Below are 105,940 nucleotides of genomic sequence, written 5' to 3'. Positions count from 1 at the left end.
AGACCCAAGAAGAGTCAATGAAAGGATATTTCTATGACCGTCAGTCTCAATAGGTAAGGAGGGACAAATACATAGTATCGGTACCTTATGTGAAGAAATGCATATGAATTACGCCATACAAATTAAGACATTCTCACAGTATTGCTCAAGATGACTGCTTATGGTAACACCCATAAGTATTTTTAAAATTTTCTTAAATTGATTCAATCCCTTTAATTTTAATAACATGCTGACTGTATATATATTGTTTAACACCTAATCCTGAAACCAAGCAAAGGGCTTATGCAGAAAGCCAAACTGCCCATGGAAGTTTGCAGTAAAGTAAGGAATTACTGCAGTTACACGGCATTAGGCAAGGACATGGGAACAGCCTTAGATCCACTCCATCCTGGGGTGTGAGACTAGGGATTTTTTAAAGGGGAAAAACAAAGAGGCTGGAATTAATCATTATCTTGTGATATTTCTGTGACATTTTAAAAACTGATGTATAGTTGATCTACAGTATTGTGTTAGTTTCAGGTATACAGCAAAATGACTCAGTTATCTATATATATCAGGTTATTATATATATATATATATATCAGGTTATTTTCCACTATGGGTTATTATCAGATACTGAATACAGACCCAGTGCTACATGACAAATGCTTGTTACTTATCTATTTCATGTATAGTAGTTTATATCTCTTAATCCCATTCTCCTAATTTATCCCTCTCCCATCTTTCCCCCTTTGGTAACCATATGTTTGTTCCCTATGTCTGAGTGTGCTTCTATTTTGTATTTGTGTTATTTTTTATATTCTACATATAAGTGATATCTTTTAATGTGTATCTCTCTCTGTCTGACTTACTTCATTTAGTATATTCTCTAAATCCATCCACATGCTAAAAATGGCAGTGTTTCATTAATTTTTATGTCTGAGTAATATTCCTGTGTGTGTGTGTGTGTGTGTGAGACGTCTTCTTAAAACAATCATCTGTTTTTTTTTTAATCAATCATCTGTTGATGGGCACTTGGGTTGTTTGTCTTGGCTATTGTAAACAGTGCTGCGATGAACACTGGCGTGTATGTATCTTTTTGAATTAAAGTTTTCATCATTTCTGGAAATATGCCTAGGAGTGGAATTGCTGGATCATATGGTAACTCTATTTTTAGTTTTTAAAGGAACCCTCCATACTGCTTTCCTTAGTGGTTACAGCAATTTTCTGCGAGATTTCTTTCTTTCTGTCTTTCCTTTCTTTTAAGAAAAGTAAGCCTTTATTTCCTTGTTTCACAAACAGAGCTGGCTCAGTTGGTTGCTTTCTGTGACATTTCTTAATAGTATTTTTGGAAGTCAGGATATCTCTGGTTTATGATCCTCTGGCCAAGTGGTCTGTGACTTGGGGGCCCATTAGGTTATCTTGTTCTGGAGAACCAACCTGAGTTTGTACGTTAAGATGATATCTATAAGAGCAGTTTTAGCACATTAACGATGTTATTGACAATTGCCATTCTTGTCATCGGGCTTCCCTGGTGGCTCAAATGGTAAGAAATCTGCCTTCAACATGTGAGACCTGGGTTCGATCCCTGGGTCGGGAAGACCCCCTGAAGAAGAGAATGGCTGCTCACTCCAGTATTCTTGCCTGGAGAATTCCATGGACTGAGAAGCGTGGCAGACTAAAGTCCATGGGTCACCAAGAGTCAGACATGACTGAGCAACTAACACTTTCATTCTTGTCATCTGACTCTGATGAGTGTTCGGTTAGCAGAGGATTGAGGTCAGAGGGGACAAGAAAGGGAATAAAGTTTTGGAGAGAGACTAGTCATAGACTCATTAAGGGAACTCACTTTTAGAGGGGCTGGGTTTCAATCCTACTAGGAATTTGGCAACTTGGTATGGGTTTATTTATTATGTTTTCCTTTAAACCGAAAGCATGCATGTTGATTAGCTCAAATGTGTTCTCATCCTCATATAGAGTAGAAAACAAATGCAAGAAGAGAAGTGTGTGGAAACCTGTTGGTGGTCCAGTGGTTAAGACTCCATGCTTCCACTGCAGGGGGTGAGGGTTCCATCCCTGGTCAAGGAACTAAGATCCCACATGAGGCATGATGCAGCCAAAATAAATAAATAAATAAAAATGAAGAGAAAGTGTGGTGTGATGTGTAAGGAGGTTCAGGTGCAACTTGTATTTGGCTTCACTGCTGACTGGAGTGTAGCTTATGAGAAATTAACTCATCTCTTTATGGGTGGCACATGATCCCCCTTGAAGAATCTCAGAAATTCTTAGAGAAGGACCCTGTAAAGCCAGGGCTTTCTACAGTCACATAGATTCAAGGCGATAGAATGTGGGAGAATACACAGATATACAGGTTAACCCAGCAGGATGAAAAACTGGTCTTGAAATTGGCATGAAGATCGGGGAGATGTCCCAACCTGTCTCCTGCCGGGACTATGGGGAAAACATTGATAAAGACACAGCAGGTCTCTATGGAGAGACTAGGTTTGGTGAGTGAGAGAATCGAAGAGCTAGAAGGAGAGAAGGGTGTTTCAATTATTCTTACTTCATAATATATCAGTTGAAAACTTTAGAGACTTAACACAATAATCTCTCTCTCTCTTTTTTTTTTTTTAACTGGATTCAGTTAGGTGGTTCGTATGTTGGTCTCTGATGCTGTTGCTATGGCTGGGGCTGGAGTTATCATAAAGGCTTCTTCAGTCCCATGTCTGGTGACTGATGTTGGCGGTCAGTTGAGACCTGAGGCTGTGGGCCTCTCTGTGTGGCCTGGGCTTCCTCACAACATGGCGACTGGCTTCAACCAGCAAGCACCTCAAGAAGACCACGGAGAAGTGGTTTATGGTCTGGTCTCAAAAGATACAGAGCATCATTTCTGCCACAGTTGGACTCTCTCCGATTTAAGGGGAAGGAACATCACCCCAAACTCTGGATGGGAACAGGACCAATATCACGTTGCAGAAGAGCATGTCGGGAGATCTGTTTGCCGCCATCTTGGAAAATGCAATCTGACGTAACAGGGAAGAACAAAGGGCAGAATATAGGTGTTTAAGATGTTAGAAACCTGGCCATTCAAAAGGACCACAAGGACCACTCCTGTGGACTGTTGAGGTAGAATGGCAGCAAAGGTCATCACAGTTGAGGAAGATATGGGACAATTAGCCAGGGGAGTTGCATGGCCATCTACAAAGACACTGACATCCTTGGGAAAACAGGGGACTTGAGAGAGGTGTGCCAAAGGCAGAAAGGTCAGATGCTATGGTAAAGGCTTTCTTGATTTTTTGCCTTTTGTTCCCAAGTGGTGAAAAAAAGTAATCTCTGGTGGGGAGAACTTCTCTTTTATTTGGAAAAAGATATTTGCTGTAGGCTGGTAGCTTGTGCAAATATAGCTAACATTTTTTCATGCTCATACATTCATTTGTTCATTCCAAATGTATACTTACTGCATACCTGCTCTGTGGTCAGGTCCTGTTTGAGATTCTGATGCAGTAGTCGACAAAGCAGAAGATGTCTGCCTTTGGGGGCCTTATATTCTAGTGGGAGAGACAGACATAAAAAAAGATTTTTTAAAAATAATACATATTATGTCATGTGTGTGTGCATGTTAAGTCTCTTCAGTCGTGTCCGACTCTGTGCGAACCTATGGGCTATAACCTGCCATGCTTCTCTGTCCATGGGATTCTCCAAGTGAGAATATTGGAGTGAGTTGCCATGCCCTCCTCCGAGGGATCTTCCTGACCCAGGGATCAAACCCAAGTCTCTTAGGTCTCCTGCACAGGCAGGCGGATTCTTTACCACTAGCACCACCTGGGAAGCCCACATATTATGTCATATAGTGGTAAATGCTAAGGAAAAAGAAGTCTCAATTCTATGTATGTGTATTAGCTCATAGCACAGGAGCTAAGAGCATGGATCAGGGAGCTAGCCTGCTGGAGCTTGAATCCTAGTTTGGCAACTTACTATGTGATTTTTAGCAGTTTATTTAGCCTCTCTGAGCCTCAGTTTCCTTATCTGTAAAACATAGATAACAATAGTTCCTACATCAAATGTTGCCGTCAGAATTACATACAGGTTAAGAACTTGAGAAGAAGATGGCAGGGGAGGAGCAAGTCGCCAACATCAGGGTTCCTACTGGAGCTCTGGGGCCATGCTTAGACTGGGTGGTCAGGGTGGCCATGCTGGGTTCATGGATCTTGGAAGCAAGGATCCCATCAGGGGCGCCTCAGGGTGCCCTAGGGTGGTGTCTGGGATGGCAGTGAGCAGATGGAATTTCATCAGAGTTCAGCATTTAATCCTGGGTCCTGCCTACCACGGGGCTTCCCCAGTAGCTCAGCAGTACCCCTGTGGCTCAACAGTAAAGAATTAGCTTGCAGTGCAGGAGACACAGGAGACATGGGTTCAATCCCTGGGTTGGAAGATCCCCTGGAGGAGAACATGGCAACCCATTCCAATATTCTTGCCTGGAGAATCCCATGGACAGAGGAGTCTGGTGGGCTACAGTCCATAGTGTTGCAAAGAGTCGGACATGACTGAGGCAACTTAGCACAGCACTCCAGCCTACCTCATATCACAGGGCTATATTGTTTTTTACAGTGAAGCGGGAGCAGGAAAAGACCCTGAAACTTGGTTACATGCAGAGGGTAGATGGAAGAGGAGGGGTGGTGAATAATCCATCCATTCTGGGGGAAAAAACAGAGCTTCCATGTCAAATTGAGAGATGCTTTCTCAGAAGGAAGCCACATCGCCTGGTGGGAAGGTGGGAATGCGTAAACCAGATGGGCATAGGTGCTAATTGAAGGTTTACCTCTTACAGTAATTGGGCCAGGTACTTAGCCCTCTGAGACTTACTTCTTTCTCATGGAAATTGCAGCCAATGATACCTACCTTGCATCAAGCTTATGAAAATATATAATATAACATATCAAGAATCCAACACAGTGCTGGGCATGTAGATGTGTGCATAGTGGACAACATCTTTGGTGGGTCGGCAGGTCATCTGTGCACATAGCATGATTTCTAGTCCACTCCTCATCCAGTATTTATTTTTTTAAACATATTTTTTGATGTGGATGATTTTTAAAGTCTCTATTGAATTTGTTACAATGTAGTTTCTGTTGTTTGTGTTCTGGTTTTTCGGCCATGAGGCATGCGGTATTTTAGCTCCCAGCCAGGGTTTGAATCCTGCCCCCTACATTGGAAGATGAAGTCTTAACTGGACCACCAGGGAAGTCCTTCATCCAGTGTTTAAGAAAGAGCATTTCCTCTGTACCAGCCATAATGAAATGATATCAGAATTCATTATCCCTTGAAAGAAAAATGGCACATCCATCTGATCTCAGTAGGATATTCACTGTGAGTGGGATTTTCTCAAAGGACACTGGGAGGCCTGGGATTTCACAGACCCTGCTATAAAAAGATTCCTAGGGAATCCCGTGGTGGTCCAGTGGCTAGGACTCTGCGCTTTCACTGATGAAGGCACAGGCTGGATCTTTGGTCGGGGAGCTAAGACCCAAAAGCTGCAGGGCACAACCAAAAATAAGATTTCTAGCCAGCTACTGCTATACCTAAAGGGTCCCTCGGTATCCTTGCTGTGACCTTTCTCAAAACTTGGACAGGCTGCCCTAACAAGGGTCTCAGCGCAGCGCCAGGACCCTGTGAGATGATCCTGCCTCCCAAAAGAGTCTTCAGTTCAAGAACTGTCCCAGGGCCTCCATGGTGGCTCGGTGGTGAAAGACCTACCTGCCAATGCAGGAGACGGGTTTGATCCCTGGTCCAGGATGATCCCACAGGCCCCGGAGCAGCTAAGCCCGTGCACCACAACTGTTGAACCTATTCTCTAGAGCCCAGGAACCACAGCTACTGAGCCCACGTGTCACAGTTGCTGAAGCCTGTGTGTCCTGGAGCCCATACTCTGCGGTGGGAGAGGCCACTGCACTTAGAAGCCCATGCACAGCAACTAGAGAGTGGGCCCCACTTGCTGCAACTAAGAGAAGGCCCATGTGTAGAAATGAAGATCCATTGCAGCCAAAAATAAATAAAATTGTTTTAAAAATAAAAATAATTAAAAAACAAGCAAACAAACAACAACAACTTGGACAGGTATCCTTGCTGTGACCTTTCTCAAAACTTGGACAGAAAATATACAGTGTTGTAACCCAGTGTTGCAACCCAGCAGAGCAAGTTTGGGGTCACGAACAAGCTTGTAGAAATCTTTTGGGATTTCTGGTTCTGGTATGATGGATTGAGCCAACATAGAAAATACAGAAACACGAGATAAAACCTTCTAAGAAAAAAAAGCTGAGGGCATTCCCTGATGGTCCAGTGGTTAGGACTCTGCCCAGGGGCTGGGTTTGATCCCTGGTTGGGGAGCTAAAATCTCATAAGCCAAAAACAAAAAATAAATAAATAGGAGAGCTTAGGAGAAAAAAAAAAGAAAGAAAAAAAGCTTAAATACATAGCCGAGCTCAGTAGGAAGACAGATTTCCAGGTGTGGATGAAAGAGACCTTAAAACCAGCCCTAAGAATGAATTGTTGTAGCTGCAGTGGCCGAAGGGCCTATGGCATGGGATGCTGGCTCCAGAAACTGTGACGATAAACTAGAGACTCTTTCCAACCTGAGTCTGTCCTTTCATGAAAAAGAACTGGAGGTGGCTCTTTGGGAGCACAGACGGGGAGAAGTTTCCAAAATGAGGTGGTATTTAAGCTGGCCCCATTCATTCAGTAACCCATTCATCAAATAACTCTTGAAAGTGAAAGTGAAGTCGCTCAGTCGTGTTCGACTCTTTGCGACCCCCCAAAAAACTGTAGGTCTACCAGGCTTCTCTGTCCATGGGATTTTCCAGACAAGGGTACTGGAGTGGGTTGCTATTTTCTTCTCCAGGGGATCTTCCCAACCCAGGAATCGAACCTGGGTTTCCTGCTTTGCAGGCAGATGCTTTACCCTCTGAGCCAGTTGTGCCAGAACACAACACAACACATGAGTGGTCAGTTGTGTCTGACTCTTTGTGATGCCATGGATTGTAGCCCGCCAGGACCCTCTTGTCCATGGGATTTTTCAGGCAAGAATACTGGAGTGGGTTGCCGTTTCCTTCTCCAGGGGATCTTTCTGACCCCGGGATGGAACTCAAGTCTCCTTCGTCTCCTGCGTTGACATGTGGATTCTTTACCACTGGCGACACCTGGGAAGCCCATTGTTGTTCTAGGTACTACCTCCTACTGCTGGGAATACAGATGATCCAGGCACCCTCGCCACAGAATTTATAGTTGGTAGAGGCAGACATTGGAGAAGGCAGTGGCACCCCACTCCAGTACTGTTGCCTGGAAAATCCCATGGACGGAGGAGCATGGTAGGCTGCAGTCCATGGGGTCGCTAAGAGTCGGACACGACTGAGTGCCTTCACTTTCACTTTTCACTTTCGTGCATTGGAGAAGGAAATGGCAACCCACTCCAGTGTTCTTGCCTGGAGAATCCCAGGGACAGGGAAGCCTGGTGGGCTGCCGTCTATGGGGTTGCACAGAGTTGGACACGACTGAAGTGACTTAGCAGTAGCAGCAGCAGAGGCAGACATTAAGTCAGCAACTATAACACAGAAGCTCTGTGTACACCTTTTAAAAACAAGTTTTACTGAGATATAATTTACATACCATAAAGTTTACCCTTTTAGAGTAGTTTTATTCATAGCGTTGTGCTTCCACCATTCTAGTTCCAGAATGTTACATTACCCCCAAAAGAAACCTGTACCCATTAGCAATCACGTCACATTTTCCATCACCCCAGCTCTTGGCCACAAGTACTCTATTGTCTCTCTCTAGGGATTTGCCTGTTCTAGACATTTCATTTAAAAGGAATGATACAGGGCTTTTCTAGTGGTCCAGTGGTTAAAAATCTGCCTGCCAATGCAAGGGACATAGTTTCAGTCCCTGGCCCAGGAAGGTTCCACGTGCCACAGGGCAACTAAGCGTGTGTGCCACAACGAAGACCCAGTGAAGCCAATGAATAAATGCATAATTAAAATTTTAAAAATACATAAAAGGAATGATACAAAAATAAGCTTCAAGAATATATTGCACAACACAGGGACTATAGCCAATATTTAATAATAATTTTAAGTGGAGTATATCCTTTAAAAATCATCAATCACTATATTGCACACCTGTAACATATAATACTGTATTAGCAACTATGTGTACGTTCATGCTCAGTCGCTAAGTCGTGTCTGACTCTGTGACCCCAGAGACTGTAGCCTGCCAGGCTCCTCTGTCCATGGGATTTTCCAGGCAAGAATCCTGGAGTGGATTGCCATTTCCTCCTCCAGGGGATCTTCCTGATCCAGAGATTGAATCCACATCTCCTGTGTCTCCTGCATTGCAGGCAGATTCTTTACCACTGTGCCATCTGGGAAGCCCATTAGCAACTATAATTTAAAATAAATAAAAGGAGTGATACAATACTAGGCTGTTATGTCTGGATCTTTCACTTTGCATAATGTTTTCAAAGTTCATCCATATTGTAGCATATATCAGTATTTCATTCCTTTTTATGATTGAATACCAATGCACTATTGTATGCATATACTACATTTTGTTTATTCATTTATCAGTTGATGGGCTTTTTTGGCTATTATGAATAATGCTGCTATGAACACTCATGGACAAGCTTTTGTGTGGACTTGTTTTCAGTTCTCTTGGGAATATACCCAGAAATGGAGTTCTGGGGTCATATAGTAACTAGTAACTATGTTTAACATTTTGAGAAATTGCCAAACTGTTTTCTGAGAGGCTACACCCAGCAATGTATTGATGTGGTTTCCATCTGTGTATAGTGTGGTTTGTTTGTTTGTTTGTTTTTTTGGCTGCATTATGTGGCTTGCAGGATCTTAGTTCCTCAACCAAGAATGGAACCTGGGCCCTGACAGTGGAAGCACAGAGTCCTAACCACTGGACTGCCATGGAATTCCCTATATACAAGTTTTAAAGCTTACATGTTTGGATTGGCGCAAAGTGACCTCCCAGAGTTGTGCCCATCAAGCACAGAAGGTCAGTTACCACTCGGCACTATAGAAAGGTTGATGAACCACTTATGAGACAGAGGAGCTTCTTCCATACAGAGACAAAGGCTCTTCCTGGTGAGCCTCCAACAGTGACAGCCTCATCCAACTTCTTGCCACAGTAGCTTCCTGTCTGCCCAGCCACCCCTTCCTGCTTCTGGGAACAGCACTTTCTTGTGTTTTTGGGAGAACTGGTTTTCATAGACTCTCTTGTAGGGCTGCTGGGAGCTAAGGTCTCCAGCACTCTTTCTTTCTAGCTACAGGGCTCGTGAGTGATCTGAGTCTGGTCGATGAATTCTTCATCAGGATTTTATCTTACTTTATGTATTTATTTAGTCTGCACTGAGTCTTCATTGCAGTGTGTGGGCTTCTCCAGTTGCACCAAGGAGGCTTAGTTGCCCTGCCACATGTGGGATATTTTAGTTCCTTAACCAGGGATCGAACCTGTGCCCCCTGCATTGGAAGATTAATTCTTAACCAGAGAAGTCCCTCATCAGAATTTTCAAAGTTGAATTTAAGGGAGGAAAGGCAGTCCTTTCCTGGTAGAGGGGAAAAAAAAAAGGTGCAAATGGAGAAACAATGGGACCATTTTTTCTTCTATAGGCAGAAAACTGGCTTGAGAAAACAAAATTGACACACAGAGATGAACGTGGACAGAGAGAGTCTTGATGGGGTTTGAATCCCCAGCCTGATGAGCTGGATTTGTGTCACCAGAGTCCCAATTAAGACAATAGAAGTGGGAAAGTCTTCCAGGAGAAAAAAAAAAATCTAAGTAGTGCGTCAGTTAAGAGTATGAAAGCTCCAAGGTGAAGGTAGTAGAATGTGTATGAGGAATTCAAAGAAGTCTCTTCAATTGTTTGGCAAAAAAAAAAACAAACACCATTAACAGGGAAAGGGGGCAAGCCAAAGTATTGGAAACAATATCTTCAATACACATATTGACACATATTTGTATCCAAAAAGTATAAAGACCTTCTATAAACCAATAAGAAAAAGACAACTTGTTTTTTAAAGAGTAAACAAGGCTTAAATAAGCGCTTTGAAAAAGAGAAAAATCTAGGTAATCAATAAGCATATGAAAGGTGCTCAGATTCATTGCTCTTCAGGGACAGGCAATTTAAAAACCACCACGATCCCTCTAGAGAACCACATTTTCTAAAACTTAAAGCACGGAACTTGCTGAGGGTTGCTGAGGATGTGGAGTACCCAGAACTCTCATTCTTTGCTAATAGTTTAAATTGGTACAACCACTTTGGAAAACTTCGTAACAGCGTGGTGGCCCTGGTAAAGCTGCTATGAACATTCTGTAAATGTCTTTTGGTGGCTATATGGGCTCATGTCTATGGAGAATATATCCAGGAATGGAATTAGAGTCAAACAGTATTAGTAAATACTGCCTAGGTCAATTCAGCCAGTCTCCCTTCAAGAGAATCTGCTGCAAAGAGGCTAGATGGCCAGTAGCCTCCAGCTGACACCCCTTTGGTTTTTTTTTTTTTTTTAAGTCTTACAAAAATTATTATTATTATTTTGGTTGCGCTGGGTCTTTGTTGCTGCATGTGGGCTTTCTCTAGTTTCGGAGAGTGAGGGCTCTTCTTCGCTTTTGAGCACAGGTTTCTCACTGTGGTGGCTCTTTTGTTGTGGAGCATGGGCTCTAGGTGCATGGGCTTCAGTAGTGTCAGCCCAGGGGCTCAGTAGTGGCGGCTTTCAGTTTCTAGAGCACAGGCTCAGTGGTTGTGGCACATGGGGCTTTGTTGCTCTGTGGCCTGTGGAATCTTCCCCGACTAGGGATTAAACCTGTGTCCCCTGCATTGGCACACAGATTCTTATCCACTGTATCATCAGGGAAGCCCTCAAGCAACGCTTTACTGGGGCACTTGCTACAGCAGTGGGGAGGGAGAACAAGCAACAGGTTCCCTTGCTCCACACCTTTGGATCCATCACAGCATTCATGCTGAGCCCGTGCTCTCCCCAGGCTGCTCCGAGTGCCTGGCAGGACCACTAGAACTGGATCACTCCTGCCTTGGTCCCTGTCAGCCTCGCTAAGACTGCAGAACTTTCACAGTGGTCAGACCTGCCCTGTGATCTGGAGGCTCTCCATACCTGCTCTTCTTCCCTGTCCCTTTTATTCTTCAGAGACATCACCTCCTGTAAATATCTCTTAGACATCTGATTTCACCTTGGTATCACTTCTTTGGAGGACATGAATTAACCTAGGCAATATTTACTAATACTGTCTGACTCTAATTCCACTCATGGATGTATTCTCAATAGACAAGACAGCATACAGCCACCAAAAGACATTTACAAAATGTTTGTAGCAGCTTTACTTATTATAGCTAAAAACTGGCCAAATGTCCACCAACAGTGGACAGACTGGATAAATAAAATTGTGGTTAATCATATAATACACTATTACTCAGCTGTGTACAATAACATGAATAAACCTCTCAGACATAATGATGAGTCAAAGAAGCCAGATAGTCAATAGATCTCATTAAGTGAGTAGAGGAATCCTGAAGGAGGAGGGCTACCAGGAGAATGAGCGCATTCAGTTATATGAAAACCACCAGAGAGTTAGAGCGGTGATCTTTTTGAGGACTGCGGTAGGCTGACTTTAAGATGATCCCAGTGATCTGTCTGCCGGTATTCATGCCTTTGTTTAATGCCCTCCCATTCAGCGCAGACTGGACCTAGGGACTTCTTTTTTCCCCCAGTTTTATTGAGATATAATTGACATGTAACATGGTGCTAAGTTTAAGACATACAACATGATTTGATACATGCTGTGAAAGTGCTGCACTCAATATGCCAGCAAATTTGGAAAACTCAGCAGTGGCCACAGGACTGGAAAAGGTCAGTTTTCATTCCAATCCCAAAGAAAGGCAATGCCAAAGAATGCTCAAACTACCACACAATTGCACTCATCTCACACGCTAGTAATGCTCAAAATTCTCCAAGCCAGGCTTCAGCAATATGTGAACCATGAACTTCCTGATGTTCAAGCTGGTTTTCGAAAAGGCAGAGGAACCAGAGCTCAGATTGCCAACATCTGCTGGATCATCGAAAAAGCAAGAGAGTTCCAGAAAAACATCTATTTCTGCTTTATTGACTATGCCAAAGCCTTTGACTGTGTGGATCACAATAAACTGTGGAAAATTCTGAAAGAGATGGGAATACCAGACCACCTGACCTGCCTCTTGAGAAATCTGTATGCAGGTCAGGAAGCAACAGTTAGAACTGGACATGGAACAACAGACTGGTTCCGAATAGGAAAAGGAGTACGTCATGGCTGTATATTGTCACCCTGCTTATTTAACTTCTATGCAGAGTACATCATGAGAAACGCTGGACTGGAAGAAACACAAGCTGGAATCAAGATTGCTGGGAGAAATATCAATAATCTCAGATATGCAGATGACACCACCCTTATGGCAGAAAGTGAAGAGGAACTCAAAAGCCTCTTGATGAAAGTGAAAGAGGAGAGTGAAAAAGTTGGCTTAAAGCTCAACATTCAGAAAACGAAGATCATGGCATCCGGTCCCATCACTTCATGGGAAATAGATGGGGAAACAGTGGGAACAGTGTCAGACTTTATTTTGGGGGGCTCCAAAATCACTACAGATGGTGACTGCAGCCATGAAATTAAAAGATGCTTCCTCCTTGGAAGGAAAGTTATGACCAACCTAGATAGCATTTTCAAAAGCAGAGACATTACTTTGCCAACAAAGGTTTGTCTAGTCAAGGCTATGGTTTTTCCTGTGGTCATGTATGGATGTGAGAGTTGGACTGTGAAGAAGGCTGAGCACCGAAGAATGGATGCTTTTGAACTGTGGTGTTGGAGAAGACTCTTGAGAGTCCCTTGGACTGCAAGGAGATCCAACCAGTCCATTCTGAAGGAGATCAGCCCTGGGATTTCTTTGGAAGGAATGATGCTAAAGCTGAAACTCCAGTACTTTGGCCACCTCATGTGAAGAGTTGACTCATTGGAAAAGACTCTGATGCTGGGAGGGATTGGGGGCAGGAGGAGAAGGGGATGACAGAGGATGAGATGGCTGGATGGCATCACTGACTCGATGGACGTGAGTTTGAGTAAGCTCCGGGAGTTGGTGAGGGACAGGGAGGCCTGGCGTGCTGCAATTCATGGGGTCACAAAGAATCGGACACGACTGAGCGACTGAACTGAACTGAGCTGATGCATTGTGAAATGATTACCACAATAAAATTAGTTAATGCATCCATCACCATATCTAATTACCTTTGCCTGGAGGGAGGAAATGAGAACATTTAAGATTTAGCCACTCTCTAAGCAACTTTCACATATACAATACATATTATTAACTACAGATTCCATTTGGTACATTACAGCTCCAGAACTAATTCATCTTATAATTGGAAGTTTATGCCCTTTGACTAACATCTCCCCATTTTCTCTACCTGCAAGCCCCTGCCAACCATCAATAAATGTTTCTATGATTTCAGCTTTTTTATTTTCCACGTGTGAGATTATATAGTACAGTTGACCCTTGAACAACACAGGTTTGAACTACACAGGTCCATTTGTACGTGGATTTTTTTCAATACACACATATACAGTACTAAACAATCCTCAGTTGGTTGCATCTGTGGTGGTGAAACCTCAGATATGGAGGGCTAACTGTAAAGCTATGTGGATTTTTGACTTCGCAGTGAGGTCAGTGCCTCTAAACCCTGCCTTGTTCAAGGGTCAACTGTAGTTGACTTTCTCTGATTTATTTCACTTAGCATAATGCCCTCAACGTTTTTCCATGTTGTCTCAAATGGGAGGATTTCTTTCCTTTTTTGTGGCTGAATAATATTCCATTGTGGATACATACATTTCCTTTATCCATTCATTCATCCATGGACACTTAGGTTAAGTAATCAGATCAGATCAGATCAGATCAGTCGCTCAGTCGTGTCTGATTCTTTGTGACCCCATGAATCATAGCACGCCAGGCCTCCCTGTCCATCACCAACTCCCGGAGTTCCCTCAGACTCACGTCCATCGAGTCAGTGATGCCATCCAGCCATCTCATCCTCTGTCGTCCCCTTCTCCTCCTGCCCCCAGTCCCTCCCAGCATGAGTCTTTTCCAATGAGTCAACTCTTCGCATGAGGTGGCCAAAGTACTGGAGTTTCAGCTTTAGCATCATTCCTTCCAAAGAACACTCAGGGCTGATCTCCTTCAGAATGGACTGGTTGGATCTCCTTGCAGTCCAAGGGACTCTCAAGAGTCTTCTCCAACACCACAGTTCAAAAGCATCAATTCTTCTGCGCTCAGCCTTCTTCACAGTCCAACTCTCACATCCATACATGACCACAGGAAAAACCATAGCCTTGACTAGACAAACCTTTGTTGGCAAAGTAATGTCTCTGCTTTTGAAAATGCTATCTAGGTTGGTCATAACTTTCCTTCCAAGGAGGAAGCATCTTTTAATTTCATGGCTGCAGTCACCATCTGTAGTGATTTTGGAGCCCCCCAAAATAAAGTCTGACACTGTTCCCACTGTTTCCCCATCTATTTCCCATGAAGTGATGGGACCGGATGCCATGATCTTCGTTTTCTGAATGTTGAGCTTTAAGCCAACTTTTTCACTCTCCTCTTTCACTTTCATCAAGAGGCTTTTGAGTTCCTCTTCACTTTCTGCCATAAGGGTGGTGTCATCTGCATATCTGAGGTTATTGATATTTCTCCCAGCAATCTTGATTCCAGCTTGTGTTTCTTCCAGTCCAGCGTTTCTCATGATGTACTCTGCATAGAAGTTAAATAAGCAGGGTGACAATATACAGCCATGACGTACTCCTTTTCCTATTCGGAACCAGTCTGTTGTTCCATGTCCAGTTCTAACTGTTGCTTCCTGACCTGCATACAGATTTCTCAAGAGGCAGGTCAGGTGGTCTGGTATTCCCATCTCTTTCAGAATTTTCCACAGTTTATTGTGATCCACACAGTCAAAGGCTTTGGCATAGTCAATAAAGCAGAAATAGATGTTTTTCTGGAACTCTCTTGCTTTTTCGATGATCCAGCAGATGTTGGCAATCTGAGCTCTGGTTCCTCTGCCTTTTCGAAAACCAGCTTGAACATCAGGAAGTTCATGGTTCACATATTGCTGAAGCCTGGCTTGGAGAATTTTGAAGAAAAAAGCAAATGGCTGTCTGGGGAGGCCTTACAAATAGCTGTGAAAAGAAGAGAAGCGAAAAGCAAAGGAGAAAAGGAAAGATATAAACATCTGAATGCAGAGTTCCAAAGAATAGCAAGAAGAGATAAGAAAGCCTTCCTCAGCCATCAATGCAAAGAAATAGAGGAAAACAACAGAATGGGAAAGACTAGAGATCTCTTCAAGAAAATCAGAGATACCAAGGGAACATTTCATGCAAAGATGGGCTCGATAAAGGACAGAAATGGTATGGACCTAACAGAAGCAGAAGATATCAAGAAGAGATGGCAAGAATACACAGAAGAACTGTACAAAAAAGATCTTCACGACCCAGATAATCACGATGGCGTGATCACTGACCTAGAGCCAGACATCCTGGAATGTGAAGTCAAGTGGGCCTTAGAAAGCATCACTAGGAACAAAGCTAGTGGAGGTGATAGAATTCCAGTTGAGCTATTCCAAATCCTGAAAGATGATGCTGTGAAAGTGCTGCACTCAATATGCCAGCAAATTTGGAAAACTCAGCAGTGGCCACAGGACTGGAAAAGGTCAGCTTTCATTCCAATCCCAAAGAAAGGCAATGCCAAAGAATGCTCAAACGACCGCACAGTTGCACTCATCTCACACGCTAGTAAAGTAATGCTCAAAATTCTCCAGGCCAGGCTTCAGCAATATGTGAACCGTGAACTTCCTATATAAGTAATAGAATATGTAAAAGTGGTGGGCTGTCTCTTCTGAGAGTAGGTTACAAAAAAGACTGTGACTTCCATTTCTCTCTCTCTCTTATCCCTTGCTCTCAGGGAAGTTAGCAGCTTCTTATGGAGAAATGCAAGTGGCCAGAAACTCATGAATCCAGTCAACAGCCATGTGAGTGAGCTTGAAAGAGGATTCTCCTGCCTTGAGATGCCTGCAGCCCCAGTAAACATCCTGATGGCATCCTTGTGAGAGACCCTGAGCCAGGGAATCCAGCTAAACAATTCCTGACCCACAGAAACTATGAGGAAATATGTATTTTCCTTTATTTTGGGCTTCCCTGGTAGCTCAGCTGGTAAAGAATCTGCCTGCGATGCAGGAGATCTGAGTTCGATCCCTGGGTCAGGAAAAACCCCTGGAGAAGGGAATGGCTACCCACTCCAGTATTCTTGTCTGGAGAATTTCATGGATAGAGGAGTCTGGCAGGCTACAGTCCATGGGGTTGCAAAGAGTAGGACACGACTAAGTGATTTTCACTTCACTTTCTTTAAGTTACTAAGTTTGGGGAAGTTTGTTACTGATCAATACATAATACAAGGACAACAGTTACTCAAAATCACTATATGAAACAAATCTTGGACAGTTCAGTTCAGTTCAGTCACTCAGTCGTGTCCAACTCTTTGCGACCCCATGGACTGCAGCATGCCAGGCCTCCCAGTCTATCACCAACTCCCAGAGTTCACTCAAACTCATGTCCATTGAGTCGGTGATGCCATCCAACCATCTCATCTTGTCATCCCTTTCTACTCCCACCTTCAATCTCTCCCAGCATCAGGGTCTTTTCAAATGAGTCAGCTCTTTGCATCAGGTGGCCAAAGTATTGAAGCTTCAGCTTCAACATCAGTCCTCCCAATGAATATTCAGGACTGATTTCCTTTAGGATGAACTGGTTGGATCTCCTTGCAGTTACAACCAGGAAAAAGCTAGCAATATCTAAGAACAATATGTTTCTTAGAGACAGTGAGAATAACATACATGTGTTTTTCTTTTAGTTTTGGCCACCAGGAAGCTCAGAGCCAGATTTGTGGCTCAGTTTTAATTATTATATGCTACTCTATGGCCTACTTGTCTATGTTCTTACTCCTGGTCTTTCCTTATATTTTGAATAGGTTTTTTCTTCATCCCAATTTTTTAGTTCATTTTTATATTTTACTGTATTACATGAAGTATGTTGTTGTTGTTCAGTGGCTCATGAATGCTGGCGACTTCCCCCACCCCTGCCATCTTGTTCTCAAGTTCTTAATCTGTATGTAATTCTGACAACAACATTTGATGTAGGAACTATTGTTTCCTATGTTTTCAGTTCAGTTCAGTTGCTCAGTCCTGTCTGACTCTCTGGGACCCCATGGATTGCAGCACGCAGGCTTCCCTTCCTATCAGAAACTCCCAGAGCTTTCTCAAAATTGTGTCCATCGAGTTAGTGACGCAATCCAACCATCTCATCCTCTGTCATCCCCTTCTTCTCCTGCCTTCAATCTTTCCCAGCATCAGGGTCTTTTCCAGTGAGTCAGTTCTTCGAATCAGGAGGCCAAAGTATTAGAGCTTTAGCTTCAGCATCAGTCCTTCCAATGAATATTCAGGGTTGATTTTCTTTAGGATTGACTGGTTTGATATCTTTGCTGTCCTAGGGACCCTCAAAGGTCTTCTCCAACACCACAGTTCAAAAGCATCAATTCCTCGGCTCTCAGACTTTAGTTAAGCCATCTCAAATTCAGCTCACAGGGAAGCAAGGCATTCAGAAATAATTTTTAAAAATAGTTCAGCTTGCACTTGTTGAATATGAAGTGCGTGGAGGTGGTGATGGAGAACATCAGGGAACATAAGCGTGGTTCTAGAGCTTGGCTCTGGAATTCTGGCCAATGGCCAAGGTTAATTTGGATTGGGTGAAAATTTACCAAGTGATGATAAAAAAAAAAAAGCGGAAAGTATGGCCATTGATTAGCCCCCCAGGAGGTGGGGCCAAGGGCTTATCCAGTCACACACGTTGATATCTTTGAAATTTATTCCTCGCACCCAGTCCTATAGGACCCGCCCGCGCCACCCGACCCCTGCTCGCCCCACCCCACCCCTGCTTGCCCCTCCCCTCCCGCCCCAAAGCCCCGCCCTTCACCCCATGGCCCCGCCCATTCTTTGGCCCCGCCCGCTGCGCGCGCCGCGCCGCCTCTGGCTCCGCCCGCCGGCCGGCCTCTCGGGCGGTTGCGCGCTCCGCCCCCTCCCTCCGCGCCCGCGCGCGCCTTCACAGCCCGGCAGGGCTCTCTCCTTTCGGGGCGGTTGGGCCGCGCGCCTGTGGGGGCGGGGCCCGGAGGAGGCGGTCGAGCCAATGGGGCGAGGCGGCGGCGGCGGCGGTGGCGGCGGCGGCGGAGGCGGTGGCGGTAGCGGCAGCGGCTGGGTCGGGCCCCGACGGGCGGCGGCGGCTGAGGTGGAGGCGGAGGGAGGCGGCGGCGGCGGCGGCGGTGAAGGAGGTGGCGGCGGCGGCGGCGGCGGAGGGGGGAAGATGGCGGCGCCCGTCCTGCTGAGAGTGTCGGTGCCGCGTTGGGAGCGGGTGGCCCGGTATGCAGTGTGCGCCGCCGGGATCCTGCTCTCCATCTACGCCTACCACGTGGAGCGGGAGAAGGAGCGGGACCCCGAGCACCGGGCCCTCTGCGACCTGGGGCCCTGGGTGAAGTGCTCCGCCGCCCTTGCCTCCAGGTAGCCCGGCTGGGGGGAGCGGGCCGGGAGCGGCCGAGCGGGGCGAGGGCGGAGGCTGGGGGTGGGGAGCGCGCGGCGGGAGCTCCGGCCTGGGGGGGTGGCGGGGACCGGGCCGCGAAGGGACCGACGGCGCCGCGAGCCGGGCAGGGGGCCGCGGCCGGGGCCGGAGGGGAGCGGCGGCCCGGGGTGGGGGGCGGCCGGAGTGCAGGCCGCCAGGGCTGAGGTGGCGGGGCCGCGAGAGCGACGAGGAGGGAGGGATGAGGTGGCAGAGTGCAGCCGGGGAGGCCGGAGCGGACCGAGAGCAGTTGGGGAGGCTGGGAAGGAGCGAGTGGGGCTCACGGAGGGTGGGTCCCGGCTGGCTTGACAGATTTCCTGGTTCTCGCCCCGGGAGGCGGGTCGGGGGTGCGGGACCCTGCTCGAAGTAGCTGTGAGGTCAGTGTCCACCCCTCGTCCGGGGTCGCCGCTGCTGCCCTAGGCTGTGCGGCCGGCGTGGGCTCGGAGGTTGCATTTCCCAATGTCTTCCCGGTGCTAGGACAGGTGTTTCCGTGGTCAGGCCTCTTTGTACTCTGGAGCGCTGATGGGAATTTTGCAGACTTCTTGAGACAGTGACATTTGCGGGCAAACACGAATTTGACCCTACTCTGGAAGAAGATACCGGCACTCAACATATCTGATTTCTTGGATTCCCCCTCGTATATTTCGGGATACCCGGTGGCCTGAGTTTGGGTCTAGTCTCAGCTTAATTTCAGTAAAATATGTCATGTGTGATGACGATGTTTGGGGAATAAGGGTGACTTTTAAACGTTGTCGGTTATTATAATGAAATACCCACCGAAGATTAAAAATACATAGATTGCTAAACTGAAAGGATTGGTTTGTTTTACTGATAATCTTAGGTTTTTAAGCATGTTGTAGTTGATTTATCTGTTACACTTTATTTTCTGCGTTAGATTTTCCTAGGCAAATTACTTTGAAAAAAAAGAGGAATTTACATCTTTAAAGTGACGGCTCTTTTTTTTTTTTTTTTTTAGGAGGGTTCCTTTTTAAAAAGTAGCAAAAGTAAAAGAAATTATTTTACAATTGCTAGGTTACACAGGTTGCACTGTTAATAGAGACATACTATGCCTAATATTTTGAGTTTGTTAGCGGTAGTCACGTTTGAGCAGTTCTTCTCCTGTTGATCTGTAAATTGCTAGGCAGACAGTCATGTATATAGCTCACTAGTTATTTTGACCTACATATTGGTGATTATATGAACAACCTAGCATTGGAGTTTGTCTTGTTACTATTTACAAGCTCCAGGCTGAGGATCTTTTCCCCTTAATGTTCTTAGTGAGCCAAGTACTCTTTCTCATCTGTAACTTTTTAGTGGGAAAATAGTTATCATCATTGCTACATTAGACACAATGTGTTTAAAACGTAGATACCAGTTAACAGTTAAAATACAACAAAGTAACAAAAAGTTTACATTTGTTGTTGGGTATTTTGAACCAAGTTAATAGACCTAACAGACTCTCAGATACCCTTTTGAGGACTGCTGAGTGTATTTTATGTAAACATTTGTATATTATTTTCACTATCCATTGGGAAGGACTTTTATACTTCGAGTACCTTGCACCCAAAGTTAGCTGAATAAATATATAATGAAAAGACTGTGCAGCAGTATATATCAGGTATTTGAAAAAAGAAGAAATAAAATAAGTTTTGATATTAGACTAATGTGGAATTTAAGCAACATTATTACCAGTTTTAGCTTTTGGATACATTATAGTCTATAATTTTACTAGATCTGTTAAGTTTTGGGCATGGAAAGAGTGATTTATGTTATCCAGACTGTATGTTTAAGTTCTTAAAATTGGCTCTCCTTCAAAAAGAGTGGGTTTGAGTCATGTAGTAAGTACAGATTTTAAATATTTTCCGTTATGTGTCCTGCGAGATACAGGTTTTTGTGCTCTGATTTCATTTTAATAAGGCACCATAAAATAATATAAATAGCATCAAGTGAGATTAAAAGATGTGTAAGACTGAAAAATCTGGATCTCTTTATAATTTTAAATGTGAATTTAATATGTTGTGACTGAAACTAATATTTAATTGTGTAGCTGTGTACATAGACTATTTTAAATTTGCTCACCAAAGGAGGTAAGAAATAAGAGAAGTATGCTAATAAGAAAAGTAAATAGCTATGTATACAGTAAATTTGCCATGTGTACAGTAGAATTCAAGAAATTTATCTAGTTTGACCAACTTGTTTGTAAACTACTTGCAAAGCCATATGTGTGTGTATATATATATACACACTATATTTATCTATCTATATACATTATATATATATATATACACACACACACACACACACATACAGTGGAGATAGAGAAATGTGGAAATTTGCTTGAGTCTGATTTATTGACCAATTTTCTTTTGGAAGTAGTACACTAAACCTAATTAAAAGTTTTTATTTTGTCAAAGTGAAAAAGGCTTTAAATAAAAGCAAATTATTGGAGGCCTCAAGTAGTAGATCTTTTTATTTGACTTAAGTATTGATTGCCACCTAGCAGTAGTAGTAAAGAATGTAGTCACAAACTTTCTGTTCCTATTTTAGGAAGAGAAAGTTTGAGCCCAGGTTTGAGTGAGTAGAATTGAAGATAAAGAATGAGAAAAATCAACCAGTGAAACACATCTTGAGGAAAGTTCTCTGCCCAGCCCAACATTAACTCATGTGATTTTGGATCGCTGAAACTCACTTTATTCCCATTTCTCAATCCTTCAGTGTCCCCATCTAAGTAAAATAGAGATTAATGAGAGAGTCTTGAGGTGTCTGTGTGAAGTCCTCTGTTATTTTGGGAGGCGTCATTGTCTAAGGAAGTAGTTTCCAAATTTTTTTGGATTTCAGAAGTATTCCCCCCCAAATTGGGAGGCTGCAAGAGAGGTGCCGGGCTTCTTCCTAGTGGTAAAGAACCCACCTGCTAATGCAGGAGACAAAAGACTGTCACTGTCATTTTAAGTAAGGATATTTTAACTCAAATAATTAGAACCAAATCTCAGCATGAAAGACCTTTAAATTGAATCAGTTAGCTTTGTTGAAAAGTTTACTCTCTTTTTACTTTTCCTCGTTTACTTTTAAATTACTAAAAAACATCATTGCAAGTCTGCACCAGCCTGGCAGCTAATCCCTGTCTAGTGCACTGAGCTCGGATCCAAAGATTTTTGGTGGACTCCTAGCTCTTCACTTGTTAGACTGTGACATCAAGTTAATTGTCATCTTCATGGAGCCATAGTTGCTTCTCCTGTTAAACGGGGATATTAAAACCTACTTTGCCAGATGAATGGTAGGATTAAAAAGGATACACGGAATGAATAAATGGATGATACTTGGAATAAAGTATGTACTCAATTAGTTACAGCTGTTATTGACTGGAGGTGGAATGATTATTTTTTTGCAGTGTCTCATCATAAATGCCTTTAAATAGTAGAAGTTTCTTGTTTTAGGTGTAGTATTTATGTATTTTAAGTGTAAATTGTTCTAGTGTACTTTATTGCTGGGGCTTCCCAGGTGGCTCAGTGGTAAAGAATCCTGCCAGTGCAGGAGACAGGAGATGCTGGTTCGATCCCTGGGTTGGGAAGATCCCTTGGAGAAGAAAATAGCAACCCAGTATTATTGCCTAGAAAATCTCATGGACAGAGGAGCCTGGTGGGCTGCAGTCCATGAGGTCATGAAGTGTTAGATACAGCTTAGCAACTGAGCATGCACACATGCGCTTTATTGCTCACTCCATGGCATAGTATAAAGACTTTAGTATAAAAACTTAAAGTCCAGAGATTTCCCTGGTAGTCTAGTGGTTAAGACTTCGCCTTCCAGTGCAGGGTCATGGGTTCAATCCCTTGATCAGGGAGCAAAGTCCCACATGCCTAGGGGTCAAAAAACCAAAGCATAAAACAGAAGCAGTATTGTAACAAATTCAGTTAAGATTTTTAAAAATGGTCCATGTTAAAAAAACACACAAAACTTAATAAAATCCATTTAAACAACTCCAAAGGTATGACGAGAGACACAAAATAATGAGCAGAATATTCTTTAAAGGTATTTCCTGTAAGTTGCATTAGACCCCTTCTAAGAAGAGCTTTTATGTAAGACAGAAATAATCTTGAAAGATAGTTCATGTTCTCAAAAAGTTGCCTTACTTTGCAAAATGTTGAACTAGTACCCCCTCATATCTTAAAGATAGTACCATCTATTTACTACCCTCCTCTTTGAGATACATTTTTGGAATTAGATTAGAACCTAGAAATCTTTGCTGTCCCTAGCTTGGTCCAGCTATAGTCACAGGTTAAATGACTTGCCCAGGGTAACAGAGTTAGTGCAGCTTGGGACTAGAAGACTAGCTTCCAGAGTACTTGTTTAGAGGGACCACCACCTACCACCTCCATTTTAAAAAGTAGATTCTTATACAGATAATATGGGCTTCCCTGGTGGCCCAGACGGTAAAGAATCTGCGTGCAGTGCAGGAGACCCAGGTTTGATCTCTGGGTTGGAAAGATCCTGTGGAGAAGGGAATGACAATCCATTCCAGTATTCTTGCCTGAAGAATTCCATGGACAGAGGAGCCTGGTGGGCTACAGTTGGTGGGGTTGCAAAGAGTCAAACATGACAGAGCAGCTAACACACACATAAATAATATATTCACTGCTTCAAATTTGAAAGATACTAAAGTATATACAATGAATCACCCCTTTCATGATCCTTCTCCCAGGCTTGTACTTCTCCCTTTCCTTAATCAGACATGAAACTTTATAGAGCCATCTTATGTGTATACAAGCATAAATATGACATTAGTCTCCCAGTTTTTTAAACATAAAGCTGCCATATTCTGTGTTGTGATCTGTACTTTCCTCTTTGCTAGCATTCTTTCCATCACCACTATACTTTTATAGTGGTGGAATGTTTGGTGGAATGTTAATAGTAACTGCTTCTATGTAAGAGAAAATTTGTTCTGCTAGTTAGTTTTGATCAAGATGAATTTAATAAATAAAACACAGATTCTTATGTGACCATTGTTTCAGGAGCAGTATGAACATCAGAGTGTAAGCGGAATAGATGTCACAAAGAGGTGAAGCTGGATTGCCATGTGTTAGAGATAATTGTTAATACTTGGATAATGTTTACTGTGTGCTAGGCACTGTTTTGAATGCTTTACATATGTTATTTAATTCTTGAAACTGTCCTGTGAGGCATTTTTATCACCATTTTACAGATGAGAAGATTGAAGTACACAGACGGTAAATGAAACTTGATTTAGAAAATACAGTGGCAGAGATCACATTTTTACCCAGGCAATCTGGCTCTTTACCACTACTTTATTTTTAATTTTTTTGCTCTGCAGCTTGTGGGATCTTAGTTTCACACTTTGATTCCAGTTTTCAGAAATCAAACCGATACTCCTGCAGTGGGAGCTCAGTCTTAACTGGACTATCAAGGAAGTCCCTCTTTACCTCTACTTTAAATTTCATTTGATCTGATAGTGATACAGTAATACCAATATGAGCCAAATTTTAAAAAATAGACACACATCTATGCTTTTTTTTTTTTTTTTTTCAATCTGTGCCTAGTTTCATGTTTTAGCTTTCACTTATTGAGAGTGATCTTTTTGGAAAAGCAAGGACATTGCTATGAAGGCATGATGCTCAAGAAGTAACTCCTTGGAGTGTTTGCTTTCTAAGCCTAAACTTGTAAAGATAGGGCTTTTGTCACACCTAGTTAGTGAAGAGATTTCTAGTGGGGTGAAGATCAGGAAGACCTGACAGAATAGCTGAGAGGAGAATCATCAGGTGGATCTAGGTACCTGGAGGTATAGGGGGGAGGGGAAAAGAGTTATTTTGAATTTGTACTAGGGTGGGATAGTCCTTTCTGAGAGAGGTGTTGATTCATAAGGACTTAGAGACTAGAGAGTTGGGCCTGGGGTGTGGTGGAGGTAAATCTCCAGAACCAAGAATTTGAGAGAGATTCATTTCCTGGCTGATTTGAAAGAATTCTAAATATGTGGAAAGGCAAAAATGGTGACCATTCTGTGGAGGGAAGCAAACAGTCATATTCTCACGTAACAGAAACTTACCTGGGTCAGGAAAGGACTGAAATCTAGAGGCTGGCCAGAAAAATGCACAGCCAGGCATTCTTGTAATCCACGTGTTCTTGTAAACATAGATAAGACTTAGAAGCACTGTGCCATGGGCTTCTCTTCTGTAATGTGTTTGTACTAGATTGCACTAGATTTGTACCAGATTATTAATTTAAAGAATTCATTCCCCAGAATCCTAGTTTTATGGTAGTACAACATAGATTTCATAAGCATTTGAGTCACATTTTTACCATTGTAAACTTTAAAACACTGTAAACATTGTTACCCAGGGCTTCCCTGGTAGCTCAGCTGGTAAAGAATCTCCTGCAATGCAGGAGACCCCTGTTTTATGCCTGGGTTGGGGATCTGCTTGAGAAGGGATAGGCTACCCACTCCAGTATTCTTGGACTTCCCTGGTGGCTCAGACAGTAAAGAATCCACCTATTTCCACCTGCAATGCGGGAGACCTGGGTTCGATCCCTGTTTTGGGAAAATCCCCTGGAGAAGGGAACGGTTTCCCACTCCAGTATTCTGGCCTTGAGAATTCCATGGACAGAGTCTGGCAGACTATAGTCCATGGGGTCGCAAAGAGTTGGGCACGACTGAGCGATTTCCATTTCACTTCAAACATTGATACACATTCAAATGTTATATCATGCTAAATTTTAACAAATTAAAGACTGCTGATTTGTACTGCCAGATTATCTAGGTTAAAAAAAAAAGTCAGTCTTTAAAGGTTACATTCTATACAGTTGCATTTATATAACATTATTGAGATAACAAAATTATAGAGATGAAGAATGGATTAGTTGTTGCCAGGAGTTAGGAATAGGGGAAGGTGTGGTTAAGGAGGCAGCATGAGGGAGCTTTGTAGGGAGGGAACAGTTCTGTATCTCAACTGTTGTTACTCAAAGCTACAAGTGTCAAATGTGATGAAATTGCATAGAACACACACATGAATGTGAAAGTGGTGAAAATATTAATTAATAAACTCTGTGGATTGTACCACAGTCAGTTTCCTTGTGATCTTGCACTAGAAGTATGTAAGATACTACCATTGAAGGAAGTTAGGTGAAGGGTCCTTGGGACCTTCCTGTATAGTTTTTTGCAAATTCCTATGATTTATAACTATTTTTAGATGGGACATAAAAAAAAAAAGAAAAGGCAATGTATTTAGGATATTTGAGGGAAAATAAACAAAAAGAAAAAAACTAAAATTATCCATAATGCCAACAGCCAGGTAACGATTCTTATAATGACATTTCTTGCTTTCCTTGTGCATGTACTTGAATTTCTAAAAATTCTGTTGATTGGAAAAATTGTAGCTTTGTTTATATTGTTCTTTTAAAAATTCAGACCAGTGCTTATTTGTTCATGTAAGATTATAGGAGCAAATTTGCTCCTATAGACAGCTCTCATTTCATTGTGCAGTAACATGTGACTGCTTTGTATATATAATGTCTTGATGTCAGATTAGTATATATTTTAAGCTTCATATTTTTCTTTCTACCAAAATATTTGTGGTTACCACATATTCTCATTGATATTATTAGAGATTTAACTTAGAATTTTTCTACTTGGACTTCTGGACAGGTGTAATAAATCCTTAGATAGCAGTAATGTGCTGTTTTTAAAAGAATGACAAAGACTTATTTGTAACTGCTAATCTCTGTGAATCAGGTTTTTTTTTTTTATACTGGGCAATAAACAAAACAGATTTGTCCCGGTTTGAGTTCATCAGAAGAATTTCACTGTAAATATTATAAATTTGAACTTTTCAAATACACTAATAGAATAAAATGCTGCTTTGTTTCTCATATTGTAGGTCCATATAAAATTTCACTTAGAAAAGCATTCCTTTGCTTTAAAAAATTGTTTTAAATCCCCTGGATTATGATCTATAAAGTTTCTTTTGTCATTAGCACCTGAAACTGTCAGCATTTCAAGGATGCTGTTGTCACTGTTGTGTGATTATTGACCTTTTGAAAGCAGCATTATATTTAGAAGTAAAGTAATGGAATATCCATGACAAAATAGGAAGTGAGAGGAGTATATTCAACTCTTAGGAGTTTGATTTATTTCCACCTGTCCATTGTACTAGTAGTTACAATCACAGGCTAGAGCAGATGTATCTGGGTTGAAACCTTGGCTCCATGATTTGATCTCTCTTGTCACAGTCTGTCTATAAAATGAGGATAATAAAGTGTCTAACTCAAGATTATTGTAAATATGAAGTGCACCAGTGCACCAATAACCTGTAGACAGCCTTAGCTCAGTGTCTGGCAGAGAAGTAAGTGTCCATAAAACTTAGCTGTTATTTTAAAATATGGTTGAGATCATACTGTATGTATTTTATATCTTTTTTCCTTATTTAACAAGTCACAACTCTTTTCTCATATCATTAAAAATTCCACCTGTAAGGTAAATAGGAGATCATCAGGTGCCCTGTACCTCTGCCAGTATTGGCCATTCTCATTTTTTTACACCTTTATCAATTTCATGTGTGAAAAATGTCATCTCATTGTTTTGACTTCCTTTCCCCCCACAAGTACAAGCAAGGTTTCATGGTTTTCACATTGTTTTAACTGTTTGCATTTATTCTCTAGTCTTGCTCGTATAGATCTAAGAATTTCTATATTGATTTAGATAATGCTTTCTATATTTAAAGTATATGAACAATTTATTATATTTGTTAATATTTTTGCCATTTTCTATTTCATTAATTTTTGCAGTACTAGGGTTTTTTTAAAGTATATAAAATTTATTTTTCTTTAAGTTTTTGTTAGGTTTTAAGTTTATAAGGGCATTTCTCATTCTGACATCAGATGAATGTATATTTATTAATTTCTTTTAGTATTGAAAAAATTAATTTCTTAATCATCTAAAATGTAGCTTATCAGACTTTAGATGAGTCTGTAACCTAACTTTTGTGCAGACATGTTAATGGGCATTCATATTCCTTCTGGATATTGCCTGTTCATGTCTTTGACCATTTTTTCCCCTTCAGGGTTGTCTTTTTTTTTTTTCTTATTGATTAGCAGGAATTCTTCAGATATGCAGTAGTTAATCCTTTGTTGTATGCATTACACATATTTTTTCAACTAGTTTCTTCTCACTTGTCTTTTAATTTCATTTATGGTGTTTTTATTCATATAGAACTTTAAACTTTTTATGTGGTCCCATCTTTGACTTCTTTGTAGCTTTTGAGGTTTGTTTTTTTTTTTTTTTCCTTTAATCTTGTTTAACAAAATCTCTACCATCCCAAGATTTTTTTTTTTTTAACTCTCATGTGTTTGAAATTTGTTTTTTCATATCATATTTACTCCTTCAGTTTATGTGGAATTTACTTTTTGTCTGATGTGGAGTCGAGATCTTTTTTCTAAATTGACAAGCTTTTCCTAATTTCACTTATTGACTTGTCCATGTTTGAAATGCTGCAAGAATTTCTTTATATACGTAGGGCCTCTGGATTTGCTGTTCAATCCCCGTGGTGTGTTTGTGTATGTTTCTGCAGAATTCTATTACACAGTCCCCCTTCCCCCTGCAGCTTTATATACTACAGTTTGATACTAGATAGAGCGGGGATGCCTGGTGGGCTGCCGTCTATGGGGTCGCACAGAGTCGGACACGACTGAAGTGACTTAGCAGCAGCAGCAGAGCAAATATGCTCATTTTCAGTTTTTTCTTGGCTGTTATCATGCATTTATTGTTTCAGGTGAATTTTAAAATTTATTTTGATAAGGTCTAAAAAAATTCCATTGAAATTTTGATTAGAGTTGTACTGACTTTATAGGTGAATTTGGGAAGGAGACAGCCTTCACTAAAATCTTTTTATTAAGGAACAAACCTGTTTTGGCTTTCTGCTTCTTCTGAAGTTGCTAATCTCATGCACATTTAACCTAGATGCCCATTGTGTTGTGTTTTGTATGTGATTGATCTGGTACTAGAAATTGAGAAATTTTAGGATGGTATTCTGGTGGGATCCAGGAATATTAGAATTCTCTCCAGTCCACAGCCACAGTTTTCAAATTATGGGGCTCCTAAGGCAGAGATTTATATTAAGGATTTGTACTGGCAATAAAAACCACCAAACTTTGCCTCTTATCCTTGACTAGGACTTGAGCACCAAAGCCCAAGACAGAAGACTCCAATGAGCCCCACTGCTTTTATGTGGAGTTGCTGTTTTTCTCAATGTAGTTTAGCTTCATTTGTTTGAAACTGACCCAGGCCATGAGATGGATGCCCTCCATCTCCCCAGTTTTTGAGCACAGCTAGATCTTTCTCCTGTGATGTGGGCGAAGCTGGCCTGACTCATTCCTATCAGTGCTCAGGGCCTTGTAACCAGAGAGAGCCCATTTGCCCCGGCTGACTGCTGATCTGGCCTTGGCCTCCTGCCTCTGGCCTTTTCTGCCCAAGTAGTAGGTTTAGCCCTGGCTCTTCCTTGGAGTAGCAGAAGTCCTCTCTTGAAGGCGTCTCATGCCATTTCAGTCACATGAAGACACGTAAAAGTGAGCTTGCACCTGTGTGCTGACCTTTTCATACCGATTCTGCCCAGTGGTGCAGACCTAACGCTCTCCAGTCTTATCTTCTTCCTTCCTGAGAAGCAGGGAGAAGAGTGAGAGGGGCCTTCGTTTCCCACTTCTAAAGACAACATGAAAACTTAGAACCATTCTCAGAAGCATTGGTTTTCTCTTGGTTGTTCTTTTCCCCAATCAGCCAGAGAGAGGTGGAGTAAAAACTGGCTCTCTGAGTATTGCACATAACCCGTATGCTTTCTTCACTACGCACCAACCTGCAGTGAGTGACTGATTACTCAGGAGGCGTTCTCTTCCTTTGCTTAATGGTTCACCACACACTCTTGATAGTCCTCCCACCACTTGGGTCCTTCTCAGTTTTTTTGTTCTTTTTTACTGGCTTATCCTCCTGGACCTGCCCGTTAAATGTTGGCATGCCCGGGATCAGCCCCATACCTCCTTGTCAATCTTCTTTCCCTAGACAGTCATCTCCCTGTCCATGATTTCCCTGACAGGTGAATCCAAAATTTCTCTCTCACCTGGACCTCTCCTTTGAGCTCGAGATCGGCATATCTAATTGCCCACTGGACATCTCTACCTGGATGTCTCAAAGGTACTATAAATTCACCGTGTCCAAGCTTAAATTCATATCTTTCCCCTGAAAATGCTGTTTCCTTATCTCAGTGAAAGGCATCCCCACCCAAACTGGTGTGCAAGTCAGAAATCTGGCAGTTTCCCTTGGCTGTCTCTTTATTTCTCTCTTCCCCCAGCAAACCCCATCAGTTACCGAGTCCAGCTGACTTTTTAAAATCTTTTTTTTTTTTTTCTGATTTGTAACCTTTTCAGTTTTGTTCTGATACATACAGAAAAGTCATTGGTCTGTGCATCTTTCTTTGACGTAGTGATTAAAAAGCATAAGCCTTGTTAACAAACATTCAGGTCACTAAGTAGACAATTGTCAGCATCGCAGAAAGCCCTCCTTAAAATTCCTGCTTATGAACTATACTTCTGCTCCTTCACTAGAGTGATCTCTGTCCTGACGATATATATATAAAATTTTATTTATTTATTTATTTTTAGCTGTGCTGTCTCTTCATTGCTGTATGGGCTTTTCTCTAGTTGCAGAGAACAGGGTTACTCTTCATTGTGGTACGTGGGCCTCTCATTGTGGTGGCTTTTCTTGTTGCAGAGCACTGGCTCTAGGGTGCGTGGGCTTCAGTGATGCAGCTTGTGGGCTCTAGAGTGCAGGCTCAGTAGTTGTGATGCATGGGCTTAGTTGCTCTAAGGCATGTGGGGTCTTCCTAGACCAGAGATTGAACCTGTGTCTCCTGTGTTGGTAGGCAGGTTCTTTACCACTGAGCCATCAGGGAAGCCCTCTGTCCTGACTCTTATGATATCATATCGTAATCACTTTCTTACTTTTCTACCTAAGGTTGCACCCAAATTTGGTAGTTTAGTTTTGCCTGCTTTTTCAACCTTATATAAATGGAACCATTTATTTTGTATACTTTGCTCTGGCTGTTTTCACTCAACATTATTTTGTGAGATTCATCTGTGTGTGATGGAGCTGTAGTTGGTTCGTTATTATGGAATGTTCTCTTATACAAATATATCACAGTTGATTATTTTGCTTTTTTTTTTTCGATGAGTTGCACCGGTTTTATCAGTTGCTTAGTCCCATTTTTCATTGCTTAGTCTCATTTTCGGAGAAGGCAATGGCAACCCACCCCAGTACTCTTGCCTGGAAAATCCCATGGACAGAGGCGCCTGGTAGGCTGCAGTCCTTGGGGTCGCTAAGAGCCAGACATGACTGAGCGACTTCACTTTCACTTTTCACGTTCATGCATTGGAGAAGGAAATGGCAACCCACTCCAGTGTTCTTGCCTGGAGAACCCAGGAATGGGGGAACCTGGTGGGCTGCTGTCTATGAGGTCGCACAGAGTCAGGCACAACTGAAGTGACTTAGCAGGAGCAGCAGCAGTCCCATTTTATGATTATCATTTTTTTTATTGACTTGTTTCTAAGTTTGGCTATTGTGAATTAAGCTGCTATGAACATTCTCATGCACATCTTTCTATATATACATACTCATTTCTCTTGAGTATATTTGAGGTGTGGATTTTGGGTCATCAGGCAGGCATCTAATTTTATTAGAAACTACAGAATAGTTTCCCAAAGTGGTTGTACTATTTAACAATCCTTGTTGGTTTTAATTTGCATTCCCCTGATTACTACTGTGATTGAGCAGCCTTTCGTTTATTTATTGACCGTCATCTTTTTGAAGGACTCATTAAAATCATTTGCCCATTTTCCTATCTGCTGTTCTGTCTTTTTCTTATTTGTGTGTGTGTGTGTGTGTATTTTCGGATACCTATATTGCAGATATCATCTTCCACTCGTGGCTTGCCTTACCTTTTCGTTTTCTTAAAGGTATTTTTGGATGAACAAATTCTCAATTTTAATATAGTTAAGTACATCAGTCTTTTCCTTTATAATTAGAACTTTTTGTATCCAGGTGATGAAGATATATTTGCTATTGTTTTCTGTTAGGTTTTGCTATCCATAGATCAACAGTCTATGTGGGATTTTTTTAATGGTGTAAGATAGGGATCAATTTAGTTCTTTTCCTATATAAATATCTAATTACTGTTGGGTTGACCAAAGTGTTTGGGCTTTTCCCATTACATTGTACAGAAAAACCCGAACAAGGTTTTTGGCCAACCCAGTATTATTGTGGCACTGCTTTTTAAAATGTCCGCTGTCCCCTGCTCTGTAGAGTCACTTTGGTCATGAGTCAGCTGGGTGTATAGACAAGGATTTGTCTGGGCCCTCCTATTCCATTTCTCTATTTTGTCTGTCCTTATGCCAAAATGCCATTGCATTAAGTAGTCTATTTCAGTAGCTCTCCTGGGACCATGTAGAGTCCCTGAGACCCTTTAAGGGGTCTCTGAGGTCAAAACTGTTTTCATAGTAATAATAAGATGTTATTTGCTTTATTCACTCAACTGTCTCATGAGTGCACAGTAGGTTTTCCAGAGAATGTGTGACGTGTGATATTGAAGTTGAATGAATAAAGGAGCAGATTTGAGAATCCAGCCATCTCCTGTTAAGCTAGATGTTGAAGAGATTTATGAAAATGTAAAACAGTGCCACTCTTCTCACTAAATGTTTTGGAAAACAGTTTTTCATAAATTTATTTCTGTTAGCATGTGATAAGCTTCTTATTATTTTAAAATGAATTTTCTGTTTAGTTTCAAAGGTAAAAGATAAACTCCCATAAACTAAAGCTCTTTAGAGTCTCAATAACTTGTAAGAGTATAAGACTAAAAAAAAAGTTTGAGAATTACTACTCTAGTTTGATAAATCTGGATATGCAATAGATAATTCCTGGTTATTTTGGGCTCCTTGCATTTGCATATACCTTTTCAAATCAGCTTGTAAGATTCCACAATGGTAAGTTTAGGTGCAACTGCAATCTTTATACCAATGAGTCTTCTAGTTTATGAATATTATCTCTCCATGTGTTTTGATCTTCTTTTGTTTTTTTTCTCAATAATGTTTTATAGACTTCTAGAGGTATTGCATATCTTCCTAACAAAATTTTTGAAGAGAAAAAAGTAATTTAACAATAGACATAAAAATCGTCAGTATTATGCCATAGCTGGGCAATGTCTTTCTTTTTTTAGTGGTACATAAAATAATTGTATCTTTTTAGAAAAATATTTATTGGAGTATACTTGATTTATAGTGTTGTGTTAGTTTCATATTGAAGGTATCTTGAAGTTCATAAAATATAATCTGTAAACCCAGTATAATAATAATATCTCAAACAAGATTTTCAAAACTTGATTCTAAAGTTCATATGAAAGGACAAAAGTGAAATTTTTCATAAAAATTATGGAAAAGCCAGTGTTCATGAAGAAGGGATTAATGCTATTAGAGTCTGTGTTAAAGCAGAAGTAATAAAGAGCACCAGAGTAGACAAGTTACACTAGATAGAGTTGAGAGGACTGAAGTAGCCTTATTTGTAGAAATGTCAAATGTGATAAAGATGAAAACAAATTTTCAATAAATAGTATTGGGTGTACTACATCCCGGAAGTTGTTTACACTGGCGTCTACCCGCCTTATGCAGGAGGAGGCAGATTCCTCTACTCCGGCCACCTGGCCCTGAGACTGTACAATATGACTGACCGGGTCCTTCTTTACCCCATCGATGATGTTTATACTGGAATGTGCCTTCAGAAACTCGGCCTCTCTCCAGAGAGACACAAAGGCTTCAGGACATTTGATATAGAAGAGAAAAGCAGGAGTAACATTTGTTCCTATGTAGATTTGATGTTGTTACATAGTAGAAAACCTCAAGAGATAATTGATATTTGGTCTAGGTTGCAGAGTGCTCAGTTAAAATGCTGAATTATGTGCAAACTACATTTACATAGAAATGTATCTCAAATAGTTCCCATTTGTGTTCTCTTCCATTAGAGGTAATTTCTATGTAAAACCATCAAAATTGCCTTTATAGGTCGTGTCCGTTTGACGGCCTCTAAACCCTTCAGTTCAGACGGTAAAGCATCTGCCTGCAATGCGGGAGACCTGGGTTTGATCCCTGGGTTGGGAAGATCCCCTGGAGAAGGAGATGGCAACCCACTCCAGTATTCTTGCCTGGAGAATCCCATGGGCGGAGGAGTCTGGGGGGCTAGTCCACGGGGTTGCAAAGAGTCGGACACGACTGAGTGACTTCACTTCACTCAAACTGAGTAGCCATTTGGGGGGGGAAAAAAGCTAGCTTGTGATCTCACTTTAAAAGAGAAAAACCTTGGAGAAGGAAATGGCAACCCACTCCAGTTTCTTGCCTGGGAAATCCCATGGACAGGGGAGCCTGGCAGGCTACTGTCCATGGGATCGCGAAAGAGTCAGACATGACTTAGCAACTAAACAACAATAACAAAACCACAAACAACTTGGTCTTCCTGCCTCTCAGAAAATAAACATTATTTTTATTTAATGAAAAAGAAACTTTTATCGAAATGCAATTCACAGGAAAGTACACATATTTAAGGGATCAACTCAACAAATTTTTATGTGTGTATACACAAAGTACTCACTGCCTTGATCAAGATGTAGACCATCTCCAACACTTAGAAAATCTCTCTTATGTTCTTCCTAGTCAATATGACCTCCCCTAGTGATAACTACTATTCTGACCTCTGTCCATAGATTAGTTTTGCCTGGTTTTGGTCTTCACATAAATTGAATCATATGGTAAGTCTTTTGGGTCTAGTTTCTTTTGCTTAATATTATGTATGGGATTTATTTATGTTGCACATAGCAACATAATGAAAGCATTTTTAATATGTATGATTGGTGAAGAGAAAAAAGTTTGATTTAGCTAACATGTAGGGGAATAGCTACTTCCATTTTAGTAATAGTTCTTTTTTAGTGTTGTGTTGAATTATATTGTGTTAATATGTCACACTTTATTCTCCTGTTGATAGAAATTTTGGTTGTTTATACTTTTGGGAGTAAAACTGCTGAGAACATTCTTATGCATGTTTGTGGGGAGAGCACAAGTGCTCATTTTCCGTTGGAATTGAGAGGAAATGCTGGGTCACAGGATATGTGTATGTTTAATTTTAGTATATATTGCCAAACAGTTTTCCAGAGTGACTCTACCAGCTTATATCCACCAGCAAAATATGAGAGTTCATTTGCCCTGAGTGTTGTGAAACAGCAGAAACTATAAAGAAGAAAAGTTGATGAGTTTGCATAAAGACAGATAAAACCTGTGCATGGCAATAACTAACATAAACAAAATTAGAACTCCAGAGACATACTGGGAGAAAACTAGCCACGCATCATATTTAAGGAACTTCTTGTCGTTCAGTTGCTTAGTTGTGCCGACTCTTGGTGATCCCATAGACTGCAGCACACCAGGCTTCCCTGTTCTTCACCATCTCCTGGAGTTTGTTCAGACTCATGTCTGTTGAGTCAGTGATGCCATCGAACCGTCTCATCCTCTGCTGTCCCCTTGTTGTCCTGCCTTCCGTCTTTCCCAGTGTCATGGTTTTTACCAATGAGTCGGCTTTTCGCATCAGGTGGCCAAAGTATCAGAGCCTCAGCTTCAGCATCAGTCCTTCCAATGAATATTCAGGATTAATTTCCTTTTTAATTGACTGGTTTGATCTTCTTGCAGTTCAAGGGACTCTCAAGAGTCTCCTCCAGCACCACAGTTTGAAAGGATCATTTCTTTGGTGCTCAGCCTTCTTTATGGTCCAATTCTCACATCTGTTCATGACTACTGGAAAAAAACATAACTTTGACTATGGACCTTTGTTGGCCATGTAATGACTCTGCTTTTTAATACGATGCTAGGTTGGTCATAGCTTTCCTTCCGAGGAGCACGTGTCCTTTAATTTCATGGCTGCAGTCACCATCCACACTGATTTTGGAGCCCAAGAAAATAATGTCTGTCACTGTTTCCCTTGTTACCCCATATATTTGCCATGAAGTAGCAGAACCAGATGCCATAATTTTAGTTTTTTGAATGTTGAGATTTAAGAAGTTAATTTTCTTTCAAAAAAACTGGGAGTCCATTTAAATCAATACAAAAAAGGCCAACAACTCAATAACAAGTAGACATAGGACATTCAGGGGCTTCTCAGGTGGTAAAGTATCTGCCTGCCAATGTAGAAGATGCAGGAGATGCGGGTTCTATTCCTGGATCAGGAGGGTCCCCTGGAGAAGCAAATGGCAACCCACTCCAATATTCTTGCTTGGAAGATCCCATAGACAGAGGAGCCTGGCAGACTATAGTCCACAGAGTCACAGAGTCAGACACGACTTAGCAAATGAGCATGCATGCACAGGACATTCAAAGATGGTTGAAAGTAAAAACAGTTTTTAAACAGGAAATAATTTCCAGGTTCAGTCATAATAAGAGAAAAGCAAATGTAAAGTATATTGAAAGCATTTTTAATAAATATGATTGGCAAAGAGAAAAATGTTTAGCTAACATGTAGGGGAATAGCTACTTCCATATAGTAACAGGATTCTAAACTATGGAGAGAAGATGGTATCCATTATAATTAAGAATGCACATATCTCAAGAGTAGTATGGATAAGTTATGATACATTAAACAATGAAATATTGCAGAGAGCAAGAATGAATGAATTATAGGACTTCCCTGGCAGTTCAGTGGTTAAGATTCCATGCTTCCAATGCAGGTGGCATGGGTTCAATCCCTGATCTGGGAATTAAGATCCCACATGCCATGTGGCCCAGCAAAAAAAAAAAAAAAAAGGAATGAATGAATTACGATTCACACATCATATAAATGATTCTCACAAACGTATTATTGAGTGGAAGCTGCTGCTGCTGCTGCTAAGTTGCTTCAGTCGTGTCTGACTCTGTGTGACCCCATAGATGGCAGCCCAGCAGGTTCCCCAGTCCCTGGGATTTTCGAGGCAAGAACACTGGAGTGGGTTGCCATTTCCTTCTCCAATGCATGAACGTGAAAAGTGAAAGTGAAGTCGCTCAGTCGTGTCCGGCTCTTAGCGACCCCATGGACTGCAGCCCACCAGGCTCCTCCATCCATGGGGTTTTCCAGGCAAGAGTACTGGAGTGGGGTGCTGTTGCCTTCTCCGATTGAGTGACACAAAAGTTCAAAAGCAGACACAATTAATCTATGGTGTTACAAATCAGAGTAGTGTTACCCTTGATGGAGCTTACTGAAAGGAACACAAGAAGGGCTTTGAGGGCTTGTAATGTCCTGTATCTTGATGTGGGTGCTGGTTACACAGTTGTGTTTACATTGGGAAAATTCATCGAGCTATAAATCTAGGATTTGTATATTTTTCTGTGTGTATGCTATACTTTAATAATAATTTTTAAAAAGTGTATATGCATAGTCATTAAGCTCATACCTTTGTTTTAGCAAGTCCTGTCTATGCTTGTAAGTACACACATACATAAACATACACGTTTGTATATATTGGGGATGAAATAGTACGAACATATTCACTGCTGTGTTTATAACAGCAAAATTTTGGACAAAACCTATTTACCCATCAGTGGGGAGCTGGTAGAATAACTAATGGTTATAGTCATACAGTGGATTAGTAGTAGCTCTCAGAAGTTCTATGTGTATTCCTTTAGAAATATCTCTAAGATACATTAAATGAAGAGACCAAGGTGCATGAACACTATATGTAGTTTGCTGTCCTTTCCATGTGTGTATTTTTTAAGGCATGTACATACAGACTTATATAGAATATCTCTAGAAGGATAGAAAATATACATATATATGTATATGGACAGAGAAATGTGTGTGTGTGTGTATACATTTTTTTTTCCCTCTGAGAGTGAGCGAGTGACATAATGGGAAACACTCTCCCATTATTATTTTGTGACTTTTAAATTAAAAAAAATTTAAATTGCCGCAAAATACACAAAGCATAAATTTTGCCATCTTAACCATTTTAAGTATGCAGTTCAGGATTTACTGTTAAGTATATATACATTGTTGTGCACCCAACCTCCAGAGCCTTTCGTACCCATTAAATGACTCTAAAATTTCCTATTTCCTCTTCACCTTGATCCCTAGCTGTTACCATTCTACTTTTGTTTTTTCTATGACTTTGACTACTCTGGATGCCTCATAAAAGTAGAGTCATAAAGTATTTGTCTTTCTGCAGTTGGCTTATTTCACTTAGCATAACATCCTCAAAATTCATTTAAACTATTTTGTGACCTTTGAGTTCTGTACCTTGTTCATTTATTACTTAGTTTTAAGAGATCATTAAAATATAAAGTTAGAACCATATTGTTCAGAATGGCTAGTCAGACGGTAAAAAGTTGATCCTGTGTATTACTCACCTAACCAACATTTAACACCAGTTGTGGCAGCAAAAGCACTTGGTGCCAAAGTGGTATTTGAAGCTTTATCTCACCTCTTGTTTCTCCTGTTTTCGTCTGTAGGTGCCAGTCAAACTCAGGCTCATGAAGTTCTCAGTCTCTTGACCATCAGCCTGCTCAGTAGTTTTTCCCCTGGGCTTACTGTCCAACTTTGGTCTTCTCAAAATCTACCTCTTCACCTCAGGCACAGTCTGGTTCTGTGCCAAGGGAATTGCTTTCTCTTGGCAGCTTTCTCCCCTATTTCTGACTTATCTTAAAGGGGGTTTTCGTTCTGCTAGGTGTTCAGTACTGTTTGAGATCATTAGTCTAGAGCCTTCTGTAGTAATATTGTTTCATTGGAACCTTTGACTGGGGGAATTGATGTGGAGATAGAGGAACAAGTTGAAATGACTTTGAAGTTTATGGGAGGACTTGTCCCATTAAATAGAACAGAGGGAGACAGGCAGGTCCTAGGTGGAAGATATATGATTTGGGGAAATATTGGCTTGAGATGCTGGCCTATAAAACAGCAGGAGCTGTGATGTAGAAATGGGAATTTAGAAAATAAACTTCTCATTGTAAATGTAGTGTTTGTGTATGTATATGTATAATGAAAATACAGAAAATATATAGAATAAAAAGTATTCATAAAACAATTATTCTTAACATTGAATTAACTTTTTGTGTGTGTGTGTGTGGTTACATACATATAAATGTACATATAAAAACTCAAATTTCAAGATGTAGTTGAGCTTTTGCATTTTGTATTCTGCTTTCTGGTGTGTGTGTTCTATTCATGAATGAAGAAGTCCAAGGCCAGTTACATATGGTGCTTCTCTTGTGTTAAGAGTCAGCAGCAAAAGAGGTCACAAATGAAACTGTGGGGCTTGTTGAAATTACACATGGTACTATCCTGCACAGATGGAGAAGGAAATGTGGCAAGCACAGGACTTTGGAAACTTGCCTGTATTTGAGGATTCAAGAATAAATCATAATCAGAGAAGTAAAATTAAAAGAGTGTAGTGTCAAATTGAGAGTGGAGCAAATTCCAACAAAAAATAGATTTTTTTTTTTTTTTTTTTTTTCAAAAAGAGGGCTGGATGAAGACTAAGACAAAGGCTTTAGGAAATAGTAAAATCGATAGTTGATATACCATATTTTTACCATATTTATTCTGCCCAGCATTGTTTGGAATAACAAGGACTGAATTTACCTTGCTGCCTTAAGCAATTAGAAGACTAGACAATATATGAAATAACAGACAAACACAGGAATGTGATCACTGAAAGAAGGGAAGCAAATCTAAGGAGCCTCTATGGTCGCCCCACTTTATTATCTGGAGGTAGTTTTCGGGCTGCATAGCAGGAGTGGGGAACCCAAGTAGAGCCCAGTGATCTCACTGAGTTGAGAAGACAGAGAAGTTTGAAGGGGCCCAGGCAGCTATAATTTGTGGGGCTTACAGGAGGAAGTGGCATAGAAAACACCAGAGATATGCAGAGGTGTCCCCTTGAGTCTGGCTGAGTACTGATCTGCACATGCATGAGAGGAAATCACCTGAGGCCAGAGAAAGAACCGTGCTGGAAAAATGGTGAGCTGGAACTCATCCAGGTTGGGAATGTCTGTGTTCTCACTTGCCAGAGTATGCACAGGGCATTAAAAAGGTACTGCCCTGGTAATAGGTCTCAATTAACCTTAAATTAAAGGCTGTTCTGGACCCACTCCAACAGAGCACAAAAGCAAGCTTTGGAGGATCCAACTGATTTCAAGAAACTTAACTGTACACCAGAACAAAGTCAAGCACTATTTAAAGGAGTATAGCAAAATCCAGCACCCAAAGCATAAAATTCACAATCAAATCAAAAGTTACCAGACATGCAAAGAACCAGAAACTGTGGGCTTCTCTCGTTGCGATGCGTGGGTTTAGTTGTCCCATGACATATGGGGTCTTGGTTCCCCAACCAGGGATCGATTCACGTCCCCTGCATTGGAAGGCAGGTTCTTAACCACTGGACCACCAGGGAAGTCCCTGTGTTTTTGTTTTGTTTTGTTTTGTTTTTTTAAGAACAAAATTGAGACTGTGCTCTTTGTTTTCATTTAATTTTGAATTGTAAGCATTTTGACTTGTAATAAAATATTTGAAAGCAGCTTTTGATGTGTGTGTAGAATTCCACTAAATGGCCAAAATGTAATTTGTTTTGTCCTGGACTGTTTCCCATGTAGGTTTTTTCAATTTGCTGTTTTAAATGCTGTGATGAGCACCCTTGTACACTTTTATGTAAACCTTTACCTCATTGGTTATTTTTCTATAACCAACCATTTTCAGGCTATGTTCCTGGAGGTAGAATTGTGAAATTTATTTCTAGACAATTATAGCAATTTATGTTCCCTCTATAGCATATAGGAATGTTGAATTAATGTCATCCTTGTCCACCTGTAATAGTAGTTAAACATTGCCTAAATGTTTAACATTAAACATTAAAACAGTTTTTTAAATTGTAGGTAACTTGACTTCCACTCTGAAGGCTTATAAGGATACTGTTTCCTTGAAGTTCGAAAATTCTACCAGAATGTCTTTGTATTAAATTTGGCCAGAAGACAAAATTGTACATTTATTTTTCCTTCTCCTTCCTCCTCTTCTTCCTTCTTTTCTTCCTTTCTCCATCCTTCAGCAGTATATTGTTTCCATTTCTTTGGTTATTGCTTCAGCCTCATTTGTTCTAGAAGATGAACTTTTCCATGTCTATCTTGTTCACTGTTGTTTCCTCACTGCCTGAATATATTATACCATATGCTCAATAAATTTGTAGAATAATGAACTCTTTTCCTTTCTACAGCTCTTATTGGTAAAAGTTGATCTGTATAATATTTCTAACTTTTAAATTTCATTGTCCTTTTGATTAGAGTTGTGGGATAATTTGTCCATTTGTGTTATCATGTCACTAATTTTCGTTTGGTAATACTTCATCTGCTGTTCACTGCTTCTATTGCTATTTCGAATTTGGCAAATCATGTTTTTCATCTCAGAAAATCTTTTCATTTCTGTGAAGTTGTTCCTCATCTTAGATTATTCTCACTTCATGATTATTTACATATGTGGAATTCTCTCAAATTCTTTTAAAACATTAAATTTTCACCTCAATTTATACCAGCTTTTTTAGACTCTTAGCTTTTTATATCTTTTTATTACCTCTAGGGAATTTAAACCAGTAGGAAATAAAAGAAAATGGAGTATCCATTTGTTGATTAGTTTTGTCATTTGTTTCTTTACCTCAGCCACTTCAACACACAATTTAAATGTGGTATCACAAGATACTTAGTAGTAGAAATTTAGGCTGAAGGGTTATTAGCAAATAGTGCTATGTGGGACTATTCTAGAACTTCTTGAGCTATTTTTTGAGACTTCCAAAGGTAGAGAGCTGAATCAAAGAAACAGGTAATCAAAGAAAGTTTGAACATAAACTACCTATTTTTAAGAAGACCACAAATTCAGAAAAATCCAGAACTTGAAAGAGTCGGAATTATTCCTTTCCTTAATTACATACACTTTGGAATTTGACCTTGGGAACTCAGAAATGAATAAATAAGAGTTCCTGTCCCCCAGGAGTCCATCGCCTGTGTCTTAAATTAGACAGAATGGTGGTGGTGGTGATGAACCGGATGGTGAAGGAGCTCCATAGTTCCTGGTCTCCGTTTTCTTCTGAGAGAAGCCAGGAGACATGCAGAGTGAAAGAGGTTTCAGATTGCATTTTGGAGTAATAGACTTGAACCTGGGATGAGTGAAAAAATTACAAATTAAAATTAAAAAAATTTTTTTTCTTAGTATGAGTCCTCACATAAGTGTAGAAAATGACAGTAAAATTGACTCAAGGTAATTTGAAGGAGAATTTGAAGCACTTGTCAAGCAACAGGTGCTTGACAAACTCAGATTTGTATATATAACTACTTGAATCCTCGTTACTTTGCATATTTAATGTGAAATTAATTGCTGAAGCCTCAAGTTAGAATGGAAGTTTAAAATGTTTTTCCTCATACCTGAAAACTATTCCTGGTAGCAGTATTTCTAATGATCTCAGGCATCCTCTTTCCCAATCCTGAATAACTGTCTGGAAAGAATGGCTTTGCTTTCACATTACAGAATGACCCACAGTAGACTTCCTGGTGTTTAGTTTTGATTACTGGCAACATACACCACTGTGAACACTACTGGTTTTGTGTTTTGTATTTTAATCGTGGTGGAAAGGTCTAATATTTTCATCAATATTAGCTAGGCTAATGATCTACCAATCTCTGAACCAGGTGTTTAATTAGTTTTCAAGTTCAAATTCACTTAAACTTCAGGGAGTCTGAGATTAAAATCAGAATACTTCAATATTTCCAAAGACAATTTTGTTCAGCTTATTACGCTAAACAGGATAGGTTTTGTTCTTTGGAGAATCTTCCTTGTCCCCCCACCCCACCATCAGAGACATCAGTTTCAATGGATTTTGGATTAAATACGGAAATGTGCTCTAGTCCATGCTTTCATTATTTATTGTGAAAACAAGCAAAATGTCAGGCCTAATAACTCCTGTGCTACCTGGGGTCTATGAGCACTTTTCACATAAATACCCACAGCTGGTTAAAATATTTTCCTCTATCCATCAGATTTCAAGATATTTAAAAATTTATGTTTGTTTTAGGTGTTCGCAAAATCTCAATAAATATATGTTCAGAATTTACATGAATTTACTCTGTTGACACTCAGGACACAAGTATCTATTCAGAGTTAGCCCAGAGAATCCGATAGGAACCTGAAACGTCTTGAAGTTGTCTGAAGATTCTTCAATCACTATGTCAAGCGACACAGATATTTCTCTTTCTTCATATGATGAAGATCAGGGATCTAAACTTATCCGAAAAGCTAGAGAGCCTCCATTTGTCCCCATTGGAATGGCAGGTTTTGCAGCAGTTGTTGCATATGGATTATATAGATTGAAGAGCAGGGGACATACTAAAATGTCTGTTCACCTGATCCACATGCGTGTGGCAGCCCAAGGCTTTGTTGTGGGAGCAATGGCCCTTGGTATGGGCTGTTCCCTGCATCAAGAATTCTGGGGGAACCTAAACCTTAGAAGAGGAGATGCTGTCTTGGTCGTCTTGGTGGTGCTTGCTTTAGTTAGACATCTCATATTGAGGTTATATGTTTATGCTGAAAATAAATTGTTTGGGTCAGACAAGAACATGGCAATTTGAAAATTGGCTTCCTTTCTTGCAGGCTTGATTTGCCTGGTGACCAAGTTACTGGTGACTAGTTCACTAGTTAGGTCATTCAGGGGAGTCAGACCAGCACAAAAGAAACATGTCACTTTTAAATACACTTGATAGTGGTACCTGTCCACCTTCTTAAACTCTTCTGTTGAAATTAGTTCTAAAGAAGACAGCATGCCAATCCTGAAAATGCTCCCAGTTGCTGCAGAATATATGCTTTTGATGTAATGTAGGAATCCTATTTACCCCAGTTAATTTAACTTTCTGACGGCCTTGTGGACTGAGTACTGTTTTAAGGGCTGGTTGGCTCTTGAGGAACCCTTTCAGAACAGTGCATGGAATACAACATTACAAACCTCCCTGGAAGTCTGTGTGTGTTTTTAAACCAAAACTAAAAAGCTGGTAACAGAGCCACTTTGAAGTAGTATTTATTTTAGAATCATAGTTATAAACATGAGAGTAACTTGTGGATCCCTTTTAGCTCTTTTGTAATTGCAGAATTATATTTTGCTGCTGTTATATTAGAATAATTTTAAATTATTTTGAAACATGTATTTTAAGTGCTAATGCAAAGGTAAATGAAAAACACTTTTTAAATGTGTGCAGTATGTTTATTTTCTCCAAAAGTATCATCAACTAAATAAAATCCCTATAATGGACGTCATTGATGAGCAAGCTGGTTTGGTCAGACATTATACAAACTTTGGTATATCACAGAATGCTTTGTTGTACTTGTGAAATTCTCGTCTAACCTGAATTTACATTCCATGGTGATAACATGGTAAATGTAGTGTTATTAAAGTAAATGAACACACACACACACACACAAAACAAAGTTAGCCCAATGTTTCGCGAACTGTGGTGAAGGAAGAGTGAGATTTCCAGTCAATTATGGACCAATATTTGTGCAAAGTGAATTATTAAAAAATAGGTGAAAACAACAAACATGCTAAATACAAGCTCATGTAGTTTAATCATCTTACAAAATTATATTTTAATGATTAGGCAGTAAATAACAGAATACAAAGAGTTACAAAAACTGTAAAAAAAAAAAAAAAAAAGAAAAAACTATACCTGTGTAGTCAATGTGGTGAATTTCTCCGTTATGTTCTTAATGTAATTTTGTAGTTGTAACTTTAAAAAGTTATGCAATAGCAATTAGGTATTCTAAATACCTAACATACATCTTGAACAAACACTGTTTTATCAATATTTAAAGTTTTTTAAAAATTTTTATTTATTGTCTTTGGCTGAGCTGTCTTCATTGCTGCATGTGGGTTTTCTCTAGTTGTGGCCAGCAGGGGCTACTCTCTAGGTGTGGTACGTGGGCTTCTCGTTACAGTGGCTTCTCTTGTTGCAGAGCACAGACTCGAGGGTGAACAGGCTCAGTGGTTGGGGCATGTGGGATCAACCCTTCCCGGGCCAGGGGTTGGATCCATGTTCTTAAATTGGCAGGTGGATTCTTAACCACTGGACCACCAGAGAAGTCCAGTGTTTAAAGTTTTAATGTGATAAGCTCACTTCTTGCTTGTTATCTAGGTTGAAGACAGCACTACTTTCAGGTAGTAACATATAGCTAATCTGTTGTGCTTTGGTTTAACAATACTCAAGTAGAGAAACCATCTTTACTGAGTTATGTTGATGGGACTGGAAGAAGAGATACTGAAGGCAATGTCATCAAGCTCAGGATATTCATTTAGAATTTCATCCAAAAACAAGTGCTGTAATCTCAAATTTGTCCTTTACCATTCAAGAGTAGCCAATTCCAGTAGTTATATGATGAACAGTTAAATTGTATTTAAATGAAAGAAATAGGTTTAGTTCTATTACATTTATTATCTATGGATGCTATTGGGTTGGAAAATTAAATTTCAAAATTTCATTGGAAAGTGTGGATTGAGGCAATATTTCCAAGCAAATATCTTTGATGTAATTGTTCATTTGTCTTTTAACAATTGTATTTAGCGTTTTAGTCTTGGAATCCAAAGTGCAAGAATAGGAAGCCTCTAAAACCAACATTTATCGAGAAAATATTGAATATGTGCTTTTGTTAGCCTAATTCAGTGTTCTTTCTTTCAGAAAATTCTTTTGGCTCTGAGCTTATTTTTGTGTGTTTTTGTAAGTGTTGTTCAGTCACTAAGTCATGACTGACTCTCTGAGAGCAGGCTTCCCTGTTGACATTCCACTATCTCCCAGAGTTTGCTCAAGGTCACGTCCATTGAGTCGGTGATGCTATCTAACCATCTCATCCTCTGCTGCCCTCTTCTTTTGCCTTCAGTCTTTCCCAGCATCAGGGTCTTTTCCAATGAGCTGGCTCTTCGCCGACTTTGTGAGTGCTCCTTAAATTTTGGTATTTTTGTTGCTCCATTAACTAATATATCTCTGCAGTTAACACACATGATGATAACACTTTACCATCAGTTATGGCTACAAATTGATGATATGGGGCTTCCCTGGTGGCTCAGATGGTAAAGAATCCATCTATAATGCAGAAGACCTGGATTCAATCCCTGGGTTGGGAATATCTCCTGGAGAAGGGAATGGCTACCCACTCCAGTATTCTGGCCTGGAGAATTCCATGGACAGAGGAGCCTGGCAGGCTACAGTCCGTGGGGTTGCTAAGAGTTGAACACAACTGAGTGACTTAAAAAAAGGCTACAGAACTGAACTCAGTATATAAGGGATCATACTCCTGAGTGAAAGAAGGCCTCTTTTGATCTACATCTGGAATCACTTCCTTTACCCTCATTTGCTTTGCAGATACAGGCACATTCAGAAAAGATGTGTCTTTTCCACTAAAATGTTGCTGAAAAATCTACTGAAGTTTGTTCATCCACGTGTAAATTCGGTTCAAAAATCATATAAATTTCACTTCTCTCATTTAGCTAATGATATTAAAATTTAAAAAGCATGATTAAGAACAAACTGCTATAAAATTAACTAGTTATAAAAATGAGTAAATTTGTGTATTTTCTCAGGTTTTTATAAATCTTTTAGGTAGTTGACAAAGTAACCTTAAAATGTCACATGAAACTTTGTTATACTGTGCTTCCCTAGTGCAGTCATGCCAGATGCAATTCGTCACGTAAGTCTGGTAACACTTGGATCTGTCTGTATTTTCTTCATCAAGACAAATCCGCTAATCATGTACTTTGATGTCATGGCAATGTCAAATGTCTATAAAAATTTCTAAGTGCTTACTTTCAGTTTCTAAACTGATCTCATCACAGATCCATAGCAGATAGTTCATAGACCATCACTGATGTGTGATCCATGCTTTCAGTAGCAGTGGACCTCTAGTAGAGTTGTAGGCTTTATGTGCACTGATACTTAAATCTGTTGGAAATAACCAGCTTCATTGCATCTTTTTAAAGATTTATTTGACACCCATTACATGGCACAACAGAGCCTATTATGCACTGAATGTGCTTAGTTGCTCGGCTGTGTCTGACTCTTTGTGATTGTATGGACTGTAGCCTGCCAGGCTCCTCTGTCCATGGGATTCTCCAGACAAGAACACTGGAACAGGTAGCCATACCCTTCTTCAGGGGATTTTCCTGACCCAGGGATTAAGCCTGAGTCCCCTGCATTGCATGCAGATTCTTTACCAACTGAGCCACCGGGGAAGCCCTATTACACACAGTTGAGGTATAATTCCATAATAAGGTAATATTAAGGCAAGAAACACTGTACTTTATACTTAGTGATTATTATAATTTTCAAATATTTGCAGTGCTTTCATGAAAAAATGTGCAGGCATCTATTGTTTTAACTGGAATTTCAGAACACTTAAAAGTAGATATGAGCTGTTCTCTTGGCTCTGCTGGGTCTTCTTTGCTGCGCGTGGGCTTTCTGTAACTGCGGTGTGCGGGCCTCTCATTGCAGTGGCTTCTCTTGATGCGGAGCACAGGCTCAGTAGTTGTGGCTCATGGGCTTAGTTGCCCCGTGGCGTGTGGGATCTTCCTGGACCAGGGATCAAACCCAAGTCCCCTTTATTAGCAGACAGATTCTTAACCACTGGACCACCAGGGAAGTCCTGTGAGCTGTTTATAAGGCATGAATGTGCAGATGTAACTTCTTAATGTTGGTGGAGCTGTTGGGTACTGTTTCTTCCCCAAGTAGCCATCAAGAACCACTGTGTGGTGTAACCTGTGGCTCTTCCCAAGATCACAGTGCTTACAGCTGACCCTTTTTAGTGCATACTTAACCCCCATGTTTCTGAACTGGCGCCATCAGATGTGTTCTGATTTATGTGATCGATAAGAATGTGTGATGAAATGGGTGAGAATAACCCACCATTTTATTACAAGAATTTTCAAGCATTCAGAAAATGTTAAAGAATTTGAGTGCCTGTATACCCACCACTTAGATTCTTCCATTAACATTTTACTATACTTGTATTTATTACATGCCTGTACAAATGTCTACACTTCTATCCAGCCATCACTAAAACCTTTCTCCTAAAAACTTCCGCATACACATCATTAACTGGAATTCATTGTTTGTTTACAGTCTGTTTTCTTTGAGCTAAAATACACATACAATGAAACACACAGATTTCAAATGGATATTCTCTGAATTTTGACAAATGTATATGTCTATGTAAGTCAAATCTGTCAAGATGTAGGGCAGTTGTGTTCATTTAGCGGCGGTTTTGCCTCCAAGGGGAGATTTGACAGTTTCTGGAGTTATTTTTGGTTGTCCAAGCTGGGCGGCAGCGTGCTGACATCTAGTGGGTAGAGTCCACTCACAATTCTTTGTCAGGAGTGCCTCGTTTGAGAAATCATGTAGAGCATTACCCCAACCCTGGAAAGTTTCATCATGTCTCTGGCCAGTCAACCCCTACCCTCACCCCCAACATTCTAGAGATAACCATTGGGGTGGGTGTTTTTTTTTTTACTTACTATAGTTTTACTTGTTCTAGAATATCAATATAAATGGGACCAAACATTATATACTTCACAGCAGTCTTGCCTTAATAACACAAAACTGCCTCAAGGGAGGCAGTTTTTCCCCCCATTAACTATAAAAGAAATCTTTTGTAGGATTTCACATAAAGGATGCAGAAATATATAGACAGTATTCGCAGCAACATGCCCGTAAGAAACAAATTACAGGTGTTCCCTCAGTATACGCAAAGGATTGGCTCCAGGACCTACCATAGACTGTAAAACCCGCAGATGCTCAAGTCCCTCTGTCAGCCCTTTGCAGTCATGCTTCCACATACTAAGATTCAACCAATCTCAGATCATGTGGTACTCTATGTATTTATTGAAAAAATGTCTGCATATAAACCTGCATAGTTTAAAACTATGTTGTTCAAGGGTCAGTTGTAAAGGAGTTCACATGACTGTTCCCTTCAGACATAATGCCAACATGAAACTCAGTGCAAGCAGCTTTACATAGAGACAATATTGTCCAAAGACATAGGTTTCTAATAGTCCAGTTTGATTTCAATTAAAACCCTTAGATGAATATTTGGGATGATCTTCAGATACTCCCCATGAAGGGTACTTTGTTCAGCAGGATTTGACAAGACATGTACAGCATCCATTTCAAGGTATATACACAGTGTAGACAACATGATGCCAGTTAAGGGGAAATCTACCAGCTTTGGAGAACAAATAAGAAACTTGCCTCACATTTAATGTTACCTATACATTATTTTCCTTGAAGGTAGTATTTGAGAATATCTGAAGGCAAAGAAAGGTTTAAAAACCCAAATAACACAGTTGTTCCACTCTAACAGAAGCTCAGATCTCCAAGTTAACTACCACTTTCATCCTTGGCGGCTCTGATGACTAATAGTCATGTTTATTAGTCACTGATTGATGAATTGATTCATTTATGTCAGAAGTCACTTGGTGTTGTCATTGTCTCATGAATTTGAATGCCATGTATGTGCTGCTGCTGCTGCTAAGTCACGTCAGTCATGTCCAACTCTGTGCAACCCCATAGACAGCAGCCCACCAGGCTCCCCCATCCCTGGGATTCTCCAGGCAAGAATACTGGACTGGGTTGCCATTTCCTTCTCCAGTGCGTGAAAGTGAAAAGTGAAAGTGAAGTTGCTCAGTGGTAAATAACCCACCTGCCAATGTAGGTGACCAAAGAGACACAGTTTGATCCCTGGGTCAGGAAGATCCTTTGGAGAAGGGCATGGCAACCCACTCCAGTAGTCTTGCCTGAAGAATCCCATGGACAGAGGAGCCTGGTAGGCTACAGTCCATGGGGTCACAAGGAGTCGCAACCCCATGGAAGAGTACTGGTTCCCAAACATTCATCTAAGGGTTTTAATTTGAAATCAAACTGGGCTATTAGAAACCTATGTCTTTTGGACAATATTGTCTCTATGTAAAGCTGCTTGCACTGAGTTTCATGTTGGCATTATGTCTGAAGGGAACAGTCATGTGAACTCCTTTACAACTGACCCTTGAACAACATAGTTTTAAACTATGCAGGTTTATATGCAGACATCTATATATATGTCTGCATATATGCTGACATCTCCCAAATTCCTTAAACTATAAACGCATAAATCCAATTGCCTACCTGACATCTCCACTTGGATATATAAAAGGCAATTCAAACTTGATGTTTCCAGAACTGAAGTCTCTCTCTGATTATTTCCCTAAAGCCTTCTCTTTCACATCTCAGAAAATAGCCTAAGTTATTTTTCCTAATAGCCTTGAGCTTTCTGGCAGCTCAAGTCAAAAGCTTGGTGTCACCTTAGACCATTTTTATCGTACACTGCACATCCAACCAACTCTTTATTTATTCTTTTAGGTCATGCTGCATGGCTTGTGGGATCTTAGTTCCCCAACCAGGGCTGGAACCTGGACCCTCGGCAGGGACAATATGGAGTCTTAACCACTGGACTGCCAGGGAATTCCCTGAAGAACTCATTTTAGTGTGGGTCTTCTAGTGAACATGTTTAGGTTTTATTCACCTCAGAAAGTATTTTCCCTTCATTTTCAAATAATATTTAGACTAGATATAGAATTGTAAGTTGGCAGTTCATTGTCTTTTAGCTTCCCTTTCTGTTGGTGTTAGCGGTCAGTCTTATTGTTGCTGATTTAAGAGTAATGTGTCTGTTTCTCCCTCTTTTGTGGCTGCTTCTTTCATTTTCTGGAGTTTTATTATAATATTCCTGTATGTGGTTTTCTTTAAATGTCCTGCTTGGAATTCAGCACCTCTTGACTCTGGCTTGGTATCCATCTTCAGTTTTGGAAGATTCTTAACAATTATCTATTACTTCAAATATTGCTTCTGTCCCACTTTCTTCTGTCTCTGGTGACAGCAAAGTGGAAGGTTTGGTCAGGGGGACGGACAACTGACTTGGGGTTGCTGAATGGGTAGTTGATGTGGTGGGATGATTCACCTATGTGGTGTCCAAGTCTCTTAAAAAGATGATAGGAGTTGGGGAAGAGAGAAAGACTATGAACCAGGAGCCAAAGCCTCCCTTGATTATAAGGGTGTGAGAGTACAACCATCCGTATGATTATAAGGTTGGTGGGTGGAAATGGCTGGGCTTGTGTATTGAAACACAACTGCAAGGAGCAGGGAGTTTTGGAAGAGGGAAAGAGAAGCAAAGCCCTGAAAGCAAAAATTAGAAGAAAGGAGCATATTTTCCTTCCTGGCTCTAACAAATGAATATGAGACAAAACGAAGTCAGCATTTGAATGGGCTGTAAAGGAATTTGTGTTGTCATAAGAGCTAAAGAAGGCAGAAAAGGCTCTTCTAAAAGTTAATGAACAGAATTTCAGAAGACATAATTTGAGAGGTTTGGGAGGTAGGGGAGAAGAATGAGAAATTAGATTTTAATGGGAAGTAAAAGCAGTGTGAGATTAATGTGATTATTTAGGATGTTTGACCTGGCACTGACAGGTACAAGAGGCATAGTGAGAAGGGTCCTGAGAGTTTCTAAAGATGGGCTATCACATTTTTCCTCCTGATTATGAAGGCTTCCCCTTCAGGTATGGAGAAGTGAGATGGTTCTTAATGTATCACTTCTTCTGAGCTTTTTGGATAGGGTGACTTAGCCAGGGCAGGCTTCCCAGTAGAGACTCAGTGTGCTAATATTTTCATATGTGGCTCACTGAGGCTGGAAATAGTAGCTTCTCAGGGGTTTTCAAGGTTTTGAGATTTTGAAACCCAAAGCCAGGGCCTTGACTATGACCAGTGAAAGCCAGACCCTTGGCTTTGACCAATGCACCAAGCTAAATACTAATTGTGAGATGTCTGGCAGCCTCACGGTTGGTATTTTTCTTTTTTTGGTTAGTCTTTACCCTCTGTTAAGCTGGACAGTTTATCTTTACATTCTATAACTGTATGATCTTTATCAGTAGTGACGTTATTCTAGTTAAATGCAAAGATTGGCTTTTTCTTCTTTTTACAGTAGGTCCTTGTTGGTTATCTGTTTTAAATATAGCAGTGTGAATGCGTCAATCCCAAACAATTTATCCCACAGCCCCCTTCCTCCTGGTAACCATAATTTCATTCTCTAAATCTGTGAGTATGTTCCTATCTTGTAAATAATTTCATTTATATTATATAATAAGTTCATATATATGTATGTATATGTATATTTAGTTTACAGTATTTAGTATGCAGTATATGTATACATATATAGTATATGTATACATATATAGTATATGTATATATACACACACATATATAGTATATGTATATATGTATGTATATATATACATATATTTAGTATACAGTGTATGTATATATATATGTATATTTAGAGTACAGTATTTGCCTTTTCCTGTGGCTGACTTTTTCTTTAAGGGCCAGATAGCAATTATTTTAGATTTTGTGGGCCACGTGATCTCTGTAGCAAGAGATAGTACAGATGAGAGTGGTCATGTTCTAATTAAATTTTATTTACAAAAACAGGCAATGGGACTGAATTTGGCCCTTGAGTTGTAGTCTTCCAGCCTTTGGGCAAATGAAACCCTTAAGGATATTTTTCATTGAAACCACTGTCACTTTGACAGTACACTTTAGTAAATTTTTTGTGCCATGTGGTCTTCAAATTTTGTGAAAATCTATCTAGTAATTTTTGCAAATGTGGTAACAGACAAATGTTCAACTGCTTAGTTTTATTTATATGAATTTGCTGGGTGGTGATTGACAGCTGTACCTACCCGTGATTCTTAAATCATTGTTAATCACTAGCTTAATTGCCAACTCTAGGAAGTATTTTTTACTCTGTATTTTGCTAATCTTTTCCTCACGGTTTGATATTGAATATTGTATTTTCTGTAAATCCTGTCTTCCTGTGACTGCGCTCCCCTGGTTCTCCTACCACTCTTGCCCATTTTCAGTCACCCTCATGGATTTCTTCTCTCTGCTCTTTTTTTTTCTGACTACTCTCCCTGAGCTCTCTTACTTGTGGCTGTGGTTTTTTAGAGCCATATTTCTAAACCCACATTTTAGACCAGTTTATAAACCTTCAGATTTTTACTTTTGGCTGCTTATTAACTGTAATTATCTGTGTAACTCCGAGGTACGTGAAAACTCAGAATGTCAGAACTAAACTCAGTTCTCCGTCGTTCTCACTCCTATGTTTGTCTCATAAAGAGCCTCACTGTCTACCCAGTCATCCTGGCAACTTGGGAGTCAGTCATCCTTTCCCCATAATTCAGTACATTATCAAATCCTCTCCATTGTACTTCCTAACTATCTTTTGGATCCATCTTCAGTGCTCTGAGTCCTAGTTCACACCATATTTCCCCTAAATTATTATAGTGGTTTGCTAATTGGCCTTACTCTTTTCAATTCTGACCCCTTTGATCTTTGATTGGTGCTGTATACCAATGCCATACTCCCTTGTTAACCCTCCCAGACAGAATTAAACCCTCTTCATCTAGGTACATAGTTACTTTACAGTGTTTTATTACTTTGCACTATGTTTCTGGATGTCATTTTTCTCTCTGTTCTTGAGTATTTATTTATTTATTTAGCTGTGCCAGGTCTTAGTTGCGGAATGTGAACTCCCACTTGTGGCACATGGGGTCTAGTTCCCTGACCAAGGATCAAACTCAGGCTTCGTGCATTGGCAACGTGGAGTCTTAGCCACTGGACCACCAGGAAAGTCTCTCTGTTCTTTAAGATGAAGCTTCTTGAGGGTATGGACTGTGCTTCATGCATTTATATGTCTAACTTCACACCCTCTGCTGCTTCAAACACCTGCTGCCTGGCATATATGTATTTGATAAAATTTGAGTAAGTGAATTTTAGATTTCCAGATAAACATAATGGATTTTATGCACGTGTTTATCTCTTACCGTCAGAGAATTCCAAGGAAAGGAGAGTAAAGGAATGAAAGAAATTATATAAAACCACAAGGACAGAAAGAATGGGATAGCAGACATAGCTCTAAGAACACTAGCAGCCAGGCATCGTCAGCATACCCTTACTAGCAATAGGAGATGGGGCGGTGGCGGGGGGGGGGGGGGGGGGGGGGTGGGTTGGGTGTTTAAAAAATGTCTCCTAAACATATTAGGAAAAAATGTTTCTTTAGAAAAAGAAATTCCTCCAGTCTCCTACTGCTTGTAAGGATATGGTGAAGATGCTGGGCGGCCTGGCATGCTGCAGTCCATGAGGTTGCAAAGAGTCGGACACGACTTTGTGACTGAACAACAATGGTATGATTAACTCTGTATTTTATAACCCATCTATAGTAACATCTCATGTTGACAAAATCATACCCAATAATAGAAATTCCATGCTTCCCTGATGGCTCAGATGGTAAAGAGTTTCCCTTTTTACAGGAGACACTGGTTATATCCCTGGATAGGGAAAATCCCCTGGAGAAGGGAATGACTACTCACTCTAGTATTCTTGAGCTTCCCTGGTGACTCAGATGATAAAGAATCTGCCTGCAAGTCAGGAGATCTGGGTTCGATCCCTGAGTCAAGAAGATCCCCTGGAGTAGGAAATGGCAACCCACTCCTGTATTCTTAACTGGAGAATTCCCATGGACAGAGGAGCCTGGTGGGCTACAGTCCATGGGGGTCACAAAGAGTCAGACATTACTGAGCAACTAAACAATAACAATCTTGAAATTAGTGTGTGTTCTCCAGTTGCATTATTTTTAAAAAATATTTTGACTTTTTCTAGTTCCTCTACCTTTCTATATAAATTTTTGTCACTATCTAAAAAAATCTCACTGTTATTATTATTTTTATTAGAATTGAGTTGAATCTGCATTAATGTCTGAAGAGAATTAGTATCCTAACCATTTTGAGTCTTCCAGTCTTTCTCCATCTATGTAGGTCTTCTTTGTATCATAACTTTTCAGCATGTGAAAGTCGCTCAGTCATGTCTGACTCTTTGTGACCCCATGGACTATAGTCCATGGAATTCTCCACGCCAGAATACTGGAGTGGGTAGCCTTTCCCTTCTCCAGGGGATCTTCCCAACCCAGGGATCCAACCCAGGTTTCCTGCATTGCAGGTGGATTCTTTACCAGATGAGCCACAAGGGAAGGTCTTCTTTATTTTATCATAATTTTCAGCATACAGGTGCTATTAATACATATACATTGTTAGGTTTGTACCTATGTACTTTATTTTTGTGTATGTACTATTGTAGATGATCATTTTAAATGTTTTATTTCCAATAATTAATTTCTAGTATATAGAAATATGGGCTTCTTCTTAATGAGTAAAGAACCTGCCTGCAATGCAGGAGATGCTGGAGATAAGACTTCAGTTCCTGGGTCGGCAAGATCCCCTGGAGGAGGGCATAGCAACTCACTCCAGTATTCCTACCTGGAGAATCCCCATGGACAGAGGACCCTGGTGGGTCATGATGTGTTATCCTTCATGTATTTTGCTGGATAGAATTTACAGTGTTTTGTTGAGGATCTTTGAGTCTGTTTTCAGGAGTGTAGTGGTTTTTTGGTTTGTTTTGATGTTATTGTCTGGCTTTGATATCACGGAATCCCCATGGACAGAGGAGCCTGGCAGGCCACAGTCCATAGGTCGCAAAGTTGGACGTGACTGAAGTGACTGAGCACAGCACAGCACGGTGTATAGAAATACAGTTGATTTTTTTTATTTTGATCTTGTGTTGTATAACCTCATAAACTTACTCACCTGTTAATTCTAGGAATTTCCTTTAGTAGACTCCTGATATGGAAATAAATGAAGACCATCCAAAAAAAAGTAGGGCATCAGCCACCATTTCTTGCATTTGGCACAGAATCAGAAGGAAATCTAAAAGGAGAGTATGAAAACTTTTATAATGAACCTGAAGGGAAAGCTTCAGGTTGCCTTAATTGGAAGTTGTTGGCATGAGGAAGCTGGAAGTGGGCCTAATTAGAAGTAGGGCATCCTGTGTGGTTGGTGGGGGGAGTTTATTTGACTTTGGTTGGTCCTAAATTGGAAGTGGGGGCAAAAGTTAGGGAAGCTGGCAGTTATTGATCAAGGCCTGGCAGTTTGGAATTAGTTGCTACAGAAGCTGCGGTCTGCCTTCCTGGACTGGTTGTTGCAGAGGGTGTGGGTCAAGGTTGTTTTTGGATGTGATCTAGCTGTTGTCCTTTTGTATATTCAGTCTCTCACTTGGGATTTTCTATGGAGACAATCACGTGGTCTTGCAAATAGAGTTTTATTTCTTCCTTTCTAATTGGTATGCCTTTATTTTCTTCCCTAATTGTACCAGCTAGGACTTCCAGTACAGTGTTGAATATGAGTGGTGCAAGCAGACATCTTTTTTTTTTTTTTTCCCTTTGAGAGCAGATGTCTTTGATTTTGTTCCTAGTCTTAGGGGAAAAAATTTAGTCTTTCCTCATTGAATGTGATGTTAGCTGTAGGTTTTATGTAGGTGACTTTTATTAGATAAACGAAAATCCCTTCTCTTCCTAGTTTGTTAGGCATTTTAAAAATCACGAACGGGAGACTTCCTGGTGGTCCAGTGTTCAAGACTCCACACTTCCAATGTAGGGCACAAGGGTTCCATCCTTGGTCGGGGAACTAAGACCCCTCATGTCACACAGCATGGCCAAAAAATATGTAAAATAAGAATGATAAAATAATTGTTTAAAAAATCATGAGTGGATGTTGTGTTTTGTCAAGTGCATTATCTGCATCTACTGAGATCATCATGTGGTTTTTCCCTTTAGTCTGTTAATGTGATGAATCACACTGATAGATTTTTGAATGTTGAACTAGCTTTCCATTCTCACAATTCATCCCCTTTGGACATGATGTGTTATCCTTCATGTATTTTGCTGGATTGAATTTACAGTGTTTTGTTGAGGATCTTTGAGTCTGTTTTCAGGAGTGTAGTGGTTTTTTGGTTTGTTTGTTGTGATGTTATTGTCTGGCTTTGATATCACAGTAATTCTGGTCTCATAAAATGATTGAGTTGAGAAATGTTGCACCTTCTACTGTTTTCTGGAAGAGATTGTATAGAATTGGTGCTGATATAATATTGGTATTATATATGGTAGAATTTCCATATATATATAGCGCAGCCATCTAGATGTGGAGAGTTAAGTTGTCAAATTTATAGGCATAGTTGTTTGTAGCATCCTTTTAGTGTCTGTACCTTATAGATACGTGTGTGTGTGCTCAGTCACACAGTTGTGTCCAGCTCTTGCAACACCCTGACCTATAGCCTGCCGGGCCTCTGTCCGTGGAATTTTCTAGGCAAGAATACTGAAGTGGGTTGCCATTTCCTCGTCCAGGGGATCTTCCCAGTGCAGGGATCAAACCTGCATCTCTTGAATCTCCTGAATTGGCAGGCAGATTCTTTATCACTGAGCCATCTGGGAAGCCCCTATAATGATATATACCCTCTTTCATTTCTGATTCTGATGCTCTGTGTGTGTGTGTGTGTGTGTGTGGCCACAGCACACAAATTGTGGGATCTTAATTCCCCAGCAAGGGATCAAACCCAGGCCCTTGGCAGTGAAAGCACGGAGTCCTAACTACTGACCTGCCAGAGAATTCCTTGATATTGATATTTTTAGTCTTCTCTCTCTTTCTTTTTCTCGTTGTCAAGTATAGCTAGAGGTTTATCAATTTTATTGATCATTTCAAAGAACCAGCTGAGCCACAAGAGAATTCCAAGAATACTGGAGTGGGTAGCCTATCCCTTCTCCAGTGGATCTTCCTGACCTAGGAATCAAACCAGAGTCTTCTGCATTGCAGGTGGATTCTTTACCAACTGAGCTACCAGCTTTTTATTCCATTTATTGTTTTTCTGTATCAATTTCATTGATTTCTGATCTAGTCTCATTTTCCCTTCCTCCTTTAATCTTTATTTGTTTATTTATGGCTGCGTTGGGTCTTAGTTACAGCACCGTTCATTGAAGATGCGTGATCTTTGATTGTGGTGCCCAGGCTATTTGTTGTGGACCATGGGCTTCTCTCTAGTTGCAGCTCTCAGGCTCTAGAGCACGCATGCTCTGTAGTTGCAGCAGGCATGTTTAGTTGCCCCACAGCATGTGGGATCTTAGTTCCCTAGTTCAGTTCAGTTCAGTTCGGTCGCTCAGTCGTGTCCGACTCTTTGCGACCCCATGAATCGCAGCACGCCAGGCCTCCCTGTCCATCACCAACTCCCGGAGCTTACTCAAACTCATGTCTATCGAGTCGGTGATGCCATCCAGCCATCTCATCCTCTGTCATCCCCTTCTCCTCCTGCCCCCAATCCCTCCCTGCATCAGGGTCTTTTCCAAGGAGTCAACTCTTGGCATGAGGTGGCCAAAGTACTGGAGTTTCAGCTTTAGCATCAGTCCTTCCAATGAACCAGTGATCAAATCAGAGTCCCCTGCATTGGAAGGTGGATTCTTAACCACTGGACCACCCGGGAAATCCCCTTTACCATTTTTTTAAAATTAAAATTTTGTTTTGGTTTTGCTGGGTCTTCATTGCTGCGCATAGGCTTTCTCGAGTTACGACGAGCAGGGGCTACTCTTTGTTGCAGTCCACGGGCTTCTCATTGCATGGCCTCTTCTGTTGTGGAGCATAGGGTCTAGGCACAGGGGCTGCAGCACGTAGGCTCAGTAGTTGTAGCTCAAGGGCTTTAGAGCACGGGCTCAGTAGTTGTGCACACAGGCTAAGTTGCTCCTTGGCATGTGGAATCTTCCTGGACCAGGGATTGAACCCATGTCCGCTGCTCTGGCAGGTGGATTCCCATCCACTGTATCCCCCACTATTGGATAATTTCTATTAATCTTTCAGCTCACTGAATCTTCCCCTTTGCCATCTTCATTCTGCTTTTGACCTCCTCTAGTGGAACAGACTGGTTTCATATAGGAAAAGGAGTACGTCAAGGCTGTATATTGTCACCCTGCTTATTTAACTTCTATGCAGAGTACATCATGAGAAACGCTGGGCTGGAAGAAGCACAAGCTGGAATCAAGATTGCTGGGAGAAATATCAATAACCTCAGATATGCAGATGACACCACCCTTATGGTAGAAAGTGAAGAGGAACTCAAAAGCCTCTTGATGAAAGTGAAAGTGGAGAGTGAAAAAGTTGGTTAAAGCTCAACATTCAGAAAACGAAGATCATGGCATCCGGTCCCACCACTTCATGGGAAATAGATGGGGAAACAGTGGAAACAGTGTCAGACTTTATTTTTCTGGGCTCCAAAATCACTACAGATGGTGACTGCAGCCATGAAATTAAAAGACACTTATTCCTTGAAAGGAAAGTTATGTCTAACCTAGATAGCATATTCAAAAGCAGAGACATCACTTTGCCAACAAAGGTCCGTCTAGTCAAGGCTATGGTTTTTCCTGTGGTCATGTATGGATGTGAGAGTTGGACTGTGAAGAAGGCTGAGCGCCGAAGAATTGATGCTTTTGAACTGTGGTGTTGGAGAAGACTCTTGAGAGTCCCTTGGACTGCAAGGAGATCCAACCAGTCCATTCTGAAGGAGATCAGCCCTGGGATTTCTTTGGAGGGAATGATGCTAAAGCTGAAACTCCAGTACTTTGGCCACCTCATGTGAAGAGTTGACTCATTGGAAAAGACTCTGATGCTGGGAGGGATTGGGGGCAGGAGGAGAAGGGGACGACAGCGGATGAGATGGCTGGATGGCGTCATTGACTCGATGGACGTGGGTCTGGGTGAACTCCGGGAGTTGGTGATGGACAGGGAAGCATGGCGTGCTGCGATTCATGGGGTTGCAAAGAGTCGGACACGACTGAGCAACTGAACTGAACTGAACTGAGTGCATTGTTTAGTTAAATAATTTCAATTTAGCTTCTGTTTTATAGTTATTCTTTCTCTTCTGAGAACTTCCATCTTTCCAGTCGTTTCTCATTACCTTCACCTGTGGAACACAGATATAACTGTTCTAAATCTTTTTTTCTGATAACTCCAGTATCTAAGCCATTTTAGGATTCACTTTTTTTCCCTTAAGAATTGATCAGTTTGGGGGGTTTTGTTTTGTTTTGGATTTTTTGTTCATTGTATGCTATGTGATTTTGAAAGGTATCTTTAGCTCATTGTATTTTGAACATTTTGCTTTTAGACTCTGGGTTCTGTTCAGATCTTCTGAGAATGCTGATTTTTGTTTTGTTTCAACAGATAATCAAGTTGTAGATTAAACCTACAAATTTTGTCTCCTCTGTTGGTGATGGTTTCAATCTCACTTCCATTTTTAAAACCTTTGCCCTCACACGCCCCACCCAGTAGTCAGTCTGCCACTTGAGTGGTGGTGTAGGCAGTTTTGGTCTCAAAGACTTGGCTGGGCTTCTCTGATTCTGTTCCATGCATGTGCAACTCAAGGGTGAGGCTGGGACTTTTGTAGTTGTTACACAGCATCAGTTCAGTTCAGTTGTTCAGTCGTGTCCGACTCTGCGACCCCATGAATCACAGCACACCAGGCCTCCCTGTCCATCACCAACTCCCGGAGTTTACTCATCAGGAGCTCCTTTCTCCGACTCACCCCTTGCTGGGATGTTCTTCCCAACCTCTGGGTCCAACACCCACCTACCCCCCCCAACCCACCCCCGACTCCGTGTCTAGTTCCTCTGGCTAGAAAGACAGGTTTCTCACAGAGCATTTTAGGTCCCTCGCTGTCTTAGAGTTCCATGTGGCAGATTTCGCCCTCAGGGTAAAGTAATGAGAACAAAGAGGAAAAAAATGACAGGGATTCCCTTTCCATGCTTAAGAGCACGGGGGCCCCTTTTCTCATTTCTTCCAAGCAGAGACAAGTTTTCTGTCAGTTTGAGGTATGTGGACTGTCATCCCTGAGATTCGGTTTCAGAACACTTGCTCACTTTTAAGCAAGGCCAGGAAAGAAAAAAATAAATATGGAAGCAAACTGTGGTTGCCCCCACACTATTCAGCTCACATGGGTCCTTTTTCTTCATCTTCTAGCCAGAAAGAGGGGCTCTGGGGCTGTCCACCACCCCTGGTCAGTTCTGCAACTTGAGCTACTCTTGGTTCAAAGGCAGATGGCAGAAGAGAAGAAAAACCCCAGAAAACTCCACAGTACTGATTGTTCAAGTTTCAACTTCTCCCACCTGTCCCCTTGCTGGTTTTTACTTTTTAGAGTCCTCAGGTAGCTGGTTTTTGTATTCTTTCCAATTTTCAGTTGTAATCAGTGAAGGAGACAGGCTTTGGTGGGCATAATCTTTTTTGCCCGGCACTGAAATTGGCATTCATATTTTTAATGCCTGTCTACAAGTGAGACATTTGAGAAAAGTCTTCAGTATGGGAGACAGACAAACATAGACATCCATCAAAGAACTCAGAGGAAGGACTATTCAGAGAAGGACTGGGACAAAAGGCAGGAATGTTACCCAAATGGAGGCATCTCCATGTGGAAATTTGAAGAACAGGGAGTGATTCAAATATCTGTGTATGTGTTTGCATATAGAGAGAATTTTTAAATTGTTTTTAAAGAATGTTGATATTATTAAAAAGCAAGATGATCACACATTTATTGGTAACAGAAATTTAAATACCTAAGAAAAAAGCAAATAATTTCTAAAATATCAGTAAAGCAAGTAAATAAAGGTAATCAGGAGTTTAAACTTGGGAGTATATTTTTCTGTTTAAATATAAAGGCAGGTATATCCTTAATTCAGTTCTAGTTGTTTCAAAGAAGATATTTCAGGGACTGATATATAAATTTCAGGGACTGAAGTATAAGTTGGTGTAACTTTTATGCACAACTTTTTGCTCAATAACACAATACTTTTTAGGATGCTTTTGCCACCAGATCAAGTCATTTCTTTCTTTGTAGTCTATCTTATAGAAATAATGCAATATGCAGACAGACATTTTGCACAATATGTTCATTTAATGGTTTTTATAACTTTGAGAGGTAGAAACAACCCACCAACTTTTACCAAAAAAGGATATGTTCAGTTAAGTTAATTGTAATACAAATATACCTATAAAATATAGACTATTTTAAAATATTTAGGATCAAAATTTAAAAGTGTCAATAAAGTAAGCATATATTTATGGATGGAAAAAAGCTTTATATAAATTCTATTTCAAAACAACTGCCTTGAAGAGAGAATGCCAGGTAGCAGAATGTCTTATGTATAACTCAGTCACATTGCTGTAAGCAGAAATTAAATACAACATTCTAAATCAACCATGCTTCAATAAATTTTGTTTTAAATGGTAAACCACTACATAATTATTCTCAACACAGTTATTTCTCACAACAGTCCTGTGAATTGGCTGCCATAATCATCTCCATTCTACAAATGAGGGAATTCAGAGTTCAAGGTTAAATGACTCACCGAAAGTCATCAAACCTGTTGATAGTAAAACCAAGTTTGTCTGACTCTGAAACTCTCACTCTTGGCCCTGCTGTCTCTGGATGCCTGGCAGGAAGCAGGTCCGCAGTGGGTAGACTTTTCCTTTGTGTAAATTACATTTGTAGGATTATTTTAAAGCTGCTGTAAGACAATCTTATTTTTCTTGAAGATGCCCAACTTTTTGCCATATCACTTCATAATGTCATAATGCCCCCAGCCAACTTTGGAAGTCACTTGGATTTTTCTGTGGATTGCAGCTTATACAGATTGGTTGGTTGGTTGTTTTTTTCAGTAAAGTGTACTTCCCAGAGTTGTATAACATAAAAAAATACAGTTTAAAATGCTAAAATAGACTAATACCAATAGGCTTACATCATGCTTATAAGATCTAAAATTAGAAAATTGTAGGCAAAATATACTTCATTAACAAAGCTGGAATTTAAGAGGGAAAAAAAGCAAGAGTCCAGTTGTCTTGGGTATATTTATAAGCGAAAAGTGTATTTTTAAGTGAGGTATGTAAGCAAGCATCTCAGTAAAGTCTTCCTCAGAGTAAGGAAAATACTAGGGGAGCTCTTATATTCTTGTATTCATTTTCTCTCTTTACTAATTTTGTATTCCTGAATGTTTTAGTCATGATCTTAGAGCTTTGGTAGATTTTCCATGATGAAAAAGATTGTTTGCAGTAAAATTTATCATATGCTTTTTATGTATTGAGATTATATGATTTTTTTCTTTCATGCTATTAATGTGATGTATCACATTGACTGATTTGCATAAATTGAATCATCCCTGCATCCTGAATGTAAATTCTACTTGATTCATGGTGAATTGTCCTTTTAATATGCTGCTGACTTTGGTTTGCTAGTATTTTTTTTTTTTTGGTTGCACTGGGTCTTAGTTGCAGCATGCGAGATCTTTTTAGTTGCCGCATGTGGGATCTAGTTCCCTGACCAGGGATCAAACCCAGGCCCTCTGCATTAGGAGCTCAGAGTCTTACCCACTGGACTACCAAACAGGGAAGTCCTGGTTTGCTAGTATTTTATTGACAGTTTTTGCATCTGGTAGTGTCTTTCTTTTTGCTTTGGTATCAGGGCTGGCCTCATAAGATGAGTCTGGCCTCGTCACATATTTTGGAAGATCTCGGGGAAGATTGGTGCAAAGGTCACCATTTTAAAGAGTACACTCAGTGACGTGTAGTACACTTGCAGTGTTGCGCATCCATCACCTCATCTAGTGGCAGAACATTTTGATTACCCACAAAGGAGGTATTGTACTCATTAAGCAGTCACTCCTCAGTGCCCCCCTCCCCTAGCCTCTGGCAACCACTAGCCTACTTTCTGTCTCTATGGATCTGTCTGTCCTGAAACTCTCATACGGATGTGGTCTTTTGTGTCTGGCATTTTTCACTTAGCACAATTATTCAAGGTTCATCCGTGTTGTGGCATGTATCAGCACTTCATTCCTTTGTATGGATATACCATGTTTTGAGTATTGAGTTGTTTTTACCTTTTGGCTTTTGTGAATGGTGCTGTTGTGAACAAGTACTTGTACTTGCTTGAATACCTGTTTTCAAATATTTGGGGTATATACCTAGGAGTGGAATTGCTGAATCATATGGTAATTCCATGTTTCACTTTTTGAGGAACAAACAAATTGTTTTCCTCTGACTGCACCTTTTTATCCACCAGCAGTATACAGGGGTTCCCAAATCTCCACATCCTCATCAACATGTGTTAGTTTCTTCTTTAAAAAAAAAAAAGTTACAGCCATGGAATCTTTTAAAAATATAATTTATTTAAAAATAAATTGAAAATATTTATTGAAAGGTATAATATTTATTTTATTGAGGTATAATTGACATATCATTTTAGGTGTACAATGCATTGACTTGATATTTGCATATATTGCAAAATGATCACCATAATAAGTCCAGTTAACAACCATCATCATACACAGGTATACAACATTTTTTTCTTGTGATGAGAACTTTGAAGAGCCATTTACCTAGCTACTTTCAAATAGACAATACAGTATTCTTAACTGTAGCCAGCACACTGTACATTACACCCTCAGGGTTTATTCATTTTGTAACTGGAAATTTGTACCTTTTGACTCCCTTCACCAATTTTGCTCCCTCCCTCCCAACCACCAATCTATTCTCTATATCCATGAACTCAGTTTTTTTGTTCATTTGTTACTTGTTGTTTTAGATCTCACATATAAGTGAGATCATACAATCTCTATCTTTTTCTGACTTATTTCATTTAGCATAAGGCCCTTAAGTTCTATCCATGGTGTTACACATAGCAAACTTCCCTTCTTTTTTATGGTTGAATAACCTATTATATGCCACGTTTTCTTTACCCATTCACCCACTGATGGACGGTTTAGTTTGTTTCCATGTCTTGGCTGTTGTAAATAACGCTACAGTGAAGATAAGGGTACTGTCTTTTTCAGTTAGTGTTTTTGTTTTCTTCAGATAAATACCCAGTCGTAGAACGGCCGGATCATGCGGTGGTTCTATTTTTAGTTGCTTAAGAAAGCTATATACTGTTTTCCATAGTGGCTACACCAAAAAGCATTCCCACCAGCAAGTGTTCTCTTTTCTCCATATCTTTACCAACCCTCATTTCTTGTCTTTTTGATAGTAGCCATTCTAACAGGTGTGAGGTGATATCTCACTGTGGTTTTGATTTGCATTTCCCTATGACTAGTGATGTTGAACACCTTCAAATACCTATTGGCCAACTGTGTCTTCTTTGGAAAAATGTCTATTTAGTTCCTCAGCCCATTTAAACAATCAGATTGTTTGATTTTTTGCTATTGCACTGTATGAGTTCTTTATGCATTTTGGGTATTAAGTCCTCATCAGATATATAATTTGGAAATATCTTCTCCCACTCAGTAGGTTGCCTTTTATTATTATTATTTTTTGATGCTTCTTTTTGCCCTGAAGCAGCTGCTTAGTTTGATGTAGTCCCACTTGTTTATTTTTGCTTTTGTTGCCTTTACTTTTGGTGTTAAATCCAAAAAATTGCCAGGACTAATGTCAGGGAACTTACTACATATGTTTTCTTCTAGAGTTTATGGCTTCAGTTCTTACATTCAAGTCTTTAATGCATTTTGAGTTAATTTTTATGTGTGGTGTATATAGTGGTCTAGTTTCATTCTTTTGATGGGTTGTCCAGTTTTCCCAACATCATTTACTGAAGAGACTATTCTTTCCCCATTGTATATTCTTGGCTCTTTTATCATAAATTAGTTGGCCATACATGTGTGGGTTTATTTCTGGGCCCTCTGTTCTGTTCCATTGATCTGTGTGTCTCTTTTTATGCAACTGCCATACTGATTGGGGAAGGCGATGGCACCCCACTCCAGTACTTTTGCCTAGAAAATCCCATGGACGGAGGAGCCTGGTAGGCTGCAGTCCATGGGGTCGTGAAGAGTTGGACATGACTGAGTGACTTCACTTTCACTTTTCACTTTCCTGTATTGGAGAAGGAAATGGCAACCCACTCCAGTGTTCTTGCCTAGAGAATCCCAGGGACGGGGGAGCCTGGAGGGCTACCATCTATGGGGTCGCACAGAGTTGGACACGACTGAAGTGACTTAGCAGCAGCAGCAGCCATACTGATTTGATTGCTGTAGCTTTTTGTATAGTTTAAAATCAAAGACTGTGATGCCTCCAGCTTTGTTCTTCTTTCTCAAGATTACTTTGGCTATTCAGAGTCTTTTTTGATTCCACAAAGACTTTAGGATTGTTTGTTCTAATTCTACTTTATCTCATCCCAGTTTATAAAATTTTGTCTGACTTGTGATTTGGGGTTTTTTTGGGGGGTGAACTGGTCAAAAGCAGTGATTTTCAAACTTTTTGATAGGAGAACCCCTTTATACTTTTAATAATTATTGAATACCCCTAAAAGGCCTTATGTGGGTTATATCTGTATTTGGTATTTTGGTATTGACTGTATTAGAAATTACAAACTGAGAAATTATTTAAATATGCATCCATTCATTGAAATATAATAAACCCATTATATGTTAACAAAATATTATGAATAATAACTCCCCCCTACCCCACACATGCACATACTCAATAATGGAAAGACTTGCATAGTTTCTCTTATCGCAAGTCTCTTTAATGTCTGCTGTAAGGTAGACTGTTGATTCTCACATAAGGTCCTGAGATCTGCATGTAGCCTTTGGAAAACTCCCCTATACACTTGTGAGAGAATGGTAATGAAGGAGGCAAATAATGTCTTAGATTTCTCCTCAGTGACTGAGGATACACAGGTTGGAGAGCAATTGGTTTTAAGAGTTGTTGTTTCTGGCAAAACTAGGAGTGTTTAAAAACCTTTCAGCAATTTTTTATCATAGCTTAGGGAATGGTATTGGTTGTTTTGAACCCAAATACAAAATATTCAAGGAACTTACCATTTGGGTCAAAGATGAACCTTTTTTTAAGAATCAAAGATTAAAGAGGAGTTATCAATTGCATAATCTCTTCTTTTATGTTATCACACTGAAGCAAAATGAACAGCTGTATAACTAGTACTTTCAGAAAACGTTTCTTTTTGCTCAGTCGGTTAATATCGCATCCCACCTTGTTCCATAAGGTACTTGGGGCAACTCTGCAGATAAGTGGTATAATAGAATTTTGAATACAGATGGGACAAGAAGAAGATGGTTAGAAACTAAGACAAAGCCAAGTATAAAGTAGCACATACACTTTTGTATAACTTTTAGAAGTGGGAGAAAACTATAGTGTTTTCAAATGTTCCAACTTGGGAAGAAGATTCACTAGGGGTTTTTAATGACTCACACCATCCTTTGCAATTGTGCAGCATAGTGTCTTTAATGAAAATCTGTTCTTACCTTTCCAAGGAAAATAATCTTACATATTGCCAGTCTACTTTGCTAGTTACTTGACTTGCTAACAGTTATTACATCAGCTTTATCAAAATGTATTAAGCCATGCTAAGTCACTTCAGTCATGTCCGACTCTGTGCGACCCCATAGACGGCAGCCCACCAGGCCCCGCTGTCCCTGGGATTCTCCAGGCAAGAACACTGGAGTGGGTTGCCATTTCCTTCTCCAGTATTAAGCTATACTCAGCATTATTAATTGTATTTGTATGTGTGCTCAGTCATGTCCAGCTCTTTGCAACCCCGTGGACTGTAGCCCACCAGGCTCCTCTGCCCGAGGGATTCTCCAGGAAAGAATCTGGAGTGAGTTGTCATTTCTTTCTCCAGGGATCTTTAGTTATAGCATGTGAGATCTAGTTCCCTGATCAGGTATGGAACCTGGGCCCCCTGCATTGGGAGCATGGAGACTTAGTCACTGGATCACCAGGGAAGTCCCGGTAATTGCATTTTATAATGTTATGTAGGATAAAGGAAAGAGCATAGCACTGCAATCCAGGAGACCAGAGATCTAGCTAAGGTTCCGAGGCTGGATTCCTACAAGCCTAGGCAGTCACTTTTTCTTGCTCGCGGGCAGAGAGGAGAACAGGTTTCTGGAAAGGGGCTAACAATTTAATTTGGGAGATGGAAGCACTCTATAGAGTGTTGAGGTGGTTTTTGTTTTTTTTTAATGAAAGGTAAAAAAAAACCTTTCTCGCTTCACACTACTAGAATTACTTCACACTCCAGAATTGCTATACCATGATTACAATTTGTATACCAGGGTTACTCAGGTATTTGTATTGGTCAAAATTGTACAGTTAAGATTTGTGCATTTATATATATTTTACCTTAAAAAAATTAAAAATAATCAAGTGGTTAGTGGGTAAAGGTGGCAATAAAACAAGAAAGGCACAATTTTCAAAGCTACACGATAGGGACGTGAGGTTACTACCCAGCTCCGTTCACTTTGTGTATGTACATTTGAAGCTTTCTGTGTTGAAATGTTTTTGTTTAAGCAGCTTTCTGCTCTGCCATATTAGAATGTCAAAAGATAGCATTTAGAATTGATAAATCAAGAAATAGCAATGTAAATAAATACTTTAGAAATGTGGAAATAAAAGGGGAAAATAATTAAAAGGTATCAAAGTGGTTGCCTATGGGGATCAGAGCTGAGTGTAGAGAGGGCTGGAGTAGGAAATACCTCGATTTTGTTTTATAAGAATTTCAGTGTTATTTGATTTTTAAACCTTATGCATGTATTCCTTGGATGAAATAGTATATTCATTCTGTGAATTACTGCATTGCTTTCGAGGAACATATCCACAGGATCATATGTGGACAGTTAGTATTAATTCTAAGCACAGACCAATGCTTAGAATAAAAATTGTTTACTTATGATAATTTTGGCAGTATGCGCAGTTGTTTCCATTGCCAGAGTTGATGATTTACATTTGAATTCCTGCTTCAGATGCAGAGGGCTCCAGAGTTTGATTGCACAGTTTGTCCCTGCCCTCCTGCAGTTTGTTCTTGACACCATAGTCAAGAGTGATCATTATAAAGCCTCTATTACTCTCCTGTTCAAAAGCCACCGAGTGGCTTCCCATGGCAGTTAGACTAGAATTCAAAGTCTTCATCATGGCCCACAGACAAGGCTGTAAGTTACTTAAGTGATGGGATGGTGCCTTATCTTCTTGTCACTCTCCCTCCTCAGAGTCAGCTGGATGGCCTTTCACACACTCTGAGCTCTTGCCTGCCTCCAGGCCCTCATACTTGCCATTGCTCCTGAAACTGGCTGCTTCTCCTCATTCAGGAATTAATTCCTGAAAAAGGCCTCCCCTGACCATCTAATTATATAGTAGCTCCTTCCACCCCTTCTCCATGTAGAGCAGTGGCACTGAGAGTGGTCCTCAGACCAGAAGCATGAGCATCACATGGGAACACTTTGTTTTGTTTGGAAATGCATCACAGACCTGCTGAAATAAAATCTGCATTTTAACAAAATCCTCTGGTATGCAGTGTAAATTTTTCCAAAGTTGTGATCTAAAATAAACCCCCCTTCTCAGTTTTCCTGTTAATAGCTCATTTCTGAAGATAACCTGGTCATTTACCTGTCCATTACTTCTCCCTAAATGAAATAACTGTACAACAACAATCTTCATGGTGTTAATTTATTTGTAAAATTGGGGTCATACTATCTCCCACCCTCGTCATTATGAAGAGATTCACTATTTCTTGGACTACTGAAGTCATGCAACTAATAAAGAATCATTCATTTATCCTTATCTTCAGGTAGTTTGCCTTCAGAACTGAAGTTTAGGTTTTATTGAGCACTTTGCTACAGATTGAAAACACTTTCTTTTTGGTATTTTATAAAGCACTTCCATTCAGAGTGCTGACTTTAAAAAATGCACAACGTGAGAGTTGCAAGTTAAGTTTTACTTGGGGCAAAGTGAGGACTGTAGCCCGGCAGACAGCATTTCAGATCAGCGGGGGAGCATGACCTTGGCTGAGGGCAGTACATGCAGTCAAGCACGTGTTTTCTTGCAGGTATCTTCTAGTCAGGAGCAGCAGTTGTCACTACGAAGGATTTTAGTGCTTTTCTAGATATGAGGAGGTAGAAAAATTGGGCTCATGAAATCAGCTCCTGAACACATCTATCTGAAAACCTGTCCTGTGGGGTACTGAAAATCAACAGCTGCAGCAGCACATGATTTAATCCTTGTAGAGGTAGATGGCAGGTGCCCATTTGGAGTTGACAAGGGTTAAAGTTGTCCTTAAAGGTTTTTATCCAAAGGAAGTGTTAGTCTACTATTTGTATCAAATTTTATTAAATCAGAATTTAATAAATTTTTAATAAGAAAAGATTCTGAAAATGGAAAGTCAAATGCAAAATTTTCAGTTAAACTAAAATAAAAACTGATGGGGCAAATAATGCATCAACTTTTTACTTGTGAGGTAAGATTCTAGGAAAAACTTTAGTTTTGGATAGTCTACATTTAAAGATAATGTTCCCAGGATATGTCTCCTCATGCATGTCCTGGGTCAGGAAAAGCTTCATTCTACGTACTTTGAGTGAAGAAATAGGACAGCTTACATCAGTGACTTTCAACTGGGGGTGATTTTGCCCCCAGGGACATTTGGCAATGGCTGAAGACATTTTTGGTAGGCGCAGCTGGTGGAGAGGTGGGTGTAGAGGCCAGGGACCTCCAAATACCGTGTAATGCCCCCCACTTAACAGCTCTCCACCACAAAGAATTATTTAGCCCAGAATGTCAGTGGTGCTGCTTCAAAGAGACCCTGGCTTAAAATTCAAAGAGCCCTTCCTCTGCAAATACCAATGCTATCAGAAAAACAACACTTTGTTCAACCTTTTGGAAAAGAGACTGTATAGAAACTGGCAATTTAGAGATTCAGATGGGTATGTGGGCAGGAAATGCTCAGATAGTTCTCCTTTTTTAAAAAGAAGAAAACTCAAATATAGGGTTACTGGTTTTCTTTATTTTACAGATGGGGTCGAGGATTTGGTCTTTTGGGTTCCATTTTTGGAAAGGATGGTGTATTAAACCAGCCAAACAGTATCTTTGGACTTATATTTTATATACTACAGTTATTACTTGGTAAGTATTTATACAGCAATACATAAATAAGTTTGTTTTGTTATATTTCATTTAGTACTTTGTCTCTTTGTCCTGATGTGTCTTTATAGTAAGTAAAAAAGCAGATGTTGATGGTAGAACCACTAGTTTGTAACACATTTTTGTGTTGTGAAAACTTGGTTCACTAAGATTTTGATGACACTCAGCCTGAACTTGGTATCTGTTGGTATTTAATCAGGGATAGGAGCATCCCAGGATGCTCAGAAAAACGAGTCCCATTCAGGGAAATTATTACTCCAAACAGTTTGCCTTGGAAACCTTGTTTCCTTGTTATTTTGTATGCTCTGTAGCTATTTTAAAATATTATGCATTGAGAAAACATTAATGCTAAATGATATTCAGTCATAATTCCATCACTTTTGTATAGCCACTATTGCCATTGTTCCTTACTTTTTTTACTTAATTTTATGTGAACTCTCTTACACTGTCTATCCTCTTAAGTGCTTTGCTGTTGTGGATATCAGGCTTCAGATTTTTTAATGTTCTAAATAATACTACAGTGATTAACTTTGTTTAAAGTCCTCTTCTCATACTTCCTTTTCTCTTTGAATTATTTCTGCAAAACAAATATCTAAATGTAGGATGAATGAGTCAACAAACATTTTTGTGGGGTATGGATTTTAATAGGTAGAAACAAACTGATTCTCCCTCAGTTGTCAGGTTTTCCCAAAGCTTCAACCATCCTCATTTTTTTTTCTATAAAATTTCTAATTCAGTAGTTATATATTAATAGCCATATTAATTTTATTTTTAATTTTATAGTATTTTAATTTCCTTTTATTGCCAATTGAGTTATTGGGATCCTGATAACAGAACATTTCTTATTTGTTACAAACATTTTACTCATTCTTTATTCTTGTTTTAGAAATATTGATTTTGTGAATTTTGATTATACAGAAGGTTTTATAGTTTCAGAGCAATTGTTAATATTTTATCCTGTTATCTGGCAGGTCTTCTTTCTAGCAACAATAGATTTATTCCAAGGCAAACTGTGTACCTAAATTTTTCTCAATAGCCTTATCAAGTTTGCCCCCTTCCATATCTGTATATCCTGCAGAAGTAAAAAAACACACACAAGGATATTCATAGCAGTTCAGTTTAAAATAGCAAAAAATTAGAAGTAGCTTGTAAGGATTGAATAAATTAGGTTACAAGCATGCTAAAAAATACTATGTAGCCATTAAAGGGAAAAGTAGGTCTACAAACCCTGGAAGATCAAAACCTAGTTTAGCAATTAAAAAAAAAAAGCAAATTGTGGTATAATAAATAGAGGATAAGTATATGTTTATATATGTGCAGGGTTGAGACTTCCACCTTTTATTTCATTTAATTGTTTTGTTTGGATTTCTAAAGAAGAATATAAAGTATAAGTTCACAATAAAATAACCTAAGAAAAGCTTCTGACTATGTTAATTTTGGGAGATGGGGTTGAACATCTCCCAAATTTTGTAATATTTAATTTGTTAATTTCATTTAAAATCATGTGTATCATATGTATTTTTTCTAGTCACATTTTAGGCATTCACATGCATTTTTAGTGTTTGTGTCTTTACCACCAGAGGCACATTTGAACTCCCCAAACGTGGTTTTCCAGAGCACATCAGGTTCACTCCCTTCTAAGTTGTTCAAGATAGAGCCTTTTTTCTTTTGGCAGCACTGTGCAGCTTTGTGGGATCTTAGTTCCCCAACCAGGAATTGAACCTAGGCCACCCCAGTGAAAGTCCTGAGTCCTAACCACCGGACCGCTGGGGAAATCCCATCCTATTAGGTCTTTAAATCTGCACAACAGTCTTAAGAGGCAGTCATGATTATTATCCCACTTTTACAGTTAAGGAAAAGAGTTGCACAGAGAGCGCAAATAACTTGCCTATATCATTTTGAAATTAACTTTCTTAGATAAAAATTAAGGTGCCAGCATTCATTTTTGAAGTTTGAGATATTCACATAAATGAAGTCAGCCAACTTTGTATTTTAGTAAAGGGCCAGATAGGAAGTCATTTCGGCTTTGCTGACTATGACAGCTACTCAGCTCTGCCACTCTAGTGCCAAAGCAGTCATGGTCATTACATACACGAATGAGTGTGGCTGGGCTACGATAAATCTATTTACAAAAGCAGGTGGCATAAGTAATCCAATGGTATCTTAGTCTGGAAAGAGCCTTGTTAAAGCATCAGGGATGTCTCTGGCGGTCCAGTAGTTAAGACTCTGTATTCCCAATGCAGGGGACGCAGGTTCAATCCCTGGTCAGGGAACTAAGATCCCACATGCCACACAGTGTGGTCAAATAAATAAATTAATAAATACTCCTCTGCTTTAAAAAAAAAATGATTTCTTCAAAAAACATGTACTCTCTTAAGTGGTCTCTAGGCAAGTCGGTCCCCATGGCTAGGCTACAGCCCAGATGCAACTTCTCATTGTACTGGCAGTGTGATCTCAGCTCCTTAATTAACCTCTTCAAACCACTACCACTTATTTATTTGTATCTGTTTCTGTGATCCTTATCCATTAGTTGTTGGGTAGGAGGGTAGGTAGTTTAATATGCTCTGCTATCTCTTGTCCTTAAAAATAAGTGCACATGTTCTCAATACTGTTGGCTACAGGAAATTACAAAACCAAACATGTGAAGATGTCAGATGATAGCATCAGGAGTTCAGGCTAGTCTTTGTCTTGAGAACTCAGGTTGTCTCCATCTGGTTTGACCCACATGTGGCCAAGTGGCCAAATGTGGTTTTCCTTATGCCCCAGGGTGAGCCCTTTCTGAAATGTTTATCATGATTTTTTTTTTTTCCCTTCAACAGCATGTTGATGTAATCATCTCCCATTATGGGATTTTTGATAAATTTGATCTGAACACAGGAAAGCAAATTTTACTTTCCACAGGTGGGGAGCCTGCCTATAGTGAAAAGGGTCTGTCTGGATGGTCTCACCAAATGTGTCCTGCTTGGAAGAGAAGGTTGTGGTCCTCACATTACTTTTTTCTCCTCCTCTCATTACTTTATTCATTATAGGAGGTAGGGCTGTCAGTTTTACAAATCTGCTTCATTGCATAATGTGATTGCAAAAGTGCATATTTTCTTTACATGCCTTAGCTAAGGCTAGTTTATGAAATATATAATATTTCATCCAGAATATTTACCAGTCAAAAACAGTGCAGCTATGGGATGGACATGTACACACTGCTATATTTTAAGTGGATGACCAACAAAGACCTACTGTATAGCACAGGGAACTCTGCTCAGTGTTATGTGGCAGCCTGGACAGGATGCGAGTTTGGGGAAGAATATTGTTGTTGTTTAGTGACTAAGTTATGTCTGACTCTTTTGCAACCCCATGGACTGTAGGTCGCCAGGCTCCTCTGTCTGTGGGATTTCCCAAGCAAGAATACTGGAGTAGGTTGCCATTTCCGCTCCAGGGGATCTTCCTAATCCAGGTGGATTCTTTACCGCTGAGCCACCAGGGAAGCCCTTGGGAGAGAATGGATACGTGTATATGTATGGCTGAGTCCCTTCGCTGTTCACCTGGAACTATCACAACATCACAACATTGTTAATCAGCCATACTCCAATACAAAAAAAACCCAAAAAACAAATCAGTAACACTGCAGCTATAAACCTTAAGAAAATAGACCTGTAGGTCTTGTCCTCAAATTTCAGTGTTTTGTCTTAAGATCAGTGTTCCAACCCTGAAGCAAATCACAAAATGTTCCCTTTGAACTGGGAAGCTTGTTCTCCAGTGTCAAGGTCTGACTGAGCCAGTGTCCGTTCCTCTTGCAGGCCTGACAGCGAGTGCGGTTGCAGCTTTAATCCTCATGACATCCTCCATCATGTCCGTAGTGGGGTCTTTGTACCTGGCCTACATCCTGTACTTTGTGCTGAAGGAGTTTTGCATCATCTGCGTCATCACATATGTGCTGAACTTCATTCTTCTTATCATCAACTACAAACGACTAGTTTACTTGAACGAAGCCTGGAAACGGCAACTGCAGCCCAAGCAGGACTGACCGCCTGATGAACTCTTTAACTGACAGTCTGAAGTCCCTTTTTCCATTAAGTTTATTTTGCAGCAGTTTGGGTTTTTTTTTTTTAATTCTTCTTCTTCTTCTTCACAACAGACACTTTCCCTAAGAATCTTAAACTGATTTTTTAAAATCCTATAAATTAGAAGGGGCTCTAGCTATTTTCTGTGTCAATCTTCATTTTAAATATGGATACAAAGAAAGGATATACCAAGCCAATCAAAGACAAGCTTTAACTTTACTTTGGAGATGTTTCTGAAATGGTAAAATGTAGCCCTAGCCCCTTCCCCTCAGTTGTAAAGTGAGCAACCATTGCTAGTAATTCTCTAATGTGTATACATTCAATTTCAGGTATAACAAATGTGATCATGACATGAAAATATTTTAGAATAGATACTGTATTCAATATTGCCATGTTTACAATATGTAATATGTTTTTTAGCCGATGGATTTAAACATGTAGATTCAACTAGAATCCATTTATGTGATATTTGTAAATAAAGGTAGAGATATTGGATCCAGCCCTGCAGAAACTTGCTGTACAGCTTAGTTGGAGTGTAGCGATGAGGAACAATCAGCTCAACGCTGACTGAAGACGTAGTGAAAATACTAAGTCCACACAGAGCATCTTGTGGAAAGGACTGGCAGCTGTGGGTCCAGCACTGACAGCAAAAATAATAGGGTGACTGGTTCCCTTTCATCTCCTTCCTTTGAAAGGAAGAAACTAAATTTGGACATTCAAGTCAAGCTTGTACCTAGTCATAAAACTGGATCAATTAGAAACTTACAGTGTGAGTCATGTGACCAGACTTTCAAGGCTTTCAGGACACTAAAGGTGGGAAAATGGGTAGATTTCTCTGGCAAAAAGCTGGAAATAGTACTATGGCATTTCATAGTCTCTTGCAACAGGTGAATTTTCATGCAGATAATTTTCCTTCACATTAGTGCCAGTCAACCAAACAGTATTGGCTTGGAAAGTCATCAGTATAAGCCCCAGTCACTCCAGAGTAGGATTACTCTTGGGTAGCTCCATATGTTTCTCCTGTTTCTTTCTTCACTAACTAACCGGACATCTAGTTTGTTTTAGAGTCAGATATTAGATTCGTAAACTTTAGGGCTGACATGCTGCTCAATTGGCTTAACTGGGAGGAGTACTAAAGGGAGAAGTATCTCAAGGTGGAACATAGTACTCTTTCTAATAACTACCCCAATGCAGAGTCTTTGAAAGAGATTTGAATGAACCCAAATGAAACAGTGACAGTATGTTTCTCTGGTTAACATCTTCTATCAGAATGTTCAAAGTGCCTTCTGTCTTAAATCTCAAACCAAATATTTTGTGTGTTGAACTTGGGCAGAAGTGTCCTTCCTTCCTTTCTCAGCATGAAGTAGGAAACTTGCATTCTATAGAAAGGTTCTGTGTGGTCTTTTCATTCCTTAGATTGAGAAGGAGTCGCCATGTTTTTGCTTCTATTTCTGTTCATCATCACGTTAAGAAGAAACCGGTAACTATTGAGTGTTCTGCCTTCTTTTGTAGGGAGGGGACAGGCTCTGCTCTGTAAACCATAACGTGTAGAGTCATCAACTGTCCAGCAGTTTCCAACCAACTGTCATAATTGATGCAGTGTACTCTTCTAGCCCAAGGCAGGTATCAAATTGCATTGTAATGTACTTTTAACCAGTTTAAACCAGTTTTGTAAAAGATATCCTTGTTCTGATTTCATCCAGGCTTATGTTTTTTCCCATGAATGTGAATATTTCAATGTCTGTTTTATTATGTATGTATTGTTCTTGTTTCTCTAAAGAACTCTAGAAAGTGTTGATTAGATGTCTGGTATTTATGGAGAAATGAGTTCTCTGGAGAACTGCACGATGAGCTCGTCTGGCAGCAGAGCTTCCCCTCTACCCAGCAGATCAGCAGTTCACTGCTTCTCTTTTCTCCACTAGTCTGGAGACAGCTTCACCGTGATGACATTATGGTATATATATATATATATATAAACTCTGGTTGTGCTAAACAAGTTCCTTGTGTCCCCATTTAAAATTGTTCTTTGCCCTCCTCTGTCAGTGGAGTAGAGTTAAAGCTTGTCTCAATGTTGCGTTCTTGCGAACGCCTACAGTTCTTTTGTGAGAAAACATCAGAGTGTTCAGCCAGACCCTTCAAGTTTTTCCTTTGCTTTTCTAAGCCTTGGGGACACCACTGTTTCAGTTGTAGAAAAATTGTTGCCACATTCCTACAACCCCAGAATTCATGTCCTTCTCACTAAGGGATGAACATGTGCTGCCTGAAATAACCACGTGGTGATGCCCATCTCTCTAAGCAAAGGACCCCCACGCTGGTGTGTGTGATTTGGTATTTTTCCCTGGGAAGAATTTAGGCTTCCCTCTACATCCTCAATTCTACCCTAGAAGAAGGGGAAAACCCCCTGTTATAAAAGTCTGAGGGTTATTAAGATTACTTCAGACTGAATATTTAAACATTGCAACATTATTAGCTACCAGTGTTGAAGAACAGGTGGGGGAAAATGTGAATTTCTGCTTCTCAGTTTTCAAAATGATTTGTAACAGATGAAGCCTCTTATTTACTTGACAGTCCTATCATTTGAAGAAATAAGAGAAGTCGTGGTTACATGATAAATTTTAGGAAAGCTCGGTGGTTTGAAGGGTTTCATTTGATTTTTTTTTTTCATTGCAGCTAGTTGCTATCAGTTGAGGATCAACTTCTGGTAAAGTGTCAGATTTAACTAGCTGTGTGCCCTGGGTGTATGTGGCCCCTCCTTAAATCCATGACTTTTAAAGATGTTGATAGCATTGATTATTTTCATTCAGAGAGACAAAAATCTCTCATTTGATACAAGAGATCTTTGGACCTCCTACGTAGAATACAGGACCAAGACTACAATGAAATTAAACTGTGAGTTGGCTTTAGTTTTCTTAGACTTCATTTAAGACTATCAGCAGAAGTACAAAGTTGTATCCAGCAAAGCTTGAGACCAGTAACTGCTGACAGATCGTACCCTGAACGTCAGTACTGGACAACTGCCAGCAAGAAACCCGCTCTCATTTTTGGTAACCTATTTGGGAAAGAATACCTAATATTCAGCCTTCGTCCTCGTGTATTTTTCTGTATTTTTTCCCCAATGGGCAAGTTCTGGTGAAACACTGCTCTTTATGTATTTTAGGCAGCACTTACGAGTCCTAATTTGTGAGAACTACCCTTCGATAAATCAAGGGACGGGGGTGGGAGTCCAGGTGACTTGGTTAAACTTTTTTTTTTTAACATATTAGCCCAGAAAAGGTAAAATGTTTTGTTATAAAACTGTATTAAGCATGGCCTAAGTATTAGGTGTATGATCTGTATAGTATGTTCCATCAAAAAATATTTATTACTAGTGCTTTAAGCTCCAGAGTAAACACTCATTTAAAATGGAGTTCACTGGGCAGATTTCCCCTTTAATATAGATAGAAATATTCTTTATCAGAGGTTTAGGACACAGTTTTGCTAACTGGTAAAAACAAATGTAAATATGTAAGAATGTTTATTTGTTGCACATAACTTTTTTGGTATAAAATAAATGTAGAAGTTACCTGTGGAAGTTGTGCTGCCCTCATTCTTATACTGCAGTGTTATATTTCAAAAAAGCAGTAGAAATGAATTCAGTCTTAGAAGCGATTTTAAGTTCTGGTCACACCCTGAGGTCAGGACCTTAGTTCCCCAACCAGGGATCGAACCCGTGTCCCTTGCACTGGAAGGCAGAGTCTTAACCATTGGACCATCAGAAGTCCCTATAAATGATCCTTGCAATTAGTACCATAGCCTCATTTCTACAGGTATAGAGTTGACTCTTTTTCTCTTAAATTATAGGTAAACTTATAGAAGACAGAAGCAGAATTCTTAGAGATTCTAGTTCTTGGAATTCCTGTGGGCTTATGATGTATGTGGTTGTCAAGAATTAATGAAGATGTTACTGCTTATAGTTCTGTGAACACATAGATTGTATTAATCAGCTGTTTTTTCACTGCTTTAGTGTACCTCACCTTGAATACTCCACTCTTATGATCTCCTAAAAAGTTAATATCTGCAAGAAAGATAATTTCGTTGGAAATGCAGTTAGCCATATTTTATTGAATAGAACAAATGTGTCCTTTGTTAGGACCTTAGGACTTGAGAAAAGAATCTTACCCCTAATTTGTAAAACATTTAAGTGTGTCTTTCATGTTTCTTTTTTTTTTTATAATGTTTGTCAGGTAAAGAATTTTATATATTATTCCTTGACATTAAACTGGAACATAAAACTTGATTACTTCAAGAAACTTAGAAATTTTAGGGTAACAAAAGAAATATACAGCCCCTAAAATTCCTAACTTATTACTGGAACGGACTACACTCTCATTTCTTCACGGAGCTTGGAAAGAAAGGTTAAAAAAGGGCATGTGTTGAGACATGAAATCCCCTACAAGTGGATCAAACTCTGTATCAAGAACTACATTAATTTATGGTCTTCAATTTGATTGGACCGTATTTTTCCAAAGCTTTCAGCTTTAAATCAGGGTTGATGAACACTGAAATCTTACAAATAACATACCTTACTTAATGCAGCCTGCGGAAGAGGGGCAGGAGGACAGATTCCTAAGGAAAGGCTGTCCTCGGGAGCAGAGCAGGTGGCGGCACCAGGTATGGAAGCCTGTCCTGTCTGCGGCCCACACATTCAGAGGCTGCATCTCCACCTTCAGTGGAGTTGGCTGCAATGGTCCAGTGGGCTTCTACAGCTGTCTATCCCTTTCAGTCCAGACAAGATGACGGCTGCGGTTGGAAGAACGTCCCAGCCGCACTGGAAACCTCTGAGCTCCCTTCCAGCTCCAACATTGCTCCATTCTTACCTTTCTTCTGCTTCTGTGTCAGCTTGGCTGTGGTTCACAGACCCCGTGCCTTCTTCTTCCAGCCTGATACTACTTTCTGGGAATTCGCTGAAACTTCAGCCCTTCTGTGTTTTCTGCCGTCACCCACTCAAGTCAAGGCTGGCCCAAAGCGCGCAGCAGGGCTAGTTTGGTGGCAGCACAGTTTGTAAGCCACACTCTGAGTGGGGCGTGAGTGCCGAAGCAGAGGTTTCCCCAGACTCTGTGCTTAGTTAAGGCTACAAAAAAGGCTGAGACACCGAAAAGAAATGCAGATGCTTTTCAGCAGTATAGATCATTCAGTTTACGGATGGTCACTTTTAAGCCAACTCTTTATTCTCATATGACAAAAGCTTTTCTTTATTATTATTATTATTATTGGCCATGCTGTGCAACATGTGGGATCTTAGTTTCTCAACCAGGGATCAAACTCAGGCCCCCTACAATGGAAGTGCCGAGTCTTAACCACTGGACTGCCAGGGAAGGCCCTACAAGTCTTTATTTTCACCTCTAATGTTCCCTTCTAGCAAATGACCACAAAATCCAGGTGAGAAGCTTCCAGGTCTGCCATGCACAGCGCAGGAAACACTTGCTCTGTGTGCGATGGAAGTAGCCCCCTCCCTGGGGAGGAGGAGCTGACCGAGCCAGTGTCTGCAGAGAGGTAGTTCTCGCTTTAAACAGTAAACAGGCCGCTTCCCACACACTGTGACGTCACAGCTGACCGCTGGTACCTGGTTTCATTGGCAAGTTTCCAGTATCTCTCTCGCAACAGGAAAGCTGCACTCTTTGGTTGTCTCTGCCGAGTGAAGATCCCTTTTCTGTTCCCAATCATCCGAACTGGTGCTAAAAACAAGACAAAAGGTGTTTCACATGACTTCTGATGGGGAAAATCAGAACCAGCCTGGAGCCAAGCTGGGCACTCAGCAATGTCTTCATGCTTTAGAGCTGCTCGGCCTGCTGTGGACTCGGAAGTGGCCACTTAATGGGGTAAAGACTTAAATACCAGTGCTCCCCAAAATACTTCAGCTTTCATCCATTAGGGGAAGAATCCAAAACTGTTTATCTTTTCCTTGCAATATAATGTTTAAGACATTTAGGGTACCCAGCTGCCTGGTAACTGGAGTGGGGCTGAGACAAAGTTACTCTTCGAAAGGCTAGAGCCCTCTCTGAAAGGACTACTCTCCTAGTAGGAGCCAGAGTCTTGACTACTCACAGGAGCCCAAGTGGATGTTAAAGTCCTCCCAGGCAGACTTCCAGCTGGGTCCCCACCCCTGGAGGCGGGTCTGCCAGAGAGGGAGGTAGAAAGAGCAGCTATGCTCCCAGCAAGTCTTCTCTCCAACCCCAAGAGAAGCCACTCCTTCTGTGAAATGGAAAGGTCTCTCCCACTGAAAAGTTCAAGACAACAATCATTTCTTCCATGAAAAGCAAACACCAGGCACCGTGCCAAGCACTTCAAGTGGAATCCCTATGTCAACCTGCGAGCTGGTGGGTGTTATCCCCACTTCATAGGCTTGTGAAAAGGTAGGTACCTTGTCCAAGGTCACACAGCTAATTCCTTACTACACAAAGCCAGTGACCCTACTCACAAAACTAGGCTTCCATCCAAGTTTATTTCCAGGAGCCACTAATCTCATTTGCCAAGCAGAGTAGAGGATCACGTTCTCTTTCTTTTTCCTCTTTCACTCTTGCCATTCTGATTTTCTATTTTTTCTTATTTTGTATTTTTTTGGCCATGCTGCATGGCATGAGGAATCTTAGTCCTCTGACAACAGTTCAAACCCACGCTCCCTGCATTGGGAGTGCAGTCTTAACCACTGGACCACCAGGAAGCACCACCCCCCACCACCAAATTCTGATTTTTAATTGAACTTTAACTTTCCAAAAACCTGTCTTTCCCCAGAAGTAATAAAAGGTAATTACCACTGTTATCAGTTCTTCCCTACCTCCCCCAGCTTGCTCTCCTCAATTTACAATATATCAAGAAGCTAGTAACCTAGAGGGGTAAAAAGATACAGGAAACATTCATTTGAAAGTTTCTCATTGTTCTCACTTGAGGAAGTACAGACCATGTTCACTCTGAAGGCTTTTAAACACTCCTACATTCAAAACCGTTTGATACTTACGTATATTTGGTGAACCTGCCTTTCATAAGCAAATCATATAAAACAGACTGAAATGTCTTGGGTTCTCAGGCTTTGTACCTCACCCTAGAATCACGAGTCTACCCTAGTAAATCCAATGCAAGATCCACTGTTCCCTCATACTATTGTGAAGCAGGGAAAAGCTGGCCACCTCTGCCTTGAGATGGTCACCTCTCCCATTTACTTCAGAAAATGATTTGCATTACTTGCAGCACACAAGTAATCAGCTGCTTGCTCAACACAACTGACTTTATCCTAGGAAATTCTCTGTGTAGCCTGCTTTGATGATATCAGCCTTCCCCTGCTTGTTTCCAGGGTTCTTAGAACCAAATGTCCTGAACTAACACACCCACCAAAAACAATGAGAAGGGCTACATCCTGTGCACCCAAATGCCACTTACATTGATTAGTCATGAAATCAGCAAAATTCCAGATGAGCTCGCCAACCACATATTCTTTGCGTTTTTGGTCCAGAACCACATGATACTGCTCGAGCAGGCCTTTCTGGTACTCTTCACTGAACATCAGTGGTGGATCCTGGAATTCAAGGCAGAGAGAGAAGTTAGGAGTCAGAACCAGCAAAACTGCAAACATTAGATAAAGATCCATCTGATGATGACCAAAATATCTGTCCTTGTGGTGGGCTACAGTGCCTGCAGGACTTGCTGATACTGGTGGAGGGCCAGGCCAGTGTGTGATGTAGCCCAGGGTTAAAAAAAAAAAAAAAAAAGAAAGTTTAAAAAACCACCACCACCACCATAATTAGTAACTTCTTTATTTATTAACAGAATTTGTGTTTTCTGGCCACACCAAGCAGCTGGTGGAATTTTAGTTCCCCAAACGAATTGAACCTGGACCTTCGGCAGTGAAAGCGCAAGTTCTAACCACTGGACTACCAGGGAATTCCCATTAAACAGAATTTAATATTTGCTTTACTTTTCTCCACCTCTATTTCCCACTGCAGTCTTACAACTGAACTACACTAGGAATAAAAGTACGTCTCTGGATAATAAAATTAAAACCCAAGGCTGAAGTAGCTGCCAATGCATAATTTGAACACTGGTGTGACTCAGCTTGAACTTCACTCCAATTCCCCTGTATCTCATCTAGGTAAGGAGCTGCTATTTAGCCCATTGACTATTCAACAAATCATTATTTAGCACCTGCTTATATGCCAGGCATTAGTGGCAAAGAAACTATAAAGATAGAGTCCCTGCCCTCATGGGCTTTACAATCTGGCAAGACATAAGCTCTAAGTGTAACAAGGGTGAATTGGGAGCATGTAGTGTGTGGGGGGTGGGTAGGAGGAGGTTAGCAGGGGGCGCAGATGGAGGCGGGGGCCACAGAAAGCTTCACTGAAGCGGAGACCTGCCAGGTGAGGAGGGGAAAAGCAGAGGCCACATCTATGGACTCAGCCTCCGGAGAAGAGCTCACGTCTGCCGTGTGCTAAGATATAACGGATCTCTGAGGTGTTCTTAGAGCGTAAGGTCTGTGTCTTCATCTCATGGGAATTACTGGGGCTGCTGGGTCTTTGACGCTCGAGGGTGCAGCACCGCAGTCAACTTACAAGAGAACCAACCCCTGCTGCCCTTGGTCCTCCTTCCCAACAGGAAGGAGAGAACGCTGTTACATAGGATGCACTGCAGACACAACTGCGGAGTGCTTAGGAAGCCAAGGGAAACGCAATTTAATCTCCCTCCTGGAGCCCCCGGTCTGGTCAAGGAGAGACCCAAAGAGAGCAGGACAGCTCACGGTGTTCCTCTGCCCAGCTAGGTGGGGCCCTCCTCCCCAAAGAGTGGACACCTGAGCTGAAGCATGACCACTGAGTCAAGTTCCATTAGCTGGCGGTTACGGAGCTAAGAAGGGCTTGCTGGGCAGAAGGAAGAGGCCAGGCCAGCACAGGAGCCACCAAACAGAACAGACCAGGATCTGGGACTGAAGGCCTGGGCGAGGGCAGAAGACGTGGACAGCCCCGAGCACAGATTACGGCTTCGTCCTGTGGGGTCAGGGAAAGCCAGGGACAGGAAAAGGCTTGGATTTGTTCCAGGGACCACGTGGGCAGCTTGTGGGAGGCTACCTGAGGACCACGCACATGGAACAGAGGCTGAGTCCGGGCCGGCCGTGTGGAGAGGCAGCTTAGGAAAAGCCTGGTTAGCTGTGGGAGGTGGCCAGGACAAGGGAGGGACGGACAAGGAGGCAGATCTGTAGTCTGGGGCAGTGATGACTGACATCACTCTCCGAGAGAGGGAAAAAATAACCCCCATCTTCGATGCACTTACCTCGTGAAACCCTTCAATGGCATCTGCTCCGTACTCGCTCTGAATCATCGGCTTCTGGTAGGCCTTATACCAGTTCTCGAACTGGGTTGCCAACTGCAGCTGAATCACCTCCATGTGCCCATAGTCGTGGTACCAGGAGTAGTAACTGTTCACACAGATGACGTCCACATATGGCGCCTGCAAGAGCATAGGGAGAGTCCACCATCCAGGAGAGTGGAGGACTCACACTCGGGGTGCTTCTGGCAGAGGAGGTAAGAAGTGAGTGCGGAAAGTGCGTTAGATGCACACGTGTAGGAAATAATAGTCAGAAGGGACCTGAATGGAGCGAGTGAAGGGAGCCAGCCTCTCGTTCTGGGCCAGCACCCCTGACCTGGCTGCAGCTGGGCTCCGGGGAGGGCGATGAGAGAGCGGCCCCAGGCACACTGGCCCAGGGGAGCCCATCCAGACTGGACTTCCTTCATCTCTAGGTGGTGCTCCTGTCACTAGTCATCCCCTTCGCCCAACTGAGGGCCGAAGGCAGTTTTCTCCTCACAGAGCCTCCCGAGTCCCCTTTCTGAGCTACTGTCACGGGCCCTGAAGAGACTGGACAGTTCCCTCCTGGGAGGGCAGCCCGGGTTGGGGGCAGCACCGCCGCGAATCTGAGCAATGTGCCGCTCAGTGGATCCCAAAGCTCACCTGAACCCACGCTCACCTGCAGAGTCTGCACTGGGACCCACGTGGTCCATCTCTCCCAAGGGGCTGCAGCACCCTTCTGAGCTTGGGGTGGAGAGATGCCGCTGGGAAGTGGTACCTCTGGGTGGGCACGTGACCACAGCTCACACATCCCAGCGGGTGAGCCTGGCAACCTTCTGGGGGGACCAGCACAGGCTCCCCTGCCCACTAGAGCAGGAAGGGAAGCCACTGAGACTATGAGACGCCCAGGTCGCCTGTGCCCCGCTGGTGTTCCAGCACAGTCGTGTTCCTTTGAAGGGACGGCCCCAGATCACTAGGGCTGCAAACCATCGGGTCCATGTGAAAACGACAGTGCTCACACTTACACTTGAACACAGTGCTCTCTTATCCGCTCTTCCTCGAGAGGATTCGCTTCCTGGAGCACTTCTTAGTACTGACCTCAGTTCCCTAGTGAGGCATCTTCTTGCTCCTGTTTTACAGCTTTTGTGCAACAACTCAACACAGTTTCTGAGGGGCTGCTGTGCCCAGGGACCGTGAGAGGAGCATGGGGTCCAACTGGCTGGGTGAGCCTCTCCCTTCAATTTTCACTCCCCCTGACCCTGGATCTCAGCAGTGGTTCCCAAAGCTGATTGATGCCTGTAATCACTGAGGAGTTTTTTAAAAACTCAGATTCCTATCCTGGACATTATAAATCAGAATCACAAAATCCGGACCTCTGTACTTTCAAAAGCTTCCATTTGTGGCTCCAATAATCAGCCAAGTGGAGAAACAAGTCAATGATGACTTTAAGCTCCCTTAAAACTCTGCCCCTTTCTAAGCATATTAAACTTGGGGGCATAAAATTAAATCAAAGTGCAGAGAAATCGATGAATTGAGAATGAACTGAGAAGGAATTCGGCCTCCCTATGCCTGACCTCCTTAGCGTCAAGAAGCTACACTGCCTGGCAAATCACTCCCTGGCAGCTCTCTTTAACCCAAAGACCATCTATGGAAATGGTCAGACTGGCTGCTCGTGGTCCCTCCCAGCAGCTCATCTCAGCAAGCATCAGGGCAGGACAAGAGGACAGGCAGAAGGAAGATGTGCAGAGACCCCCAGGCTCACCCCCAGGTCTGCTTCATAGTTGGTGTTGGTCACAAAGGTCACGGGCCGGGAGGGGTCCAAGGCTTTAGTGTGGGCAATCAGCGTCCTGTCCACGGAGGGCAGAAGACACGGTGCCGTCAGTCTGGGGAGGGCCTCAGGTTCCCCTCCTGAATCCTCTCTTTCCCATCTTCCCAGACAGAACACCCCCAAGACATGGCTTTCCTCCCTGCCTTCTAGGGCACTTCAGGTAAGCAAACGTGCTCCTCGAGACATCATGTTCCCTGACATCATTTTCTCTTCCTCCCTCCCTAGATCTTAGCCCCCTACCCGCCCCCCAAAGGGGGCCATCCTCAAGAGAGGAGAGGCACAGCTGAGATCTTTGAGCTGGGCGCTGCCAAAAGCAAGTTTCCTCATCTCCGACAAAACTAGGATGTTCTGCAGGTTAGGATGAGTATTAATGTAACACATCACTAGGGAGCGTGTCCTGGGAGGCAAGCTGTGCACTGGGCATTCACTAGAGACTTAAATAGGCATGTATTGGCCTGGCCAGAAAGTTCACTCGAGTTTTTCACCAATGTTATGAAAAAACACAAACAAACTTTTTGCCCAACCCGACCTCCAGCTGTGTGTCCAGAGCTCGTCTTTGCCCGGGAAGGTCCGCTACTCAGAGCCTCCATCCAGGACAGGGGGATGCAGGCAGTGTCTCCTAGGGAGTATTTCCATGGCCTCTGCTGCCTCCGCAGTAAGTGAAATAATTCCCCACGCCCGGCTATGATACAACTGCAGGATGGCAAGAAAACGAAGAAACCAAGGAACACGCCAGGAGGCTGGCCCACTGTGGGGAGATGGCCCCTATGTGAGGTTTCTGCCCAGGACAATGCCTGGGGGTTGGGGGAAGTTACTGGTATGCAGTGAACGGACAATGAACTTCAGGTAACCTGGTCCCGTCTAACAACGTAACTTTAGAATAGTCAGAATATGCCCGTCTTTGAAAATCTGTTTATAATTACATGCCTAGGTAAGTCAGCTTTATAAAGCTTAAAGCCCTTTACAGGTGAACTCAAAAGCATTGCAAAGTGGTTTTGAGCAGTTCTAACATGTACTAAATTTCCCAGGAATGGGGACAGCATAAATATCAAGGGAAGACGCAGGTGGCTTAGTGGTGAAGAACCCGCCTGCCAAGCGGAAGACGCGGGCTTGATCACTAGGTCAGGAAGATCCCCTGGAGAAGGAAATGGCAACCCACTCCAGTATTCAGCCTGGGAAATCCCAAGGACAGAGGAGCCTGGTGGGCTACAGTCCATGAGGTCGCAAAGAGTTGGACACGACTTAGCGACTAAACAGTAACAGCAGGGCTTGGTTTTGACTGGAGCTCTGTCGGCCATGGCTCAGTGCCTCAGAAAAGAGCAGAACGGAGGGAAATGCTGCTCGCGGCACCAGAGTCGCCCACTATGCTTTCCAGCTTCTGTAGCTGTGTTTCCATGGAGTTTCCCAGAAGGTGCAAGCGCCTGAGTCCTTCAGTGGCCCTTCTGGAAAGTCAGCCTCACACATTTATGTATTCTTTGACAAACGTCTCTTCCTTATGTCAGGCCACGTCACTATCTTTTTTCTTTAATTTGAAGTTTTATGTATAAATAGGTAGGTAACTCTGCATTTCATTTCAGGTGTGTCAAGGAGACACTTGGCTGAAATCATAATCTGGGTGGGTGGGTACCTTGTCCCCTGAATTGACCAGGGACGGATGCCCCTGGGCTGGAAGCAGCCCACACCCACCGCAGGGCCCACCGCCACTCTCCCGTGGCTGCCAGCCAAGGCTGAGCTGGGCCAGCAGGCTGCGGTCTCACCCGGGACCCGGCCCAGGCAAGGCAGGAGCACTCACTTGAAGTAGTAACCAGCCGGTTTCAGGAAGGAAGCGGGCTCGTTGGCCAAGGACCACATTACAACGGCCGGGTGATTCTTGTCCCTGCGGATCATTTCCTCCATCACCTCCAGGTGGTGCTGCAGAGACACGTTGCTGAAGCTCTCGCTGCAGGCCAAGGGAGGAAAGGGAGCAGGTCAGTCTGATTTTCTTTCTCTCTAGTAGAAACTCTGGGCTTCCCTGATGACTCAGTGGTAAACAACCCGCCTCCCAACGTAGGAAACACAAGTTCGATCCTTGGGTCGGGAAGATCCCCTGAAGAAGGAAAATGGCAACCCACTCTCGTATTCTGGCCTGGAGAATCCCATAGATAGAGGAGCCTGCTGGGCTACAGTCCATGGGGTCCCAGAGTCAGATACGACTGAGCGACAGCATGCACGCACAGGCTGCCGAGCTGGGGGAGCCGCGCAGTGCAGGCAGCAGGCACTCACACCAGCACGATGCCCACGCCAGGGCTCTCGTCGATGACTACGATCCCATAGCGGTCACAGAGCTGCAGCACCTCCTCTGCGTAGGGGTAATGGCTGGTGCGGAAGGCATTGGCGCCCAGCCAGCGAAGCAGGTTGAAGTCCTTCACCAGCAGCGCCCAATCAAAGCCCTTCCCTCGGATCTGGAGGACAGCAGAGACAGGTGAGCCCCTGCCCTTGACCCCATCCCAGACACGTTTCCGCCAAGAGCTGGGCCCGCCGGAGTCACCCTATCAGCCCGCTATCCAGGCCAAGCACAGGCAGTGGTTTGGGGCCATTTGTTCTGAGCTGTCCTCAGCCACTCCAGGGGACGGGGAAGGGGATGGCGAGAAACGGGGACCCAGGAGCCCCTACTCACGTCTGAATCCTCATGCTTGTTGACCCCTCGGAAATAGAACGGCTTCCCATTGATGAGGAACTGGCTCTCAGTGACGGCCACGGTGCGGATCCCCACTGGGAGGGTGTAGAAGTCAGACACGGGCCCCACGGCCGTCTGCGCCGTCAGCTTCACCTGAGAAATCGAGCACTGGGCGTGAGGCAGCCTGACCGGCCTGAGCCCCATGCAGCCTCAGCTTCGCAGGACAGCCTCTGGCAAATCACCGCAGCCCACCTCTGGATCTGCAGGTGGAGAGAGGCAGAAATTATATCTGCTGTGAGCAAGAAAAAACTTTCGCCCACACTGTCGTGGGGCTTCTCTTACAACTCGGCCTCCCCACCAATGGCTGAAAAAAATCAGGCTGGGGACTCTTCAATCCAATGGACCAGGAAGCTGAGGGGGCCAGGCCTGCTGAAGCTAGGGCTGCTGGATGGGGGCAAAAGGCCTCCCCCAGCCCAATCCTCACCACCATTACCTCCAACGAGTACAGGTAGGCAGGGTGCTCATGCATCAGGTACGGCCACCAGAGGTGGGCACTGGGCACCTGCAGCTGGCCCTGGGCCCCTGCCCCTTTGGCCACGACTTTGCCTTCCTCATCCAGAAGAGACACGTCCACTTGGAAGTGGTCACTGCCCTGGACGATGATCTGGTAATTCACCAGCCCTACAGGAGACGAGAAATCAGATGAGAGAGAAGAGGGGGGCATGTGGCCTGTGGTACTACAGGTGAGAGCACGTTGAGGAGCTGGATGGGAGAGCCCGTCTCCAAGGGGATCTTTCCAAACAGGGAACCAAGCCACTCTGGGCCTGGCTGAGGGCAGATCCTGGCAGGAGCCTCACCAATGTCTTGGTCCACGTCGGTGGTGACGGTAATGTCATCGATGTAGGTGGTAGGCGTGGTGTAGAGGAGCACGGACCGATGCAGTCCCGCGTAGTTGAAGAAGTCAAACTTTGTGTTCTGGACAAAGTAACCCTTGGGGTACCTAGGACGGAGCAAGGGGACAGTGGCCTTGTCCTGAATCCTTCGATCTCAACTCACATGTCTCCTTGGCCTCCAAGAGCCAGGGCCTCACCTCTGCTGAAGCCACCCTGTCCCCTCGTGGGAAGACGTCTGGGCAAGGTAGGGAGTGGGGGTGGGGGCGGGGGCTGGGCAAGGTGCTGCTCACATGGAGGGGTCCGTCTTGTAGAGGATGGTCCCAGGCGGCAGGGTGTGGGGGGACAGCGTGTTGTTGACGGCGATGGTGATGCGGCAGGAGGACAGGGGCCCGCTCTGGACCAGCTTGCTGATGTCAGCCTCGAAGGGGAGATGGCCCCCCTCGTGCTCTAACACATGGACCCCATTCACCCACTGCAGATACAGGGAGACAAGCGGGGATGGGGGGCCCGACAGTTTCTGGCACACCCTCACACACAAGTGCAGGATGAGGGAAGCGGGCAGAGTGTGGCGGGCTGAGGGTTCTGCCAGTTGCCACTGACCTCGGGAGTGGAAGAATGGGGCTCCAGAGGAATAGAAGGGACCACTCTCCGCCACCCAGGGCACACTCCCCAGTGTGGGGCCTTAAATTTGCCCCCGCCCCCGCATGTACCCCAGAGGCAGGCCATCAGGTGACGGCTGGGAGCAGGCACCCCAGGACAGCCCATCCCCCACCCCGCCCCACGCCTGGCCACCCGCTCTGCCTGCCGCCCGCTGCACTGACCACAATGGCATAGTAGTGGGCGCTGCCGATCCTCAGAACCACTCTCGTGCCCAGGTCTTCGGTCCACCGCTGGGGCAGGGTGATCTCCCGTTCATACCACACCCAGCCGACAAAACTCCGCAGCTGCCCATCCTGGCCCACGTCGTTGAAGCTGGAGGGCACCGGCATGTCCAGGGTAGGGCCCGACTGAGGAGACAAGGGTGGGAATTAGGTCCAGATCACCCGGGAAACTAAAGGGCCAGGTCCCCCAGCAATTCCTCCTGCAGGACAAAGCTGGACAAAATGACTTCTCCCCAGGGCCCTTCCTGGTGGCCCAGCAATAAGGAATCTGCTTTGCAATGCACGGGACACAGGTTCGATCCTGGTCTGGGAAGATTCCACATGCTGCAGGGCAATTAAGCCCAAGCACCAAAACTAAGACTGGATGCAGCCAAATACTTATTAGGCTGCACATTAAAATATTTAAAAAAAGACGTCTCCCAGACCCTCCCAGATTCCAGACCACCCTACCAGCAACTCACCAATGTCTTTTATGGATTCATTTAATTTTTATGACTCCATGAAGCAGACCCAGTCACTCACTCACTCATTCACTCAAGGGTGCACAGGGAACACCCACATGGCGTTCTAGGTGCTGGGAATAGAACACTGAACATGGCCTCTGCTGTCAGTGAGCAGCTCTGTGTAGAGTGTGTGGAGAGGGGCAGGGAACTATCTTGGGGTCAGGGAAGGCCTCTGGGGGCCAGGGCCCATGAGATCAACCTCTGGACATCCTGGCAGAACCTGAGCCCCACAAGGAACCCACTGAACCTCTTGACCCTGAACACCTCAGGGAGAAGGCAAGGCAGGAGCGGACAGATAGCTCAGTGAGTCTGGAAGCAGCTTGGGGAAGAGCTTCCTGAAGACACAGATGGGACACGGGCGCTCGGAGGAAGCGGGATTCCTTGCCCCTCACAGCTGTACGCCCAGTGGCTGGCCCACAGCCTGCCACACAGTGAGGACCCAGTAAATACTGACTGAATGAATGGATAACTTTCTGATGACACCAACAGCAAGGATGCTTTGTGTCCCAGGTCTGGTGGGAGCAGAAGTTCTTTCTCAGGGCAGGGGGCACCGGAGTTTCCATGGAAAGGGGTGTGCCCAGGGCCACAGTCAGCCTGGGGCAAGAAGGATATCCAGAAATGAGACCCTGACTAAGAGGAAGATGATCAACTGACTGCCACCAGGAGGAAGGCTGGTCGGGGAGCCGGGGCGCTTTGCGGAGGAAACTGTGAGTGGGGCACGTGCCCAGCTCCCCCGCCCCTTTCTTCCTGTGATGAGGGCTGAGCGGCAAAGACTGAAAAAAGAGGATGTAAGGGAGGTGACCGTTGGATGCTCAAGGCCGACCCCCAACCCAGTTCTCTGCCCACCCGAGCCAAATCAGAGGGAAGACCTAGAAGTGGGTGCTCGGCTGGATGCCAAGCACCGTTCTCTACCTAAACCTTGGAACTCAGGGTTCTTCCTGCCAGGGCAAAGGTGCGGCCCCAAAATGTCCCAAGACTCCTCTCCAGCCTCGGGGCGGCCACTGGCATTAGCTCGCGGCAGGGACACCGCTTCGGCTCCGCCTCCCCTACCGAAGTCCCGCCCGCCCATTTCCTCCTGCCGGTCATGCTCCGGGTGGGTCGACACACGGCCCCTTAGGGCCGTCCATCAGTTCCGAGGCCACAAGGGGAAGGCTCCCCACGCCCCCCACACCGGGCTTCCAGGAGCTCCCCGGCCCTGGCCCAGGTCCCGTCTCCCGAGCGCGCACCTCCCGCAGCGGCGCCCGGTACCACTGCTGCTCGAAGCCCTGGCGCCGGTTGTCGGAGAAGTCGGCGCGAAAGCTCCAGAGGCCGTCCAGCTCCTTGCGCTCCCGCGACCGGCTCTCCCGGGGATAGAGCATCCCGCCCTGTAGCAGCGACAGCCCGCAGCCCCAAAGCAGAGGGCCGAGCACGGCCCAGGCGCCCGCCGATCCCCGGAGCATGGTTGCAGGGTGGCTGCGGGCAGCCAGCTGCCGGGCGTCCCGGGCAGCGCGCTGATAACAGGGCCGGGGCGGGGCCCAGAGTCACGTGTCCCGCCCCCGCGCCATCTTGGCCATTCGGGGCACCCCCTCCCCGCGAGGCCCGCGCCCCTCACGCCGCGACAGGTCCTCCTTCCTGCCCGAGGGCGGCGCGGCGGAGGGCCCGTTGGGAGCTGGAGCGCCAGCCCGGACCCGGAAGGGCGGAGGTCATAGCTCGCAGGCTCCGCACCCGCGGGGTCACCGCCCTCCTCCCTGGCGTCCCCAGCTGCTCGCGCCCAAGGCGGCTCGTCCAGACCGGACCTGAGAGACTGCGGGTTCCCCGCCACACACACCGATTCTTCCAGGAGACCGGCTGGGGACACCTCCAATCGCTTATGCCTGCGGGACACCGGTAAGCTCAAGCGAAGCCTGTATGCCTAGTGCCCTCCGGCCCACAGGCGTGATCACCCGGCTCTTGGCCTTGACCCTGGGCCTCCACCAGCAGTCACCTGGTCCCCAACCCCTACCCAGGGGCCCTGCGCTCCTTGGCATTACGGACGTACACATAATGAGATGGAGTCTATGGGTAGTACCAGGACCCTGGCCTGGATGCATTTGTTCCTACAATTACTTGATTTTTAAATTATTACTTTTTCCTCTGATTCCATGTTCACCAAAGCAACCTTCTGGCTTGGACCTTGACACTGTAAACAAAGTAGATCCCGGGATAGTACAAATAAATAAATTGCAAGAATTGGCAAGGCCTAAAGATTTTTTTCCCCCAAATGCTTACAATATAAAGATAAGAAAAAGATGCAAAAGTTTATACTGTATGACCCTGGTAGTGCTAAAATTAAATCCACACAGATAGATGTGAAGTGTTAGTGTTACAGGTGATTTCCATTTTCTTCTTCATATGTTCTGAGTTTTTGAAAATTTCTATCATGAACATACGTTAATTTTATAATCAGAATGAAAACAGTGGGAACTTGCCTGGAGTTCCAGTGGATAAGACTTCCCCTGCAGTGCAGGGGTGTGGGTTTGATCCCTGGTCAGGGGCTAGTATCCCACCTGCCTCTAGGCCAAAAACCAAAACATAAATAAAACAGAAGCAATAATGTAACAAATTCAATAAATCCTTCAAAATTAAAAAAAAAAAAGGTCCACATTAAAAAAAGAAAGAAACCAATGATCTTCTTAAAACTCGCACGTGGCCACAAATAAGTTGATCTGCTTCTGTATGTGTGCGTGTCCAGGCGCTCTGTTGCTCAGTCGTGTGCCCCTCCTTCCAACCCCACAGGCTATAGCCTGCCAGACTCCTCTCTCCATGGGACTTGCCAGTCAAGAATACTGGAGTGGGTTGCCATATTCATCCAAGTGCATATTCCTGACTCAGGGATCAACCCTCATCTCTTGCGCCTCCTGCTTTGGCAGGCAGACTCTTTCCCATTAGTGCCACCAAGAAAGAAAACAATAACCATTTTAAAGCTCACAAATGGGCTCAAATAAGTCAAGGTTGATTTGCTTTTATAAATTAATAAATTGATTTTCCATTTGAGAGTCAACATGTATATACTTAGTTGAAAGTTGATTTTCTACTGTTTGATGGAATTCAGAGAACACTTGCTTCCCGAACGTGTGACCCTGACATCCAGACCCTGAAAGGTGAAGTCCACTGGCCAATTTCCTTTCCCCTTCATTTTGAAGCCATGCATAAGCTGAATCTGGAGATGAAAATTTGGGAGTTGTCAGCAGTGAGAATGGATGAAGTCACCAAAGAACGGACGGCAGGTGGATAATAGATCCCAAGATTAGCCCTAATCACCCTATGTTATGAGTAGACGGGACAAAGAGGATGAATGAGCAGGTCACCATCTTGAGGATAAATGCAGACCCCTTAGTATAGTCTGTGATGGTCTGACTGGTCCCCCTGATCCCTGGCTCTGAGTTCCAGAACACACCATGCTCCTGCTGGCTTCTGGGCCCTGGCTTAGGACCTTCCCTCTGTCTGGAAGCCCTTCCTCCCTGACTGGTTAACTCTTCCCTCTTCCCTATCACTCTCATTCTTCAGGGATCATTTCAGAGTTTTGTTTGTTTGTTTTGTAGCCACACCATGTGGCTTGTAGAATCTTAGTTCCTCAACCAAGGATGGAACCGAGGCCCTCAACAGTGAAAGGGCAGAGTCTCAACCGTGAGATCACGAAGGAATTCTCTTTTTTTCCAAATACCTTTATCTTCACATCTCTTGGCCTCTGGTTCATTCCTTCCGCATACGCACAGGCCCCAAATTCACTGAGCAATTTGGTCCTTGGCTCGGTTCCCCTCTCCATCATACCTCCTGTCCCTATCAGTGGCCTTCCCATCCTGGGCCTTTGTTCTATGACCACCTTGACTTTATTTACCTTTCCATTACCTGTGGTGACTCATTTACTGGATCATGTTCTAGGTTCTTTTCATTTTCTCTTCCCAAGACTTCTGAGATTCCTCCCAGCCTACCATCTCCTCTAATTTTCATCGTCCTCATTTACTCTAAATTTGCTCTTTTACCAGATCCACACTCTGTTTTTCTCTATCCTCCCCATCCCCTTATTTTTTTTTTTTTTTTAATGTTTGGTCGCACCTTGTGGCATGCGGTATCTTAGTTCCCCAACCAGGGATCAAACCTGTGCCCCCTGCATTGAAAAGCAGAGTCTTAACCACGGAACTGCCAGGGAAATCTCCGTCCTCCCTATTTTTCTGAATTGAGCTCTCCTCCCCCAGTTTTTCAGCCTGAAAGCCATTCTAAAACCACACCCTGACTCTCACAGGGGTCACCTACTATTCTGTAGCTTTTCTTCTGGAACCTCTCCACTCCTGTCTCTCCTTTCTTCTTCCTCAGTTGCTGCCACCACCCACTCCACCCTTGGGAGAATCTTCTTCTCCCCAGCTACCAACCCTGATGGGAATGAAACCAGCTTCTGCTTTGCTGCTCGCGAAGGTGGGCACACAGACTCTTTCTATCCTAAGGACTCGTCCACACAGAGAAAAAGGGGAGACCAAGCTAACAAACCCAGAAAGTTACTGAGTTCCATCTCTCATGGGCACTGGTCTGTAGTTGCTGCTTTTCTTTTGAAACTTTCCTCTAGTTACTTATTTTTTAATATTTATTTGTTTGTTTATTTGTGCCAGGTGACTATGCCAAAGCCTTTGACTGTGTGGATCACAATAAACTGTGGAAAACTCTGAAAGAGATGGGAATACCAGACCACCTGACCTGCCTCTTGAGAAACCTATATGCGGGTCAGGAAGCAGCAGTTAGAACTGAACATGAAACAACAGACTGGTTCCAAATAGGAAAAGGAGTATGTCAGGCTGTATATTGTCACCGTGCTTATATAACTTATATGCAGAGTACATCATGAGAAACGCTGGGCTGGAGGAAGCACAAGCTGGAATCAAGATTGCTGGGAGAAATATCAATAACCTCAGATATGCAGATGACACCACCTTTATGGCAGAAAGTGAAGAACTAAAGAGCCTCTTGATGAAAGTGAAAGAGGAGAGTCAAAAAGTTGGCTTAAAGCTCAACATTCAGAAAACTAAGATCATGGCATCCAGTCCCTTCACTTCATGGCAAATAGATGGGGAAACAGTGGAAACAGTGGCTGACTTTATTTTAGGGGGCTCCAAAATCACTGCGAATGGTGATTGCAGCTATGAAATTAAAAGACGCTTACTCCTTGGAAGGAAAGTTATTACCAACCTAGACAGCATATGAAAAGCAGAGACATTACTTTGTCAACAAAGGTCCGTCTAGTCAAGGCTATGGTTTTTCCAGTAGTCATGTATGGATGTGAGAGTTGGACTATAAAGAAAAATGAGTGGCGAAGAATTGATGCTTTTGAACTGTGGCATTGGAAAAGACTCTTGAGAGTCCCTTGGACCGCAAGCAGATCCAACCAGTCCATCTTCAAGGAGATCGGTCCTAGGTGTTCATTGGAAGGACTGATGCTGAAGCTGAAGCTCCAATACTTTGGCCACCTGATGCCAAAAGCTAACTCATTTGAAAAGACCCTGATGCTGGGAAAGATTGAGGGCAGGAAGAGAAGGGGATAACAGAGGATGAGATGGTTGTATGGCATCACCAACTCAGTGGACATAGGTTTGGGTAGACTCCAGAAGTTGGTGATGGACAGGGAGGCCTGGAATGCTGTGGTTCATGGGGTTGCAAACAGTTGGACACCAAGCGATTGAACTGAACTGAACTTAGTTGTGGCATGTGGGATCTTTGTACTTGACTAGGGATCAACCCATACCCCCTGCATTGGGAGCATGAAGTCTTAGCCACCAGACCACCAGGGAAGTCCCTAAAAGTTTTCTTTAAAGATCTGTCAGAGGACTTGCCTGCATTGGCCAGCAGATGGCTAATTCATCTGCTGTCCTGTGAACTGTTGAAAAATCTGAAATGGTCTTGAAGGAGGGATTCTTCTTTGACAGGTAACTAAGGCCCCTTACCGCCTCCCCCACCCCAGCCCCCCAGGGCATTGCTTCCTGTCTACAAATTGCTAACTCCAGGCTTTTCCCCCTCACTCTAGTTTATCCAACAAGACCATGACGTGTGAACCAGCCTTCAAACTCAGCAAGATCCCAGTGAAGCCCACAGCAAGACTGGTGCTCTCCAGGTACCTTTCACTTCATGCATAGAATACTGGAGAGCCAGAGGAGCAGGCAGGATGTGCCTGAGAGAGACGCTGGGACTCCAAGTAGCGGGGGACCAGGGAAGGAGGATACACCCTGTGTGGAGAGCTCACTGCCTCAGCCATTCCCTCCATGACAAACGTGAGTTCCTCCACAAAGGCAGACTAAAGCCTGAAGCTCAAAGCTTACGCTGTTGGGCACCTCACTAGCTAGAGCCCCTTCTAAGGTCCTCAGGGGGATGGTAGTGGTTGATAACACGGTACAGCAGATGGCTCAGTTGCCCCGTGTCCCATACCCTCTGCCAGCCTTTGATTCTGTCCAAGCTGAGTTCCTTGAAAACGCAGTTACAAATGACCAATTCCCTGAAAACAGAGCCTCATGGCCTTCTGGCTCTGAATGGCTCAATTTTGCTTCTTCATTAGAGCTGAGAAGTGGAGTGAAATAGGTGTTAATAATCGAGAGACATCACCATTCAAAGAGAGATAGGAACCATTACATAAGTATTTCAGCCTTTCCTGCAGAAGCAAGGAAATCTGGGAGACGTTATGTACAATCAAGGTGTGACCTTGTTTATGCACTTTGATATTACCTTTTCATTCTTCTCTGTTTTCCTCTTCCTGCTACCATACTTCTGGGAACATTTTCCAAATCAGTGCCTGCGTGGAATAGATCTTTGTCCTGGGGCTTCTCTGCTGGTCCAGTGGGGAAGACTCTGCCCTTCCACTATACAGGTGCAGGTTCCATCCCTAGTTGGAGAACTAAGATTCTACATGCTGCACAGGGTGGCCAAAATAATAATAGTAATAACAGGCCTTTGTCTTCAACTCTGCTTTCAAGAAAACCCAACTGGAAGTGGCTCTGGGAAGTCAGCCCTTGGAACAGGATTCTGGAACAAGACAACCTTTGCAGTCATTCAGCAACAAGGACCCTGCTGTCACTCCAGTGAGTGGAGGGCATAACTCCTGAGGTGCCCTAACACTGGAATCACTAAGATTACCTGTTATGAATTGAGGTAAGCTACAGGTGGAGGGGGAAATAATAGGCCAGGCCGTAGAACTGGGATGAAATGTGAGTAAGGTTAATTTTAAGGACTGTAATTTTAAGCTGGCTGGGTTTGCTGAGATCCCAGAGACACTTCAAGAAAAAGAATGACAGGCTATCTCCAGCCAACTAGCAATCCAGGCCCCAGTGAAGCCAGAAGGCCTACTTGGCACTGTTGACACAGACCTTGATCTCCTGCAGTTGTAGGAAGACTGTACTGAAAACTGGGCCCGGCGTTGAACCATAAGCCGCCAGAGCTTATGATGTGAGTCCTATGAGGCTCATAGGGAAGGACTGAGAGCTGAGACGTGGGATGTGGACCCTGGGGTGGTTGAACCTGAACCTCTTGAACCCCAGCTTTACCTGGATCCTCTAACCAGTTAAAGAAGCCCTACCTGCCTGGAGAGTAGCCCCCTCTTGACAGAAACCATAGATGACGATCTCACCTGAGGGGACTTCCCTGCTGGTCCAGTGGCCAAGACCCCACGCTCCCAGTGTGGGAGAACAGAGTTTGATCCCTGGTCAGGGAACTAGATCCCGCATGCTGCAACTAAGACCCAGAGCAGACAAATACACAAACAACTTGGTTTAAGAAAAAGGATCTCACCTGAGGAGGCTGCCTCACAGGACGTCCTCTAAATCGCAAGCCTCCTCCCCTCTGGCCCCAGACCAATAACTGGGTCAGGTCTCGGCACAGGATGCACAGGGAAGTACAGGCACCGCTGTGAGCAAAGAGCTCAATTGTGGAGCATTGCAGGAGCCACCACACGTGTCCTGACAGAAAGGGCGAGCCTCTGAAAGAGCAGAGCTAAGTCTGTGAGACCAAAGTGTGGAGGTAAAGCTAGATGAAAGTGAAAGTGAAGTTGCTCAGTTGTGTCCGACTCTTTTCGACCACATGGACTGTGGCCTACCAGGTTCATCCATCCATGGGATTTTCCAGGCAAGAATACTGGAGTGGGTTGCCATTTCCTTCTCCAGGAGATCTTCCCAACCCAGGGATTAAACTTGGTCTCCCTCATTGTAGACAGACGCTTTACCATCTGAGCCACCAATATCCAAATTTCCTTATTCTCCTTGAGATTTTTCATCTCTGGGCTAGTATTTATACACCTTCAAACTGCTTCGCTCACCACCACCCCATAAGATTTTGGTGTACATCCTCTCTTACAGTGTAGTACACCAAACCAGACACACTCCACTGACAATCCAAGCAGCAGTTAGAGAAGCAGGACTACCACTAACCAGCCTCATGTCAGTTTCTGTTCTAGCAGCACACATAGGAGCACATTAGCTTTTTTGGGCAGCCATGCTATACTACTAGCTCAGATTAAGCAGATCAATTCGTCCTCAAATGTATTTAAACTCAAATGTAGAGATGTAATATTTTATCTTCAATTTCATATCGTCACATTTTATCCATTGCACCAACCTTGTGAGCTTCTGTTCATACACCTGGCTATTAAATATATTTATAAACCTTTTTAGCTTTAGCATATTTTATACATATTAGTGAAAAAACATTAAACGGAATTAGAAGATAATAATTGTGGCAGCTACTCAAAACATTCCTCTCTGATTTCAAAGATGTGAACCTGAACTAATAAAGCAATACAAAAGCAAAGAAAAAAGTCAGTGGGACAATTAACTCTGATAAAGCCCCTTTTCCAAACAGTGTACATCTCGTGCACGGATTTTCACTTAGGCACAAAAGAAGCAGGGACTCCATTGGCCACCAGGGGCTCAAACGCTGAATGTCCGCTCCCACTGCTATCATGGCGCCTTCATAGGGAGGATTTATTGGGAGAGGGTGGGGCTACTGGTCTGGAACTCAGAACATAACATTCTGGAAATATCTGGACTCAATCCTATGCCACTGCTGGGAAGGTTCCTCCAATCTTGATCACAATGGCAGTGAACTTAATGAGGGGGGATGTTGGAACTGCCTTGAAGTATTAACGAAGGCCAAGTGGAAGCCCCGGAAGCACCCCAATCTGCCCCCATCCCACCCGCCTAGATAGGAAACCAGAAGCAGCACTTCACCCGCTCTGGAGCTGCGGAGTGGAGCCACCTTCCGAGACAGGGCGTGCAGGGCGCTGGTCAGCACTGTATCCCCCTCCAGTGCCCCTCCACGGCCCCTGCAAAGTTGTCGCTAGTGGGTCCAGTGTCAGGAGCCTTCCAGGGGTGTGCCTGCTACTCACTGTGCCACCCCGCTTGCCCGCTACCCTGATGCCCAGGTGTGGGGCCAGAGATGACAATGCTACGTTGTCATGGGGTGTATATGGGTTGTGGAGGAGAAACAAGGCTAGAAGTTACAGATCACTACAATTGCAAGCAGATTATTCATGCTTGTCAATACCTATTCATAATGCAGAATCATTCCTTACACAGAATAGCCTCAGTAATTGAGAATGCGCTCTCATCATTATACATGGGCTTCCCTTGTGGCTCAGCTGGTAAAAAATCCGCCTGCAATGCAGGAGACCTGGATCAATCCCTGGGTTGGGAAGATCCCCTGGTGAAGGGATAGGCTACCCACTCCAGTATTCTGCCCTGGAGAATTCCATGGACTGTAGAGTCCATGGGGTCATAAAGAGTCGGACACGACTGAGCGACTTTCACTTCACTTTATCATTATACATATGTATGTATATACACACACACCCTGTTTTCTTTTCCGGAAGGTATATGTAATAGAATTTATTCCAATTCCTGTGTCTATAAGGTACAAACCTGTGCCAGGACCTTAAACAGAGGTTGTATCATTTTGTGGACTCACACCCCAGTGTATCAGCTCCACCTTAGCATTGCTGGTGCATAGTGTTCTAGAAGGTCTTGTACTTCCAAACAAAATAGTGTGCTAAATTTCTGTCAATAGAGCGGAATGCCCTGAAGAAACAGTGAGAAAACTCCAGTCAGGCAAGGACTTGTTCCCACAGTGAGCCCTCCGCCGGCATGGAGACTATTTGCCTTGCTATTGAGTCACTAAATCCAATGTCCAATGTTTGTCTCTCAGTCGTGTCCGACTCTTGTGACCCCATGGGCTGTAGCCCGCCAGGCTCCTCATCCATGGGATTTCCCAGGCAAGAATACTGGACTGGGTTGCCATTGTCATGCAAGCCCATCTTCCTCACCCAGGGATCAAACCCTTGTCTCTTGGCATCTCCTGCTTTAGCAGGCAGATCCTTTCCCATTAGCACTACCAAGAAAGAAACCAATAACTGTTTTGAAGCTCACAAATGGGCACAAATAAGTCAAGGTTGATCTGCTTCTATAAATTAATAAATTGATTTTCCATTTCAGAGTCAACCTGTATATACTTAATTAATTGAAAGTTGATTTTCTAATGTTTGTTATGATCAGAGGAAACTTAGTTTATGAACACGTGACTCTTGACAACCAGACCTTGAAGGGCGAAGTCCATTGGCCAGTTTCCTTCCCCTTTCATTTTGCAGCCATGCATAAGCTGAATCTGGAGATGAAATTTTGGGAGTTGCCAGCAGTGAGAATGGATGAGGTCACCAAAGAATGGAGGGCAGGTGGATAACAGATCTCAAGATTAGCCCTAAGACACCCTATGTTATGAGTAGAGGGGACAAAGAGGATGAATGAGCAGGTCACCATCTCCTTTAATAAATGCAGACCCCTTAGTATAGTCTGTTGTGGTCTGACTGGTCCCCTTGATCCCTGGCTCTGAGTTCCAGAACACACCATGCTCCTGCTGGCTTCTGGGCCCTGGCTTAGGACCTTACCTCTGTCTTCCACCTTGACTAGTTAACTCTTTCCTCTTCCCCATCACTCTCATTCTTCAGGGATCATTTCAGAGTTTTGTTTGTCTGTTTTTTAGCCACACCATGTGGCTTGTAGAATCTTAGAACCCCAACTAGGGAAGGAACTGAGGCCCTCAACAGTGAAATGGCAGAGTCTCAACCACGAGATCATGAAGGAATTCTCTTTTTTTCCCAAATACCTTTATCTTCACATCTCTTGGCCTCTGGTTCATTCCCTCCGCATATGCACAGGCCTCAGCCTCAGATTCACTGAGAAATTTGGTCCTTGGCTCAGGTCCCCTCTCCATCATACCTCCTGTCTCTATCAATGGCCTTCCCATCCTGGGCCTTTGTTCTGTGACCACCTTGACTTTATCTACCTTTCCATTACCCGTGGTGACTCATTTACTGGATCATGTTCTAGGTTCTTTCGTTTTCTCTTCCCAAGACTTCTGAGATTCCTCCCAGCCTATCATCTCCTCTAATTTTCATCATCCCCATTTACTCTAAATTTGCTCTTTTACCAGATTCAAGCTCTGTTTTTCTCTATCTTGCCCACCCCCTCCTTTTTTTTTTTCTTTTTTTGGTCACACCTGGTTGCATGTGGTATTCTAGTTCCCGAACCTAGGATCGAACCCGTGCCCCCTGCATTAAGACTCCCCCCTGCAGAGTCTTAACTACAGAACTGCCAGGGAAATCCCCATCCTCCCAATTTTTCTGAATTTAGCTCTCCTCCCCCAGTTTTTCAGCCTGAAAGCTATTCTAAAACCACACCCTGACTGTTGCACGGATCGCCCACCATTCTATAGCTTTTCTTCTGGAACCTCTCCACTCCTGTGTCCCCTGTTCTCTTCCTCAGTTGCTGCCACCACCCACTTCACCCTTGGGAGAATCTTCTCCTCTGCAGCCACCAACCCTGGTGGGAATGAAACCAGCTTCCTCTTTGCTGCTTGTGAAGGTGGGCACACAGACTCTTTCTATCCTAAGGATGCGTCTACACATGGAGAAAGGGGAGACCAAGCTAACAAATGCAGGCAAATTACTGAGTTCTGTCTCTCATGGGCACTGCTCTGTAATTCCTGCTTTTCTTCTGAAACTTTCCTCTACTTATTTATTTTATAATATTTATTTGTTTATTTGTGCCAGGCCTTAGTTATGGCATGTGGGATCTTCGTCCTTTACTGGGGATCAAACCCACACCCCCTGCATTGGGAGCATGAAGTCTTAGCCACCAGACCACCAGGGAAGTCCCCAAACCTTTCCTTTAAAGATCTGTCAGAGGACTTGCCTGCATTGGCCAGCAGATGGCTAATTCATCGGCTCTCCGGTGAACTATTGAAAAGTCTGAAATGGCCGTAAGGGAGGGATTCTTCCTTGACAGGTACTAAAGCTGCCCCTCCCCACCTCCCCTCCCCAGCATTGCTTCCTGTCTACAAATTGCTAACTCTAGGCTTTTCTCCCTCACTCTAGTTTATCTAACAAGACAACTGACGAGAACCAGCCTTAAATCTCAGCAAGATCCCAGTGAAGCCCACAGCAAGACTGGTGCTCCCCAGTTGCCTTTCAGTTCACGCATAGAATAATGAAGAGCCAGAGGAGCCGGCAGGATGTGCCTGAGAGAGACACTTGAACTCCAAGTAGCGGGGGCCAGGGAAGGAGGATACACCCTGTGTGGAGAGCTCACTGCCTCAGCCATTCCCTCCATGACAAACATGAGTTCCTCCACAAAGCCAGATTAAAGCCTGAAGCTCAAAGCTTACGCTGTTGGGCACCTCACTAACTAGAGCCCCTTCTAAGGTCCTCATGTGAGCAGATGCCTCTGGTGGCCCGTGTCCCACCCGCTTTGGTAACCTCTGATTTCATTCCAAGCTGAGTTCCCTGAAAACACAATTACCAGTGACCAATCCATGTAATCACTCACCTAGAGCCGACATCCTGGAACATGAAGTCAAGTGGGCCTTAGGAAGCATCACTACAAACAAAGCTAGTGGAGGTGATGAAATTCCAGTTGAGCTATTTCACATCCTAAAAGATGATGCTGTGAAAGTGCTGCACTCAGTATGCCAGCAATTTTCAGAAACTGAGCAGTGGGCTCAGGACTGGAAAAGGTCAGTTTTCATTCCAGTCCCAAAGAAAGGCAAAGCCAAAGAATGCTCAAACTACTGCACAATTGCACTCATCTCACACACCAGTAAAGTAATGCTCAAAATTTTCCAAGCAATGCCTCAGAAATACGTGAACTGTGAACTTCCACATGTTCAACCAGGTTTTAGAAAAGGCATAGAGGACCAGAGATCAAATTGCCAACATCCGCTAGATCATCGAAAAAGCAAGAGATTCCAGAAAAACATCTTATTTCTGCTTTATTGACTATGCCAAAGCCTTTGACTGTGTGGATCACAACATACTGTGGAAAACTCTGAAAGAGATGGGAATATCAGACCACCTGACCTGCCTCTTGAGAAACCTGTATGCAGGTCAGGAAGCAACAGTTAGAACTGGACATGGAACAACAGACTGGTTCCAAATAGGAAAAGGAGTACATCAAGGCTGTATGTTGTCACCCTGCTTATTTAACTTATATGCAGAATACATCATGAGAAATGCTGGGCTGGATGAAGCACAAGCTGGAATCAAGACTGCCATGAGAAATATCAGTAACCTCACATATGCAAATGATACCACCCTTATGGTAGGAAGCTAAGAAGAACTAAAGAGCCTCTTGATGAAAGTGATAGAGGAAAAAAAAAAAAAAAGTGAAAGAGGAGAGTGAAAAAGTTGGCTTAAAGCTTAACATTCAGAAAACTAATATCATGGCATCCAGTCCCATCACTTCATGGCAAACAGATGGGGAAACAGTCTAAACAGTGGCTGACTTTATTTCTCTGGGCTCCAAATCAGAATTGACTTGGAGATGCAGATGGTGACTGCAGCCATGAAAATTAAAAGACGCTTAATTCTTGGAAGGAATGTATTGATGAACCTAGACAGCATATGAAAAAGTAGAGACATTACTTTGCCAACAAAGGTCTGTCTAGTCAAAGCTATGGTTCTTCCAGTAATCATGTATGGATGTGAGAGTTGGACTGTAAAGAAAGCTGAGCGTCAAAGAATTGATGCTTTTGAACTGTGGTGTTGGAGAAGACTCTTGATAGTCCCTTGGACTCCAAGGAGATCTAACCAGTCCATCTTAAAGGAGATCGGTCCTGGGTGTTCATTGGAAGGACTGATGTTGATTGAAGCTGAAACTCCAGTACTTTGGCCACCTGATGTGAACTCATTTGAAAAGACCCTGATGCTGAGAAAGATTGAAGGCAGGAGGAGAAGGGGATGACAGAGGATGAGATGGTTGGATGGCATCACCAACCCAATGGACATGAGTTTTGGTAGTCTCCAGCAGTTGGTGATGGACAGGAAGGCCTGGAAGCTGTGGTCCATGGGGTCACAAAGAGTTGGACACAACTGAGTGACTGAACTGAACTGAAACCCCTGAAAACAGGCTCACCACCTACTGGCTCTGAATAGCTCAATTCTGCCTCTTTAATAAAGCTGAGAAGTAGAGGTGAAATTGTTGTTAATAATCTAGAGACATCACCATTCAAAGAGAGATAGGAACCATTGCATAAGTGTTTCAGCCTTTCCTGCAATAGCAAGGAAATCTGGGAGACATTATGTACGATCAAGGTGTGACCTTGTTTGTACACTTTGATATTACCTTTTCATTCTTCTCTGTTTTCCTCTTCCTGCTACCATACTTCAGGGCACATTTTCCAAATCAGTGCCTCCATGGAATAGGCCTTTGTACTGGGGCTTCTCTGCTGGTCCAATGGGGAAGACTCAGCCCTTCCACTACACAGGGTGTGGGTTCCATCACTAGTTGAAGAACTAAGATTCTACATGCTTCATAGGGTCGCCAAAATAATAATAGTAATAATAGGGTTTGTCTTCAGCTCTGCTTTCAAGAAAACCCAACTGGAAGTGGCTCTGGGAAGTCAGCCCTTGGAACAGGATTCTGGAACAAGACAGCCTTTGCAGTCATTCAGCAACAAGGGCCCTGCTGTCACTCCAGTGAGTGGAGGGAGTATAGCTCCTGAGGTGCCCCAACACTGGAATCACTAAGATTACCTGTTATGAATTGAGATAAGCTACAGGTGGAAGGGGAAA

At 42.6% G+C, this 105,940-nt stretch overlaps 3 protein-coding genes across 5 annotated transcripts; 2 read left to right on the top strand and 1 right to left on the bottom strand.

Moving 5' to 3' along the window:
• Positions 1-18,332: 18,332 nt before the first annotated feature.
• On the top strand, positions 18,333-78,344 carry VKORC1L1 (vitamin K epoxide reductase complex subunit 1 like 1). Of its 2 annotated transcripts, XM_025275185.3 has the most exons (4): positions 18,333-18,656; positions 70,588-70,697; positions 73,617-73,689; positions 74,510-78,344. In XM_025275185.3, exons 1-4 carry the CDS (start codon positions 18,463-18,465, stop codon positions 74,742-74,744), a joined length of 612 nt encoding a protein of 203 aa, XP_025130970.1. In that variant the 5' UTR covers positions 18,333-18,462; the 3' UTR covers positions 74,745-78,344. The 2 variants fall into 2 exon arrangements, with proteins under 2 accessions (XP_025130970.1, XP_025130971.1); XM_025275186.3 differs by lacking the exon at positions 73,617-73,689 and having other exon boundaries at positions 18,341-18,656.
• Positions 36,920-44,239, top strand: LOC102399405 (HIG1 domain family member 1A, mitochondrial-like). Its single transcript, XM_044936335.2, has one exon. The coding sequence runs from the start codon at positions 43,009-43,011 to the stop codon at positions 43,408-43,410; it is 402 nt and encodes a 133-aa protein (XP_044792270.1). The 5' UTR covers positions 36,920-43,008; the 3' UTR covers positions 43,411-44,239.
• Positions 78,345-79,942: 1,598 nt separating the features above from the next.
• On the bottom strand, positions 79,943-92,280 carry LOC102410676 (beta-glucuronidase). Of its 2 annotated transcripts, XR_003106475.3 has the most exons (13): positions 92,064-92,280; positions 90,275-90,460; positions 89,744-89,925; positions 89,418-89,560; positions 89,054-89,241; positions 88,561-88,713; positions 88,167-88,345; positions 87,697-87,843; positions 85,839-85,923; positions 84,065-84,241; positions 82,187-82,322; positions 80,858-81,029; positions 80,379-80,487 (listed from the first exon to the last, which is right to left on the bottom strand). XR_003106475.3 is itself a non-coding variant. In XM_006070336.4 (12 exons), exons 1-12 carry the CDS (start codon positions 92,274-92,276, stop codon positions 80,318-80,320), a joined length of 1,959 nt encoding a protein of 652 aa, XP_006070398.2. In that variant the 5' UTR covers positions 92,277-92,280; the 3' UTR covers positions 79,943-80,317. The 2 variants fall into 2 exon arrangements, 1 of the variants encoding a protein (XP_006070398.2); XM_006070336.4 differs by lacking the exon at positions 80,858-81,029 and having other exon boundaries at positions 79,943-80,487.
• Between the last annotated feature and the right edge of the window lie 13,660 nt (positions 92,281-105,940).

Source organism: Bubalus bubalis, chromosome 24, assembly GCF_019923935.1.
Source record: "Bubalus bubalis isolate 160015118507 breed Murrah chromosome 24, NDDB_SH_1, whole genome shotgun sequence".
Taxonomy (NCBI): Eukaryota; Metazoa; Chordata; class Mammalia; order Artiodactyla; family Bovidae; genus Bubalus; species Bubalus bubalis.
This window is presented reverse-complemented; position numbering and strand designations above follow the sequence as displayed.

Excerpts from the sequence above, each read along its gene's own strand:
- VKORC1L1 (XM_025275185.3), top strand. The coding sequence starts at position 18,463 with ATGGCGGCGCCCGTCCTGCTGAGAGTGTCGGTGCCGCGTTGGGAGCGG. Across the intron at positions 18,657-70,587 it reads TCCGCCGCCCTTGCCTCCAG|ATGGGGTCGAGGATTTGGTC; the intron begins GTAGCCCGGCTG and ends TTTATTTTACAG. Across the intron at positions 70,698-73,616 it reads TATACTACAGTTATTACTTG|GTGGGGAGCCTGCCTATAGT; the intron begins GTAAGTATTTAT and ends TACTTTCCACAG.
- LOC102399405 (XM_044936335.2), top strand. The coding sequence starts at position 43,009 with ATGTCAAGCGACACAGATATTTCTCTTTCTTCATATGATGAAGATCAG.
- LOC102410676 (XM_006070336.4), bottom strand. The coding sequence starts at position 92,276 with ATGCTCCGGGGATCGGCGGGCGCCTGGGCCGTGCTCGGCCCTCTGCTT. Across the intron at positions 89,242-89,417 it reads CGACGTGGACCAAGACATTG|GGCTGGTGAATTACCAGATC; the intron begins GTGAGGCTCCTG and ends CGTCTCCTGTAG. Across the intron at positions 87,844-88,166 it reads GGCGTGGGCATCGTGCTGGT|CGAGAGCTTCAGCAACGTGT; the intron begins GTGAGTGCCTGC and ends CTTGGCCTGCAG.